Genomic DNA, 132,618 nt, shown 5'->3' with positions numbered 1-132,618 from the left:
AAAAGTACGTCGTTAGAACTTATTTACATCAAACATTTTACCTAACAGTTTTACCTCTTCCCTTGTTTTAGTTATGTGACTTCAGATAAAGTCTTTGAATAGCAATATATAAATGTTTAATCATTTTTTTAAAGTTAGTACCTTGTATTATCTCAGAATTTCTATTAAAAATATGAAACCATTATTGTATTGTGCAAGGATATTTGAATAATTAAGAAAAAGAAACAATGTTTGCTTGGAAAACCTTGAGGTACGTTTTCAGAGACCGGCAAGATATGGCTGCAGTTTATAGACCAGAAATTGGCCAAAATTTGTTCATTGAATCTAAGCCTTTCTTTTGAAGGCATTAAAAATATCCAAATCGTTAAACAATGCAAGGCATTAACTTGGTTGTTCAATGGATGATGTGTGACATACCGGGTCCAGTAGTACTTGTAACACTATAATGGTTTCTTTGGATACAGTTATCTCGTTCTTGGCCCGGCATGGCCAAGCGTGTTAAGGCGTGCGACTCGTAATCTGAGGGTCGCGGGTTTGCATCCCCGTCGCGCCAAACATGCTTGCCCTTTCAGCCGTGGTAGCGTTATAATGTGACGGTCAAACCCACTATTCGTTAGTGAAAGAGTAGCCCAAGAGTTGGTAGTGGGTGGTGATGACTAACTACCTTCCCTCTAGTCTTACACTACTAAATTAGGAACGACTAGCACAAATAGCCCTCGAGTAGCTTTGTGCGAAATTAAAAAAACAAACAAACAATATTTCGTTCTTCCTTTAGTTCTGTATTTAAGGTTTCATCATTATTAGTTATTCCATTCAGGTATCATCTTTCTTGAGATGTAAAATTCGCAAATTGATTCATTTTCAGTGATCATTTTACTTTAACTTTAGTATGTCGATTGATAATTTTGAGCAAAAAATATTTCAAACAAAAGAATTTTAAAAACTTTTTCAACGAATTGTGATCTTATCTTTATTGTTATTTATTTTTAAAGTAAAAGAATGGTCCATTAAGCAACTTTTCTCAATAAATATAAAATTTTAATAGGTTTTGTAAACAACTACAACGATTTTTCTATAAAATAAAAAAATTTGAAATAACTTGTATAAAAACGTTCACGTTTAAATCGCAGATATAATGTTTTATAACTTTTCAGCATAAATATAGCTAAACTTAAATGTTTATAATAAACACAAAATGTTTTGCTAAATACTATTTTATAATAAGAAAACGTTATTATTGTATCCGACAGATGACGCCAGCTACATGATTCCTGACCAGAAAAAATACTCGAAGATGTAAACGAATAAAATCTCTTTTATGATAACAGATGTCGCTAGTAAATTCCTTATTAATATTCATATGGGAATATAATTTTACATTTTGTAAGTTTTTTACATTCCTTTCAATTTGAATGTTGCAGCTCGTAATCAAAGGTATGTGAGAACAACATTTTATATCTATTTTTTTTCTTCCCACAAGTTGCTGCCCAAGCAGCTTGTATAATACCACAACAACTCATCAGTTGGGTTAAACTATGAGAGACAAAAGATTTTATGAAACATGATTTATATATAAAACTAGGGTTAATGTGGTTTTCATGGTAACTTTAGACGTATATTTTATCCAATATTTTGGTTCTTTCGGTGATTAAATCGTTTTATCAATATTATTTAAACAACAGTATTTTGTTGTTGTTTTTTCTACTCTTGTTTTCTCGAAGACGTCTATATTTTACTCTTTTTATGGTCCTTAGCTGATACAGCGGTAAGGTCAAGGATTTACAACCCTAAAAGTAACGGTTCGATTTCCCTTCGGTGGGCTCAGCAGGTAGCCCAATGTGACTTTGCTATAAGAACACATATATACATACATATACTTTTTTATGCGTTCTATCAATAACTGACAAAAGTTTTATTCGTAAGTTACTATTATTCTAAACAATTTAAATCACAATTTTGACACATTTGAAGTATAACTCCATTTTGGTATAATGTATAACTCAAGCCCCGTATTTGCCAGGTAAAATCAGCAAAGCAAAGGAAAAAACAACAAATACAAGTAAAAGAACACAATATTTACATACAGTTTTCAACTGTTGCACAACTTTATAATACTGATCACAAAACATGTACGCAACCAGACTTAGCGAGAAAAGTGTAATCCTTTTCCAATATATTAGTGCTTACTTTACAATAAAATAAAATAAAAGAGATATTTTGTAACTTCCCAACTCCCTTACAATCTCCTTTGAAGCGCACCGCGACATACAATTTGACAACACTGAATCTTTCATACAAAAACAATTTTATTTAATGATTTATTTATTTTTATTCTAAAAGAAATGTATGTGGAATGATTTAGGTTATCGTTCAACGTAGTTCGCTTATCACATAGAAATTGTCAAAAAACAGTTTTCGTAGTATTATATTAATTTTCTTTGATTAATTAAAAATCAAAAGAAAAGCATTGCACACATACAATACCGCCATCTACAGTTACAGAACATTAACTTGTTTACAAAAAATTTCATGGCATACCTAAATAGCAATAACTATTTGATGTCACATTGACTTTCTAAATTCCATGTCTCCTTTTTTTTTTTTTACAAGTTTAGTCTACCGTTCTAATAATTACTTTTTGAATTTAATGTTACGTTGTGTAGTAAACTGACATCGATCAAAACTGAAAGATTTCTCTTATTGCCCATAATTACAAGAAATACTTAGGAGGTATTTATACATAACAAAGAACTCTAATAATACCTATCAAAGTCTGTCGAATTATAATTTATAATTAATTAATTAATTAACTACAATTATAGATCACTGCCATCGCCCTAAATGTTGAAGTCCTCGAAAACTTTACAAAGAGTTCAGTGTGTTACATTAAAACGATTTTTAATGCGCATATCAGCTAATAATGTGACGACCACAGCTGTAGTATAAAGTCATGTATCAGGACTACATTTTGACATTGATTCATATGACCTACACCCTTGTACAAATTAATTGAAACAAGACGAAAAATTACGATTTTCTCAATTTTTTGCGTTTGATTTCTGAGAATCCAAAAATTACTCACAAATTAATACATGATATGACCGCCTTTATTTTTCAGAAGATCATTAATTCGCTTTGGCATCGAGTCCACGAGTTGATTGCAATCTTTACTAATTTTGGATCACGGTACCACACCTCAATTAGCTTATCTTTTGTAGTACAATCTTTTCCCCGAAATCTTTTTTTACAAATCGCCCAAAGATTTTTAATAGGATTTAAGTCCGGAGAGTTTCCAGGCCAGTCCAGCACCTTTATTCGCGTTGTAGTCATAAAATTCTTCACAAGTTTCGATGTGTGGCACGGAGCCAGATCTTGCTGAAAAATGTCAGATCCATCTGGAAATCTCTCTTTCAATTCTGGAACGACTCTTCTCTGCAAAACTTCGATGTACTGTGGTCCTCGCACCATACCTTCTACGATATGTAAGCCTCCAACGCCATAGTAACTGAAAAAGCCCCAAAACATCTTCTTCAAGGGATATTTTACGAACTGATTGATGTGAGATTCTCGAAGTTTCTCACCTGGAAATCTGCGAACATGCAGACTTCTTTGAAAAAATGAGTCTCGTCACTGAATAACACTTTCCTCCATTGTTCTTGCGTCCATTTCTTGTATTTCAGACCCAATTGATACCGTTGTTTCTTCATTGAGTTGGTAAGAAATTGTTTTTTGACTGGTCTCCTTGCCCTTCTAATGCAATTTTGAATGTCGTAATATTCCTCAAAATTTCGTCATATATCCCAAAAATAGATCGACCGAACTGCAAAACACAGGTAATGACGCCGTCTGTGTGAAAAAATGACTATTAAAGGAAATCAGCGGGTCCAGCGAACCTACACCGGCTGCCATGCTGAAAATATTGTAAAATGACCATTTGTTTCAATTAATTTGCACAAGGGTGTAAGTAGTGTAATCATATAGAAAGTTCATCTCTTTTGGGAAGAGTGTGTAATGCTTCTTTCCGATGCAATGTGTTAATAAACTCAGATCCTAAAGATCTGTTTAGATTGGAAATTTAGAAATTCCAAGACATGAATATCCTTTGTATTTAATGGCACTGGAAAATAAAGGCATGTGAATCAACTTGAGGAGTCAAGATTATCCGGAAAAAGACCAACAATTTGTGCACCAGCCGTGGTAAGTAAAGTGAGACGTTTCGTAACAAGTGAGGAACCACGTACGCAAAGGTCAGTGGCAAATGTCTGTTTGAAGTTAAACACAAAGCTGCACAATGAACTATTTGTGCTCTGCCCACCAGTATTGTAAGTCGGCAGACATATCGCTGTGCCACTGGGGATCAGTGAAGAAAGTTTGTTTCTGAAAGCAATGCGCAACACAATCAATGAGGATTTCCATCTGAAAAAACAACAAAAGTCATGCATCTGCTAGTTGCTTTCACGACACATCTGTTCAAGTGTCACATATCTCAGACACCAAGAAAGTGAGACGAGTATTCATGTTTATTCCATAGGAAGATATACCAGTTAAGTCAAACACAACGACTACAGATTCTCGTACAATGACGCTGCTGGTTTAGTTTGTTTGGTTTGAATTTTGCGCAAAGCTATAAGAGGGCTACCCGCACTAACCGTCCCTAATTTAGAAGTGAAAGGCTGCAGAAAAGACAGCTAGTTATCATCACCACCGCTAACTCTTTGGCTAGTCTTTTACCAACGAATTGTGGGATTGAACGTAACATTATAATTTCCACATGGCTGAAAGGGCGAACATATTTGGTGGAACGGGAATTCGAACCCGCAACCCTCAGATTGCGAGTCAAGCGCCCTAATCACCTGGCTATGCTGAGCCATCAAGCTGTTGAAACAGACGCATGGAAATCATCGTATTTGCACACTAGATATAGGAGTTGTGCTATAGGCATATTATCCTTATAACAGAGACATTTACAATGGATTTGATGCTACATAGATATTGTCAAGACGAGTGGCCATCAGATACAGCATGACTCGACGTGCAAGATGAACAATAATGACGTACTGAGACTCCAAAATCGTTTTAAATAATGTATTCAACACATGTATTACATAGTACAGGAAATCCTTGAATTAGGGAAGTTTATGCATGCAGTGAGAACAAAATATAACTAAGTACAGCTGTCGTCGACCCTCTAAACTGAGAAGAACGTTGTGATTGATTTGTGGATTCATTAGAATGTGTCATGAGTGTCAACAATTAAAACAAATTTCTACTGTGGGTGGGTTTGTTTTTCTCCATGGGATATTACATTCTCAAGTTATTGTATTATATCCATCTATTTTATTTTGGTTTTATTTTGTGTCTCTTGCCCCCCAGTGGCTCAGCGGTACGTCTGCGGACTTACAACGCTAAAAACCTGGTTTCGATACCCGTGGTGGGCAGAGCACAGATAGCCCATTATGTAGCTTTGTGCTTAATTCAAAACAACAGCAATTTTGTGTCTCAGGACTCAAGTCAAGACCTAGAGATGTTTATTAATTCACGTATTATAGGTTCTTGGTAGTTTTCTCATCTTTTCTTGTAACGTAAAACTACATAACAAGCTATCTGTGTTCCATCCACCACGGAGAACTGAACCCTGAATTCTAAAGTCGTACGTCTGTAAACATATTAATCACCAAACGGTTGTGAGGGGGGGGCATTCTAGATTGTTTGCTAACTGGCTTTAACTCTACAACAAATTGAAATGACTTGTTCTGTGTTTCTGTGGTTGATATTGTTTGGGTGGGAAGCAAATTGGATTTTTTTTGTTCATTGTTAAATACACTTAAGAAATAACTCTTGATTGGCAGCAAGAGAACCTAACGCTTTTGTTAAATAAGAGGAAGGAGCAAAATTACACTTCACCATTTTGTCAGTCTAATATAGTTTTTATTAATAGTGTATGTACATTATATTAAAATAAGTGACGACAGGAAGAACATGCTCGTCCTGCCTTATGTGTTACACGCCTACGCTGATTGAGACAAATACACTTTCCACGGTACTTTTGCCATTAAAATGTGCTAATATTTGCATCGAGTTAGTATCCGTGGCGCTACAGGTGGTTACATTTATTTCGTGTTGTTTGGCATGCTAATATGTTTCTTTATTAGAGGGACGTTGTAGTGATAAATGGAGTATTTCATTTTGATCCATTATTTCATGAGATGTGGCTGTGATTACTGGTCCAGCGCATTTGTTAAACTTCTGTGATTACACTATGCAACAAAATTTTTACTTTTTCTTGTTACTGGGCAGAAAGTCTTATTTCCCAATTGCTTATGCCTAAAGTAAATGGAGAAGACCTATTTTTCACTTCAAACTTTTGCTTTTATGACCTGGGTAATGAAATTTTCAAATTCACCCATTTTCCAGAACATTCCAGGTAGATTCAGTGCTGAGTAGCTGATAGAGAATTTTCTCGAACTTACAAGAATTTTCAAGAAGTTTCTAAAATGTTGTAGAACTTACGAGAATTTTCTAGAACTTTCCACAGTAAGATATATGTATAAGGACTCACTACTTCAGTTTAGTTTTAGCTGCCTAAGTGAACACATAGACCTATCTGATTTTATCAGAGATGGCATCAAGAAGCTGCAAGCATTCTCCAGGCTCATTCTGCTATGTATGTGGCCAATTTATCAAGACAACAGCGACAAACTACTCTGTGACAATATTTGCTAAAATACATGAAACCTACAAGGTATATTTCGGTATGCCTGTCAGGGATCAAGACAAACCCTGGGTACCTCATTTTACCTGCGAACACTTTAAAAAAACTCTAGAAGGTAAGACGGACAATTTTTGCTTGTTTGAATAATAAGATCTTATATTATACAAATTTTAGACCTTTTAAAATTTAAATATATTTCTGTGCACCTCAAAGAGGAATACAACAGCGTCAAGACCTTTCTAGAAGCTTTGAAGTATGATGAGTATAGCTGGGAGGTTATCAGATACTTCAAAATGGTGGTATTTTTGATGGGTCTCCAAGGAGGCTTTCCCAAGTTTCCCTGTTATCTTTACTTTGGGACAGCAGGGACACCGCAGCGCACTACAACAGGAAGCACTGGCCACAGTGCATCGAGTTCTCTGTGGGGAGGCGGCACAATGTCAAGTGTGAGCCACTAGTGGACCTCCAGAAGGTGTTGTTCCCACCATTGCACATAAACTTGGGTCTCATGAAACAATTTGTCACAGCTCTTGATAAGAAGTCTGCAGCATTCAAGTACCTTCGAGACTTCTTCCCTAAGTTGTCTGTGACAAAGGTCAAAGCTGGTGTCTTCGTTGGACCACAAATAAAGATCCTTGAGTGCAAAGAATTCCCTAAGAAACTCAGTAGATAGGAAGAAAAAAAAAGCTTGGGGCAGCTCTGTCGCAGTGGTTTGGGGCTTCTTGGGCAATCACAAGCCCGAAAATTATGTGGAACTGGTTGAGGCTCTGGTGAAGAACTATGGTAAAATGGGCTGCAGGATGTCCCTGAAAGTCCATATCCTTGACACTCATCTTGATAAATTCAAGAAGAACATGGGAGCAAACTCAGAGGAGCAAGGCAAGCGCTTCCATCAATATATACTGGACTTTGAACGCTGCTACCAAGGAGCATATAACGAAAACATGATGAGAGACTATATTTGAAAGCTGATACGTGGAAGTGATTTACATTACAGTCGCAAATCTCGAAAAACTATCCACTTCTAAACATTTTTGTATAACTTTAGTATAAATACATGTAAATTTTGATTCGTATGTTGTTTTATTCAGATTTTATGTTAAATGAAAACGTGCAAATTTGCCCGTTTTTACATAGAAAATATGTTAATTTCTAAATTTCATTATCCAGGTAACAAAAGCTAAGTTTGAAGAGAATAATGGCCATTTTCTGTACTTTACAACATAAGAGAAATAACACATACTATCCATGAACAAACTTTGTCTTACATAGTGTTATTTAACCAAACTCCCAAATGGTCTGATTGTCCAGACTCACAAATTAATCTTATAACTGGCTTCTTCTGCGTATTACATTTTCTTTTCTTTTCCGGACTTTCATACCTCTTCCTACTCTCGTAGTCTATTCATCTGGTAACCCTTCACTACTGTAGAAATATTGGAACCTATAGTTTCCTCTTTAACAGCCATGAGCTAAATATTAAAGTATTAACTCCTCCATTACTAAAATATCTGATAGACTAATGTGAACAACATGATAAGTTATCATGCTTTACTTGATTGTCATGGTGACCGTTTATTTTTGTTTTTTTACCTGGGGGGTGGAGGTGTTTGTCCCAGTGTCCCCAATGGCGGACTTAAGGTTCTGTGGGCCCAGGGGCTAATAATTTTTGTAGACCCTACATCTCATGTAATTTTACATATAATAAAATTATAAATGGGTCCTAATTAAGACGATGGGCTCCGGGGCTGAGCCACCTCTAATCCCTCTACCTAAATGTGCCACTAAGTGTCCCGAGAAAGTTCTTTGGACGCAACAAAATCCCGGTTTTATGATAAAGACATAAAACTGTCAGTCAGTCACATCGAAACATGAGTGTAATAGACTAATTTCACTTACTCATTGTGGTAACAAGTGCTCTTTTGCCCCCAAACTCTCGAAAGTTTCGCTTGTTCGTGGTGAGAAATCCAGGTCTGCGCAAGTCCAAAATGGAGACACTTATGGTAATGATCACTGTCAAAATACACACTACCTGCTCATGTACCGAATGTTATTACTAGTTCATGGTAATACAGAACATCTGCGTTCCATTCACTCTTCGTAGAAATGTCCTTAAAACGTTTTAAATTAATGCTAAAACCAAAAAGTATTATGTTTGAAAATATTATGAGTTATTTAAATAAATACAAGATGTTCGTTTGCAGTTAAACACAAAGCTACACGAAGGACTAGCTATGTTCTGCCCATCACAGGTATTGAAACCCGCAAACTCTATTGTCTTCCTTTAGCGTTCATAATTTTCCAAAAACATTTTCAACACTTCATTCTATGTATAGTTATACTTTCAGAAAAGAGCTAAAAAGTGGGTTCAAGCATTAAAAAATGTTGCATTTCAGCCAATGATGTAATACATATTCATAAAAAATTATATATAGATATTACTTTTTTAAAAAATAATATCTATATTATTTAGGGATTTCATAAAGAAATTAACTTTGTAGACAATCTTGAACTTGATTTCCAATTTAAACAATAAATACTAAAGTTTTTATATGAATGATACTGCAAGTTGAGAATGAATCTTAATAATAAATAAATTGCAGATTAAACCTTTAAGCAACAGATGGCGTACTCGCTTATCTACTTCACTCTTATTCATGAAGAAATGTAAGAAATTGAGCAACTAGACTCAAGTTATCTGTTGGCTTAGCATAGCTTTGTAGCTAGAGTGCAGATTAAAACATACAAGATATCAGTTAGTGATATACTGCTGAATATGTACCGTGCTTTCAGATGAAGGTGCATAATAAAAGTGACAGTCAATCAATTCAGAATAGCCGTGCTTACGACGGATTGTAATAAGTGGTTTCTCCATTTGGTCTAAAGTTACGCAATTACAAACGGTTATGCCTAAAACATTGAGCCTCTGACCTAAACATTTGATTCATATGATACATGCGATCCTGCTCAACTTAAAAGGATCAGGTACCAGTTAACCATAGAAGGTTAAGGTTGTTTAAATACAATTTTGTACCAAATTAAAAATGCCTAATATTGACCATCAATCATTTAATAGCCCAGGATTTGAATCTCAAGCATTAACACCATTTCTATGCGTTAAAACCAGAAACACTAATCTATCAACGAGTAGATGGTTTAGTGTAATTTAAATGTGTTTTTTGTTAAGGTGTTACTTCTCCGAACAGTGAATAGAAAGTTAATTCAACAATAACAGTTGGTTTATATTTGTCATTTGTTGGAATTAGAATATTTATAAGTTCAAGATGATAACTAAATGTTAATGTGTTATCTGGAGAAGGAGAGAATAACAATACAGAAAACTGATCGGTACTTTCCAGTAGTTAAACTTATTAAACACTCCCCCATATTTGAAAATGGTTCATTGAATAGATAATCGTTAAAGTTTGTGCACATCAGTTCGCTATAACTATTACATAAAGTTTCCATCAGCAACAGTTTTCTAAAATAAATGTAGGTAATATTATGTGGAAAACTTATCAGTATTTTTTCTCTCTTCGCCTCTCACTCTCTGTCTCTCTTTTAATACCACATTACAGACAATACAATGTCACTAGGGGAAAATATAGAACAAGAAAATCATATTTCCAGGCCAAAGAAATAAATAAAGTGAACAGTCATTCTTTTTATTACTTTAAATACATTTCTTTCAATTCTCTCCATTTCTTATAATTAAAATCAAGTTTATGTGATACGTTTTGCTACTTATAATTAGTTTTTATAATTATGTGCCTGTTTGTTTCAAACTGCTAAATTATCGAACACTTGTTTAAGCTTACTTAAATAAATGTACTATTTACATATTATAAATATAAAAGTTGATATCTTTTACAATTTATATATTCTCTTTTAGTTCTACGTAAAACGTTAATTAAAACTTTTGATGATCTCTGGATTTTTTAAGAGCCTATCGACTCTTCTGATTCATTACTCATTAAAAATAATGTTTACAGAAATGTTAGATAATTGCTGTGAAAAATATAAGGATGTTAAAATCTACGACAGCATTTGTAAGTCTAAAACTGTATTATAAAGCAATTTTATAATTTAACGAATATTCTAATATTAATTGCATGTACAAAAAAAAAACTGATAAAGCCGGAAAGGCCAAAGGTTACTTAAAATAAAATGTTCTTTTACAATTATCTGGAGAATGAAAGTCAAATTTTCTAACCCTTTTATAAAAAGATTAGTATTTTCCTGCATTAAAAAAATAACAAGACAAAATTGCCTTGTTAAAATATCCCGAAAAATTATTTGTTAACACACTCTTGGAGAGACATCTTTTACAAAGAAATTATGTTAAAGAACATAAAATATCAATAAAAAAACAATAACAGCAACAACCCAAATATTTTGTAAAACACAAATTTTTCTTATCGTAAATTATACAAATAAAACACAATGAAACAATGTACATCCATTTTGGAAAAACAAATGAATGTGGAAATGAATCGACTAACTCTTTCCACACCTGAACACATCGTCCGCGACAGGATTCGAACCTGCAATCTTCTGATCCGAAGTCAGACGCCTTATCCATTAGGCCACGCGGACATCAATTTTAGATTATTAAAAATGTGTTTTCCTCACAACTACACGTTATTAATTTGCCAATTTTTCTTTTGAAATACAAATAATTTAGAAACTAGTTATAGACTAACAATAATCACTTAAGTTAATTGCGTGTATGTTCAATATTATAAACTATGTTCGAGCTAACTATAAGTTTTACACTTCTATATTTTGTAACTAATCGTTCTCGTATTTGTCCAGAACGAATTTTGTTTACATTAGAACTTTGACGTTTCAAAATTTTATTTAAAACTATATTATTATTAGTTCAGACAAACTTGAAGGTTGCAAGGCAGTTATACAAATAATTAGCACAAAACTACTTTTAATTTAACTACGTATTTGTAATAAATAATAGTATTAGTAACAGAGTAGAATGTTTACTTCATATCTCGTAGTAACACCAATAGGCTTACTTCTTCAGTGTTATACTCATGTTTGGCGAGCTATTTTAAATTACTTGATGAAAATAATGTCAAATCCAATCCACGGGGCTACTGTCACTTGTTTTCAATTGTTCACAAATAAGGCTTATATTTTCAGCAGAAATTTCCTCGCTAATTGTATCACGATTAAAGTCCAAAAACTATTAATATATTTTCATGACTAATAAGTTTATAATAAATTATGTGTAATAGTTAATGCTAATATAGATTATTTACTAATTTGGATATTTAAATATTTATGTAGTTGATATGTTTACAGAACATAAAGATTTCTCTCCATGGCCACTACCAGTTTCCTACATATGTATACTGGTATACATGTATTTTAGTGAAAATAAATACATTTTAATGAAGTTAAATAGTAAAATAAGTAAATCATAATTAAGGACTGCGTTAAAACAGCAAATCCAAACCTCTGACTAATTATAATAATTTGTTATAGGTCAAAAAACAAGCCGAAACGTCACCCGCTGGTACAGTGGTAAGTCTATGGATTTACAATGCTAAAGTCAGGGGTTCAATTCTCCTCGGTGGACTCAGCAGACTGCCCGATGTGGCTTTGCTATAAGAAAAACACACATATACATAAGCCGAAACATAAAACAAAGTAAATAAAAAGGCTGTATCAGCTAAAAAGATCCCAGGGTACAAGCTACAATGTAGGATTATAAAATTTGCCCTAGGTTTTGGAGGTGACTATGAAAGTAGGACTCACATTGCGGTGGGGATACACCGTCTATCAATCTTAATCTTCATTCGCTAGCCTCACATAAGAAATAACGAGTTGCAATAGATATAGTATTAGAAATAGAAAATAGGAGAGCTAAATGCGGGTGTTCAAGTCCACAACGTCCCACAATTTGTATAACCCTTCACTGTCTGCAGACAGTTGTAGGAAGGTGACTGCTCGCCCAAGGAAAGAAAAATGAAATAAAAATAATAATAAATAATAAGATACTACAATTTCGGGGTAAGTGAGATGAAACTCACCTCTCGATGTTAGCATTCCAGCCCCCAATGTGGTAGGAAGGCACTAACTGACAGCACAGCAAACGAACTTTACCAGCATGAAGAGTCCTATTCAGCTATCCAAACAAACCAGTATAGCTCTCAGCCACCACCCATTCACCAGGTCTACTGTGACTATTATGCTCTAAACAAGCCTTTATATGCGGCAAGGTGTACATCTGCATAAAGTAGTGCCAAGTTGTTCAATGACCTTTTTAATTATGAATAAGTTTCATCTTACTTACCCCCAAATGGTAGTACTTTATTTCCTTATTATTAGTTTTTACTTCAATTTTCTTTACTTGGGAGAGCAGTCACCTTCCCACAACTGTCTGCATGCAGTGAAGGGTGATATAGATGTGGGACATTGTGGGCTTGAGCACCCGCACCTCGCTCTCCTAACTTCTATTTCTAATTATATATCTATTGCTACTCTTTATTTCTTATGTGAGACTAACGAATGGAGGTTAAGACTGAAAGACGGTGTATCCCCACCGCAATGTGGGTCCTAATTCCACAGTCACCTTCAAAACCTGGGGTACATTTTATAATCCCACATTGTAGCTTGTACTCTGGGATCTTTTCAGTTGATTCAGCATTTTTTATTTAATATATGTGTATATATATATATCACATACTCAAGCAGTTTGATTAAATAATATTTAATATTAACATAAAGTAACACCTGAGTAGAAAATTTATCCTTTTTGTTGCTGTTTTAACTAAAATCTGAAAAACTGAGTTAAGTTCTACATATGCCTTTGTAACAGTGCAAATAGCATGGTCCGGCATGGCCAAGCGTGTTAAGGCGTGCGACTCATAATCTGAGGGTCGCGGGTTCCCCGTCACTCCAAACATGTTCGCCCTTTCAGCCGTGGGGGCGTTATAATGTAACGTCAATCCCACTATTCGTTGGTAAAAGAGTAGCCCAAGAGTTGGCGGTGGGTGGTGATGACTAGCTGTCTTCCCTATAGTCTTACACTACTAAATTAGGGACGGCTTGCACAGATAGCCCTCGAGTAGGTTTGTGCGAAATTCACAAACAAACAAAAGCAAATAGTATATTTTGTGTTATTTCATTTTCAGAAAATATCTCAGAAATTCCTCAGTTTGATTTGATTTATATTTCGTTCAAAACTACTCAAGAGTTGTTTGTGCTAGCTGCCCCTAATTTAGTAGTAATATAATAGAGGGTTTGTTTGTATTATAAGTTAAGCAAAAAGCTACATAATGTTCCCTCTTTCACAACACAGGCTAGAGGGAGGGCAGATAGTCATCACCGCCCACTGATAACTATTGGGCCATTCTTTTACCAACCAATAGTGGGATTTACCATAACGTCCCCATGTCTGAAAGGACGAGTATTTTCAGTGATGAGAGAAAATCCTAAATTTATGCCTGAAAAAATAATATCAACTGAAAAGTGAAACTGTGACTCTTTAGAAAGCTACAATTGATTCAATACTTCAAATTAATATTTCTATTTAATGTTGCTTATTAATTATATAACAAATTATTCTTTATCCCAGTTGAATCTAATGAAAATCTCCAAATATAATGATTAATCTTTTAAGTATATAATGCTATAGGGAAATGTTTATGATCAATGTTGTTGTAATAGTTCTGTCACTAGATTCTTTTCATTGTTTTTATTCATAAAATAATGCATTGTTCAATCTATTTAATAACAATGAAAGTGACTTACTTCTTCAACCCGTAAGGTTCCGCGAGCTAGGTTCATTTGTAGGCTTAAGTCACAAATAAAATTAAACAGTCGCTTACAAACTCTAGTTTATTGAAGCAAAAATTTAACATTTACAGGACTGAACTGGCTGATTGATTCACTAGTCACCGTTTGATTGATTCGCTCGTTAACTCTGTGACTAACTGACTAACTTACTATATTTGTCATCTCCAGATCTCACAAAAATTAAAAACATTAAATTAAATCTAAGCAGTAGGAAATTTTTAGACATCGCATGTTCTAATCATGCCATACAAAATATCAATCCAGCAAACAGTACAAAATTCCAAATTAGAATATGAAAAATAGTTTACAACATGTGCCCTTGAACAATCTGAACAATAAATAAAGAAATTGTATATTAAACTTAAACTTACACAATTAATAATGATGTCACTATTTACAATTTTAAAATATATAGAAATTACAATTACTAGATCATTAACTGTGGTAAACAAACTACAGTCACAATTCTGACAAAAAAAAAACAGTCTTCACTAGCTTATTTATTATATCTAAACAGTTCATTCACCAAGTTTTTATGGTAGAGTTGCTTTCTGTTGCTTATATGTCACTGGATAAGTTATTTCCAGGTAAATGGTCGAGGAAATCCACTGGCAGCCTTATGCTTGATAATATTCTGGAAGTGGTCTTGAAAGGAACCCTAGATACTTTTCCAGGTTGGCTTTCTACTGACAAATTATTCTCTAGAGAAGTCTCAACAAACACCATGGGCGTTTCGTTAGGTTAGCTTACCACTGGCAAAATCTCATCTGTGCTAACCAGTTGGCTACTTTCTCTTACTAATATACTTCCATAAACAACGATGGTGGATGACCTTTGGCTTGGCCCACCTGTCTTTCTAAATTCTGTAAACTACATCCTTGATTTTCTTCACTGTAACATACGGTATTTTCCAACGCCACTTAACTTTGGAGTTTGTTCTTTCTTGTGGTGATGATTGTACAGCCATACCCTGTCATCATGATGAAATTCAGTCTTATCAGTATTTACACCATAGCAAACATTCAACCTATCACTAGCTGACTTAAGTCTTTCTTGAGTACAGTCATCTATGGCATCAATAGCATTATTTAGTGCATATTATTTGTAAGATTCTATTGAATAATTATCCTAAGGACATGAGTAGAGAGAGTTCTATGGCACATTTCGTTCTCTCCCAAATATAATTGATAATAGTGTGTTGCCTGATGCTGTTTGATAACTCATAAGTACCAATTGAAGATCCTGTTTTATGCCTTATGTTGTTGATTGGCATAAATGGCAATATTGTTTTAGAATATATGCTTGTATCGCTCCACCATTCCATCATAAAATGAAGAGGGCTTTTGTTCTGTTGTTTTTTTATCCACAACATTTGACACACCTATGAAGGAAAAAAAAGTTATTTAAAGTTCTTTTTAATCTAAGTAAAATTTCATAAGCACCCCATATCTTGAAATTAATTATTATTATGTATGTTTCTGGCCACGTTGTGAAATGCTTTATCATCAATATGGTGTAGTTTTTCCTAGAGTAATTCTGTAACAGAGTATCATGCACATTAGAGCAACTCTCTCAAGTGTTGCACTAACAAAATACTGTTGTATGTTCTCATATTGTTTCGTTTGTAGTTTTACAGCATACTTTACATGGTTTATAATATTTCTTTAAAGATTTTTGGCGCTCAACCCGATACAAACATTCACTTACTCTCTCCAATGTCTTCTTAAAATTTAAAATTTCCACTGTTGAAAGGTTATGTAGATGATAAAGTGACTATACTGACTGTGGAAACATCAACTGCATTCATATTTTCTGTCGACTGTTACCTTTTCATTTCTAGTATTAAAAAAATATTGTAAGCAATATAAATTCCACCATATTCAGTACATCTTTGTCTTTGGGTTGTACAAAGCGACTGTTTGCCACAATAGTGAATTAGAACTATTCTTAATCCACTAAGTAGTTGATTTCACATTTGCATGCTTTTGCCTGAGAATCTTTCATTTGAGAATTTGACCATTTAATCTCTTCATCATCACCTGTTCATATTTTCATCTTGAGTAATGTTCATCATCTTTACTATCTCGTGCTTTTGTCTTTTCACAATGTTTACATTCTTAATTAATAAAAGTTATGTTGGATAGTGCATCAGCATTTCCACGAATTTGTCCATGGTGTTAAAAATGTACTCCTGGAAATACAAGTTATGTGGTGTCGGTCTATCCTAAACAAATTCAGTCTCATTTGGACCTCTACATACTCTCTTTCCTCTGACCGTGTCCTAAAACAATTCATCTATTTTTGGAACGATTCACACTTCTTGGAATTCAGCTTAAGGTTTTCTTTCTTCAATTGATCCGGTATTTTCCTGGCCTATTACAAGCATCGTCCATCGTCTTAGGTTCTCCCAAGTGTGATTATGTCAGTTACGTAGATGAGAAAGACATTCTTGGGTAAACCAGAAAAATATATTCTATTATTTGTAGAAGTTTAGCAGATGCATTTGCGTTCGTTACTCAAATGATAATAAAACAAAGTGTTACAATCTATTTCCTGCAATAAAGGATGTCTATTCTCTACTGTCTTGTGGTTTACTTCTCCATTATATGTTTTCGTTTGCATTTCCTACTAATATATCCTTTAAAATTACTGTTGAAACACCCACTGTCTTATGATTCACTTTTCCTGTTATGTGTAACTAGTTGTGTAATTAAACATTTCATATCTTATAGACTGCTATTAGAAAAAGTTCATGTTTCCAAACTACTTGATCTGATCATCCAGTAGCTTCTGAACGAGCCTTTAATTATTCACTTGTGACTTTAATTTCTTCACGAACTTCTATTTTCTAATCAGCACTTGAGTATCATATAAATTACTAACATTCTTTTACAGAAGAAAATGTCCAGATTTTCAAAGCCCCCCCCTACTCAAACATACGCTGTGTAGTGCTGATTACGCCCCTGTGTATGTTTCTTATTGTCCCGACATGGCCTGGTTGTTAAAGCACTCGACTCGTAATCTGAGGGTCGCGGGTTGGAATCCCCGTCACACCAAATACGCTCGCCCTTTAAGCCGTGCGGGGGGGGGGGGTAACATCCCACTATTCATTGGTAAAAGAGTAGCCCAAGAGTTGGCGGTGGGTGGTGATGACTAGCTGCATTCCCTCTAGTCTTACATTGCTAAATTAGGGACGCTAGCGCAGATAGCCCTCGAGTAGCTTTGCGCAAAATTAAAAACGAAACCAAACCATGTTTCTTATTTTAACTGTGTGACCACATACTCACTATACAACAATCATTTATATAAAAGGCACTTTATTAAAACTACTATACCCAATTTATTAGATCTAAATGTTAAATTGCGGTGCGAATTCATATATTAAGATACCTTATGAGTATTATAAATAGATGCATGTTACACAAACTGTTTTACTCTACAATGACAGTTACAATGTAAATCATGTTCGTAATATGTGAAAAAGTCATAACGCACTAATATCATGCCTCCCAATGGAACAGAAGTAGTTAGACTTATAACGCTAAAATCCAAATTTCGATACTCCTGGTGAGCACAGCACAGAGAGCCTATTGTGTAACTTTATGCTAAACAACAAACTGTTTTTGTTTGTTGGGGAATTTCGCACAAAGCTACTTGAGGGCTATTTGTGCTAGCCGTCCCTAATTTAGCAGTGTAAGACTAGAGGGAAGGCAGCTAGTCATCACCACCCACCGCCAACTCTTGGGCTCCTCTTTTACCAACGAATAGTGGGATTGACCGTAACATTATACACCCCCACGGCTGGGAGGACGAGCATGTTTAGCGCGACGCGGGCGCGAACCCGCGACCCTCGGATTACGAGTCGCACGCCTTACGCGCTAGGTCATGCCGGGCCAACAACAAACTGATATTGTACACATATAATGCCATCTGTGAATACAACATTTTTTTTTTATATATATGCACCCGGGAATACTTATAATTAGCATATAAATATATATACCTTTTATTTCTTTATGGGTTTTCTTGCAATTGCTTTGTTTTACCGAAACAAAAATTAGATTATTTCAATGCATGAATTAGACGATTATGTTACTTATTCATTTACTGTAGAAACTATGGGGAAAGGGCCTAATTAATAACTTAAACTTAAATTTACATGGAAGAGTGGAGAAAAATAAAGATTTGTCCAGGGTACATAATGAAACAACAGAATTTTTTAAACGCTATGCCGCTTTTACTTTCGTTTGAAATTGAAAGCGAGTTTCAAAGATAAAGCAATACATCGGTTTAAATTAAACAGTTCTACATAATTATGTGTTTGCACTATCATGTGGATAAAAATTTAGTATATGTTTACACTGTTGCAATACACTTCATAAACGTTACGTTTCCTTATTTTCAAAAAGCATCTTAAGATCACTAACAGTAAAAGGCTTAATATCTTTGTCACTCTATCGTAACACCTTCACGCTCCCTTTTCGAGCATGCTCAACAATGTGTATCGTCACTTAGCAACAAAAACTGTCACCTGATTGTTCTCAACCCAGCTATGATGTTTATGTTGGATGCATAATATTTATGTTGATTTGTTAGAAAAGTTTGTTTCTTTATTATTTTTTTATACATTACTTATGTGGCATAACAGCAAAATAGTTTTAATTTAGGAATTGTATGACACTAAATATAATTTACTAAGTAGTGATTCTCCTAAGCCTTATGTTGCGTTTATATATTATAGGCCTAATGTTTAAATTACACTTCAAATAGGCCTACTACTAACGTTATACAGGGTGTTCGGAAAGTCACTGTGCAGTTTTGTATTCAACATTCATTCAGTCTATTTCAAGCCAGCAACTTATAACGGTGGTTAGAAACAAAATAAGAAGGATCCAAGCCTATATTGATGCCAACGGGGGTCACTTTCAACATTGTTTATAATTGTCATTCATATTTGCCTCCTGTATTCTATATTGAAACATATCTGTTTCATATAAATGTACAGGCTTTCCGAACACCCCGTACAATCACTTTTTAAAAATGTTTAAGTAGTAAATATATGTTAATTAATAAATATTATTGGGGTATTTTAACATATATGTACCTACTTTGTCTTAAAATAAAAAGAAGAACAAATATTTCTTAATACCAAATATCTTTTATCATTTGTACAGTCGAAAGAAATAAAAATTTCTTCGATGTTTAAAACGTTTTAGGTAGTGATTAAATATTAATTAGTAAATATTCATTTGGTATTTAAAAACATATATTATCTACTTGCTTTAAAATATAAAGAAAAATAATAGTTTATTACTGTCAAATATATTTTAACCTTTGTACAGTCGAAAAAAGTTGAAAATTTGTATCGGGATATCACTTCATGTTTTCTGCTTCCTGGCCTAGAATATAATTAAAAAAAGAAAAATGCTCAAGAATGCTATTAGCCTCTTTCAGAATACACACATCCATTTACTTGTAATAAAATTTATTTTTTCTGCATAGGTTTTACTAAACATCTGATCATTTAAGAATTACTTACAGGGTGTGAAACATGTGAAGAATAGGTGCATTTTGAAATTACAGAAAAATATCCTTTAGTTAACTTATATAAATTTTGTTGATAATTTATCAACAGATTTCTTTAACTTTTGAATTGCTTTTACACCAGCATTTATTAAGTAATTCAAAAGTTCGATTATATTAACATTATTTATCAATACTGAATAACTATATTAAAACAACTTTTATTGTGTTTTCATCCTCACCCTATTAAAGCAAAAGAGATGGTCAACATCACTTATGGAGGAAAGCAATCAGTAACACTATAGGGTCTGTTTCATCGGTAATGTATCGGTGAAAAATCCCATAAGCACCGGACCACCTCGTACAATTGGTTCGACCAAAGCTTATATAAAAGATAGGTGTAGATAGCAAACACTTCAATACTGTTTTAAAAGCTACGATGCTACTTACCACCTTAAAAGCTCATAATTTAAGTTTTCAATAATTTTAATTCCATTGTTATTTTGATATGTTTCTATGTTAGTAATATGTAACTTTTTTGGTTAAAACATTCTTCTCTAACTAATGTATAAATGGCGTTAGGCCAGCCCGAGCAAATTATTTTCATCATCCCGTACGTTTTATTGTAGTTTAATGAATACAAAATTTCAGTTTGTTCCTATGTGGTAATATATATGTCTTAAATTAGTGTAATTATATTTAATTATTTAACAAATTACGTAAAATATAGTTAGGTACAAATTGTTTGATGGATCAAGCTATGTACCGCGTGTTAGCGTTGTCTGAAAGGGCAGATCAAGCCCTTAATGGCAACTACTTGGTTAAAACAGATTTGTTACATATATGGCCGAAAATAATTTTATTTCAATTTTTCATTTGCACACACATATATACATATAAATGTGGAAACATTAGAAGTAAAACAAGTGGAGCGAAATTCAGGCAAAGTTCAGTATTTTCTCACAATGCAAAAGCAAATCATTTTTATGGTAGAAAGAATGTAAACTATTAGTATCAGCTCGTCCACGTAAAGAAGCTTTCCGTACGTTCTAATTCGAAAATACACGATAGGATAATTAATACATCACACAGCAATACTGCAAATATTGCTTTATGTTCTCTGTCATTCAGTATCAGAGATTATTATATTTTCTACCAAACCATCTGGATAACCTTTCTTCCTTTAGGTAAAAAAATATATATATACTTATTCTAGCAAAAACAAATCGAAATGTTGTCAGTATTTTCAGATTCTACATCTAAATTATTGTTATAATTGTAAAATTCATTAACTTTCCTTGCAATAAAAAAGTTTGTTTTTTTCTGGAATATATTTGTAACACTATTTCTTACAAACTTTATTAGGCTCGGCATGGCCGAGCGCGTTAAGGCATGCGCTCGTAATCTGAGGGTCGCGGGTTCGCATCAGAGTAGCGCTAAACATGCTCGCCCTCCCAGCCGTGGGGGCGTTATAATGTGACGGTCAATCCCACTTTTCGTTGGTAAAAGAGTAGCCCAAAAGTTGGCGGTGGGTGGTGATGACTAGCTGCTTTCCCTCTAGTCTTACACTGCAAAATTAGGGACGGCTAGCACAGATAGCCCTCGAGTAGCTTTGTGCGAAAATTCAAAACAAACAAACATACAAACTATATTTCTGAAATTATAATTTAAATAATATAAGCTTAACTAGCTAGATTATCTATTTTATTAATCGTCTAGATATAGAAAGCAAAGTTATTACTAAATATGTATAAACTAAGTATTCATATCGTTCGAGTCCTCCAGAGGCCCGGCGTGGCCAGGTGGTTAAGGCACTCGATTCGTAATCCGAGGGTCGCGAGTTCGAATTCGCGTCGTACCAAACGTGTTCGCCCTTTCAACCGTGGGGGGCGTTATAATGTGACGGTCAGTCCCGCTATTCATTGGTAAAAGAGTAGCCCAAGAGTTGGCGGTAGATGGTGATGACTAGCTGCCTTTCTTCTAGCCTTACACTACTAAATTAGGGACGGCTAGCACAGATAGCCCTCGTGTAGCTATGCGCGAAATTCAGAAACAAACCAAGCAATCAAGTTCCCTGGTAGGGGTAGCGGTAAGTCTACGAACATCTATCCTTAAAATCTGGTAGTATCAACTCTCTGCCTTAAATACAAGTATATCAACAAGGTTTTTATTCAAAACAAACGTTTAAATTATTTTATTTTAACTCTCGAGTTGAGTTCGTACGGATGTCTTTTTTCTTCCTCTTTTTTGACTAGTGAAAAAAGAATATAAATATATATTTCATGAATCGATTACCCTAGTAGTAACTGTATCTTTCTTCATACAGACGTAAATCGCATAGGAAGAAAATATCGTAACAGCAAGCGCTTTGTTTTTCAGTTTCTATGATTAAATAAATCGGCTTTATTTTATTTTAAGTTACCGAAAACAATTACATTTACGTGAATAAAAAGCTGTCTTTTGAGTTTCAACCTTGCAGATGACGTAAATTACCCACTAATCTTAGACTTGTGATCTTAGCTTAAATTGTTGGTTTGAATAGGTGTATGATAAACTAATGTTTTGTTATTATATGCAGAGTATAAAGACGAATTAAAACTTAGGTTAAATTTCTCTTTAAATTATATTTACTAGCTGTTTACCAGTGGCGCCAGTGCATCAGATCCACGTGTAACGTATTCATGGCGTCATATCTGCACCCTGAAAATGGAGAAAAATAAACCCTCCGTGACGGGAAACGGAGACAATACGGGGAAATTGTGACCCTTATTTCAAAGCTATATGCACACAGGAAAAAAATTTCGCAAAGTTGGGGGTTGCACATCGCGTAATAAAAATGTTTTTCCAGTATCATGTAAGCAAGAGTTCCATTGAAGTATGATTATGACATGAATCTATGTATATACCACACACAATACCATTAGGGCGTGTTGATGTCAAAAGTGAGACAGAAAGTTCAAATAGTCATACTTTGTTTATGGGAGACATTATAGTTAAATAATTGGAAGATTTGTTTGTTTTGAATTTCGCACAAAGCTACTCAAGAGCTATCTGCGATAGCCGTCCCTAATATAGCAGTGTAAGACTAGAGGAAAGGCAGCTAGTCATCACCACCCACCGCCAAGTCTTGGGCTACTTTTTTACCAATGACTGTCACATTATAACGCCCTCACCGCTGAAAGGACGAGCATGTTTGGTGCGACCGGGATTCGAACCCGCGACCCTCGCATTACGAGTAGAACGCCTTAACACACTTGGCCATGCCAGTAATTGGAAGGAATGGTAAAAAAAATAATATCAAAACCGCTGATTTTTGATTTTTTTTTAATTTCTTGAGTATTGTTAGGTATTGTAATTTATCTCGTAGGAGTCTCTGATTTATTATGTTACGTATTATGATTCAAATAGTCTGAAACAACTTTTTCTTAATACAAATATATTTTATAAAACAAACAATAATAAAATTTATATTAACAGTTATTACAAATAGGTATTACAAAAATGATTTATATAAAAAAGGATTACAAGCTTTCAAACAATATTTAAATCTTAAACTCCCTTCTTATCTTATCGATGGTTCATGACGAGCGAATTAATTCTTAGTTGATATTAGAACAGTTCATTTAACACGTAGCTTGCAACCTCTTCACTGATCATACATGAGAAACTTACCGCTGAAGTTATGTTTTTGTAGAAATACTGACGTCCGATGGTAATGAGATGGAGTTAAACAGTTTGTAATATTCGAAATCTATAAACGTTCCTAGTCATATGTCTGTAGTTTCCCGATTAATAAATGTTAATCACAGTTATAGCTTCCGAGATTTATAGTATACCAACTGTAGCAAATCAACACTATATAACGTATCTCGGCGCGCTGGTTTATAAACGTTAAGACGATGTTCTAGAAATTTTAGTCGGCCTAACAGTATGTTAGTGTTTTCGTAAAGCATATATTGTTTTTTCTTACACTCGAGAATCTTCTACAAATTTAAGAAATAGGTGGGAATTTCACAATATACATTTAACAGTATTAGTTACATGCATTAAGTTAAATATGTATTTAACTAAAACAAATATTGATATCAAAATAAATATTTTATATTAAATCCCTTAATTAAGACGATGTTCTAGAAATTTTAGTCGGCCTAACAGTATGTTAGTGTTTCGTAAAGCATATATTGTTTTTTCTTACACTCGAGAATCTTCTACAAATTTAAGAAATAGGTGGGAATTTCACAATATACATTTAACAGTATTAGTTACATGCATTAAGTTAAATGCATATTAAGTTAAATATGTATTTAACTAAAACAAATATTGATATCAAAATAAATATTTTATATTAAATCCCTTACAGGAATTAAAAAGTATTAGCTACTGATAACGTTCAATTAAAGTCTATAATTGAATTAAAGTTCAAAGTAAAACATAAAGTACGAATGGATAGAACGATAGCTATACCCACTTTAGGTTGCACTATGTAAAAAACAAACAAACCGGCAAGTGTTTTGATGTTATCCTGCCCGTTCCTACCTTGTTACTTTACTTTCGGGTTCTCCCATTCCTACTTCCTATTTTTTTTTAATTTGTTATATTAAATATCACTTCATGCTATTGACATATAGTATGTCATGATTAAGCTGTCATGTTGATCATACTTTTTAGGGTTCTTAGTCTTTTTTAGGTTTGATTCGCATTTTTTCTAACCTTTACTTTAAAACAATTAACATGTTTAAGTCCTGGATCGCAACAATACGTATAATATAATGTTTTTTTATATAGCCCGTAATAAAAACATTAAAAAAATAAAGCCTACACATTTTAATTAACCCCATGTCTGATAGACTGAGGTATGAATGAATAGGTGTACGCACAAAACTTTATACTCAAGTGTATTTGTCACTTTCTCACTATCTCAGATACGTCACATAATTTTTTGCGTATCTTTGCTTATACTCCCAGCTTTTTAGCTTGACAACTGATTGTGTGGAATTTCTTAGAAAGATGCGTAGAATATTTTTTATATTATTTAACATACTCTTTATCATTTCAATGTGATAACTGTAAAACGTAATAAGAATTTTCAGAAACTGACTAATTAAATAAGACTACATTTCGTCTTAATGCATTATAGGCGTGATGAAAATATCAAACCGAGCGCGTTCTTAGACAACAGATTGTTACATCATAAAAATCTAAAATATAATTTTGAAATTTCAGTTTTTGTCTATTTTACTGCATGGAAAAAAAAGGATTCGGAAAGCATTTTTTCAGCTTCAATCTTGACGTTAATTATACACACAAACTTTGATGCTTAATGTATCTTAGCCAGTGTTTTAAAAATAGCACAGTTATAATATCAGATAAATCAATTAAAGAGGTGAAAGTGTTTTGAAAGACACGTGAAATGGATATCAAAATATACTGTTCTGCTAATTTAAAAGAAAACTAAATAAAATTAACAGGTTTTTTACGCTGTAAACTTTTATTATTAGCTGATATATTTATAACCTAAAGTACTTAATGTGTGCTATTAAATTAAGAGGTTTTACTTTATTTGTCACGTAATTTTTCTTGTTATAATTTTCATATCCAGTTCTTTCTCAAATGTGTCATTTTTCAAAGAGCCTAAATTTACGCTTACGGTAGTTACTGTAGAAATCTAAAAAAATAAGTAGAATTTGAATATGTATTTATAGAGGGGGATATAACGTGTATTCTAATCACTAACTGCTCAGGCTATACAGAACTGCCACGTGCTTGACTGAAACAAGTTCTGTATTTTTTTTAAATAGCGTTTTATTTTCACATTTCCTTCCATTACTGCTAGAATTGATAACATAATCGTACGTGCTCCTGGAGAATGTAGGTGTATATATGTTTTTTATACCTGCAAGTGAACATCATTGGATAGATTTTTAACAATGATTTACTCACCTTTGCAGAACACGTGCCTCAACTTTCGCATTCTCTTGTAGATAAATAATGTGTGTGTTTGTGTGTTTTCTTATAGCAAAGCCACATCAGGCTATCCGCTGAGCCCACCGAGGGAAATCGAACCCCTGATTTTAGCGTTGTAAATCCGGAGACTTACCGCTGTAGATAAATAATCATCTTAAATGACGTGAGTTTATATGTTTCAAACTAATTTCATTCGAGAGGCCATTCTGTGAAATAATATGTGCAAATCTGCCAATTTAATGTTCCTGACAACAAAAATGCCTGAAATTACAATAAGAAGCTTGAAACTATCTAGTTTATAAAATGTAATCCATCTATATATATAAAAATAAGTAAAGATAGATTTTTACTTATTTTACATACACACACACACACAATTATTCACATTCTTTTACCATAAACCAAAAACTCATGCTCAGTACTTTGGAGCCGTGGTGCGTTATAAGAGTGACGGTCAAGTTATTCGGTCAGACAAGAATAGTTAAAGAGTTAGCGGTGGATTCTTTTTCACTAACTTCCTTCCTTTCTAAAAAGCTCAAAATCATAAATGACTAGCGCATACAGCACTCTAGTAACTTTACCCAAATATCCGAAAAAGCCAAACGAACAAAGAGTCGATTTAAATTTGTACTAACTGGTTGTATATTAAAATCAAATGTCAGGTAAGTTGTCAATAAAAATTATAAACATTTTTAGTTAGCAGGAATTTTTATTAATTATTTGCAAATACGATAGTTTAGAATGAAAGTGGAACTTTAATTCTATTCACTGAGATTGAAATACGCAAGAATATATTTGTTTTTTGTATATATATACAAAATTATTTAACATATATAAATATTTTAAACATTCATTTTATTTTCACCAGAGGTGAAACCGGTGTTTATTTGTATCTCACAATTTTCGAGACTCGCCAGGTAGTTAAGGCTCTTGACTCGTAATCTGAGGGTCGCGGGTTCGAATCCCCTCACACCAAACATGTTCGCCCTTTCAGCCGTGGAAGGATTATTATTATGTGACAGTCAATCCCACTATTCATTGGTAAAAGAGTAGCCCAAGAGTTGGCGATGAGCGGTGATGACAAACTGCCTTCCTTCTTGTCTTACAGTACTAAATTAGGAACGCCTAGCGCAGATAGCCCTCGTGTAGCTTTGCGTGATATTAAAAAACAAACAATTTTCGAACAAAGCTATATAAGAATTATCTGTGAATAACCGTCACTACTTTCGAAATGGCGGATTATAAAGTGAAGGTATATAGACAAGAGTAGCCATCATCAACTCTTTTCTGACCGAAAAGTAGTATTTGAACCATTCTTTTATAGTGCACTCATTGTTTCAAAGTGTGGAACGCGTTTTAACAGAAAGGATCGTAACTAGAACTTTTGGATTCTCACTCCAAATACTTTAACCACAAGATCGTGGCCGGCCCCTTAAAATAGGAAGGAAGACAGCGTAAGGGCAAAACATTTCAATAAAGTTATTGGTCAGTAAATTCGTTAAAATCCAGTCTATAAGTACTGGACTATTCTTTTTTTATATTTTTAAATTTCTTTGTTATTTTTGTATTAAACCAGAAGCATATAAAGAATAAATATTCACCTGTAATATTATTATGCTTAATTTGGGTACTTGATATTTCACTTGATCATGAACGACACTCAAATACGATGCAACTTCAAAACAGCTCTGTCAGAGACCTCTAACAGTTTCAGAAATAGCCATCTCTACTTTAAAACTACCAATCAAAGTTACAACAGCAATCTGTTATCATAGCCAGATTAGCATGAGTCGCACATTTCATGATTTTTCTCTCAAATGTATATTATTTTGTTTTATTTATTTATTTGATTTTTAGCAACTACGTTTTCACAAGTGGCTAAAGAACGTGAATGATATTTTCATTTTTTTTAGATTGGAGATGTGGATTTTAGCATCTTGCATCTGTTTCTAATATGTGTGTTTTTCATGTTCTTTTTGCATTTCAAAGGTTTGAAGTTTGCAAATAGAGGACTAATGTGATTGAAAACTTGCCTTATTGTTGTGTCGTCATACGTTTTCGTATACTTCTCTTACTAAGATATATTTTACCAAATTCATATTTGAGTTAACATTTCGTTTTCGGTTACTTTAAATATATTCCGAAGTAGAGAGATGATTCTGTTACATTCAGTCTGTTAAATGTTAAAAATAACTTAACTGTTGTGTATCTTTATGTATACATATATATCGTTCAATTATTGGTTTACTGTAACGCACAGCCATGATTGTAACAATAGAGCAATTGAATTAGTTACATAACCCCATCTCACATCACGCCCATTGCTGTAATGCGTGATCTGTATTCATATTTACATTTGAACAAAATGTAAAATACACATAAGCACATGATTGCGAAATTATACTGCCCAAAACATTAAGTATTTAGCATAAATACCCACCTGTGGCTGACTGTTAAGTCCTCAGACTTACCTAATGGATAGCTTTGCGCTTAACAACAAACAAAAGCATTGAGACATTTATCCTTGGCATGGGGCTCAGGATGATAAACAAAGAACTTTCAAGCAATCCTGTTTTTTTATTTTTTGGAAGTCATTTGAACCACTAGTTATGAAATATAAAATCCAAATTCACCTCGAATATCTACAGGCATGCTTTGAAGATCTAATCATTATGTGTTAGTTATTTGTAAGATCATACACCTGGTTAGCTCAAGAGACTAGGATGCTGTTTGTCTTGATTGTCTATCAGCAACCAACTTCGAACCAACAGTGACCCAGCACGGCCAGGTGGGTTAAAGCGTTTGACTCATAACCTGAGGGTCGCGGGTTTAAATCACCGTCGCACCAAACATGTTCACCCTTTCAGCCGTGGGGGCGTTATAATGTGACGGTCAATCCCACTATTCGTTAGTAAAAGAGTAAAAACAAAACAAAATCGAACCAATAAGCCTCTTTAACATTGTTTTGTAAATTCACGCTAAGCTTCTACAAAATATATCAAAAAATACCCATAAACAATAAAACGGGTCTCTTTTTCAGAAAAATGACCATCAAATGATTCAAATGTGCAACAACTGAAGTTATTTATAACTTATCACATACACCTACGTCATTATGTGTGTGGTTGGCAAGTAACTTCGATACACAGTAGTGTAAATAATATACATGACACTCATAAAACCTTCGCAATGTTTGTCACAAGAACAGACGGAGCTATAATAAGTATAGTTATGTTTAGTTATGCACTAGTTTACCAAAGACATGAAATATATTAATGTTAAATATGAGTTCTGCTCCCATGTTAATGCCTTACTAAGTTTCATTTTCTTGGAAATTTGTTTTAAGATGATTTTTCCTCGGTTTACTTCAGATCACCCATAAGATTGCTGCATTAACTTTTAAATATCAGCATCTCAGTTTAATTGCATCCTTAGTTATTAGTAAATTATTTACTTTACTGGCACACCGACACTGAAAACGCCGCCACGTGGCACTATGATTTTATATTCCTGACCTCATTCCATTACTAGGTGTTTCTTCTGTCTAAAGTGAACCTTGCTGTGGACCGTGTACTGGACTATTGATACTGACTCATGGCTTACTTACGTCTACGTGTGTTATTGATTTGAGAAACGCCTCTTCCCCCTTTTCAACCCCTAAAAGATCTTGGAGATACCTATGATAGATACACACACACATATATATGTAACTACCAAGAACTAATTAATTTCTATGGTTATATTTTACTATTTAAAAAAAATTTACATTTTACTACGCGAAGAATTTAACGATATATTATATGAATAACACTAATGGAAACTATTTTTAACTCTTTATCGTTCATTGAATAGGTAATCCTTTTAATTATCTGAGAGACTTTTCTGGATCCTGTGTTCATTTATTGATGGGCACAAAAACCATACAATGGGTTGTTCGTGTTCTGGCCATCGATGGTATCGAAACCAGATTTTTAGAGTCATAAGCCCTTAGATATACCACTCAGCCACCATGGTTTCCAAGTCCTTAGACTATGAAACTAATTAATTATCATAGACGAGTTACGTAATTGTTAAGCAGAGTTTTCACTGACTTAGTTAGAAAAAACATTTATTTTAGTTAAACACAAAGTTGAAAAATTAAACGCAATGGGCTATTTGTACCCTACCCACCACACTTATTGAAACCCAGTTTCTAACGATTTGAGTCCTCAGACGTACCGCTGTGGGGTAGCAAAATATTAACTGGAATAACTGTAATTCTATACTGTTGTAGATTAAAATTAATTGTTCTTTCATGAACAAAAACAAATGAGTTCATCGCTCGAATTAAAAAAAAAATTGATCCCGTGCGCGGATGGCAAAAATAATAACTTGGGAAAAAAAAAACAAAAATACATCTTTGATTGGTTGCTTCTGGCTTGTGGCTTATGACCATGAACTAATATAAACAACCATGAGAGTTGTAATCGACGTCAGAAACAAGCAAATGATACCCACAATCGTGTTACATGTACGTACACACACATAAATATGTATGTGTGTGTATATATACAACCATAGATGATATAACGAAATCCAAGATACGCATCTCAATCAGTCTGAAAGCTTGTATTACCATGCTTATCGTCTATAGCTAAACGCAAAGAGCTGTATGACTGTACATGACAGTTTAACGCATACATACATGTTTTACTTCGGTAAAAAGAGAGAAAAAGAAACATTTTATTTTGCTTTAATTCTGCTTTGTGTTATTGGAAATGCACTGATATAAAAACTTCTGAACGCGTTAAATAAATGTGTAAATCCTTAGTATTTCTTTTGGTGTTATTATGTTTCACGTAAAAGTAGACGAAAGTGACAGCGCCGGCGATGAGCAAAGAGATATCTCCTACCCTCCTCCCACATAAACTTCAGTCAAAATCTCAAAAAAATATACAAAGTTATGCAGCTTTAAGCAGTGGAAAATGCGGATGTATATTCCTGCCTATGCCTGATGAGCTATTTCACTAACTGTTGTATAATGTTTAAGATATCACTGCATCCAGGAGTCCAAAAATATCGCTCCCTAACAATGAGACCCCAAAAACTGTCTCTGATAAACAAAAGTGTAATAAATTATCGGCTAAAGCCATCACATCGTGTATTAACAAGAATATAAGTTTATCGTTCAATTTCTGTTCCATTTGTTTTTTAGTTAAATATTCATAAATCTCGCTCGAGCAATCAAATATCGACTTTTAACACCTGCCAGAGGAGCCAACTCAACATCTTTTAGTACTGAGCCAAGGATGGAAAACAGGGAAGTTATTCTGGAAATCGGTGATTCAGGATTATTTCCGCAGATTTTGATGAATGAAGCTCAGCAAAAACTTGTAAAACGATAGCCTCTAGTGGCACAGCGGTATGTGTGTGGACTCACCGTTAAAAACGGGTTTCGATACCCGTGGTGGGCAGAGCACAGATAGTCCTTTGTGTAACTTTGTGCTTAATTCCAAATAACTAAAACGATAAAAAACTATATATTAATAAAAATGTGACATGCTGAAATCTTTTATACAATAAACTATGGTGGTACAATACTGGGCATTTTAACACCTTCTTCAGGGAAGTTGTAATACACTGTGCGTCTGTTTTAAATTCAACACTGTATCTTTGGGCTTTACTGTGCTATTGGTTACACAAAATATTGAAACTAATTACTTCTTATGTATGATTCTATTCCCCATTTTTGAAGTTAACGACACTATTGTACCCGTTTTCTCATGTTTCGCTATTCATGTAATAATCAACTGACGAATCTCAGATTCAGCTGGTATGTCATATCGGTTGGGATATCTTTGAATAAGTTCTTCCCTCATCCGACCTAGACTCAAGGTTTAACTTAATCGTTGCATTTAAATCATCACATTCTCAACCACATCTCGAACATTTCAAGCAATGTTTCATTAAATGTTTACTTATAAATATAAAGTAAACTTCTCTATGTTGGCTTTCGTGGTTTCATATCTGGTCACCGGTCTGATCCAGCCACCTAGGTCTCGAAAACAGTGCCAAACGTCTCCATTTTGTCTACTCAAAACAACTCCAAATATTTCCGGAATGTTTTGTTGGGATTCATGTAAAGATACCAGGCTAGCTCGTGGGGTAGGTGTGAACAAAAAAGTAATTTGATACAATCCTACATATAAAAGTCAAAGGTCTCGCACAAAAGCTTGTACAGAATAATCTAAACTTTAACTTACAATTCTTTCTGGTTTTATTTATAAATTCTTGTTATTGTTTTTTTTTTACTTTTTGATGCTAGAACTACCTTGTCTTGGTCAGATATCATTCGATTAACACTAAATATAACTTCGACATAGAAGTTCCCTAGTGGTCAATGAACTTAACTATTATTAGCTATGATTTGGAGCCAGCAAACTTCTCCCCATGGATGCATGGAAATAAAATCTTAAGAACACGAAAAGAATGAAAATACGTTCGCTTCTTTTAAGTTTATAACAAATGTTATGCTCACTGCTCCTTCTCCTTGGTTACAATGAGAATAAGCAAATATGTTTTAAAGACCCCAAGATACAAATAAAAACTTTAATTAAGACTGTAATTTAATTTTGATATAACGTTTGTAGTTCTAATGTAGCTAACATGGTAGGTTTGGATATATGTATACACACATTGCTCAGTCAAACTGTGTTACATTGAAAAATAAAACCCTTCAACCTATATATATTACCAGAAATTTGAAGTAAATGTCAAAATGTAAGTTAAAATAAATCTACATCAGTGTAACTAACCTAATTATATTTTATTTTACAGGGGCGTATGAGTTGGGGGAGGGAACAAAGGGAGATGTACCCCAGTAATTTCTAAACAATATACTGTATAAAACATATAATTAAACCATTATTATTACTGTATGGGTGTTTACAAGCCAAACAATTTTATAGATGGTAGCTTTACATTTGACTGGTCTAAACAGATGTAATAATATGTATTAAATCTTATCTGCTGAAACAAGACATTAATAATATGTGTTAATTTATAAAACTGCTACTAGTGACTGTGTTATGGGTCATACATAACGTATGCTTTGCAAGAACTATGTTTTGAAAAATCTAAAAACAAACTACTCAGAGGTTATTTATAAAATGTCTTCCAATGTTATGCGTTTTTTTCTATAAAATTCAAAAAACAGTATCGCTTTAAAATAATCAAATATATATATATGTGTGTGTACGTGTGTATATGAACGTATTTATGTACAGTAATATTACACTAAATGTATTCTTTTTCCCAGTAGATAAAGTCTAACTTATATGTATTATTTTCTTGGTTGCATTTAAATGTAGTATTAAGAGCATAATCAGTTGTTGACAACATAACTGAAAAATATTTTAATGTTATTAACTGGGATTTTTTATGCTTTCTACCAAATAAAAAACTACTCCTAAAGTCCTGTTTTATATAGTCATAATATTAATAAGATAATCGTAACAATAATTTCCCCGGAAGGAATCTAAAGATCTCCTGGAGGAGTTACTTCTTTTATCCACTTCCATCACTTTACAGAAGTGGGTTGTCTGTCAGTCATTTAGTAGACAATAAAATGCAGTCACATAAGGAACACTTATTATTGCAATTTCTACTATAGTGACATCAGTAATACGTAAGCATGTCATAAATCACAGAAAGAATTATGCACTCTGTAGGTTATAACACAGCACAAGACATGTAAACTTCAAAAGCAAGAAATAAAAATATTTCTCATTTTCAATTTTGATTTTATTTAACATTGAAACACTTTGGGGCACCCTGCAAAAATGTATTTATTGAAACTGGATATTTATTTCAAGGAAAGGAATTATTGTGAATGATATTATCTTTAATTAATTAATTCCGGGAGCAACAACAACAAAATCAATTGAATTACAAGTCAGTAAATCAAATGCTTGGGTTTTAAACAAACGTTGCAGAAAGAAGCTGATAAAGCTGTCTTGAACTTGTATTTAAACAGATAAGATAATGTACTTCGTTGGCAAGTCAGAGGTATTGTTATGCTAAAGTTTCGGTTTCGACACTAATTTCGTGTGTGTGTGTGTGTTATAGCAAAGCCACTTCGCGTTATCTGCTGAGTCTACCGAAGAGAATCGAACCGCTGATTTTGGCGTTGTAAACCCGTAGACTTACCGCTGTACCAGCGGGGAACATAGTTTTGGGTTTAGTGTTTAATAACTAACACGTAAATATAAGTTAATTGGTTCAGTAGTCATTAGAAAGCTAAAATAAGTTGTAACTATTTAATAAAAATGATTGAACATAGCGTCCAAAATTCTAATATATTTTATTATTTCTATATGGTATGTCACGAGTCAGTTAAAAAACAACCATAATTTGGATATTTACATGAAATGTAAAAAAAAAAAAAATATCTTTTTATTGCAAGAAAGGTTATTAAACTTTCCAAAGTATCACTGGAGAAAGCTTAAAATTTCGTATTATGCTATAGAAACAATTCTCTCCATCAGTATTTTTAATTCATTAAAAATATTCTCGAATGTATTTCAAGCTTTAGTCTCTTTGAGCTTTCGTACAAAGCTATATAAAAGTGGTTGTATGCTTATATCTCTCTAATAGCTAGAGGGAAGACAGCTAGCCAACAAAACCTATTCCTAACTCTTGGGCTATTTTATCTAACTTAATAATCAGCTTTAACCATAATAACAACAAACAGACAGAACCGTGCATTCTATAACTGAAATATTGTTGGGAAATGTATTGAAATTATGATGTTATAACAACAAAAAAGTGCAGCTGAAACCTTTAGAAGAAAAATTAAGTAACTTTATAAATTTTAAAAACAAATAGCGAATTTAAATAGCTTTTAAAATTAAATAAATATTTGTATAGTTATTTGATTACCAGAATATCGACTTCATAAATGTATAATTAGTTTTATGTTCTGATTTTGGTCGTTTCTTATCAGATGATCTTAGTTTGTAAGTATAGCCAAAAAGATCTAATTTTAACGCCAGGGTCTAAGGACGAAATAATAATATAAAAACACCCACGTTTATTACAGCAACGTATCACTAAAGAACGACATTTCTTCTCTTAGCTAAGTACCAAACAGTGAATAGAATTAGCTTAAATACCATACTAGTAATGACATAATAAGCAAATAATTTAACAATAAAATATTTTTACTATTATTCTGGATGATAGAGGATAACAATTTTAAATACTATACCGCTACAAAATAATATTATGCAATTAAAATAGTACTAGCAGCTAAAAACCAGACTAATGAAAAAACTAAATCCTTTATTTGTATGTTGTTTGTTGACGGTCGAGCATCGAAACCCGATTTTCAGATTCTTGTAATCCTCCAGACTTGTCTTTGAGTCTTCGGAGGATAGGGAACGAAGAAGTTATTAACAAGTAAAAATTTATATTAAACCAATAAAAATTAGATAAAATTATTGAATAAAAAATAAGACTCTTTAATTAAGTAAATGGTACGCCTGTAATGTATGGTTTAAAAGCATACCAGTAAAATAAAAAATATATATGCATAAATATCTCTGTTAAAACTTATGTAGAAAAATCATAGCTAGTTGAACTTAGTTCTAGTAAAAACACTAAATAACTAATTTCTGAAATATATATATCATCTACCATACCAATAAAAGATCATAAACAGTCTACGCAACATCTGACGAAGAAATACCTAAATATGTTTAATAAGTATGTAATTTTAATATAATGATGGTAAAAGGGCCAAAGCAAGGTCTGGCATGGCCAGATGGTTTAGGCATTCGATTCGTAATGCGAGGGTCGCGAGTTCGAATCCCCGTCACACATGCTCACCCTTTCAGCCGTAGGGCCGTTATTATGTGATGGTCAACTCCACTTTTGTTGGTAAAAGAGTAGCCCAAGAGTGGGTGGTGATGACTAACTGCCTTCCCTCTAGTCTTACATTGCTAAATTAGAGACGGCTAGCACAGATAGCCCTCGAGTAGGTTTGCGTGAAATTACAAAGCAAACAAGCTATTCTCAAGTCCTATTAGTTTGGCGGTGGGTGGTGATGACTAGATGCCTTCCCTCTACTAAATTAAGGCCGGCTAGCGCAGATAGCCCTCATGTATGTTTGCGCGAAATTAAAAAAAACAAAACAGAAAAAGTAATTTAAATAACCAGAAAACACGTATTTTTGTAATAATATGTTATTAATAACGGACTTCATCTCCAGAAAAAAAACAACCTTTCTCGGCATCAGCTTCTTATAAAGGGAAGAGTTAATTATCATTCCGTTTTTTAATAAACAAAATGTGTGTACATACACACAACCACACAAATATATATCTATTTCTTCTCCAATAGCAGTTGAAAAGACAGATTATATGACCCAAATATCAAATCAAAACTTGAATACCGTTTGTTTTGTTTACCTGAAATATATTGTTCACTGAGTTCAAAATCAAAGGTAGCATTTACATTCAAGTGTATTCAGTACTACTGTCATAAAAATATAATCCATCTTAACAGAGAATTGTTGGATATTTTTCAGACAGCTGCGAAATAAAAGAGAAGAGAGTAATAGCGCCACCCACGAGAGTTAAAGTCGCCATGTCTTAATGCCGTTTAGCTGGATTGATATTTTTAATAGAATATACCATTTTATTATTTATTTATAACAAGAAACTACATCTAATATGCATACGAGATACTACATTATTTTAGCCAGGGCCACTAATCAGAAAGAAAATGCTTTTAGTTTTGAATGTTGTTTTCTTTCTGAAAAATACCATGAAGTGCATAAAGGGGTTGAATAAGTTATATTAAATTATATTTGGAGCCGCATCTCGTCGTTATTTTCCATATTTCCACGTCCGGTCATGCTCCATCAGACAACTGTGCATTCTGACAATACTCCTGCGTCATATTCTTCACTGCAAAAGGCCCTATCTTTAAAATGTCATATTAAAAGCAGTATACTATTTGCTGGTGCTTTTCATATTCTTTCGTTTCCTAATGACACTAACTAGGAAGAATATCTCCGTCTCGTAATTCTAAATCCTCGGTCTGAACACTTCTTTGTAGCCTCAGTGCATGAATATTTTGGGTTTAGAAGGGTTGTCAGATGCCATTACCGCAAGCGATCAGATTTTGGTGGTATCACGTTACTTTTGTATCGCTAAACAATGTCGAAATATAGTTATGATACATCCCATTTCACTACGACTTTATATCGGTTATGCGACTTGCTGATTTGCATATTCAGATTAGTTTTAATGTAACGTAATTAACTCACTGTATTAATTGTGAATCTACAATAGCTGTCGGGTGAAACGTTGGAGAATAATACCAAATCCTCTAAAATAATAATAATATTCCTCAATGAGTCAACGGTAAGTTTACGAAGTTAAAACATTAAAATTCAAGGTTAGATTACTCATAATGACCAAAGCGCAGACAATCTCATGCGTAGCTCTGTACTTAAACAAACTTACAAGCAAAACGATAATAGAAATACAAAGATAAAATTTAAGAAGTATTAAAATTTAATAAAATCAGATTGTTTGATTTTAGAATTTCGCGCCAAGCATAGCTTCAAATTTTGAATTGACAAACTAGAGGGAAGAGAATAAGTTAACAGCATGTACTGCCAACTGTTAGTTGTTTTTAACTGATTGACTGAAAAGAATAGACTGGTACACTTATAGCGAGCGAACCCACCCATCGCCATGAAGTGCAAAGCGCGTTTTGTTTTGTGGTAACGGGACGTGAGCCACGAATCATCATATTCACGTCCAGACACACCCACTACAATTAGATAGTATTCTGTTTTACAAGTTTTAGCTGAATTTATTTGCTCATGTGCAATATTTTTAATTAACTGTGCAAAAAATTATATGAAAGAAAACAACTACTGTTTTTATTTATCAACGTTTTTCAGCGTTAACAAACATTCTATTTTAATTGTAAAGCAACTGGTTAAAATAATCACGTAAATCGAAAAAAAAATGGTATAAACTGGTAGGTGTTGGCAGCAAATGCATATCGATTTATACAAATTTATAAATTTATACTATCAATATGTAGTTTGAGGATACTGTTCACAAATACGATTCAATTTGTGTTCGGTATTGTTGTATGTGAAGTATGTATTTATTAAGGCGGATTAATCAACATTTTAACTCTTACAATAGGTTACTTTAGCTTTTCTGTAAATTAAGATACTAATTCCTTCTTCCCCCGTTGCACAGCGGGTTTGATACCCGTGGTGAGCAGAGCACAGATAACTCTTTGTATAGCTTTGTGCCTAACTACAAATAAACAGTAAATAAACCAATTCTCTACACAATACTGAGAAAATGTTCATGTTTTAGAACTAAGATAGATGCATCGCCATTTTAAAACTACACTACGTTACTTTAGTTGTTTTGTGAATTAAGATATTATTTTCCTGTAAATTTCATGCATTATAAAAAGTTTGCATATAATTTATTTACTGCTGTGTCTTGATATGTCGCGGAAGCGTTTTACTATCGACGAGAAAAATGCCTCAAGGTCAAATATGGCCACCAAAATAAAGCAAGGTACATTTTATAGAGTTATTTGATTTGGCACCTAACGCCATCTTGATTTGGAATAATTGGATCCACTCCCTGTATGCTGAAACTTAGTATATATTTTAAAATCTTTCCATAATTTTATTACAGAAACGAAATAGTTTTTATATCATTAAAAGTTAAATTTCATATAAAGATAACAGTTTTAATCCTAACAAAATTTTGTGAGTGAATCACGGATTGTTTCGAAATGAAAATGAATAATTACTAAATCTAACGCCATGTTGAGTTCAAGCAAGAGTTTACGTCATTCTTGCAGATACACAAGTTTGGTTACGCAACACTTAGTATGCTGTTCTTTTAATTTCTGTTTAGATATTTTTGTATATCTAGTTTGCAAAAGCAAGAGTTGGTTTGCAAAGTAATAGTAATAGTCAATTTTTATGTTAAATATATGTATATAACTTTATATATTCTTCCTTTAATTTATGATTAAATTTTTACCTATGTTTTTGCTCCCACATTAAGTTTAAACCTTGACTGAAAAATAACATCAATAATGACGTCTTACTGGATGCGTTTTTACGGAATATACAGATGCGTTTTACTACTGTAAAAGGATTTTTGTTAACACACTTTAGTACATTTGAAAAATTTGAATATATGTTTAATAATTCTGATTTTGTCTAAATATCTCTGTGGAATAAATAACACTTCCTTATTTTTGCCGCACATGTATAGGCTCTAAATACTTAGAACTGTGTTGCCCTGGCCTCAAGAGCGCCGGTAATACAATCCCAGAGTGCAAAGCGCTGTTCTTGATGCGCATGCGTTTTCCTTGTGATAGCAGTGCTCACTCCCTTGTCCCGTTTTCGTTTTGCGCTTTTACTAACGTTTCGAGTATAACATAAGAAAAGGTTTATTTTTTGATCATTTTCGAGTCTAAAACTTTGGTTGATGTTTGGAAAATGAGTGATAAAAGTTATGAACAGTTGATTTTGAACACAATCGACCAGCTTCGGGGAAGAAAAGCGCGGCCTGATTTAATGCGAATTTGTCACATGTTGGAAAGAAAGCACGGGGTGAACTCCGCCGACGTCAAAGCTGAGTTGCAGAGACTCGTGGATGCAAACATCATAATCAAAGTAGATTATAAAGGTAGTATCAGTTATCGGAATGTTTCTAAATCGACCCATAGTTGTAGTAATGGCCGAAATGGCGAGTTATTCAACTCAAACGAGATAAGCAAAGCTTTGGGCAATGCAATAAGCCAACTGACCTCGAGGGAACCAACAAAAACAGAACTCGGTGTTTCTATTGAGGAAATAGAAAAAATCTTTGGAACTTTGAGTTTGAATATCAAGTTAACTCAAAATGAGTTAAAAACTGCTTTGGAAAGAGAGGTTAATGTGGGAGCGATAAGAAAACTAACCACAGGAAACTTTGTTTTAGCATCTCCATGCATCTCGCAACAAAACTTTGATTCTTCTAAATATAATTGTTTATCTTCACAAAACTGTGTTGGACTAAAGAAGTCCGAAGGTTCCGGGACAAAACGACATCACTGCGATTCTCAAGGTTTTCGTACCAAAGGACAAGAACGTGGACGCAGAGGCCGACGAAAGGTTTGAAGAAATTCTAGATACTATATACCTGACAACGGTTTACTACCAATAAATCAAACACATGTATAGAACTAATTATAGACTTTCTGTTTTATGCAAAGATGCATTATTGACAAAGTTTTTGTTTAATTTAAGACTGCACTTCATGTTCTCTTTGTGAAGAATTGGTATAATAGTTAACAGTTGCTAAACAAGACCACAGAAAGTATATTGATCTGTGCTTTAAATTACTACTTTAATTGGACATGTTACGTTTACTGCAGCTATTCGCAATTTTATAGCAATCAAACGATTAAACAGTTGTAAACGTTAAACACTAAATATCACCCCCTAAAAAAATAACTTTTGATGCGTCAAAGAAAGAAAAGTATTACACTACGACGCGACTGTCTCAAAAGTTCCCGTTTTCTTAGCTTTCTTTACCTATTACCTATACTTGCTTTACATTCGTGCAGAACAATATTAGCCGCATATTTAGGGCTTTAACTTAGGACACGACCTCTTTCGTGATTTGCGCTTTCGCGAAACGACCAAGACATTGACAAAATGTTCTTAAATAGTTTTATATTTTGTCACCACATCACAACTTGGACTACTGTTTTGCCAATAACGTACTACTATGATTTGTTTTGAGAGAGGTACTACATAGCTTTAAGCTTTTAAACGTAGTTTTAAATATATTTTTTCAAGTTTTAAGACACAAAATAATTAAAAAGTATTACAGTTTCTCTGGCGGAAACGCGCAAGTTAGGTTTGAAAAGACGTGTAAAAACTTCACGTTTTCTCGGAGAAGCAATTAAGATTTTTTTTATTACCTATAAATATATAAAACTACTATAAATACTTACGCTTATGTTGCAACATGATTTATGCATGATTATCCTTTTGATATTTATCAAGATATTAAACATTTTATATATACTACTGAAACGACAAAGATATTACAGGTGGGGTAGCAGTAAATTTATGAACTTAAAATGCTAGAATTCAGCGTTCGATTCCCCATGGTATTAAGACCGGATATATTCCACTGTGTAGCCTCGTGCTAAAATAACAACAGTGCAACTCAACTCCCTCTAACGATACACCAGTACCTTCGTAATAGTTTCTAATACATAGTAAAGCATGAGCTCAGCACTCAACAACAACGTGACGAAGTACGTGAACCTATTGGTTGGAAATTATCCGTTCGTTTCTAATTCTTTATATGCATAGTTAATGAAAGCTCTACCAATAGTATTATTATTTGTTACAAACTAAACGAACTGCGTGTCGTACGGGATTTATTCGTAAACAGATTTTTTTCAGTAATTAAATCCATTTCTAAACAATACATCTTTAAGCGAATTTTTTTTTCTTTTAGAAAATAGTACTATATTAGATTTAGATGTTCTTACTAATGTATATTTATTGAACACTGAAAAAGGAAACAGAAACTTTGGAAGTTGACACCTGGAGATTTGAGTAAAATTTCCGTTGGATACGCTACTATGTAACATGAAAAACATATTCTAAAAAGATAAAAGTGTGAGAATTCATTAGAAAAATAACAACAAACAAACATTATATTGTTTTATTAAACTAGAGAAGGGTATTCATCAGGTCAAGTATATATTGTTTAAAGGTACAGAGTATAGCGTACAGACAACAGAGTTAGATTATTTATATGAAGGGGATTTATTACAAGAAGAAAAAAAACACCAAACAAACGTCATCATTGAAAAGTTTCTTATGGTGATAGTTGTAACTACTCAAAAAACCAAATGGGTTGTTTGAGGCTGTCCGTATAATTTTAAATTCGCTATCACCAAAAAGTTATTGATATAAGTAACAAATAATTTAATAAAGATTCCGAAGAAAGGAGAACACTGGCAGAGACCCGCTAACCTGTGGGTAATGCAATGGCCATCAGCAACTGTGGTGAGAAATTACCACATTTTCTATTTCTTTTAGTAAAAAAATAAAATACTAACGTAACAGCTTTCTGAACTGTGTAGTTAAAAACTCATTTATACCTAAACATGAAAGTGGACTCTTGTAAAATGCAACGACTACAGTTATTTGTATAACTGAGACTTGCATTTTATTGTAGCAGCCCTTAATTATTGTTTTTCGTTGTAACAGTCTTTCATTGTTGTACTTCTTTGTGACAGTCTTAGTTTATTTTATGCATTTAAAAGTTATATGCTCATGATTTCAACAAAAATGATGAAAAATAAATATTTATGGGAAACATTTTTGAACGCGCGAGATTTTCGTTGCTAGGCGTGAGAGCGGGAGTAATAAAAGTTGGAAAGTATCCTGGCAACAAATTCCAATTCCTTGTGAATGTTGCTGATTGACAAGAGAGTTATCGAAGATGCACCTGCTGTTATATCTCAGCCGGCCTGATGAGCAGTGATATCAAGAAAGGCCTCGTCGGCACTTGATATAGTAAATATAGTGTGGATAACATGTAAAACGCTCTTCTGCTCTTTCACGCATAAACTTCTTAGAATTTATTTTAACCGCTGCTGCCTAAACAGTACGAATCTCATTCATTCTATACTTAAAAAAAAGGCGGTAAACTATTATTACTTTTATTCTAAACGTATGGACTGGGAATAGTCTAGGAGTTAACTGCTAAAACTGTGAATTTCGCACTTTGAGGTCATGGGTGCACTTTAGGTATGACGGTTAAATCTCTTTATTCGATCGGAGTAGCCTAAGAATTGGCAGTGGGTGGTATTGACTAACTGCCTTTCTTCTATCATTGTATAATGTATTAGGGACAGATAGGTTTAGAAAGCCCTTGCGTAGTTCTCCGCGAAATTCTCAGACAAAATATATTTATTTATAATTAAAGTCAAGGGCTATCTGTGATCTGGTCAACACAGGTATCGAAACCCAGATTATAGCGTTGTTAAAAATTAAATAAACTGTCTTGATCAAAGTACATAAAATATAAGAAAATAAAACCACATATTACCAGATTGTACGAGAGAAACCCTGTCGACAAATTTATTTAAATGTATGTGTGTTTAATAAGATAACAGTGATTTGATAGATTTTATTCTGTGTGCATACTTGTGTGTATGTTGTGTGCAGTTAATTTTCAGTGGACGTTGCGTTGCTCAAAACGTGCTTTGGAATGTATGTAAATTTCAAATAATACGTATCCGTTCTCGTATACTGAACGATCGACACAAATTACAGCTGCTATTGTAAATATCACCATTTTCTGCTTTCATATTTTATAAACATTTTCTAAGTCCTGAACTTAAACTCAAGCATGTATAAAAACATAGAATTACAAAGAACGCTGTTTTTCAACGTCACGCAAGAAACGTGGTTACTATTTATTACATATCACAGTCATCTTATCTATCTATATATATATTATGAAGTTAGTAAATAGAACAAGATAATGTTATATTCATGCCTATGAATTCTTTCACTGTTTTACAGAGAATACAATTAATTTCAAAAATGTAAAATGAAATGAGTATACATACTGAATACTGGCACGTGAAATGAAGTATTAATGACTATTCACGTTTCCTTTCACAGATAAATCTTACTACGCCATCTCGTGGTAGGGATAAACAGTACTATATTTCGAACATTAGACGTATTTTTTTTAAAAGGCAAAAACGTTTGATTTAGAAGAAGAAGCGTCAGTTATTATCAGATGAGAAATAATATAGAAAACATATTATATTTCTAAATAGCTGCAATAGTGATTCTCCAAGTATCAAATATATATATATTACTAAGTCCACGAAGTTTAATGTAGACCGCCTGATTGTTTCACATTTCTTTTATAAACAACAGAAAAGTAATAATATTTTGTTTTCATTTTACCCCTGGTGGTGATATGAATTACCTAACAATGTGAAACACAAATGAAATAAAATATGCTCAGAGACTAGGTATAAAGTAAATAAACGTTTACCACTCCCTAAGGTGAAAGGAACTGTTTTTCAAGAACGTCTTAAAATAGGTTATGTATCTAATAAGTCGTTTTGTAATATTTTGAGGGTAATTTTAAAGTAGTGTATTAATAGCTTATTTTTGAACAATAGGTGAAGACCACACACATACACACACACCCAAATAAAATAAATTTATATCTTGTTTAATATTTAAATAAGCTGCCATACCCTCGCTGGAATTCGTTTGTTATGAATTTTGCATAAAGCTACACGAGCGCTATCTGCGCTAGCCGTCCCTAATTTCGCAGTAAAAGACAAAAAAGAAGGCAGCTAGTCATCACCACCCACCGCCAACTCCTGGGGCTATTCTTTTACTTACCCCTAATTGTGACAGCGGCAAACTTATGGACTTACAATGCTATAATCCGGGATTTGATTCCTCACGTTGAACACAGCAGATATCCCAGTATGAGTTTACTGTAAAACGGCGCAAACAAACAAATTATGTGTATTTTGTTTTTAAACCACGTTATCAATCAAATCTAAGCAAGGATGTCTGGTTATAAATTCACAAATAATAAAACGTATTGAAGAAAGAGAATTTGAAACTGATGATCAGAACTATAAAAGGAAGTGACTGATACACGAAAAATGATGGTGTTTTAAAGCAGGGATAGTCAAAATTGATTTCATTTTTTTGAAAAATATATCAATAAAAATTTCACACTGGTGAACTGTGTTTCCAAAAGTCCCAAAACGTTTGTGTGTGTGTATGTGTTGGGAGACTTAGAAATGACAACCTGGAAATGAAAATGATGAAGGTAACGTACTACCAATGTCTTTATGCGCAGCTGAAAACTGACATGAAAACGAGAATATATACCGAGTAAATGTAGTGAAGTAACATTCTGTGAAGGTGATACGGAAACGAGGTTACAGTCCATAATTGTAGCATTAGTAACTACGTGTGCAGGCGAGCTGAGTTGAAGCTGGTATTTCAACATAGGTTCTGTAGCAGTATCTGTGTGAACCTGAGAGCACAGTTTGGCATTGATTTGACAACCAGCTTCAAAGGCGATTGAAAAGAATGAGGCGGTTGAGGGAAGGGGTGGGTAGAAAGACGGAACAAAGAACAGAACTTAACATTTTCTGTAACATTACAATACTTAGAATACTCTCGATGAACGAATAAAGCCTTGCGACAATACAGGAAATAGTAACTACAGTGATACTTGAATTTTGAATGTACAACACTAAAGAATAACGAGAGTATGCACACATATTACTATCACAAAATTACTTGATATTTGACAGTTGACATTGTTTTGTGTCATTAATTTTACTTGTAATCCCAAGAGTGCCGGATAAAATGTTTGTTTTCACTAAAGAAAGCACGTGTGTGGAAATGTGAAAAGTATCTTCATGTATTAGTAACAATAACGTTTAAAAACTTTGGATATTTAACTTCATTTTAGTGGGGGACGCTGTGAAATTTTATCTTGGTATTTGTGGAACAACCGTTTCGCTCTTTTGTAGTAGTCTCTATCCTGATCGCCTAGAGACCACCAGGAAGTTAAGATTTCAAGAGAATTAAGGTTAAAGAGCATGTAGGGTTGAATGACCCTAGTTTTATTAGGAAGAAATGTCGGAGGTTTACAGAATATTAAGGAGAATTCTTCTTTTTATGACTTTCTGAGACTATGACTAAGTGTTAATGAAACTTGCATTAAATAATTGTTAGTATTGGTTAAACCAGCGCTGTAGTCCACATTTTGTTAGCGTTGACATGGTAACTGTGATGTTTTTATAACTACAGCCACTGAAATGTGTTATTCAACTGGCAACACTAGCGTATAGCCCGTCAAAAATGACGGGGTAAGTATTACCACTCCCCCATCCCATAACCTCACATTTCATAGCTAACTGAAATTTTGTGAAATCGAGCTTACCCAACAAAGATGCAGAAAAGGATAGTCTAGACAGTCGAATGTCGGTAAATTTGAGAACCAATCAGTTATGTCATGTTTCATAGTAACAAAAGTATAACCTACTATTATTGTCAGTGTATGACTAAGTACTAAAAGTATAATGTATAAACTACAGACAATAAAACTGGAAAAAATATTTGTTAATTTCTTAATTTAGAGGCTCGGCATGGTCAGGTGGGTTAAGGCGTTCGACTCGTAATCTGAGGGTCACGGGTTCGAATCCCGTTTAAAACCAAGCATGCTCGCCCTTTCAGCCGTGGGGGTGTTATAAATATACGGTTGATCCCACTATTCGTTGGTAAAAGAGTAGCCCAAGAGTTGGCTGTGGATGGTGATGACTAGCTGCCTTCCCTGTAGTCTTGCACTGCTAAATTAGGGACAGCTAATGCAGATAGCCCTCATGTAACTTTGCGCGAAATTCCATAACATTCTTAATTTAGAATCTTTGTTGATTAAAGAGCTTATTAAAAACGTTGCTGATGTAACAGAAAATAGCTTAATTCTGAAACAATTTCAGTTTAAAATTAAACTGACATTTTTACTTTAATTGTAAGTTTTATGCACTTGTCTTTTGGAAGGTGATCTCGCATCTTTACTTTTATCTTATTGTACCAACACTCACTACGCCTAAAAGGTTTCACGACTCTCTTCCCTTATGGCCCCATTGCACTCCCGTCAGTAAAATCGCAATTGGCAGACAGTAATCTGGATAAATTCATTTTGTATTTCAATGACTCCTCCTATTTCGCGAAATCAAGCGTGACGTGAAACACACTGGCTTTTATATAGGTTAGCTTATTTTATAACTCTATTACTTCATAATAAGATGATAATTTCTCGTTATGAGAACTTTCATACCTTCATCAGCTATTACAATTATGATATTTGTTGTTATTATAACAGTGCTTAGCGTTTTTTATCGTTGAAGTAATATTTCCTAAAATCACTGACATCTTTAAGTACACATTTCATTCCAAAATTTCTGCAGCATACCGGTAACACAAAAAGCAAAATAACAGGAGAAATAACTATATATAAGTCAATAGTCATTACAATATTATTACTATTGGTGATAATAACAATACTTTAACAGAAAATTTTAATGTTATGATGATTTAGCATCATGCGGATGCTAAATTTTCATAAAAGCTGATGTTTTAATTGGACTCCATGGCGATATGGATACTATGTTTAACTGTTACCTAAAATAAGTTTTGTAGTTTAGTAGATATGAATTGGTAATTCCTCTACTATTGCATCATGCTTTTAAAACTTCCCAAGTTTGTCTCATTGTATTATTCAGTATTATCACAACATTTAGTAATGTGTGGAATGTTCTATACCTCTGTCATGGTATAATAATATGCTCTAAAAATGTAGTTCTTAAGCTAGGTCTGTTTCGTGATTGTAAATTTAGCAGTAAAATGCATATAGTGGCGATTTTTAAACTGAAATTATCACATACTGTATTGTAATAACAAAACACGAAGATTAATTTTAGAATATTATTTGACAAAAATTAATCTTCGTGTTTTGTTATTACAATACAGTATGTGATAATTCCAGCTTAAAAATCGTAACTGAACTAGTCTATATGGAGTTTGACGATAAAAAAGAAGATAATTATTTAAGGATCTGCGTACAACTGTGATATTCAGCAGTGCATGGAACATTTGTTTGTTTGTTTGTTTTTTGAAATTCGCGCAAAGCTACACGAGGACCACCTGTGCTAGCCTTCCCTAATTTAGCAGTGTAACACTAGAGGGAAGGCAGCTAGTCATCACCACTCACCGCCAACTCTTGGGCTACTCTTTTGCCAACGGATAGTAGGATTGACCGTCAATATTATAATACCCCCACGGCTGAAAGGTCAAGTATGTTTGGTGTGACGGGGATTATAATTCGAGTGCCTTCTCTTTAATCTTACACTGCGAAATTAGAAACGGCTAGCGCAGAAAGCTCTCGTGTAGCTTTGCGCGAAATTCAAAACAAATCGAGTAAAACAAAACTGTATTGAAAGAAAATTATTTCTTTTCAAAAGGGATTGGGTGGCATTGAAAAATCGTTTTTAAGTTTGTATGACTGATTCTTTTGTTGGGCTAGGTGTGACCTAGTAGTTAACATGTTTGTTGTGTGCATCTGAGGATCTATGGTTTCCAAACCATTGCCGTAAAAATTGTCCTCGTACTTTGGAGTTTTGGGTGCATGAAAAGAATAACGGTGAAATCCTATTTGTAGTCAGATAAGAGCAACCCAAAAGTTGGCGGCAGATGCTTTTGACTAACTGCCATCAGTTGAAAATTAGAAACGGTTGTGCACGAAAATTCTTAAACTAATAAACTTGTTACTTTGTCTTAAGAATTTCCCTCGGACATGTTTGTTTTTCGCTTTACTTCCGCGATATTTTCTATCTTTCACGTGTCCGTTATTATTTTAAGTTTATAATTTTTAACGTATTAAATTCTAATTATCGCGTTCTTTGTCGCCACCTTGATATTAATAGAGATAATTGTTTTAATATTTTCTGTTATTAAGCAGTTCGTCTTGATTATGTTATAGTCTTTTATTAAGATACATATTACGTTATTTGTATCGTTAAATCTTACGTTCAATACTAGTGTATATACAGGATAAAGCTAAAACAAACTTATTTCACTGTTAAAGGTGGAGGTTAGGGGCCAACCATAAATAAAGTGTTGTGTAAAAGTTACTTGTCCTCAGAACTGTGGACTGAGTCTTTTCATTTTATCTGTTTTCTTAGTAATGTACAGGTAGAGATAAACAGTATATTACCATTTCACACAGACTACCAAAGGATCAAAGGGATGTGGTACTACAAATTAGTTCCTATCAATGAAAAAAACTTTAAGTGTGGGGCAACACTTTTGGTTCACCCTGTGTGTTGGAATTTTGTACGTGATACTGCTGTTGACACACAGACGTTTTCAGTATCTTTGCAAGGCCAGATTTAGAAAATGTGATATGAGGCCGTCTGGGGGGTGTAGAGGGTTGATAACTTTGAGCTCTAACTTGTTTTGTCTACAGATAACGCTGTAGGGCTTTTCTCTAAATTTTATTTACATGTCAAATGAATACCCACTTTCAACTCATTGTGTAGCGTAAAGACGTATTATTAAAAATTAGTGAAAATTTAGATGGGTAGGTAAGCAGAAACTTTAATTGTATGAACACTAAATTTTATTTGTTTTGTTTTTCTAAGTTCGCAAATATATATATTTTGTTTTGTTTTTTAATTTCGCGCAAAGCTACTCGAGGGCTATCTGCGCTAGCCGTCCCTAATTTAGGGGTGTAAGACTAGAGGGAAGGCAGCTAGTCATCACCACCCACCGCCAACTCTTGGGCTACTCTTTTACCAACGAATCGTGGGATTGATGGTAACATTATAACGCCCCACGGCTGAAAGGGCGATCATGTTTGGTGCGACTGGGATTCGAACCCGCGACCCTCGGATTACGAGTCGAATTCCTTAACATGCTTGGCTATGCCGGGCCACAAATATATATAAAACATCATTTTTTTTTTAGAAATAGAGCAAAGTCAGTTAAAAAAGTAATTATTTACTTTATTATTATTTACTACTAAATTATCATTTAAACGATAAAATAATTAAGTTAACCATTAGCTCAAAACATTTTTTTTCTGCGAATATGCCACTATAACACTAAGAACTGGGTTACGATACCCGTAATGTACTCAGCACAGATAGTCCTTTGTAACTTTGCGCTTAACAAACAAACAAATCCTGTGAATATGTACTCTAACTGAAGATGCGTTTTTCTGTTTCGTTTTCATTACATTTGCAGTGATGTTTTTAAATCACGGCCATTAGAAACGAACAGAACCGTACGCTTCCTATTTCCTGCGGAAAGTAGAATCGTCGCTATTGGTAAACGGTCACTAACGTTATAGTTACTTTTGAAATTAAACCATGTAAGAAACTTAGAATAGCATGTGATGTATTTCTATAGTCGTATATATCTTTGGATATCGATTTGGATATATATATATATAAAGAGATTCACTTGCACCTTTATATCTTGTGACGTGTTCTGAACATTCTTCAAACTTTCAGCTGTAGGCACGTTATACAGTGATAATCAATCCATCTATTCAGTATAGGCTATGATTAAACCATGGGTTTTCTAACCTCGTTTAGAGTCGATTGGTCGCTATGAAGTAACCACCTCAAAAGAAATGGCTGAAGTACAACAGAGTTGCACTATTTCCTAAAAACACAGATAATGACAGTGATTATTATTCTATGTATAAATATTTATATATTCTGACATACATTCACGATAAAGGTTGATTAATGACGGGCTAGTTTACAAAGGGTAGTCTGTGGTTCAAAATGTCACATATTAAGTTAAGTTGTAAAAAATAAAATGTAGATAGCACTTTAAAGAATTAAGTGTTCACCATAATAGTCATCGTAGAAATATAGATTATTATATTAAATCATGATTAGACAATTTGTGTATTTATGTTAGGTGGAAAACTTTTAACATCATAACAAAATATATATGTATATTTTGTTTGACATTTTCATTGGAAAAGCAATACTAATAATAAAAAAGGTAAAGTTTATAATTAAGAACAAAGTTTGTCTCCAGAACTCGCTTGTTTTCGAGTGTCTAGTTGTTATGTGTAGTCTTTCCCGAGTTATATTCTTCTTATCTTGATATATGACTCAAGACTTTTTGAAAATACGAATTTGATATTTAATAGTCCTTCGCCGGGTCAGTGGTATGTTTACTGAGTTACAAAGTTACGATCCGGGGTTCTGTTCCCCGCTGTGGACAACACAGATAATCCATTGTGTGACTTTCCTTTAAATAACAACAACAGTAACGTTTTATATTTGATATACAAATAATGAAACTAAAACAAGTTACGTATTATATGATACACAGTTTAACAGTACAGCGTGTTCAGTTCCACTTCCAGAAATGAATCTGTGTGTATCACAAACTAAACGTTTAACCACTACAGTTACACTGAATCATATTCGTCTAGTAAAACTTCTCTTCACAGAATTCAAAGATCATTATGATATTGACTTTAACTCTGAATAAACAGAATTCGAACGCTAACACGTTAGTATACTAAATCATTAAGCGTCAACATAACTGATTTTTTTTTATTTTAAGCACACAAACTACAACTTAATTATTACATTTTCAAAAGAAATTCAGTGGCTGATGAATCAAAATTCAACATTAATTTCTAGATGGACTCTAATTCTAATTCTTCTTAATTATTGTTCCTTGTAATTTTGTGGCCGGTTCCTGATACCGCATTCAAGCTGAGTTTCTTCTAGGAAATAACTAACCATGATCGTTTGAACTTTTATTCTGCAAATATCTTGTTTAATCGTAATTACTGTTATCTTCTTTCTATGTTTTATTATGTAAAAAAAAGTTCGTTCATACAAGAATTCTGGTCTAATCAAACCCTCAGAAGTTGTCACAATTAAACCTTCAAATTAATAAATTACTGTATATTCAAAAGATTTTTTTTGTTTTGTATTTTAGATAATATTGAACGACAAACCCACACACATATCTGCTTTTTTTTTTTCTTTTGTTATTCTCAGGTTGTTATTTTGATAGGGTTAGAAATAAAAGTTAACAGATGTAACTTAGTAACATTCTGTTTGATTTGTTTACTTTTAAATATCGCACAGTTACATGAGGGCTACTTACGTTAACCGTCGCTAATTTAGCAGTGTAAAACTAAAGGGAAGGTAGCTAGTTATCACCACCCTCCGCCAATTTTTGGGCTACTCTTTTACCAACAGGTAGTGGGATTGGCCGTCACTTGCACATAATACGAATAAATATATGTTCTAGTACGATTGACATTTTAATCCGCCTACATTGGTTATTCTAAGAAATACGTCCACTACACTGCGTTACATATAATAATAACTGAATTTGAGACGTACTAACATTTTCAGTTCGACTGAGGAAAATGAAAACATGACAAAAGTAAAATTATCAGTAGAACTTCAGTTATTTTGCCAAGGATTTCAATGGCTTTGGCAAAATGACGTTTCATTTTCCTTAGTAAAGAAAAATGAGTTTATGAAGAGAATGAGAAAGATTCACCACACAGAAAAAAATTTTCAAGCTTCTTAAATAATTTTAACAATCGTGCTCTTTTTTTGTTACAGATTTTACTTTTTCAGCTCTCAAAGTTCATAGAATAAGAAAACGATAATTTCCCTATATTTTTGTATTAAAAACTACAACCATAAAAGGCTTATTCCGTTTGTCTTCTTTATCACTCTGTCGAGAAAGCATTCTCGACAGTTTTTGGTACTACTCGACAATATACATCATCACTTAGCAACAAAACTATCATCTGATTATTCTTAGGCAATGTATTGTGTTTTTTGCTGAATGCAAAATATCCATGCTATTTTTTTTATTATAATTTAGTGTTATAACAGTAACAATGGCTTAATTCAGAAGCCTTGTAACACTGAGTTGTAGCCGAAAGCAAAATAATATTTACCAAGTAGTGTTTCACCCACGCCTTACGTTACATGTTAATATTAAATCAGACTACAAACAGGCCTAGTATTTCTAACGTTATAGAGTCAGTGTTTAAAAAGTTTTAAGAGATGAATAAATATTCATTAATAAATATTCCTTCGGTATTTTAACACGTATGTCACCTACTTAGCTTTAAAACGTGAAAAAGTAAACATTTTTTTACTTCCGAGTGAAAAAGTACTCGGGTTTTATCTGCCATGGAAACGCGTGTACTATCTTAATGCGCAAGCGCGTTACGTCATTTCAGCGTAAGTAAACAAATAAGACGAATATAAATATACATGAGCAAATGTTTTGTGCAAAAACATATTAAAAATTAAAGTTTTTAAAAAGAACTAACGTTAGGTTGTAGAATAACATTGACAGTTTATTTATTTGATAGTATTTAGTATGTTAAACTTTATTCCTAACTAGGTTGAAGCAAAAAACGTACAAGTTACAATGCTAGTTTCTCTTTTATCAAATATAGACTGTGCTTGATAAAGGCTTGTTTGTTTGAAGTTAAGCACAAAGCTAAACAGTGAGCTATCTCTGCTCTGCCCACCATGAGTATCGAAATCCAGTTTCTAGCGGTGTAAGTCGGCAGACATGCCGCTGTGCCATTGGGGGGCATGATAAAGGCTTAACTGAAGTTAGGCTAAAGAAAGATGGACGCTATAGATTTCGATGTCTGCGATTATAACCATTTTATATTATTCTAGGAATTCTGTATTCGTAGAAGTACTGTTGCACTAGATATACTAATTTGACAGTAAATACCTTGCGGATCTGACTGTTTCTTATAATATTCAAGATGTCGTTTTTTCATGAAAGAGCTGAAACTTTTTTTTCTGCTTTTAATCGGTATAAAACAGGAATCAAAACCCATTTCTTTACAATTGGCTTGGATTGACACGATAATAGTTGGACCTGTTAAAACTGACAAACACTGAAAGGAAGTGTTGTTACTGCTAATTTATTAGAATCACCAAATTACAAATTTTGGGAGTTTTCATTTAAAAACTAAGATATTTGCTACATGTGACTAATCATATAATTCTCTGTTCTTCTCTCTTGTTGAGTATTATTTTTATAGTTACCAGTAATTTTAAAAGTTTTACAATCCTATTTCTTTTACTAAAATTATACACAGTTGTTAGAATGCATTCATTGATTTCCCTTTTTACCCTAAGCAAAGCCACTGGCCCCAAGAGATTGGTGTGACGTCACTGCCCTTTTGTTATTGACAGGTGACGTGATTACTGATTCACCTAGTATATAAACTGGAAATAACAAAAGTTACGAAAAAAGAAAGAAGTTGATAGAATATTTAAAGTTATTGCTATTTTTTTTATCGGAAATAATGGAATATATATGACTAAGAACCTTTAGTAAGTTAAATGTAATTGATTGAAGAAAACCTACAGTTTAGTTTTTTGTGCTTAATAAATACTGTTCATAAAGCATGCACAACTACATAGCTAAGCTTAAATATTTAAATTTATGAAACATATTTGTAGTGGAAGCGTAACAACCGATAAATGCCTTTATCAGAACCATTTATTGTATGTTGTAAACACACACTTGTATATATTTTTTCCACTAATTTACTTGTGTGTAGTGTTTTTGCCATTATAGGTTTCAAACGGTTTGTATTTCATACTTGCCTTATTTGTATCGTGGTGGAACAGCATTAGATTTTCAATACTAAAATATAAGGTTCTGTTTCTTGCGGTGAGCAGAGTGCAGTTAGCCATTCTGTAACTGCGTCACAAAAACAGCCTTCTCTCCTTCTGACTATTAAGTGAGCTTTTATCAGCAGCTGTTAAAAAAGTCTTAATATGAGAGCGAAACATAAAACGACGAACTTGCAATTTTGTTTATTTTTCAGTGTTTCTGGCGATGTATAAATCTGAAGATAGTGAAAATATTATCCATAACTGATTGCCATTTAAATTAATTAATAAAAATGGAATCTTAAGTGACATGCCCGTAATTTTACGTTTGAATAATGTTTCGTTCTAACAGGCAAAAATTTTATTAAAGTGTGGACGAGTGTAATGTTTGGCTTCGTTTCGTCACTTGACTGGCGCAGATAGCCCTTATGCAGCTTTGCGCGAAATTCAAACCAAACTTTACTGGCACGCTGGCTATGCGTGATGAAAACTGCTAACACTACGTTCTAATACCACTGTCTGGTACTCTTAGGCAGATCTCATGTAACATGCGTTCTTCCACCAACACTACGTCAAGGCACTTAGTGTTTAATAATGACATCTCTGTATAAAATAGAATGCATTTTGATGTGTGATGATTCTATCACTGGTTTTAAAGACAGTTATTATACTGTTTAAAAAAAATTAAAAACTGTGTGTGGTAATTCCATTTGAAACTAATTTATCACGTTTGTTTCTTAGAGATTTTCAAGTTCACAATTTTTTCATCTTATCGCATTCTAATAATCTTTAGATTATCCTTACAATATGCCCGAAACTTTATATTTCGACTTTTAAAGGCAAACTATGAAAACATTTAGATATTTAACGGGAAGTTGAGGAGCTTGAAAGAATCATCTTCTACTTTATTACTAGTTATCAATAAAGAAAAAAAATTTTTCTGGTATGTTCAGATGTAGACTTCTCGGTGTCTTAGCACTAACAAGCACAAGGACTTATAACGCTAAAGTCTGAGGTTTCAGCTATGGATTGTGCAATAGTTTGTTTTTTAATTTCGCGCAAAGCTACTCTAGGACTATCCGCGCTAGCCGTCCCTAATTTAGCAATGTAAGACTAGAAGGAAGGCAGCTAGTCATCACCACCCACCGACAACTCTTGGGCTACTCTTTTACCAACGAATAGTGGGATTGATCATCACATTATGACATCCCCACGGCTGAAAGGGCGAGCATGTTTGGTGCGACGGGGAATCGAACCCGTGACCCTCAGATTATGAGTCGAACGCCTTTAACCCATCTGGCCATGCCGGACCTACCCGTGCAGTAGACACAGCGTAGATAGCCAATTGCACAGCTTTGAGCTTAAACAAAAGAAAACCAAAAAAACAACCATTGAGTCTAAATAGAAATGTATTAAAGTTAAAAAGTCTAAAATAAAACACAAAGAAAACAAGTCCACACATTATTTCCAACTATGCATTTTTAACGTAGAACTCGATATTATTGGGAAATTGGCTCTCACATCATTTGAAAATTATTAGTACCTTTCTGCTTAGGTTTTGCACAAGTTATTTATATTTGTTTGTGTCAGAAAATACAGGTAAGACATGCTTGTAAGTTTGTTATAAGATTCTTTTTATTTTTACAGTCACATTTAGCTTAATATTTCAAGCATGAAAACATTATTTACAAAGGAAATCCATCCTGCTTTCTCTTTAACAGTTATATTGATGTGCTGCTAGATAACAGTGTGTTGTTATGAATGACGAATCCAGTAAAAGCATATGTTTATGAACATATATATAAGTAAAAAGACTTGAGTAAATCACCCCAAACCGAGGTATTTCCTACAGGTTTTTCTTTACGGACTCCTTGTGGTAAATAGAGTGCATGTAAACCATTGTGTAATTTTGCACCGAACAACAAACGTATTGCTTTTGAGCTCGGAAAATTCGAATTGCTTCATCTGCGAAGAAGTTTGTAGCAGTAAAATAATTAATAGATTTAAACATTTTAAATTTGAATTGGCTAAGTGTAGTTGGCCCTTCTCCCTCCAGATGGCAGTTAGTTCAGGATTGATTAGTTAAAATAATGACTGAATTTCGCGCAAAACTACATGAGGGATATTTGCGCTAGCCGTCCCTAATTTAGCAATGTAAGACTAGAGAGAAGGCAGTTAGTCATCACAACCCACCGCCAACTCTTGGGCTACTCTTTTACCAACGAATAGTGGAATTAACCGTAATATTATAACGCCACCACAACTCAAAGGGCGAGCATGGTTGGTATGACAGGGATTTGAACCCGCGATCCTCAAATTATGAGTTGAGCGCCCTTACCACCACGCCATGTCGGGAAATGAATTGTAACTTTTCTGTATAATAACGTATTTCCCAAGAAGCATTCTTTAATTTTTAATCGTTGTATGTAATTATTTACAATATGGCAAATTTTAGCTTCATAACTGACACGTGTTTTCGCTATGTTTTTAAATGTACATAAATCTCACTGACATTAAAGTTTACGTTTCTGAAAATTCTTCAGGTGAATTGACTTGAACTACGATACAAGTGCTTTCCCATTAGCTGCTATTTATTTTTGGCAGTTAACTGTACTTTGTTTGATCCCTTATGGTGAGGAACTTTTCCTCAGTTTTACCTTCACAAGTATTTGAAACTTTGAAACCTATTAAACATAAATCTTGATCGAAGGTGGAAAATGTTTTTAAAATGTTAATTTTTCCCGTTATTTTGCTGGAATAGTCGGGCAGTCAGTCCCAGGGTTCGTTGTTAGTGTCCCGTTGTCCAAAAAAAAAGCCTTCCACTTTTGTTACTATGGGTGCGTTGTAAAAGTATCAGTCAAATTTCAGTATTGAGACAGTTGTAGCCTGGTGCTGTAGTTCGTGGTGGGTGTTAACTAGTTTCCTTCCCTCTAATTTGTCAGTTTAAAATTTGCGTGACTATGCGACTTATGCTGCTTTTCGCGAAGACCCTAAATATACCGGGAACTCGTTTTAGACTATTTATTTGTTTGGAATTAAGCACAAAGCTATACAATGAGCTATCTGTGCTCTACCCGCCACGGGTATCGAAACCCGGTTTCTAGCGGTGTCAGTTAGGGTATATCCGCCGTTTTGAAAATTACTGATAAAGAATTCTACTACCAGGAAGATAATGATTCCAGTTTTTCTCTGCTTGTAATTTCAAAATTTTGGAAATAGATATTAAAATTCTACACGAAACTTACCCTTTTAACATGTATTTTGCTTATATAAACAATCCATATCTCTGTTTTTCACAATGTAGTGCTTGCACAGTAATTTATTAAATGAATATGACTTTTAACAATGCAAAAAATGATATGCTTGAACTTTTTACATTAAGACTATAAACACAAAATTAGAAAATCTACCAAACGTTTAATAAATTTTCGCAAAATTAAAGGTATTAATCTCATGTTAAGCTGAGAATTTCTTACTTTCACATTTACTTTATTAGTCTACAAAATACTCGATTTTCAGGTGAATAAAATTCTCAAACATTTTTAATACAATGTGTTTTTTATTCTTTTCTTAAAAAATAAATGCTAACAGTTCTAAAGGTAGACATTCTACATAGGCCTAAATTAAGTAATGACATAATTTCTAGGTGCATAATATATGCCACGAATGTTAAGACGCCAATGTCTTTTCATGTACTAGTGAAGCAAAATATATGTTAAAAGGGTAACTTGCAGGTAAGTTTCGTGTAGACTTTTAATATATATTTCCAAAAGTTTGAAATTACAAGCAGAGAAAAAAGTTTAAGAGCTAGCTGTCTTTACTTCTTGTTTCTCAAGTAAACATTAACTTCAGACACGTTTATGTATTCAGAATAGAATAGACGAACTTTGTCATGACTTTTTGTTAAAGCACGAGGTTTGAAAAAAAAATGAAATACTTTTACTAATATTTTATTGTCCTCCCGCGAAAAAAAGAACTTCTGAAAGTTTATCTTCAAATTAAGGCCAAGTAAAAAACAAAACGAGCAGGGACACCAGCAAAAAAAAAGTGCAAAGTTTCTTTCAAAGATGCTAAACATGTTTTGTTTTTTCTACTTGGTCCAAAAATATTTTTTAATTGCTTCACACGTTTCAGTTTAAATATTCACAATGGAGTTATGGATGAAAATATGTTTTTCCAAACGATTTACTTATATAAATAAAAGGGTCCATTTTATCGAGGTAATTGGCTCGGCATGGCCAGGTGGGTTAAGACATTCGACTCGTAATTTGAGGGTTGCGGGTTCGAATCCCGGTCGCACCAAACATTCTCGCTCTTTCAGCCTTATGGGCGTTATAATGTGCGGTCAATCCCACTATTCGTTGGTAAAAGAGTAGCCCAAGAGTTGGCGGTGTGTGATGATGACTAGCTGCCTTCCCTTTAGTCTTACACTGCTAAATTAGGGACGGCTAGCGCAAATAGCTCTGCTCGAAATTCAAAAACAAACAATCGAGGTAATTCTGTCACCATGCATTTCTGGCGAATTAATTATGGCAGATCAGACTAGAGTCAAAACGAGCGTATTTTTAGATAATCTAATACATCGTTAATGGCCTGTTAGGATTCTTTGATCTTTTACGAGATATCTGAGTATTTAAATAACCAACCAGGTTTTAAAGTCATTGGTTCTGAATTGAAGCGAAAGTTCGGTTTTGGTACCACGGATGGAGAGAGCACTTATAGCTAAATGTGTAGCATTGCGCTTAACAACAAAACAAACCTCACGACTTAACGGATTTATACAGTTATTTGTAACTTTTGGACAAATAAATAACAGTAACAAAGATAACGTGAATGAATCTTTAAGGAAACTAACATAACAATTAGATCGTTATTACTTTCAACACTCGACTATTCACAGAGTAATGCATTCCCTATTGGAATCACGTGATAACAGTATGTATCTATGACGTCCATTCACAGGGATTGATGGGATATCTGTGTTTATACAACTATTAGTTTGAGTTTGTTTTGAATTTCGCGCGAAGCTACACGAAGGCTATCTGCGCTAGCCGTCCCTAATTTAGCAGTGTAAAATTAGAGGGAAGGCAGCTATTCATCACCACCCACCCCTAACTCTTGGACTACTCTTTTATCAACAAATAGTGGGATTGATCGTAACATTGTAACGCCCCCACGGCTGAAAGAGCGAGCATGTTTGGTGTGACGGGGATTCGAACCAGCGACCTTCATATTACGAGTCAAGTGCCTTAACCACCTGGCCATGCCGGGCCTTGCCACAACTATTATTAATGTCGTGTACTCTTTGTACGCAGGTTTTACTTTGTTGGAGTCGTGTCTTACCCCAGATAAATATTGAAAGGGCCGGTGAGCATTCGCCCCATTTTAACTCGGCACTTATGCATTTATAAATATCGCAAGATAGACTGCAGTGCCAGTAAATAACTAAAGTATGTCGATCGGTGCCTCAGTTTGTTGTATGCTCATAGTGAACACAATTTATGTTTGTGAGATTTATTGGATATTTATGGTGAATACAGTGTATGTTTTGTGAGATCTGTAGGATTTGTTTATTAAAAATAGAAACAGTTTCGAATGTATAGAATATGAGTGAAGATTATAAAATAAAATTATATTTGAAAAAACAAAATCTGAAAATAATATTCACGAATGACGTATATGTAAAATATTGCACACGCTGTGATACAGGTACTATGACAGAAAAGTTCCAGTCTTTCCAGTATTCCTTGCTATAAGATAAATATAATTGTTTTGTAAGTAGGTTAGTTGGAATTTATATAAATAAGCGATAAGGGCACCTCCTATATTGTGTTATCATGGTTGTAAAAGGATACAAACAAAATATACATTTATTCACAGAAAATATTGTTATGTTGCAAATATATTATTTTGTCATAAGAACAGGTTTTAAATCTACGTTATAAAAAGGTATGACGACAACAAACCTGGGCCATAGGTATTAGACTCGTAATCTGAGGGTCGCGGGTTCGAATCCTCGTCGCACCAAACATACTCGTTTTTTCAACCGTGGAGGCATTATATGAAACAGTCAATCCTACTATTCGTTGGTAAAAGAGTAGCTGAAGAGTTGGCGGTGAGTGGTGATGACTAACTGCCTTCACTCTAGTCTTAAACTGTTAAATTAGGGACGGCCAGCACAGATAGCTCTCGTGTAGCTTTGCGCGAAATTCAAAAAACAAACCATAGGTATTAACCAGCAATATTTCTGATGCTTTGTATCTTCAGTTTAAAACTTTTATGTTTATCTCCAGTGTTCCCCGATGAGCCAGAAATCAGTTTACAGATCTTACGGCGTCATAATTTGAGAGAACAGTTCCCCGTAATGGACAGTGCATGGATAGCTCACCGTATAGCTCATTGCGAAAAAGAGCAATAACCATCTTCGGTTATCTCTCCATATATTTCTTTATCTGTAGAACAAAGTGAATCTTCCCAGTTGCTCACCTGTTTATAATCAGCTATGTGTCAGTTTGCTTGTCTTTCCATCTATGCATGTTACCAGCCGTCCACACATTCATTTTTATATTTGAATACAAAGTCTGTTAAATTGTTCTACTACCTACCTACACATAAGTATAATACTGCTATTTTAATATGGAAAATAAATAGAAAAAAATTAAAATTTTAACAGAAAGTAAGGATCTCTGGTTATTTGTACCATTGATATAATAAACATCCAAAACAAAATTAAAGCTGCAACAAAAAGTACACAAACTAGTAAGGTCATCGATAGGAGTTCGATCAATTTTAGAACGATTTTCAATCTATACTTTGGTTGACAAATTTATACTGCTTAATTTAGCTATGCGGATCACAACACCAACAAAAATACGTAAAGAAAATAGTTTTACTATCTATCCATCTAGTATCACTTGTTAATGTACTTTGTATTGCAACGTTTCTTTTGCTTTGAAAATTTTGTATGGAAATGTACGAATAACCAGTGGTGTCTACTTTCTGTCAAAGTTTTATTTTTTCTATTTATTTGTTTAGTTTTATACGTCCATGAAATAGACATAACACAATAAACTTTCAATATAGCCATATCCGTGATAGCTTGTTTTTTGTTTGTCTTTGCATTTCGCGCAAAGCTATACGAAAGCTATCTGCGCTAGCCGTCCCTAATTTAGCAGTGTAAGACTATAGGGAAGGAAGCTAGTCATCATCACCCACTGCCAACTCTTGGGCTACTCTTTTACCAACGAATAGTAGGATTTATTGTCACATTATAACGCCCTCACGGCTGAAAGGGCGAGAGCATGTTTGGTGCGACTCTCAGATTACGAGTCGAACGCCTTAACCCATCTGGCTGTCCGGGACCCGTGGTAGCTATAACTTTTACAAGAATTAAAACCACAATCACAAATTTATAAAACGTAATCCTTACTTCAGATGGCTCAGCATGGCCAGGTGGTTAAGGCACTTGATTTGTAAATTTAGGGTCGCGGATTTGAATCCCCGTCACACCAAACATGCTCAACCTTTCAGCCGTAGGGCTTTATGATGTGACGGTCAATCCCACTATTTTTTGGTAAAAGAGTAACCCGAAAGTTGGCGGTGGGTGGTGATGACTAGCTGCCTTCCCTCTAATCTTACACTGCTAAATTAGAAACGGCTAGCGCAGATAGCCCTCGTGTAGCTTTGCGCGAAATTAAAATAAAAACCACCCTAAACCAATCCTTACTTCAGCGTATAAGTGAGTGCGTAAAGCTACCAAAATAAATTTTCGATTGTGGTTTTAATTATTATTTCATTACTTTTTGTAGCAGAATACCTACTTCATTTTAAAATTCATAATTTTAATACTATCGTATTTGTACCTTTTATATTATAGTTGTATAAAGTATATACTTTAACTGTAGAAACTGTGGCGTGCATGTCCATCGATATGTGGCGCTGTCTGGTGGTGTGATTTGCGTTTCGAACACATGCATGATGTGTTTACCATATATTAAAATAAAAATATATATATTTCCGAATACTAAAGTGGATACCCACATACTAATCACGTAGACTGGAGAAATCTTGTAGCGATAACCCGAGCCGTTCTCGCTTACGTGATCAGGTAGGTGGTTTGTAGCCAAAAAACTTGCCGTTTTAAACATTTTTGAATTGTTATACCGGAAAGGTTATCAATATTTTTAGCGTATTATTGGTATATATATATATTCGCATAATATATCGTAAGCAATAGTTTAAATGTTCGGTTTCTTCGCATAAGAATTGAATACTGTTGTCTTATCGACTCGGTAATTATTTGGAAACGTTGTTGACCCGTAGCAGTGAATAAAAATTTGCTACGAAAGTCATTTGGAACATTGGTGATTTGTTTTCAAAATGTTTCAATTTTATTGCAAGAAATATTTTCTTAATATATATATATTGTGGTACACTGTCAAACTAGTTTTATTTAATATTATGTTACTTCTTTAGAACTTATTTCAGTTTTGGTTCTTGGAATGGAAGCCAGAATTGTTTTGTTTTTTATACTTTCTGTGTTTGTTGAACTGTGGAATGCTGGTTTATACCATTGCAAAAATGAAGAAATTTGGTTTGTTTGAAGCTAAATATAAAGTTGCACGATGGGTTATTTGTGTTCTGCTCATCATGGATTTCGAAACCCGATTTTGTAGTATTTTAAGTCTGCAAACATGCCGCTGGAGGATAGAATGAGAGAAAAATAAAAATCATTGGCTGCATCAGAAAATCGTTACAGGTAGGATGAAAAGTACAAGAATTTTTTGTCAGACAGATAACTGTTTTGCATATATATATGTATATACATACATATATATGTGGCTGTATTTTTAGCGACATTTCGTAATTGTTGCCAATATCTGGACGTTATTATTATAATTGCTAAATTAAATAGCAGTTTGTCAATTGGGTTCAATCCGTCCTTGTCCTTCCGTGCTGGTTTTTTTAAGTTCTAAGAACCAGGAGTGTTCAGAAATGTACAATTTCGCTACACTTCGCTCTCAACTAAAGAGTTAGGGTCCGAAGACTTGATGGAACTTTGACTGTCGTGAAATTTAGGTACAGAGCTCTTGCAGATATTGGTCCATTGAGCGAAGGAATTTTTCATCCACTAGAGTACTTCTGTTCATGGTTTTCTAAGTGTTAGGAAGTTTCTTTTCATTAAACTGTTTATAAAATACATCTTAAGAATGAAAGAGTTATCAAGTTTTTGTCCAGTGGTTTAAGTCTCTTTATTCATGTGACGTTAGCGAAAGTATTATTTGTTGCCGTTTACAATTAAGCCGAAAGCCGGCGAAATATTGTGTTGTAAAAAGTAGTTAACTGTAGGTCAGTGTTCCCTCCAAACTGCGCAGCCGCGCGACAACCAATCAAGTGTCACACGCTTCATTATTCCAGCCACTTTGTTAGTAATGGCGAGGAGACCCAGTACGTTGACAGCTTTAATAACCCTTACAGACGGTAGGCTTAAAGTCCAAGTAACCAACTGGTAGCATTGCAAAGTGGCCTAATGATCCAATAGGGTCGATGGTCTAAACATACCCCCTTTCCTTAAAAGACAACTGGTATCGCACATTCATACATTACCTTGATACTGATGTACATGAAAAAAATTAATTCCGCCCATAGATTGAAAAAAAAAATAGAGGAAATGTTTCTGCACGTGTTGTGTTTTTTTCGTCCACTTTCCACAGAGATGAGTAAAAAATAAAAGAATCTTTGTCTCTCACTGTCCAGCTCAACTGATGAGTTCTGGTATTCATCATAAAGTTTACTTAGCAGCAATGGCGGATTTAAGGTTGTGTGGGCCCAGGGGCTAATGATTTTTATGGGCCCTATATCCCATGTAATTTTACATAAATAAGATTATCAATGGGCTCTCATTAAGATCATGGGCCTTGGGGCTGAGCCCCCTGTAGCCCCTACCTAGATAAGCCACTGTATAGATCTGGAATACTATTTTTCTTACAAACTGTAGCACTAAATATAAACTCAAATTGTAAAACTCATTACAAACCTAAACTGTACAATCTAGTACAAACTGAAACTGAAATACTAGTTACAAATCCACTTCGACACATTCATTACAAATCCAAACTATTCCACTTACTGCAAACTATAAAAACAGATACAAAATCAAACTGTAAAATTCTATACAAAACAAACTGTAACAGTTACTGAAAACCCAAAGTGTAAAAATACGTACGACATCAAACTGTAAAACACACTACAAACAGGCCTGGCATGGCCAGGTGGTTAAGGCACTTGATTCGTAATCTGAGGGTTGCGGGTTCGAATCCCCGTCACACCAAACATGTTCGCCCTTTCAGCTGTGGGGGTGTTATAATGTGACGGTCAGTCCCACTATTTGTTGGTAAAAGAGTAGCCTAAGAGTTGGCGGTAGATGGTGATGACTAGCTGCCTTTCTTCTAGTCTTACACTACTAAATTAGGGACGGCTAGCACAGATAGCCTTCGTGAGCTTTGCGCGAAATTCAAAACAAACCAAACCACTACAAAGACCCTCGTATTTTAGTAATTTGATTCTCAGCTACAAAAATAAAAAAAATATGAATATTCAAATGATTCAGGTTATGAGCTATTGTGTCAATCTTGTTATATAAATCACATCCAGGGAAAACTTGAAGCCGTTTGTTCATATGTTTATACTTCCATTTGTTATTATTGTCAGTTCGGTCAAATTGAAGTTTCTTCATTTGTACCAAGCATTCATTCTTTTTCTTTAGAGTTGAAAGTTCAAAATTTTTAAATCGATATTCTTTCGTAAACTTAAATATTAATGCTAAATTTATTACTACAATTACTATTTATTGTGTTGTGAATGGATCATCTGATTGTTTGTTTGTTTTGAATTTTACGCAAAGCTACTTTAGGGCTATCTGCGCTAGCCGTCCCTAATTTAGCAGTGTAAGATTAAAGGGAAGGCAGCTAGTCATCACCGCCCACCGCCAACTCTTGGACTACTATTTTACCAACGAATAGTGGGATTGACCGTCACATTATAATGCCCCCACGGCTGAAAGGGTGAGCATATTTAGTGCGACAGGGATTCGAACCCGTGACCCTCGGATTACGAGTCGAACGCCTTAACCTACTTGGCCATGCCGGGCCTTTAAAAGGGCGAGCATGTTTGGTGCGACGGGGATGCCAACCCGCGACCCTCAGATTACCAGTCGCACTCCTTAACCCACCTGGCGATGCCGGGCCGTAATCTGAAGGTTGCAGGTTCGAAACTCAGTCCCATCAAAAATGCGCTAGCCCTTGTATAGCTCTGCGCGAAATTCAAAACAAACAAATAAATCAAACGCATAGTACAAACCCAAAACCGAAATACTCCATAAAAAAGACAGTTGTTTGTTTTGTTTTTTTTTTAAGCTAAGCACAAATTATACAATGGGTTATCTGTGCTATGCCCACTACTCATACCCAAACCTGTTTTTGTGTTATGAACCCTCTGTCATTCCGCTGTGCCACTGAAGGGCAAACCAAATTGTAACACTAATTACACACCCAATATGTGATATCCAGTAAAAACAAACAAACTGGGTTATAAGTATCTGAACATGTTAATTTTCTGTGTTTTCACTATTTCACGAGAGCATGTTTATGGCGCTCTCAGTATTAAACAACGCTAGCTGATCGTAACCGTTAAACACATGTGGAAAATTTAGACTTCGTGGGGGAGAGAGAATAAGGAGGCCAAACCCATAAGTCGACAGTCCTATCACGCTCCGAGTAATGAAGGAAAATTCCAGTTTGTTAATAATCGGTTTAGTCAGCTGTAAGCGGAAACACACAAACCCATATTTTCTTAAGTAATGATTTGTATCGTATTTCCAAACTTTCTTAGAATAAAACTCCTTTCCAGAACATTCCTCATCCTATTTGAGGCTTTACACGCAAAGAATATTAAGATAATGAGAACCTTAGTAATATTGTGCGTGCAGAGTATTTGCTGTGAACCCAACCCGACACTTTACTACGGCTCCATTTTGTTTTGTTTTGGGGGATGTAGATTAGATTATTACTACTAGTAACCATTATAATTACAATTCATGGTTTAATTGTGAAGCCAACCATGATCAGGGGCTGCTCTGGACATATATTGTCATTAAAATATAATCCTCAAAATATTTTTAGGTGTACAACCTTTATTAAGGTATTCAGATATGGTAACCAAGTGGGCCTTTAAAGCACTATTATTATTATTTTTCTTTGTAGGTATTTGCGTATGTTTAAATTTTAAATACCCAGGAGGGTCAGGTGCACAAGACCTCTTCCTCCATCCCTAGCTTTCATGTCGGCTACTGGTAATAATTTGTTGTTGTTGTAGTAATTTTGGGCCAGAGTATCCCACAGAACTCCGGCCCTTTTCAGCGCAGAATAAACTGTCAATGTTACTTTACGATCTAATGCTAGACGTTATAATAAGCTTTAAGCATGTTGTAGTAGTAAATAATGTCTAGGCACTACTACTTCAGCATACTAAGTTTGATTTTAAATTACGCGCAAAGCTACACAACGGCTATCTGCGCCTGCCGTCACGAATTTACCGTTGTAAGTTTAGAGGGAATGTAGCTAGTTATTACATTGCGTACTCTTGGACTATTTTATACGAACCAATAGCAGCATTGACCGTCACATCATAACGTCCCAAGTTTGAATGGGCAAGCATGTTTGGTAAGATGGAGATTTGAATCCACGACCCTCAGATTGTGAATCGAGCGCCCTAACCACCTAGCCATTTCAACATAGTATTAATTTCAGTACCATACGTACACTGAGATGTCTTAAACACATCAGGGTTCGTTCACTTATGCTAATTCTAGTAACACAGTACGATTCGATTAATCTGCAACAGAAGTATGTTAGAGCAATCAAAACTTAAATGTCATGTGTGGTAGTCATCTTCTAGTCGACTAAGGTACTGACTAATAAACTAAAATCTCTTAAACATACTGGTCACAGCCTATATCAACAGCTTTCAGAAGACTCGAGTTCTGGTTCTGTAAACACTACTCTTCCTTAAACATACTGGTCACAGCCTATATCAACAGCTTTCAGAAGAATCGAGTTCTGGTTCTGTAAACACTACTCTTCCTTAAACATACTGGTCACAGCCTATATCAACAGCTTTCAGAAGACTCGAGTTCTGGTTCTACAAACACTACTCTTCCTTAAACATACTGGTCACAGCCTATATCAACAGCTTTTAGAAGACTCGAGTTCTGGTTCTACAAAACTACTCTTCCTTAAACATACTGGTCACAGCCTATGTCAACAGCTTTTAGAAGACTCGAGTTCTGGTTCTACAAACACTACTCTTCCTTAAACATACTGGTCACAGCCTATATCAACAGCTTTCAGAAGACTCGAGTTCTGGTTCTACAAACACTACTCTTCCTTAAACATACTGGTCACAGCCTATGTCAACAGCTTTCAGAAGACTCGAGTTCTGGTTCTACAAAACTACTCTTCCTTAAACATACTGGTCACAGCCTATGTCAACAGCTTTTAGAAGACTCGAGTTCTGGTTCTACAAAACTACTCTTCCTTAAACATACTGGTCACAGCCTATGTCAACAGCTTTTAGAAGACTCGAGTTCTGGTTCTACAAACACTACTCTTCCTTAAACATACTGGTCACAGCCTATATCAACAGCTTTTAGAAGACTCGAGTTCTTGTTCTGTAAACACTACTCTTCCTTAAACATACTGGTCACAGCCTATATCAACAGCTTTTAGAAGACTCGAGTTCTTGTTCTGTAAACACTACTCTTCCTTAAACATACTGGTCACAGCCTATATCAACAGCTTTTAGAAGACTCGAGTTCTGGTTCTGTAAACACTACTCTTCCTTAAACATACTGGTCACAGCCTATATCAACAGCTTTTAGAAGACTCGAGTTCTGGTTCTGTAAACACTACTCTTCCTCATCTTGCCTTATTTGCATAAATAATTTCTTTAATTAATTGGTATGATGCCACGGATCTCTCATCAAACACTGTGAGGAAGGTGAACTTGCATGGCACCATGTGGGAAGTTTGCATAAAACCTATGCGACATGTATTGTAATCTGAATCAAACTGATCATCTTTTCGATAAACGTCTTTGATCGGTGTTGTTTCTCTCCTCACACTGTACAAATTGTCATTATTTATGATAATGTGAGACACGGGAACAGACCTAGGAGTGCTAGAGCTAATCGAACAGTGTTCAAATTATCCATAATGTGATATATAAGTAGCGGCAAATTTCCTATATATATCAATCAATATGTTTTATAAAACTCGTCATGAGCGAAGGTACAGGTTCACAATAATTTACTTGACGGCTAAGCCACAATTAAAAGGTTTATAAGGCTTACATGGGTAAGTTTGCAATGGTATCAAGAACTTGATATGAAGGCAGCCATTATAAACCTTTTCTGCAAGACTAAACTAGTGTCCCTTACATAAATGTATGTTATTCATGTGTTCACTAAATGCTGATAAATAAGAAAAACATCAGCGAATATTCAAAAACAAATTATTTTCATATTTTAGTACTACAACGTGTTCGTAAAGCCACTGTGCAGTTTTGTCTGTTAATAAATATACAAGTGCACAGTGACTTTCCGAACACCCTGTGTAAATCATTATCTGAATATTCTCGCTTAATTTAAAAGTAGTCCTTACTGATATTAATCTGCTTATGCATTAGCAAGTGACCAAACTGGGTAACCTTTCTTTAGCCAGTGTGGGTTCAGATCCCCCCTAGCAATAGATTTGCACTTTCTGTGCCTTAATATTAATACTTCATTTTTTTTCTGTCTTCTTTAGAAAAGATCATTTGTAAAGTCAAGTACTTTAAGCTGATTTAATGGGTTTGCTCTTTCGTTTAACCTCTTCACACGATCTTGGTATATATACACACACACATGTAAAGCACAAACATCTATGTGTATGTCTGTTTGTCCGTTATCTAACTACTACTAGGTAGCATCCACCTCCACTTTTTTATGTTCATAACTGGGGCAAAGGACGGGTATCCCGGCTTGTTTATTTATATATAATCCAAGAAATTTTAACGATTCAGAAAACAGCTAAAGTTGCTGGTTACCAAATACTTAAAAGTAGACTCAGAGAGTATGCTTATACTGAGTTTCAGTTTGATGTTTTATTATAAGTTTTAAGATATTAAATTAATGATAATTTAGGCTTCACTTTTTATATTTGAAGTATCGTGATCTTTAAGTCCTTCGTTTTTGGAAATTCATTTTGAAACGTGTGTCTTTCACCTTTCAGCAAACTTTCCTGTTGAAATAAGTTATCGAGAAATGAAGTAATTTAACGGAAAGAAAAGCAATATATATATATGAAATTTTAAATTCATTTTCATGAGATAAATTGTTCACAACTTGAAGGGAAAAAGCAAGAGTAATAAAATAGCTGTAAGTTATTCGTAAATATCAGCCAGAACTTTAATTTTGCTCAAATGGCTAAGCTTGAAAGCAGCTCAAGGTAGAAGGAACACCCACTAAACGACATTAAAACGTTAACCAGAACATCATAAACGTCGTCATAGTAATGTAAATAATGTTATCATTACCCCTTGAAGTTAGCTTTTTTACAGATATCCAGTGTTCCTTCGAAAACGTAAGTACAGGGTGAAACAGGAATTACTAACCAATAATAGATGAACATTAGATGACAGCAACATTTAGATACTAGATGTTTTGTACACTATACAATCAGTGTCCTTGGGGTTTGTTTGTTTTTGAATTTCGCGCAAAGTTACTCAACGGCTATCTGCGCTAGCCGTCCCTAATTTAGCAGTGTAAGACTAGAGGGAAAGCAGTTAGTCATCACCACCCACCGCCAACTCTTGGGCTACTCTTTTACCAATGAATAATGGGATTGACTGTCACATTATAACGCACCCACGGCTGAAAGGGCGAGCATGTTTGGTGCGACCTGGATTCGAACCTGCGACCCTTGGATTACGAGTCGAACGCCTTAATCCAGCTGGCCATACCGGGCCGTCCTTAGGGAGATGATAATTCCTATATTATATATAAAGTAAAACAGAAAAAAAAAGGCAGTACACATCTTACTCTAATGGGCGTAGCATGTGTATCAGTATCTATATATGTAACCAAAACACCTGCGTTACCTATTGAATGGCACCACAAGCAAAAATGTATAAAAAATTCACACTTTGGGTATTCAATTGGAAAAATTCTCGTGGTGTGTGCAACAACCATTTCTTTATAACAGAACACAGTGTTAAATAAAAGTACTATCTTCGTAACAACAACATTAGGACTGTGCGTGAGAGTTTGATTATACCTTTATTGATATAATTCTTAAATATAACACTGAGAAACTGGAGTTCTCAAAAACTTATTTTTTCAATAAACGGTACCATTTTTAATATATAAAAATACTAGTTTATATCAGTATATATTTATCAACATATGAGTGGTTTGTTTTAAATTTCGCGAAAAGCTACACGAGGGCTATCTGCGCTAGCCGTCCCTAATTTAGCAGGGTAAAACTAGAGGGAAGGCAGCTAGTTATCACCACCCACCGCCAACTCTTGGGCTACTCTTTTACCAACGACTAATGGGACTGACTATCAATTATAACGCCCCCACAACTGAAAGGGCGAACATGTTTGGTGTGAGAGGGATTCGAACCAGCGAATCTCAGATTACCAGTCGAGTGCCTTAACCATCTGGCCATGCCAGGCCATCAATATAAGAACACAAAAGAGACAATTAAGAGGAAACATCGTACGATAGTCGTTTTAGTTAAAGTGTATAAAAAGGTTTATTGAAAAATATTCCTTTATTTAATATTTATTTTAAGTACTTTAACTGATTTTGTTATGTTAACAGTTGTTTGTTATTAAGGCAAAACTACACAATAAGTGGTATCCCAGTAAGTTTACGTACCTACAATGCTAAAATTTAGGATTCAGTTTCCCGCGGTGGGCACAGCAAATAGCTCGATGTGGCTCTAAAAACAATTATTTACACAGTAGGTTGGTTATCAGCACTGTGCCTAGCAATGGTAATGAACATCCCTGAGTTTAGCGTTATACGCCCGTAAGTTTATAGTTGAGTCAACGAAGGCCCTCTAGTAATAAGTTGTTTAGTACCTTGTGTTGATTGAATGGAAATGTTTGTTCAGTGTCCATAACTTCTTCAGTTATTTTTTTTGTCACTGAATATATCAAATAGTCACGTATAGTAAACTGGTTTACCAAAGAATTCCACTACTGTCTGTACCTTTGAAAATCATATAAAACCATGGCATACAGTCAAACTTGGTATTCATACACATACATAACACTTCTTCCCAGCTCGTTTTAAAGTAGTGTGGTATGTTTCTTACCTACCTAAAACATCGACTGCTATTTATTTCAGTTCAAACAGGAGCTGACAATCACTGAAAGTTTTACTACAAGAGAATCGATACAGTGCATCCGTGTTTAAGAGTTTTTATCTCTGGGTTAAATAAACGTTTTTGTTTTTATTGTTTGCCCTTTATCATCAATAGTAAACACTTTTATTATGTGTGGATGAAGAGACACTTCTAGCTTATTTCATTTTTAAATCAATTTTAGATTTTCGTGTTATGTAGTACTTTCGTTTTGGTATTGCAGCGTTTCAAGAAAAATCCCGAACATCTCTTTGTGGATTCATCGTCACCGTTGTGGTCCGGTGGAGAAGATGCAGAAGTTAGATGCAACTTCTGTTTACTCATAGCCTCAGCTCATCCCCAAGGGGACTCTGAGTTTTTAATTTGTATCGACTGCGGTGGCAGAGGCAAGTTTTATCTTTTAATATACTTATCTGTATATATTTCTATCCATGCATCTGTCCCATCTGTCCTGTGTTTCTCTGAGGGACCCATCTGTGCATGCATCAGTTTCATCTGTCCTTATATCTTTGTTTCTTTGTAGGATCCATCTGTGCGTTTGTTTACATATTACCTGCTGTTTTTTCTTTCAGTTTAATAATTTAGCTATCTGTTTATTCGTATACGTAGTAAATAGTTACAGGCGTCTGTTATTTTTCCGTGTCCCTCTATCTATATATATATATTTTTTTTATCTGTGTATGTTTGTTTTCTTATCCATCTCTTTATCTTGCCCCAAGTTTCTTCACCTGTCCACCACACCAAATGTTTTATCAATGTATTGTGAAACTATTCATCATTCAGACATTCTACTCTTAGCTATGGCCATTTGTCAGTTATATTTGTGGTATCATTTTTATAGCATTAGTTTCTCTATTAGCGGTTTATATGTCTAGTATCCATATGGACCTATTTTTCTGCATGTCAGTGTATCTGTAATTATCCTTTTTCTTGCACATTTTTTTATTATTATTTCAATAAATGATCAAAATTTTTATATAATTACCATTTGAAGACAAACCGATAGCGTAAAAAAGCCAATAATTCATAATGTCGTATTTAGAAAAACCTACAGCCTGGAAAGATATCTAACTAGATGCAGAGATAGACACATGGGGAAGACAGATGTGTATGTTATGATTATTTCCATGTTTCAGCTTCTACAAAGTGCATGGATTACAGTCCTGAATTGGCAGCAAGGGCTAGGATGTATCCTTGGCAGTGTATGTACTGTAAGACATGTTGCATGTGTAACGACTCAGAAGATTGGGTAAGTGTACATTTTACGATTTATTTATTGTTTTGTTTGTTTGCTTTTGACAAAGCTACTAAGGCTGTCTGTCGTTGTCCTTATGGAAAACAACTGGCTGACAGCATCACTCACTAACCCTTGAGCTACTATCTATTAACGAATAATGGAATTGACTGTCACATTATAAGGCCTCCACAGCCGAAAGGACGAACATATACTCTCCACCGAGTTTGATGTAGTTTGCGAGTCAAGCACCCTAACCATCAATTTGTTACTTTAAATTGATTTTTAAAAACGATTTGAAATTTGTAAAATTTATTTAGGATGTAAAGTATTTTAAACGTAGTGGCTTATACATTTGAAGTGTATTTTTATAATCGTCCATTATTCGAATAATAAGTAGACACTGTTGTGTAGTAGTCTCGGGTATTTTATAACTTAACTGGCAAGATTAAATATTTTTCGTTTGACTTATAAACAAAGTTTGTGGTGCTACTGTTTCTTGTAGGTATAAACTACGTATAGCTTCACAAAATATTTCGTCCTAGTAAGAACCTCAGGATCAATTGCAGTAAAGTTGCTTATAAATTTGTATATTTACTCTTTTAAAGATGGAATTGCAGATTCATTGCTATTGCTGTTTTATTGGTTCAAAACTGTGCACGTAGTTATCTGTACTTTTTATATCGCTGGGAATCGAAGCCAGGATTTTATTATTTTAAGTATATAAAGTTACCGCTGACTCACCAGGAGGGCTCCATAGTTATTGACAACTTAGAGGTTGAACAGTTAATGAAACTAATTATTCGAAAGTTAGCGAATTAGTCAATCGTCGGACATAGTCACTTTTTAGACCTAGTGAGAGTATTCAATGAGTTATGACTTTGTATCTTGTATTTATTCTTTACGTTTATGTAACAAGGCTGAATGATAGCTTATTCACGAATAATTAATTAACTTGTACGTTTAATATTCGTTAGAAGTGCCTCCGGCGGGAAAAATGTAAGTACTTTGTTGCACTGAAAATCTTTAGAATTTTTATGGTAAAAATCACTAGTGTTTAATAACATATCTTAATTTTCGAAGCTTAATTATAAACTGAAATATTATCTAGCACTTAGAAGTTGTTATGTAACTTAAATGGCACAATAATATACTATTACAATACATACTTATACACTCGAAAAGTTAAATTTCTACAATTCATTGTTGTTTTTTCTTTCATAATGTAGGATACAATGTTAATCTGTGATGCTTGTGACAAAGGATTTCACATGAAATGTCACGTGCCTAAAGTTACAGAAGAGCCTACAGGTACGTTTGATAAAAGATATCATATGAAATGTCACGTGCCTAAATTTGCATAGAATATTAACAGACATGTTTAACCAAGGCAACTGTATGCAAAGTCACGTGATTAATGTTACAGAAGAACAAAAATTAATATGTTTGACTATGGATTCACGTGGAATGTTATAATATGGACCTTAGAACAACAGCAGTTTTATGTATTATGTTTTTCAAAGCACAAGTGAGTGTATTACATATGTTAAATCAAATGTCTATTTTGTTACAAAGAAACACGCTTTACAAATGATATCACGAGTTAGCAAGAAGATATGCAAAGTGTGTGTTTGAAAGATATTGTCACAAAACGTCATGAGCTGGAATTACGAAGGAACAAACAATTATGTTTTATAAAAGATTCTGCGTAAGCTTTTTCATTATCATATGTATATGACAGAAAATGCATTTTAATTTTAACATGATTTTCCTAACAGCTACTTTGCATTTATGTACAAACGGCAATCGTTGGAATGCCATGCTATATATCTTAAACGGTTATTCGACAAAAGTATGTGTGTGCTTTTGTCCGCTTATAAATGTCGAAGTGCTGGACCGACTGTCACCAAACTTTGCATGTACCGTTATGGATTCCAGGGAGTGGCATAGTTTCGGCATTCGGATCTGAACATGGCCTGATACTAAGTACTGTGACATCACAGACGGAATGCTCAAGTTAACAACCAGTTGAATGTAACACTAGCTGGTTATGTCAACTGTGTGTGTGTGTTACCTATGGATAATTAGTTATAACGTGTATTTAGTAACTGAATTAACATGACATACGATGCTTTGCATAATAAATTGAATTATATACATGTATGAGAAAGTAATACTGTGAAAATTAGCCTACGTGTAAGTTAATATTGAAATTAAAGCAAATGTTGTAATTCACAAATGCCCCCCGCAAGTACATTGGTAAGTCTACCGATTTAACAACGCTAAAATCAGGGGTTTGATTCACCTCGGTGATGTGGCTTTGCTATAAGAAAAACATTCACGTAATTCTCACACACAACATTTGCTGCAGCTACACATGGAAATAGCTTCTAATAATGATAACGTACACATATAAACTAAAATAAATACATTTTGATCACATTTACATAAATTAATTTGAACACGAGTTAATTTATGTTACGTGTTATAATTTATCTGGGACGAGTCTCCGATTTATTATGTTACGTACGTTACATATGATTTCAAATAGCCGGAAATTTCATTTTCAATTTAGAGGTTAATTAAGTGGCAGTGTGTGTCAAATTTATGATGTTTACCACCAAGACTGATATATACAATTTTCTTTCTTAAGTATATTTTAATGTACAAACGACAATACAATTTCTAATATCGTTTATTACAAACAGCTCTTAGAAATAATTAGTTATTTACAAAAATTATGCAAACTCACAAACAATATTCATTCTTCTACCTGGTCTGGAACTTAATATTTTATCGACAGTCCAGGTCCAAGAAAAGCGAATTAAGTTTATGTTGATACGTAGATACACTTCATTGACAGGAATGCTAGCTAGCTTTTTTCTTCTTTGGCTTAATGCAGTTTACAAGCTTACTTTTTACTGAGGAAAATAGATATCTAAATGTCCTCGTAAAAATAATATTGTTTGTTTGTTTTTTGAATTTCGCGCAAAGCTACTCTAGGGCTCTCTGCGCTATTTAGCAGTGTAAGACTAAAGGGAAGACAGCTAGTTATCACCGCCCACCGCCAACTCTTGGTGGGATTGAGCGTAACATTATAACGCTCCCACGGCTGGGAGGGCGAGCATGTTTGGTGCGACCGGGATTCGACCCCCGACCGTCTGATTACGAGTCGAACGCCTTAACACGCTTGGCCATGCCGGGCCCGTAGAAGTATTAGGTTGAGGAATAATTCGTGAGCGTTTTTAAATAATTTCATTCAAGCATTACATGCAAGACTATACAATACTTCAATGCATGAACACATTACACCCAAAACATTTATTATGATACTTCATTTCATGTAATACCTAGGTATATAGTATGCATTGCTGTAAACGAAATTGCAAGAAATTAAATGCGAAAAGCAGATGGTGTCGAAAACGCTCGATTTTCTCCACTTGACATTCCATTTAATGAGCTGAAAATGAAAGCAAAAATTAAAGACATATGAAAATCAAACACACCATCTATTAGAGCAAAAAATTATCTACCAAATGACATGAAATATTTTGCGAAAGCGTTTCATTTATGAATATATTTTTTTAACTTGAAAAAACGCTCACGAATTATTCCTCAACCCAATACTAACGTCCGAAAAATATATATGTAAAAACGGCTCATTTGGGTTTTCTCGACATCACTGACTGACGTCCGAAGTTAATTCGCTGAAGTTGAACGGTTCGTAATGTTCGAAATTTATAAACGTTCCTGGTCAATTTTCTGTAGTTTTTCGATTAATATGCATTTATCGCAATTATAACTTCCGACATTTATAGTACACTAACATTAGAAAACCAACAATATTCTATCACTGTCTCTTGGCGCTTTGATTTGTAAACGTTAAGGCGAAGTTCTAGAAAATTCAGTTGGCCTTACAATATGCTAGTGTTTTCGTAAAACATATGTTATTGATTTCTATACATCAGAAATTCTTCTAAAAAGTTAGGGAACAGGCAGGACTTGCGCAATATACATTTAACAATATAAGTTACATACATTTCTAAATATATATTGAACTGAAACAAACATAAATATTAAAATAATATTAAATCCGTTACAATTATCAAATAAAGTTGACAGCTTCTGCTGTGTTTTTAATGACTTTGTGACATTATTTTTGTCTTTAATAAGTTTATATAATTATTTCATACAGTGTTATAAGTAGTTAATACACTATTTTTGATACTGACTCAGACACCACTGGGGATCCCACATTCACAAACATCATCTGTTTGTTGATAAATTCAGTGCTGGTTTCAGTGACAATTTTTGTGTAATTTTCTCCATCTAGAGACTGTTGTTCGTGGTGTTTCTGGAAACAAACATTTAAATGCAGCGTAAAGATATCAGTAGTAATATCAGTGAAAAATCGTATAGACCATTTAAGACCGCTTCTGTATGTATTTCATTTAAGACCCTTCAGTCTGTATTTTAGACATAATACAAAAAAATGTTCGTCCAATTCCTTACCGTGTTTGCAAAGCATAGGTTTATCCGAGCAGAGCTGTAACTTGTGTACTTTGGATGGAACATTTATAATAAAGATAATCCTGTATCTGTCTCATCAAGCTCAACATGCGGAAAATAATCCAAAACAGACACAGAATAAATTTGCTCAAATGATTTAACCACACTCTGTCATGACGTTCTTACAATCAACCATAAAGTACAGCAAGCTATAATCACCACACCTTGGAGATTTCAAATTTCTTTCGACATTTGTTTGTACTGTGAAAATCGAAACTAAGTTATGACTCTGAAACTAAGTTGTGACTCTGAAAGCTTCAAGTATCACAAAGTGGGAGTGATCCTACTCCAGCAATGTTTTACAAGTAAGCGCTTGGTAATAGTAGTACAGTGTACGACTAAAAACAAAGTGTGTTCTTTGTGAGAGACATCCTTGTCTCGCTCTATGTTTCATTTTTCTTCCAGTTATCAAGTCAATAACTTCTCCATAAGCTCGAGCCTTTTGTCGTTAACAGACCGAAAAAGATCAGAGTCGCTTTTTCGTAAATTTCTACCTTTCAAAGGATTTTTAACATTGAAAAATGTTCACAGTTTTATACTCGTTTCAATAAAAGTTTTGCATCAAGCACAGTGTGACTTAACTTTGAGGAAGTTGAATAGTTGTAATAACTTTCTCATTGAACACTTTTAGTGTCAAATTTATTTTCTGTCGCTCAGTATTTGTTGGATACAGAGCCTTGTAAGACAAATTTGGAATTAATTTAACTTATCTGTTTTACTGAAAACTTTGCAATGTTTTCAAATCTCCAAAACAAGCTTTGGAAATAACACTCTTGCCATCTGTATCAGGAGTAGACATTTTAATTTTGTCTATCATTTAAGTTTTGACGTGATTTAGTAAACACTCACAGTGCCTTGAAAATGTATTCACCCCTCTCAAATTTTCCACATTTTGCTGCTGTGTGAGCTCGTGGTGATGAAACTTTGAAATAGGACTATGAATAGGACTATGTAGTAAGAATTTACGCAATCTACTCCGAACTGAGAAAGCTGAATAAAACTTCTAACATTAAGTAAGTATGTTAGATCTTAAAAGAAAATTAGAATATTCTCAATTGTGTAAGTATTCAACTCCTTTGGCGACAACCTTAAATCAGTTCAGGTGCAAAAAATAAAAAAAATTGAAAGGCCACAAAATTATTGTGATGTTTTCTATCTGTGTGTAATTAAAGTGGTTTAACTTGATCTCAAAGTAAGTGCATTTATTCAAGCCACAACTCTTATAGTGAATTGATCAATCATGAAGACCAAGGAGCTTTCCAAACAAGTGAGGAATAAAGTAGTAGAGAAGTACAGATCAGGAGAAAATTACAAGAAAAATTCAAATTCGGTTATTATTTCTACGAGTACGGTGAAGTCCATCATTAATAAGTGGAAGGTACTTCGTGCCAGCCAGTCACTACTCAGTCGGACAAGCAAGAAACTAGTTAGGGATGCCATTGTGAAGCCAACAGTGACTTTGAAATGTTTCTCATGGCAGTTAGTGTTCATACATTGACAGTATCTCGGTTCCCACACAGAGTTGGTGTGTATGGGCGAGTGGTTAGAAAGAAGCTATCACTGAAAAAGAAACATTTTAAATCTCGTATGGAATTTGCAATAAAGGTTGTAATTGACTGTAGACGTGGCAGAATGTGTTGTGACCAGATGAGACGAAAATTGAGCCTTCTGGTCTAAATTCAAAGTGTTACGTCCGGTTTAAGTCAAACACAGCACATCACCCATTCAACACCATCTTAATTGTTAAGCATAGTGGTGGCAGTCTCATTTTGTGGGGATGCTTTTTATCAGCAGGGAGATCAGGAAGCTTGTTAGGATTGCAGACAATTTATCCGACGCATAAAGCCAAAACAACACTTGAGTGGTTTCAAAAGAAGAAAGTGAATGTCCTAGAGTCAAAGTCCTGACTTGAGTCTACGGAAAACTTTATGGTGAAACTTGAAGGTCTCTGTCTATCAACGATCCACGGCGATTGTCAGAATTAGAGTCATTTTATCTTAAAGAGGAAGCAAAAATTATACCATTCCATTGTGCAAAGCTAGTAGAGACCTATCAGAAAAGCCATACAGTAGTAAGTGCTTCCATAGATACTTAAGGGGCTGTACACTTATGAAAAAACAAATTTCCCTTTATATATTTTCTTCGCAGGTTTTGCTTATATTTAACCTTCTTCACCCATAACAGTGTTAAGTTTGGTCGTTAGAGTTTTGAATAAAAACAAGTTCATTAAAAATTGTTTACGTTATTTGTATTTCATCAAACCGTGACATTACTGGTAAGGATGAATACTTCTGCAAATCACTGTAGATCTCAGTATTACATTTACATTATCTAAGATGTTAAAACAGACATACTTACCTTTATTTTAAAGAACTGTACAACTCTTAATATTTTCTGCTCCAACATATCAACACTATTCTGATGAACTTCCAACGAATGAGCTGCAACTGAGTCCCCGTCTGTGACGTCACAGTTATGAGTCAGCGCTCAGTATCAGGCCTGCTAGTATTTAGAAAGCCATGATCTGGCTCTCATTGTCACTCCAGGGGCTCCTATACCTTCCCCTAGCAATGTTTTTGTTTGATTTATGAATTTTGCGCAAAGTTATACGAATGCTATCCGTGATAGCTGCTCCTAACTTAGCAGTGTAAGACTAGAGGGAAGGCAGCTAGTCATCACCACCACCGCCAACTCTTGAGCTACTCTTTTACCAACGAATAATGGGATTGTATCTCAGAACAGCTGGTATGGGTATTAACACTTTTATTGATAAGGAGAGAGACATTTTTATTTCAAGTGGGTTTCTCGTTATCAAGAATAGTGGGATTGACCACCACATTATAACGCCCCCACAACTGAAAAGGCAAGCGTGTTTGGTTTGACGAGGATTACGAGTCGATCACCTTAACCACCTGGTCATGCCGGGTCCCCCTTGTGATGAACGAATCTGTCAGCTGTTGTCATCTTCACACTTCTTTCCAAAAATAAATATATAGGGTCTATGTTATGTAAATAAATATTAAAACACTCCCAAGCTTATACAGAGACTAAGGACGTATCAACTTCAAGTATTCATAAGTACAAATGTTTTGTATTTGAAATTATTATTATTTCTTGTAAATACAAATGAAAGAGTACGTTAAAATGTACTAGCCCCCTTTAGCAATTGGCGGTATTACGTATAACTATGTTAATAAATTAACTGATAGATCTAATATGTTAATATACTATTTTTAATCCTTTTTAATTTATTTTTCAGTAAGTGAAAAATTTTAGAATTATTTTTTTTATTTTACTCAAAGAGTTTGTTACAATAACACCTTTTTTTAAATTATCTGTAACTTTTAAACCGTAATTCTCAAAATTTATGAGAAGGCAAAGAAGTATGTTTAATGATATGTCAACTACAATACAGTTGTCATATACAGTGCCGACGAGGCCTTTTGGCCCGGCATGGCCAGATGGTTAAGACACTCGACTTGTAATCCCAGGGTCGCGGTTTCGAATCCCCGTCACACCAAACATGCTCGCCCTTTCAACCGTGGGGACGTTATAATGTTACGGTCAATCCCACTATTCGTTGGTAAAAGAGTAACCCAAGAGTTGGCGGTGAGTGGTGAAGACTAGTTCCTTCCCTCTAGTCTTACACTACTAAATTAGGGACGGCTAGCGCAGATAACCCTCGTGCAACTTTGTGCGAAATTGAAAACAAACCAAACCGAGGCCTTTTAGCCAGTGTTAGAACTTTTCTGGCCGTCTGAATTACACATGGAGTGGAACATTCGATCATTGATAAATTATGAAAATTTACATAAAATTCTAAGAGAAACTTGTAAGGTGCACTAACGTACATGTGCATTCCAAAGTAATATTGAAAATTTAGGTAAATAAGTTATGTGTGTGTATGTGTATATGTATATTTTTTTTTTCAGAGACAAAATATTAAGTAAGACCACGAACATAAAACTTTCGTTATTCTGCTAATCCAGTACATTCTTATTCAAACAATTTTGTCAAATTTTAATATGGTTTGACATTGTAGGAACATGGATATGTCAACAGTGTAGGAACGAGGAACAAACACAAGGAAATGTAGGAGTCAAGCATGAGAGATCTGAGCTTAATAGTGACCAGCCAGAAAAACAGGGTAAACCAATTAGAATTTGAAGGGGTGTCTTCTAAGTAGTTTTGTATTACTGAATCGTTATGAATTTTTATTCGAAACTTTCTAAAAATACGCAGGTGCTTTTTTTTAATATATAGTTGTGTATATAGTTTATTTCGCGAAGGTCCGAATCAATTTGTTTTAAACATACCTGACGAGAAAAAGAAATATATTTAAAAACAGAGGGAACTTTTACTACAAAAATGATTAATGAAATTTAGATATCTTAATGTACGTATATGGTTATGCGCGAGTTAGAGATAACTGTGAGCTTCTGTATAAATATGTATATACGCAGGTATATGCACAAATACATATATATACCAACACAAAAAGTATTAGAAAGAAAATCGTCAATTCCCTGCAGATGAATGGCTCCAAACCAATTTATTTATTATTTTTATAACGTTACTTTGTTTATTTCATAGACGCTGGAGGACTAGCATTTTTTCAAATTATAGAAACGTGCTTGTGTAGGGACACCTTATTTCCCTGTTGTCATTATTAGCATATTTTCAAAAAGTTTTAAATTGAAAATTTATATATTAATATTAACCTTATTTTAGAATAATATTGATTTAATACTGATTCACGTGTCGTATATTTGTTGTATGATCCTAATTTAGAACATTTCATAATTGAAAACTTTTTCCGCCATCAAACTTGTTACATTAAAGTTTCAAACACCAGAGTGAGGACGTCCACGCTCAAAATATTCTATTTATTATTAGCCAATTTTGGAGGTATATTTTTCCGTTTTATTTTCCATTTAATCACTTCACAATGATCTTTGTCAGACTTTTTATATTAAACCTTAGTTTTCAAAGATAGTTTAGTGACTTATTTTATACTTTCACGTGGAAAGTTTTTTTTAAATGTTTGTCAGAATATAGTTCACTAAGTGGTTAAGAGAGGGCGGAACCTGTTATTGTGTTGTTAGTGCTGGTTAAAATGCGAAATTAGTTTTCAATTTTAACATTTGAAAGGTATGACTTGATATTCTCCTGGTATTATATGCACATATTTTTAATATAAGACTTCCGATTCTGAATAAAAATTATTATAAAACTGCCAGCTCCTAATAAAACTTCACCACTAAACAGTTTAATTTTGACAATTTAAAGACTTGGGTTTTCGGTCAGTTGTTTTTCTTCTTCTTTAAAGCTCGTGCTGAAACATGGCAGCCCACAACATGTGGTTCCCCAGTCCCTGATGACGAGCCTAGCACAAACCATATCGATGTTCTGAACCAAAAGTAAGAAAATACATTTCGAAAACTGATTTTAGAGTGAAACTCATATTTCATTAGAATTTTGAATTTCGATTTCCTCTAGATCAGCTGTGTTCTCAAACTTTAACAACCCCAAGTTTCTTTTTACATTACAGTTATTTTGCGCTCCCAGATCTATTTATGTTTTTGTTTTTCAAAAAAGTATTCCGTTTATATGTAAAGCTGTATTCCGTAATTAAATGTTTTAATCCATACAAATTTAATTTTACGAAAAATAATTTTATTCTTTAAACCATATTTTTTAAAAATATTTTATGAAAGTCGTACATGATTCGCGGACCTCAGTTTGAGAAGCGCCGCTCTAGATAGTTTAAATAAATTGCGAAATATATAATACTATAATATACGTGCACCTATTCCAGTGTATAATTTCTAGTGATTACCTTATATCAATCTTGATACTTTGTTTTGGAAGAGAGTTTGTGTTCTTAGTATTCTTTTTATTATAAAACTACTCTGTCGTGTTAGTGAATATATCATCTAACTTAACTATATTACTGCTGCGTAACATGTGTATGTCACTTTCTAGCACACTATAGTGTAATTTTGAAATTTGTAATACCATGAAGAAACGACATACTCATTCATTATTACCATAGTTTACTGGTCTCATATAATAATTAAATGTTAAAACACTTGGCTTTTACTTTTTATTGTTTAACTAAAACGTGGCTCTTGGAGATTTGTTTTTCTATAATTATGATAATAAAAGAATTAAAAGTGTGATCATTTTATGGATGACGTCTGCTCTTTATAGGCTGCATATTATTTAAGAAAAAAACAAATTATTAACTCTCTACCAAAGTAATAATAAATATTACCTTGAAAGTGTAAAGTATAATGAATTTTATGTGATTTTATGTTATGCATTTTTAATATTTAGCAATAAATATGTGTAGATACTACCATATATTATTCTTTGTAAAAGAATTAGAATTACCACATTAAGTGTTTCTAATGAACAACAACATATTTTTGTGTATTAAATAATAATGGTATAAAATGTAAAATTATCATGTTTGTTGTTTAATTTAAAAACAGTATCAGTTTCCTTAAGTACCGTAAAACTTTGAAGGGTAAATAGTAATATTCTTTATAATTTTTTGAAGCATCTAAGAACGTGCTTTTAATTATTTTTTATTTTATAAAATATTGAATTCAGTCAATTCAGCTTGCCCACTCCCATTCAGTTACAGCTTTGTTTACAAATATATTTTGTTGTCACGAATGATAACTAAAGAGGGCGCAGTTCTAGAGTATAATAATTTTGACGCAATGAAACTTCAACAGAATAGATTTGATTCAATGTCTTCTGTTTCTTCAAATAGTTGTTTTGAGAGATATCCAGAGATTATTCCAGATGCTAAAGACTGGACTATTGATGACGTAGAGAAATTTTTCACTCACATTGGATTTCCAGAACAAGCTCCAGCGTTTCGAGAGCAGGTAAGCCTAACTAGGTGTTATCTTTGAATGCCAAATTTAGGTGCTGCTCTCCTTACTGTAACGTCTAACTTGTAAGTGCAGATAGTCTGCAATAATAACTGGAACTGGTAAACAGTGTAAAGCACATGGAGAGATGGCGCTACTAATAAAAATTAGTATAAATCACGTGCTTTGTAAATACTTTAAATTTTTCAAAATTAAAACAGGTAAGAGCAGAAATTGCAATTCTGTCGTTAGTTTTCGTGTGTCCTGATCCCTCAAGGATAACTACCAATTTGAGAGTTGTGTTTAACTCTTTAAGAAATATGAAGCTCAGATGTAGTATTGATTAGTTATTAATCCAACTCACTAATATTGATATTATATATAATACTATGAATAAGAGAAAGTTGTATAGTATCTGTAAAAGTATCATAACATTTTAAGGGTTGAAAAATTATTTAAAAATTATATATATTGCAAGTTATGTTTTATTTTGAACGTTTTTTGTTGTTTTGTCTAGTTAGGAAGCTAATCATAATGATATATATCCAGAAAGTTCATAAAAATTAAAATTGAAAAAACTAATTCTTTCTTTATTCAGTTAGTATATTTATAGGAATGTACACATTTTTTATTCACTTTACAATTTCATACTACTTATTACACTTAATTTTAAATTCTAATAAAAGTTACCAGGTTTGTCATCAGCTTTACTTAGTCTCTAGACACCTATCTTGTAGCTAAATGTTGCTACCACAGTAGCTTTTAGTTATTGGATATGACAATTCTCACTCGGATCATCAAAGAGACTGAAACAGTCTTAACAATATCCCCTTAACTTTGACACAGTGTTGTTGGGGTCAAGTTTTTGGCACCTACTGAAGATAATGGCAGCAGGTTATTAAAGAGGCTGACACAGTCATGTGGACATCCCATGAGACAGTATGGTTGGGGCCACCCAGAAATTACTGTTATAGCTGAAAGTCTGCAGTATGGGTTAAACTAACCTTACAGACAATAAACTTGTCAAATCTGACTGTAGGAGCTTGTCTATTTTCATGATTTTGAAGGTGTGTCTATCATCCATTGATTTTGATGTAACCATAAAAAGTTGTGGTGATATCCATGACCTCTGTAGAAGCTAGTGTTTTGGGAAGTATATAAAGAAACAGGAACAGTATAAATACAAGACTCAGGAAACAGTCAAATGAATTATTAAGTCATCAATGAGTGATTAAGTTCATTGTTGGTTGTAAAGCTTGTGTCTTTTAGCAAGGAAATTTCATACACAAGTTTATTTGAAATTTAAGCATAGGTACCATTAGTATAGTAGTTTCTGTTGTAACAATGTTTGTGAATTAAGGCCTAAAACTTGTATTGCAGTCTATGGCAAATGATTGTAATAAAGTTGGAAAAACAGTTATCTTTACACTCCACATAATTATAAGGGAACTTTTATTTCAACTATCAATTTGTCTTTGCAGCAAGCTTATTTAGGGCATGCATAATAGTTTTATGTATTAGCTCTAAAAAAGGTACATGTGTGAAACAGCAGTTGAAGTAGGGGTTTTTGGCAATTTTTAACAAGTGAAAATAATAAATTTGCACACCACTGAATTCCACAGTCATATGTTGGTAGATTTACACTGCACGTTCAGTTGTGTAGTTTAATAATTAATGAAAAATTATAAAGAATTGTACCTGTAAATCAACCTTTTTTACCATGCAACCGTCCAGTTGAAACAATGTTAACAAAGTGTCAGTGAGACTGTGTTAAGCCCATGCTAAGGCAAGAGAAAATGTAGTCCTAATACAATCCATCAGTTTCAAAGTTGTACATGTGGATTCATATTATATGGAGGAATGAAATTAAAATTCTTAACCTAATGTTAAAAACAAAGCTCAAGCTAACCTGTCTACTCATGAAAGTATAAAGAGATTTTTGTAATTACTTTAGTGGTAATCATGAAATACTGTGATTGGTGGGTATGTATGAATAATAAATTTCAAGTATGTCATGTCATGATGTGACTGATAAATCATTCACACCATTTTTATCATAGACTATTACAGCACAGTTCTTTCACTCTAGTCACACCTGATGATGTGAAGTATGGTAAATTTTGTCAGAACAATATACTGCTTGTTTAGGTCAATAATATAACATAAAACAATTTGCTGAGCCAACATACCACGTAATAATGAAGACGGTTAATAAAACACAAAATATTTTATTTACAAAGTTCAAACATTTCTGAATATAGATTTCAGTGAAATTTGAAAAATGTGTTACAAAGATGATTATTGACTGAAACTATGATATCACATTTGCTAGTTTACTAACTTATTAAGAGAAGTGGTAAATGGAAGGATGAAACAAAGAATTATAGATGTACAACAATTAAGTTTTATCCTTTCATTTACCTTCCATTAATTTTTTAAATGTGAAAACTTAGAACAGTTTTAGATCTAAAGAGCTGTGGATGTTTTTAAGAATTGAGTGGTCCTAATCTGTGAGTTAACTTTCTTTAATGTAGAGTTCAAGATTAGTAGATTCTGTGGTAGTGACAGAGAAATCATCACATGAAATATTTTGACTTGTGGATGGTTTCAGAATGTAAATGATTGGCTGGTTCAGTTAGATATTCCTAAATGACCACAGACTAGTTTTAAGTGGCATTTTGTTTTGCTAATGTATGTGATCTTACAGTCACTACATGTGTATATATGAAGATAAAATTTTAGGTAGTTGATATTTTGTATTGAAATAAGTTTTTAATGTGGAAGCTAGGTCTGTGTATTAGTTAGTTCTACGACATTTCACAGCCGCAATTTCGCACTTGACTCTTGGCAGCCAACAATTTAACAGCCGAGCTCGTTGGCAGTGGACAATTTCACATCCAGGAAAATTGGCAGCAGATGATAACCCAGCCAAGCAATACATAGTTAAGTTATGGTGTTGCTCATAATATTACTAATGTTAACTTAACAAATTAACATCCATTTGAAAATTGATGTCACTATTAAACCTGGAAAAAAAACATATAAAATGTCTGCGTTTACTGTTAGAACTTCAACACATAGTCTTCTCGTTAAGCTTTCATTGATTTATTTTAATACAGTTTCAAACAGCCGATTAGTAACATCATGAACAACACAGTAACTTGCATAACATCAAATAGAGGAAAGCCAAAGGCATGCAACAATGGATACGTTTATTTATTCGATAAGAGTAGCAAGAAGGACAATCGGGTAACTTTCTACATGTGTGAACAGATGTGGCAGCATGGCTTTATGGTTTTGACTGTGAATAAATGTGGCTACATGGCTGTATGATATATGAGTCTTTTTTCTTAAACTGTAATGTTAATGTAAATACTTGGCTGGGTAATCATCCGCTGCCAATGAGCTCGGCTGTCAAATTGTTGGCTGCCAAAATTGCTGCTGTGAAATGTCGGATACCGTATTAGTCTAAGCTGAATTTCAGGATAGGGATTTTTTTTTATTAGTTACTTTTAAACTTGTAGGGATTGTGAAACCATAAAAGGAAAAGATATAAGTAATTTCAACCACCAGCTAAAGTGCACACCATCCCCTAAATATTTCCTCATGTACAGAATGAGCATTTAATAAATTTAAGTGTGTAAATTATACTGAAATCTTCAGTTTTATATATAATCAAACTGACAATATTCTTTTGTGCCTTGTGTGATTTTGAAGGTTAAATTAGAACCTTATTGCTATATTGAACATTATTACATCTGTTATACGATTAGGGAGTAAAATGTTATGCAAGATTGCCATTAGTTTAACAAAGAGGTACGTCAGATTTTTATTAGCCAAAAATCAGTGGGGAATTTGACAAATATTTAAACAATATATTTTCACAATATACTAAACTGAAATTTGAAAGGTAATTTTAATTTTCAGGGCTTTCACATATAATAACAAACTTGTTGCAAGAGACATTTTAACTTTTTACTAACATAATAATAAAAAAAATATGTCTTACATATTAAATTTTTAATGTTTAGTAATAAATAGTTGTAGGTATGATAATGTTTAGGTAAAACATTATACATCTAATAATTGCAAGTGTGACTCAGTTTCACAATTTCTGAGTACGTGTAGTTGAAAAACATCTATACATTCTCTCCTTTCAATATATCTGTAGGACACCTGAATGAACCTTAAGTAAGATTTCTCAATTCGATCTTTTACTGCATGGTTTGGATTACAACCAGCACTTACAAATTGAAAATATGATGCAACTTGCTGAACTTTATTGGCTTCAAAAATATAAACATTTATCTCCAGATGAAAAGTTTTAAAAGTATATTAACTAACAAAAAGCCAGATTCAGGATATTGAAAATCTAAAATTTGTATTTCTGTTTAATAATGTATATGAAAAGTAGCATCGAGTTATCTTTAGTAACATGAAGATAATAATCTACATAATTGATATTTGAATCTTTCGGTTCACAGTGAAACTCCATAATTATAGAATTGAATCAAAATGAGACTATTGCACACATGCAAATATGTCATTTTTTCACAATGATGGTTTCACAAATAAAGGCATCATTAGGTATAGACTGAAATATTTTGTAACAGGTTTATATGTGTTTAAATAAAGGGCCAGAAGTGACCTTGACATTCACCTAGAGCTAGGTGGCGTAAGAAGTGTAGAGGAGCTTAAGTCATTAAGACTTTTTTATGGATTAGTTTTTGTACTTAGTTTCAATAAAATGGAATACAAAGGTTGAATCGATCTTCCTTAATTTCCATCTTCTGGAATTTTTTTAAATCCTTGTTTCTATGAAATGTCCTGTTTGACTTGCACGTATACTGTTGCAGTCCTGACATTAACTGGTACTCCACAGTTGCTGTATCTTTTGATTCTACCTTTGTTGTTGTATAACATTTTGTTTTGGTTCTTTTTACAGTTATGTGTTTTGTTTAAATGTATATATATACATAAATCTGTTATTAAATGTTCCAGTTTGTACCTGATAACTCTTGCTGGTGAAATCATAGTCGTGAATAAGTGGTGTATTTGTTAAATGTAAAATGTTGTTGTTCATAAATTCTGTAATCATAATTTAATTTGATAATCTTACTTAGTTTTCTTATTAGTCATCTATTAAATAATGGATAAATAAAGTTGAATAAAGTAAGTTTTCTTTGAAATGTGTGACATATGAACAGGTAGTATTTATTATTGTGTAGTAATATTGTTCTGTTTAGAAAGTACAATGGAATATAATTTCTTCTGAACATTCGTATAATGATCTCATTTTCCACATCAAAATAGGTTTGGTTTTCTGATATTTTGAATGTATGGTTTTAGTTAGATTTTCTACAAAGATTGAAGGATTGGAACTTTCAAAATGTAAATAGTCCAGTGAAAATGTTTTTATAATAAACTTTTATGAAGTTGTAACAAAGAGAAAAGTGTTAACATAAGTTGTCTTTCGTAACATGGTAAGCCTAATCATGTTGAAGAAGTCCACCTTAATTTGCTAGAGTCTCTTACCATTCAGTTAAGAAAACCAGCTCTTAACAAGATGTATGCACTGTCACTACATCTTTAATTGTGAATATGTAAAGAAAAAAAACCCATAAACTTCAGTGTTTAGTAATATATCCTAATCTAATCTTACAAGATGAAACATGTTGGTATGAGTTCACTTAAGTAATGTATAAAATCCTAATTAGCTCTAACCAAGGTGAAAAGTAGCATTATGAGTTATTAATAACATATTATCATAATTTAGTTGTACTGAAGGTGAAAAATAGCAATATACAAGATCCTCATGTAGTTGCAATCAAGGGAAATTATCCACATGATTTGTAATATAGTAACATATAAAATCCTAATCTGGTTGTAATCATGGTGAAAAGTGACAGTATGAATTATTGTGAAAGTTAGTGTAAATACAAGTTTAGTTTTGCATTTGAAATAAAATTCTAATCCAGTTGTTACCAAGGTTAACAAATATCAAGATGATCCCTTTTGGCAATACTTAAAATTCTGATTCCTTTGTTACTAAATTAAAATCAAAATTTGTACTTCATAACATACAAACTATCTATTTTTATGAAGGTGGAGCATGCTAGAAGAGTTCTCTGCAAAGATATATGTAATAATTTACCTGTACATACCATTCAGTATCATTGCAGAAACTGTTTGGTCAACTTGCTTCCAAAGTGTCCTGTCTCTGATGTAGAGATGTGTTTAACCATACTGTGATTATCTAACAATGTATGTAATAGAACATTGAAATTATTTTCAAAATTAAAGCATTTTAATTAGAAGACACTTAGACTTCAGTAACTGTTTAGTGTATGTAACCTACTGCATGTTTTAGTAAAATTGGTGATAAGAATATAAAAAAAAATCTGTGAAATTATTGTACACTTCTGTTAAAACTATTTATCTTGTAATTGTTTGCTTCAGGAAATTGATGGAAAATCACTGTTGCTAATGAAAAGAAGTGATGTGTTGACTGGACTGTCAATAAAACTTGGTCCAGCACTGAAAATCTACAATCACGTGAAACGTCTTCAGACTGGACTTACAAATGGCCACCTTCTCTAGTAATATCCATCTAGTTACCATTCAAAGAATGTTTTGCTTGTTTTTGTGCAATTTCTTATTGAATATCATTCCACAGTCCTGGTGTGAAACTTTTCAGTAATCATTCAATTATGTTTACCAATATTTGTAGCAAGTCACCATTACTAAATATACAAACATGTCTGATTCTTAACTAATTAATTTATTAGTTAGAATTAGGATCATGACTCTTCTCCCACCAGAACTTTCTTCTGTGAGTTTGTACGATATCATCCCATTAGTTCTTATTGGTATTTGTCATGCATTAAACTCATAGAAATATTAAATGTTTCTTTTGCAAAAGCATTTATTACTTAAATTTTGATATGTTGTTTTACGAGTTGGACATTCAGGTTCTCATGAGTTGATGTGTATGGTATGAATAAATAAAATGATGAATTATTTCTTTATAGGATAAGTGTGAAAGTTTTAAATTTCAAAATAAATTTGAGTTTATACTATATCATATTGTCTGACAGGTGTTGAATAATTTTCATTGTATATGCTTGTATGTAGTAACCTCTTTTCTTAGATTATGGTGGAAAGATAGACATTTCTGTGTTAGTTGTTATTTATGAATCTATTGTATAGGATGTATTAAAAGATTTATTTTCTAAGTTTAATGATGTTTTAAGCTTATAGGTGTGTTATTATGTATAAACTCATCTGTATTAAGATTCAAAATCTTTTTCTTTCTTTGTTTCTGGATGGGTTACTGAATAGTCCAGAAAATTGTAAAGTGAGTATATATTTGTTGAAAGTTAAAAAACTATTAGTGTTATTTCAGATAAAAGTAAAATTATTTTAGTAATTGAATTGTAGAGCTGTATTAAATAAAGAAGAGGTTTGATTTATTTTTCAAATATAAAAAGAAACAAAGGTTCATGGGCTTATAATTTTGTGAGAAACATTTGTCAAATATAACATTTTCTATATTTTTTTTTACTTTCCCATTTACTGCAAAATTATATTTCTGTGCAATGAACAGTTGGAATATTTTAGATAAGTGATAATAAAAGTGTATCTTTCAGTCCAGACCGTATTTCAGTTCTTCTTTTATGTAGATTTGAAGACATACGTCCTGAATTCACACATGCACTTAAATAATTCCTGTTGAAATTATTCTGTACTTATGCAGAAGACACTATGCTTATTTGTTACTCTTACTTAAGTGGTATTTATAAAGCTGAAAATATGATATAAATATTCATATTATAATGCATTTACAAAAGTAAATGGACACATTAACATGTTGGTTTTTGTTCCCATATACACACATTACATCAAAAGGGTGACTTTTGTATAGAGGGCCCAGCATGGCCAGATAGGTTAAAGCATGTGACATGTAAGCTGAGGGTCGCGGGTTCGCATCCCCGTCGCACCAAACATACCCTTTCAGCCGTGGGGGCATTATAATGTTACAGTGAATCCCACTATTTGTTGGTAAAAGAGTAGCCCAAGAGTTGGCGTGTGGGGCTGTGGTGGTGGTGACTAGCTGCCTTCCCTCTAGTCTTACACTTCAAAATTAAGGATGGCTAGTGCAGATAGCCTATGAGTAGCTTTGCACGAAATTCAAAAATCAAAACAAATTTGTATAGAGTATGTTATTAAATGAAACTTTAATTTAAAAAAAAAATAAATACAAAATAAAAGTTATTAATTTAAGTAAGCGTTTTCTCTCAAAGTTTGTAACTGTTTAAAAAATAGTATCAAAAACATACGTATAAAACAAATTGTATTATTAATATCCTGTTTTCAATCTCTCAGCTGGAAATCACAAACAGAATGAACTTTTCTGGAAATCTATAGCTTGTGGGATATAAAAATGTAAAATCTGAATACTTTGTTTTTCTGTATTAATAAAAGCAAAAAGAAATAGAAGCTGATTTAGGTAGGTTGTAACATTAGGTAACACTATTAACATTTCATCATCTATTTTACCTTTAGTCAATTACATATAATTGAAATGGAGAAAAGATGTTGAATAAAAAACGAAACCAGTGGTTGTAAATTTTGTTACCTATTATTTGACGTCATTAGTACCACAAAATGAAAATTTCATTACAGAAAAAAGTACTTTGTGTCATATATATCTATATATAAATGTATGCATAAGCTACTGTTTTTGGTAAAAATTAATATAATACACGCCTAACGTTACAATTTAATCGAATCGTTTTTGTTTTATTAGTGAAAAAAAAAATCCAACAACAAGACTATACAGTGATTGTTACAGCATTCAATAAGGTTTGGAATGTTTTATTGTCCTCAGCTGGAGTTTATATTAAATTTTCCATGAGCAATTTGATTATTTCCTGCAGACTATCCATCAATGTTTAGTATTTCACATTATTTACCTTCCACGATAAATACATAGGAGTAGCTACGCTTTTGTTATTTTAAATTGGAAAATATTAAAACAATGTCGAAGACAAAGTGAAGCACCACTCTGTTAAAGCTATGACTCCTTCGCCAAGGTAGAATGGTTATAAGGAAACTACTGGCGCCATCTAGAGAAAATATCAAGAATATAATTACTACCATAAATGCCTTTTATTATATATTGGCCCAACCTGGCCACCAACAAATAATGGGTGATGATAACTAGCTGCCTTCCCTCTAGACTTACACTGCTAAATTCGGGACGACTAGCGCAAATAGCCCTCGTGTATCTTTGCGCGAAATTCAAACCAAACAAAAACGTACTTGTGTATAATCACTGAAAAATGACGTTGTGTCAAGAACAAATATTTGCACGGTTAGGACGATTTAAATCAAGGAAAACAGTTATAGAGAACAGCTACAGTTAAGAGATCAGTAACGCCTGAAATTTTTAGAAAACTGAATTATATTATACAGTTTCATATTTGTTGTTAAGCGCAAAGCTACACACTGAACTATTTGTGCTGTTATTGAAACCTGTTGTTTTTTGTTTCTTTTTAGCTTCATAAGCCTTCAAATCTACATATGAGCCCCTGGGGCCTTATGACCTAATTAAGAAATATATCAACTGAAATAATTGCATAACAGTTAAGTTGCATTATAATGTAGAGAGCCAATAAACAATAACTTTAACGGAAAGGGTTGTCCCAAAAAACTACTCGTACGGCATTTACGAAATTATTTACACAGCTAAAGAAATCAAGTAAGCAACCAGAGACTTAAGGAAAGATTCAGAAATGTCGGACAGAATAGTGCAGCAAAGATTATATATTTAAAAAACGGCTGATATGGATAGAGAAAGCACTATATACAGGAGCAAACAACGTTTCGACCTTCTTCGGTACCAGCCGTTTTTTACATATATAATTTTCGCTACAAGTGAGTTTTCTCTTTATGAATGCAATAAAAAACTGTAGGACCACCTAAATAGAAGATTTATATGCATGTACACATCACTGAAAACCACTTTTAAATATAACTTGTAAAACGTCTTATTTACTAAATAAATACGAACAAGAATCTGAAGCAAAGTCTGCTCGGTGAGACTAAAATGAAACTTTTCCCGAAACCTGACCATAATATGCTTAGAAAAATTAAAAAAAAGGAAAGTGGTTTGATAAATATACAATACTATTTTTTAGTTTAATGTGAGTGTTAGGACTCTATTTATATTGCACGAGTGTTAAATTTAGTTATTTTTTTTTTATAAGTAGTAGTTTGTCGCAACTTCGTTTGTTTTCAATTTTGCGCAAAGCTAAACGAGGGCTACCTGCGCTAGCCGTCCCTAATTTAGCAATGAAAGACTAGAGTGAAGGCAGCAGGTCATCACCACCCATCGCTAACTCTTGAGCTATTCTTTTTACCAACGAATGATGAGATTAACCGTTACATTACAACGCCCCTACGGCTGAAAGGGCGAGCATGTTTGGTGTAACAGGGATTCGAACCCTCGGATTAAGAGTCGAGTGACTTAACCACCTGGCCATGCCGCACCACCGCACGGTTGTTTACGAATGATAACTTGTGTAGTTTAATAGCTATAAATAGCTAATTGTTATATTATTGCATCATATTGCTAGAACATTTAGGTTTTCTCGTTATTTTGATTGAATGTTACTGCATCATATCTGAGTAGTGTGTGGTCCTCTCCATAGGTATAAATACTTTTAAATGTTGTTTGAAAGTTAGATAAAGTCTTCGTGATAGCGAGTTTAGCAATAAAAAGTGTATAGTTACTACTACTAAAGTGAAATTATCACAGATTGTATTATAATAACAGATACAGAAAAATAACTTTTGTCAATTGGGTTCGAAAGTAATTGAACCAGTCTGTGTGGACTTTGATAAAACAAAACGAATTACTTTAACACAATTATATCCACAGCTTTATCAGCAGTGCAACGAATATTTGTATATATTTCAGACTTGTTTTAAAACGTGCTGCTTATTTGTTATTGAAATTTATCACCACAAAGCCTGGCCTATGTATAAAATCTGACAGTGGCAAGCCAGATGGGATATACATTGGTAAATGTAAACAACAGCAACAGTTATAGTGGTGCAAAACATTGTAGAGGTCACCACCACAGTATATAACCACATCGACCGACTTGGATTGGTCTATAAAGTAGGGCGAGCAATTCAGGTCAGCAATGTCAATCTATGAGTTTTTAAACAAGACTTGAAGAGAGAGTTTAGGAGGAGAGGCAGAGAAAAGGGGAAGAAGAAAGAAGGGACAGACTGGAAATAGAGAAAATTAAAATCACCAAGCTCAACTAAAAGAAGGATGTAGGACCCAAAATTAATGACAATGGAGTCAGGGGCAGCTGACCCAAGCGCTCAAAGTTGATAAACATAAGGGTGACATGGCTGCTTTCTTGGTGAGGTACAAAAGATTTGCTTTAAGTCGAAACTGGGATAAAAGACGACGAGGCAGTCTGTATCAGCTCCCTGTCCGCAAGAGAAGACCAACTGCTGTATTTGAGTGTGACGTCAGAAAATTCAAAGGAATATGAAAAGATAAAAGTGGTCTTGCTAAAATGCTATGAACTTACCGAAGAATTCCACCGAAAATTCAGAACAGTCGTATCTGACACGAGATAAACTGTATTTCAGTTTGTGACAAATCTGCGTCAATACTTCACAAGGTGAATTGACATGTCCAAGCGTGAAACAGTTTTGAAGGACTGGACGATCTACTAATACATCAACAGTTTACGATCACGTGCTCCACTGACATATCACTGTTCTTAAAATAAAGAGCGCCAAAAGACATGGACAAGATAACGAAGGTGGCAGAATAATATATAGAAGCCAATGGAGGGAGAAAAACTGGTAAGTACAACAATAACCAGCCAAAGTCGAAACCAGCAGTGACTAACTAGAAGCAGGATGACACCAAAGTTAATAGATAAAATGGAGAAGAGATGCGATACTTGGTATTAAATGAGGCACAATGTGAATGCAAGTACAAACAAGCAAACAATCTACTATATCAAACGAAAAGCTGTCAAGCTGATAGCTCGGCCCGTATGATAATGGCTGACAAACAACTTACAGAAAACCATTGCTCAGTTTCCACGAAAAGCAAACTTGTTTTTTAAAAAAATATTTCCAGTCATATATATAATGGACAATATACTATTTTGCACATATAATTAGACTTGAGGGTGGTAGGTTGGTACAGGTCGTAAGAGAGAAAATTAAATTGAGTATGTGTGCATCCCATGCTTTGTATGCTAGTGCATAAAAAACCATAATCATTACGTTTGCTTGGTTGTCGTGAAGACACACTGCCGCAACATCATCAAATTTTGTTCAATTGGAATTCTCGGCTGTATACAACTGTGTAATAACTTACAGCACATTACAATATTTAGAATGTTCAAATTAAAATACTTTTCTTTAGATCAGCAGGTTGAAAAAGCCAAAACCAAAAAGAGAGTCCCTGATATTCACCATAAAATTCAGTCTTTACCATCACAATTAAATAATTTGCATGGCCACAGAACTGACCAAGTAGAAATGTCGTTGAGAATGTTTCTTCATGTTTCATTCTGTCAAGATTTATCAAAAACATTTGGGCATAACTTAAAAATATACAACAAAAGTCAAAATTCTAATTAGACAATACTTAAAGGTGACCATGTACATAAAAAAATGTTTTCATAAAATACTGGAAATATATTTATTTTCTGTACATTTATTGTCACTAGATTATAATTAAGATTTAGAAAACGTGTTAATAAAATATTTATTCAGATATATTTTTCAGAAGATAAATTAATCATTACTTCCAGTCGTATGATGACATTCAACTTCTCTCAACATAAAGCAGCTGGAGCTACCTACAAAGATGGTCTTGGCAAAAAACAATAAAAGAGTGACTGTCACTACGGATACTGATGCTAGAAGAAAGAGAATAAAGACGGTTCATCAGCTTCACCACAAGGAAGAAGTGCTATCACCATTATTAAATGGTGCATGATGGATGGTCTGCTCAAGTTAGCAAATGAATCAACAGTGCTAGTAGTGGTTGTAGCATGTGACAAACATTAAGAAATGCCAACAAATACCAGTAGGGGAATGCTATTCAGAGAAAAGAGAGTGAAAGTCCAACAAAACACTGGATGCAGTAGTGAGAGCCAGACTAGTATTTGATGACCAGATGGTAAGCAAGGTAATCTGTGTGTGTTGATTCACGAGACAGTGAGAATATTTTCTATAGTAAGAATAAAAGTGGACACTTCATACTCCATGGAAGGCATGTGTATAGACAACCCCACCTACAGCTTAGTGATTTGCAGTATATAAGGAAGTAAAAGGAACCAGACAGAAAGAAGACTGATGAGGCATCTGTAGTCATCACAACAGCTCAAGGAAAAGAAAGCAAGCAAGATATCAAGCTCTTGCAAGTCTAGAAAGTTGACATACAAAGTAGGTGTATTGGAACTTAAGCACAGATGAAAGACCCTTCACTGCAGAAACGTTGGGAAAGTTCCCAGGAGAAAGTTGAGAACAAGACTAAGGGGTAAGGGACTTAGAAGGGAATACTGTACCAGATCTGTCAAGGTAGTACAACTGGGAAAGTTAAATAGACCATAATACCAACAGCACACAGACTTATGCAATAAAGTTGACTCAAGAGTCAATTGTGGGAGAACACTTAGAAGCAAAGACAGCATCATCAGCAACTTCCACTGGCTAAGGTCACTGGAGATGGGACCAGATTCTGCAGGCAATGTGACATCTTCCAAAGAACACTACCTAGAAGGGAAGTAGCCAAGATGCTTATTATAGAAAATCCATTCAGCAGAATGGCTGTGAACTTATTGTTATTAAGCACATAGAGCTATCTGTGCTCTGCCAACCACAGATACCAAAACCCAATTTCTAGTAGTACAAGTCTGTACACAAATGGCTGTACCAGTGAGAGGATCACTAGCACCTGTATCCAACAAGGGCAAGCAGTATGTACTGACAGTATTGGACTATGCAACATGTTCTCCAGAAGCAACAGCAGTGTCAAAGACAGACACTGAAAGCAACAGAAACCCTCCTGGAAGTGTTCTGTAGCATAGGTTTTTCAAGATAAATCCTGAGTGACAAAGGGCTCAGTTTACCTCAGAATTGATGCAAATCAGCACTAGACAGCTCTTTACAATCCTGTACAACCATAAATGTAATGGACTTTGTGAGAAAATCAGTGGAGTCTTAAAAAGCATGCTGAAGATGTGCTGCGAGACCACTTGACTCTGGAACAGGTACCTTCAGGAAGTATTATATGATTACTGAGAAGCTCAACAAGCAAATACAGGACTTTCACCTCTAGAGCTAAGAAAACAGTACAAAACCAATACTGATATTGAAGGAACTGTGGACAAGAGTAAAGGAGTAAGAAGTGAGGAACACATACCAGTAATTTTTAGACCTCAGAAATTTTTTAAAGATCTGTCAACTTGGTCAAGAAAGTTTGTATGTAGCTTAAAGCAGTAAAAAAAAGAAACTTCTAAGACCAAAGATCGACATTTCAAGGTCTTGATTTTCCTATTCAGGCAACAACAAACCAACCCTGCAGTAGAGTGGATATTATGAAGTGCAGGAAGTGGTCAAAAGAATGAACTATACGATGAAAGTGGACTAGAAGACTAAGATCTAACATATCAGTTTGTTGAAAAGATTCTTTCAGGGAAAGATCTAACAGGTGCAGCTATTGATGCCATTAAGTGACTACAAATGTTGATTCAGACTATCTGAGTAGTGCATGAACTGAAGTCTTTATATATAGTATTAAAAATATTGTAAATATTTTTCATGAAAAGGGCCTTATTATTAGATATACATGGCTATTTACATTGAATGTTAGTGTTATGATTTAGATGGTTTATATACCGTGAATATTGAGTTATCTTTAGAAGAAATAGTTTATCGCAATTTGTTTGCATAACTGTTACTAAAAATAAGTTTTGTAGTTCAGTAGATATGACTTGGTAATTCCTCTACTGTTGCATCATGCTTCTAGGACTTCCCAAGCTTGTCTCATTGTATTATTGAGTATAATCATAGCATCTAGTAGTGTGTGGAATGTTCTATACCTCTGTCAGAGTATAATATGCTTTAAAAATGTAGTTCTAAAATTAGGTCTATTTCATGATTGTGAATTTTTCAGCAAAATGCATATAGTGGTAATGTTTAAACTGAAATTATCACATATTGTATCGTTATAACAAAGCACTAAGAATAATTCTTGTCACATATTATTCTAAAGTAACTGAAACAGTCCATATGGAGTTTGACTAAACAAAGAATTATTTAAAGATCTGCATACTACTGATATCCAACAGTGCAGTGAACATTTGTTTGTTCCTTTTTTGAATTTTGCACAAAGCTACACCAGGGCTATCTGCACTAGCCATCCCTAATTCAGCAGTGTAAGACTAGGGGGAAGACAGCTAGTCATCACCACCCACTGCCAACGACTGAAAGGGCGAGCATGTTTGGTGTGACAGGGATTTGTATCCGCGAACCTCAGATTATGATTTGAGTGCCTTAACAACCTGGCCATGCCAGGCCACAAACAGTCATATTCTATACACTTTTGCTTTATTATTTAATTATATGTTTTTAAAACAAGTGGACTGTGTGCTGTTAGTTGTTGAAATTTATTGCCAACAAATCACAGACACCTGCTAAAAAAGAATCCAGACCCTACATAAAAATTGACATGGTTCAAAAAACAATACGAGATGTTTTAGCAATAAAAAAAAATTAGAGACATTTATGTAATTGAACAAATAAATGAAAGCATCCATCATTCAAAAGATTCTACACAGTACTGTAACATCATTTGTTTGTACACCAATTGGCAGGTTTATCTTCAAACACGACAACCATTCAAAGTATACGACTAATTCATCTCTAGAATTCATGAAACTGAAGATAAAAGCCCAGGTTTGACCCTACAAAATCAATAATCTCAAATAAATAGAAATAATATGGACTGATCTGTAAAAATGTAGCCAAGAAATGTGAGGAGGAAATATGCATGATAAAACGGACTCAGATTTCTATTTAAAAAAGAAAATAGTAATACGCTAGTAAGAATTACATTAACGTGGAAAAGCTGTAATAAACGCAAAACATTAAACATCACAGCATAAGTATGAATACTTTGAACATGATTAAATATTCTTAATGAAATTATTTGTTAAACGTCACAAAGTATTTTCAGTTTCTTGTTTAACTATAAGTGATTAGTTTACTAGATGCTCATCCTTAAACTATTAACTTCACTTATACTTTAACAAGAATAATGTGCCAATACTTTTGTGTAAGATTGTATATTCTATTTTTTCTCTTAATGGTGTTTTTAAAACAATTTGTAACGAGTTTTTCATCTTGGAATTCCTGTTTTCTTGTGGATAATATTTACCTGTTTTTCAGTTTCTATTGTGTTCTAGTGAAGTTGGAATACTTGTTATGTGTACCAACAAGTTGTGTGTGTCTGTGAATAGGTTTGCCTGCAATATACATTTTACAGCTTTCCAACCTCTAATCACTATTGCACTCCTAAGGAATTCTACAGTCTATCACTTTAGTAATTTTCTGATAATTACTAGTTTGACAACCATTTCACTTTCACCCTTACTACCACCTCACTCCAGTTGATTGGCTCACACACGTGCCTTCCTGCCATGCATGTGTATACAAAGTAAATGCCACATCCAATGCAAGCAAATTAGTTTTACTAATGACTCTACTTACTGCTCCTCTTCCCGTGGTTTAGAGGCAAAACTGAAATATCAGGTTTTGATACCCATGGTAAGTAGACCACAGAGAGCCCATTGCATAACTTTATGCTTAACAAAAAACTTGCAGCTTTGAAAAAACATACAACTGCACAAGTATGAAACTTCAGTATGGACAATGTGATTCACTCAGCAGCTTCTAGCAAATAATGTTCCTGTGTTTGTAACAAATGCAAAACTCAGCCTGAGATAATTCCTAATATACCAGTGGGTACTTTGCTAAGTTTAAAGGCATGCAAAATATCAAGATACATTGCACACACTTGATCTCATTTTCACCACATTAACAACTGATATTTGGCCATGAATGATACCATTGTATATTTGTTTGTTTGTAGTTAAGCACAGAGCTACACAATTGGTTATCTGTGCTTGGCCCACCATGGGTATCAAAACCCAATTTCTAGCACTATGAATCTGCAGACATGCTGCTGTGCCACTGGAGGGTGATGTTATTGTACAAGTGAACTTAAATAAAACCTTTGTCAAAATGCATACATATAATCAAACTGAATGCAAAATTTTAACATATTGGCTAAACCTAAACTAATACATTTATCTATACTTGCATCAAGTAACTGCAAACATGAATTGAGGATTACTTTTCAGCCACTTCATGAAATAGTCAGCAACTATTAAAACATACCATTAACCACATTCTATCTGTGGAAGTGGACTCATCAGCATTCAGGCAACTCATTTTAAAGCATAATGTAGTTGCTTTTGTTTTAACTTCCTTTAACTTGGCCATTGTTTTATTCTACTAGTGCAGATAGTACATGCACCCCACCTATTAACGTTTCTTCTAAATTTGGTAAATGAACTCTGACTTCAATTTAAATAAATTGTGGGACATTCATTTATGCCCACTTGTTGTAGACCCAAGAAGAATCTTCTAGTTTTATATGCATATTCTTATGAGAATACTTTCACCCACTAAGTATATGAAGCTAACATAATGCTCCAAGTATCTCCAGAATGTGGTAGGTCTATAAGATTGTACCATCTTAAAGACTTAAATACCTTAGTAGAGATTTGGCCATTTTTCTCTGAGCCACATAAACAAGACAATCATCAGCTATTCTCAGTTGTCTTAGAATCTCTACATATGTACCAATCTAGCTCTTGATTTTCACTTCCAAACATCATCATGTAACTGATCTTGTGGTCATCTTGGTGTTCCTTGTTTTTCACTGCGCAGTTCTGGTTTCCCTCCTTTTTATGAGTCTCTCATGATCAAATGCTCCCATACTTGAATATTTCAAAAACATTCTTCACAAGTGGAAGGGATATTTTAATAACGTTGATAACTCCTCTTGCTGACAAGCCCTTTTAATACAAACTTCCATAGTACTGTAATCCATTATGAATCCCTTAAGAAACAAAAATCATCAAACTTTTATGGAAAGCATGGTTTATCTTCTGTTGTATCATGTACATATAATAATGCTTCAAATGTATAAAGTAAGTAACAGCAGAAAATTCATTTATATCCAAGAAGTAGTTCATTTGTGATTGACTAAATATTACTACCAAAAACTACAACCCTGCCATTACATATATTTCAGAATAATTGTGACATCAGGCCAACTGTAACTGAAAATTGAAGCTGCACATAAATGTTTCATTGTTCTAAACTACTGCTCTCAGTTCTCACACTCAGTTTTACAACTGTCCTAATTGGCCATCATAAGATTTAGAATTCCAGTGTCTAGCTTTTCTCAAAATAATTATATTAGTAAAGCTATGAGCCTCTTTTATGGATATAGGGCTAGCCTAGCCTAATCATCAAATCATCCTCCAAGTTCCTTACCAACCACTACCTGTAATTTCAAGCTTGGTGTATATTATGGTTCACTGCCCAGCCTTAAGGTTTAATGCACTTATTCTCTTTCTTTCTTAAAAACCATCATGAGGCTGTCTTGGTTTATTCAAAAGCCCTTACAAATACATTACCTACATATATCTTTCTACTAAAGTCTACTAAAGAACAATTAAAATAGATGTTTGAAAGTTATACTTAAAAGTGCACTACATGCCACTGCTGGAAGTTAATAGCAAAGGTATTAAGCCTATTAACCACATTCAGTTCCACATCAGTAACATGATGTCAAATCAAGTGAAATAAATTGGTACACAAAAACTGTCCACTTCTGCCAACACCATTAAGGTTTGCCTGATTGATCAGCCAGTTCATTCTACACATTTGCTCTAGTTAATGCAACTGTATTTTCAAATTATTGTTTTGCAGTGTACCAAAGGTAACTACAGAAAAGTAAAACCAGTCCTTTTCCCAATTATACTCTGGCCTCCAAAGTGTGTACTCAAGTTTTACATAGAATATCTTCTCCTTACATCCTAAAGCTTTTACCTAAGTTATTACTAATGATACCTTTTTTTCCCCCTCAGAATATTACTCCTAGAGTAACCAAGATTATTAAAAACATGTTCTTTCTGCATGTTGATCTTCAGCATTAAAATTTCTCCAATTTTGCAATCACAGCCTGTTTGTTGACATAGCATGTGTCAAATAACACCATTTTGGAAATGCTTCCAAAAATCCTAACATAACTACCAGCACTGTTTCTTTGATTACCTTTTTGCTTTCATTCTAAGTCAACTGTCAGACTTAGCTTGGAAATAAGAAATTTATCATCTCTTTTTAGCCCAGTTCTCACCTTGAAAACATATCCTTCATTGTAGACTCTCTCTTATGTACAATGGTTCACCTTCACCACAAATGATACAATATTCTTTGTAAAGCAATTATTCCCTACTCAGTAAAGCATAACATGCTGACAATAAACCCTTTTTATTCTGATTGTTTCTGAACCCTGTTTACCATTGATTTAGCTGTGAATGACTAACCCACACTTTAATGAAACTTGTCTAATTTGTTTCATTCTTTAAAGACAAACAACAATACTGCTTTTCTACCTTGAAGCACCCACAGTTACTATTCTCCTCATCTGCTGAACTGTGTTAGAATTTAATGTATAGTGGCTTGCAATATAGTTTGTCAGAGACAGTAGATGCACCACATTATTGTAAGTTTTTAAGTTGAAAATAATGCACAAGTAAAAATCACTGAAAATATTTTAATAGGTTTAAAGCATGAATTTAAAAAAATTTCTCTTTATATTCAAAAACAGTAAAAACTGTTATGATCATTAAGCAATAGATGGTTGTGGAAATGTTAGAAAACTATTTTAAATAAAGTAATGGTTTCATTAGTGAACACTTAAAACTGTTTACAAGATGTAGATATTTACATAAAGCTACAAAAAGCTGTCCCTAACTTTGAACTAATACACTATATAGAGGGCAGCTAGTCATTAGTACTCACCAAACACTCTTGGGCTACTATAATTAAATAATGGGATTAAACCATCATTTTTATAACATGCCCATGATTGCAAAGTGTGGATTGCAATTTTGAAGCAATGAGTGGACACTGAATTCACAACCTAGCACATTAACCACTAAGCCACACTTGGCTCCATTAATGAAATAGTTACTAGTATCTATAATTAGGCTATTTCCATTCTTTTAAATATATACTTGTGACAAGAGTACCATTTATCAAATTTTAAACATACAGTTTTTTATGCTGTATTGTGTCTCCGAATGGTATTCATGACAACTTACAGATATTAATTGATAAATTTTTATTTTATATATAAACTATTTCAATTTTAAAGCATGTTAAAAAGATATACAGCTATGAAAATGATATTTTTTTTTCTCATGTAGCACTTATATTTTGCAATATTTGAAAGAAATATTTTTCTTTATATTTTATTTTACACATACTGTTTGAATAAGTATGCACAGTTATTTAGATTATAAGATATTAATGACTTTAAGTTTTCAAACTTGTGAGACATGTTCTATTGTGTACAAGTTAGAGCAGGATGATAAAAGAGAAACAGACATCTAAAGCAGGTCAATTTAAAACTATACATAAAAAATGTATAGGTAGAACACTGATGTCAGACTTTGATATACCATTAACAAATCCTTGAAAGTCTTGTTTAACATAATGAAACAAACTTATATTAACATTCAAATAAGAGTAGGAACCATAAACATATGCAGTTTAAATATGAAACTGAAGAAATTAAAAGCTCTACAGTTGAGATATGCGAGGTTTAAAAGCAGCACTCCTTAAGACATCATTTTTGTTAACAGGAAGAAAGAAAATAAAATGCAAAACTTGGATCTAAATGCTAACTAGATTATCTAGAAAGTAGGTTCAGATAACTCTGACAAACTTTACTGATGGATGAGATGCATTTTGATGTTTTCTGGTTGAAATCTGTTTAAGATTATATTTTTTAATTCATAAGATTATACTTTGTAAAAGTACTCAACATAAATAAAATTAATGTGAAATTCATATTTTGAAAAGACTTGATTTCTATTAACAGTTGTTAAAGTCAACTCTAATTCAACTGAAACATTGCAACAAAACTGTCTATACAATAGTTTTCACCAGAAAAAACAAATTATGCTCAGATACTTTTAAATTTCCAGACTTCTAGAATTATTACTGCTGAAAGATGCATTTGAGAGTTTAGCAGCACAAAACAAAGGTTTTGAATTGTTAATGCAACACACACAGTTACTTTACAAAGTATGTTCTAAACTTTGAATGAAAGACACAAAAACTTAGAATTACAAAGCACACAGTTTTGCCACTCAAACCCTCGGCCACTGGTATCCAAGCTCTAGACCCCTTCAGCCTTTGAAGGTTCATCAAAATTTTCTACCAGATCTAAAAAATAAATATTATATTCATAAAAAGTAAAATACTACGATGAAGTTTACAAAATAAAAACAACAACAACACTTCTTTTCAAAGTAAGATAAATTAAAGAGTAAAACAATCATTGCTACTTTTACCGACATGTCACAAATTTAATAAGTCCTAAAATATAGTTCACATTAAAATGAAATGTCCTATGTTCCTAAAGTGAGAGTTAATGAAAAATATGTAGAGTTTTTTGACAGCCATTACCTCTGTAGAGTTAGAATATGCCAAATCTAGAGAAAACAAAGTTTAACCTTATCCACCATGCCTTCACACACCTCTAGTGTTAGATAGTTGTATTGTTCTCAAGTGGTGGTTAAGATCATTCAGTGTTAATGCTTTATTAACATTGCCACTGTTTTCTTTGTAGAACTAAAAACAAAGAACTGAGATAAAACAAATGTTGTTCACACTGTCAAGTTGATTAGGTTGTTTATATCAAATTGTCTTCTTTTAGTTTAGTAAGGTAAGATTTTATTGAAAAAAAAACACCAAAAAAAAACCACAAATATTTTTATTTAAATCAACATTTTGATTTCTACCTATAATTTCTGCTATAAAAGGAATTAGTTTCATTTAAAGAGTTTAAACTTTAAACTAATAATTTAGCAACATTTTACATTGGTGAGCCAATGTTGGATGCAGTAGGTTATCACAGAATGTTATTATTGTGAATCTTAGTAAGATGTAAAAACAGGTTTGTGTGAAATGCACAAGACAATTCATAAAAGTCCATAATTGTGTGTGTGTGTTATTAGAGCAAAGTAATATTGGATGATCTTTCCATCGAGGGGAGTCGATCTCCTCATTTTAGCATTGTAAATCTGAAGACATACCACTGTCCCATCAGGGAACAAGGCCATAATTAAACTACAAAATTACATATAATTAAGACAGAACTTTGAAATTAAAATAAATAAAAAAGCTTTAAATCTAAATTGCACTGTTAATAAAACTGCAAATTAAAAATGTATTACCATTTTTGTAATTTCAGTCTTTAAGAAAAACTTAGAATGTTTTGCTGAAGAAAAATGTTTATGTGCAAATTTGCACTAAAAACACACTAACAATACATGCAAGTTTTATATGGAATACTGAAATTTACCAGGAACTTCATCATCATCTTCATCAATTCTTGTATTTTCAGCCTGATCTCCACTAGCACCTGTGAAAAATTCATAACAAAACATCTAATTGTTAGTAATAATAAAAAAAATAAGGTTTGAACAGAACTCAGCTAAAGTAACAAACTTAACATCTTATGTTTACATTTACTGAACTCAGATGCTACACCATTGTTAAGTTTCTTTGAGGTTGAATATTTTTGTCAACAACAAACACATCAAACTATACTAGATATTTGGGTGTAAGAGCAGGAAATCAGCAGTGAGATTTAGTAGATGAAGCAAACAAACTGCCAAAATAGCCTTAGGAAAAACTCCAACTGAACAGCATGCACTCAGCAAGGGTTGACAGGTTTCACAATGAGACAATGCAGACTCTATGATAAAGAAGCATTCCATCTGGAACAACATCAACCATGTGCTGGGCTTCCACTGTTTTAAATACACATAAACATACATACATACATTTACCCCCATTTGTAGTTTGAATTTTCGTTTTCTATAAATTTGCAAGAGAGAAGTTATCAATGATTTGTTACTGGGAAAACTGAGAATGATAACTAGATGGAGACAAACCCAGAGGCAAAAGAAACTGCAATGTGGTGTAAGTAATGTGACACCAAAGTGTCAAAGACTACCTATATTACTCCCTTTATGAAAACTTAAATTTCTACTGGTTATAGATGACATATAATTAAACATAACAGAGAACTATTAACAAATTATGGAAGAGAGGATGTAGCAGGAGGGTTCTGATTTTTTTTTTTTGATATTTTTGTAAGGCTATAAAAATTATGATTTGTAATTTGTCAAAGCAATGACAATTTTACAGAGAGTAATTTAAGTTTAATTTCATACTTTTTCAAGGGGTGGTGCATAAAATAGGAAAGATGACATGCTAAGGGAAAATACATCATGTGTCACATTAAGGGAAATTTGAAATTTTTAAAAATATTGCCTTATAAAAGTAAGAACTCAAAACTTATATACCATTAAAATGTGGATTATTAGCTAAGTTTTATGATATTCTAATTGATATAACATAAACAAAACATGGTTTAACAAAATTTTGAATGCAAGACAATAAAACATTGGGTAATTGTGTAGTAAAGGATACCTCTGGTGTTAGGGTTAAGAGAAAGATGGTACAAGAAACATGTAGCCAAAGGTTCAAATGGAGGACATGTAACACCCATAAGAATCAAATAGAAATTCCAGTCCAGAGGATAAGGAGAATTGATTAGAAAGGTTCAGAAAAAGTCTTTTAGAACTGAAAACAGAAAGGAAGAATGGCCATTACAAATACAGAAGGTCCTGAAAAACATAATTGGCAATCATGGAAATACACAGATCACCCTTGAAAAGTTAAGCATAAAAATTTAAAGTGAAAATGTGAAGGGAAAGGTTTTGGCAACTTAGAAAAAGAAAGTAGCAAATGAAATGGTATCAATAAATTACTGACTTGCAATGTTAGTTTGCAAGGGTGGATAGACTACAAAAGGAAACAAGAAGGTTGGCTACTCTGTGATAAAAATAATATGTAAGTAATAAACAAGAAAAACAAGATATAAAATATTCAATTTTTTGTTTGTTCTTTTGCAGTTAATGATACTTTACTTCAAGTTTTATATTAATGGTACTTTTTTAATTTAAATAATGAATCAAAGAATGAAGAATAATAACATGCAAAAAGCAAATAATGTCCCATAATTATTACAATTTTTATTATTTTCTAACTATGCAACAACAACTAAGCTCGTAACGTGTTTCCCATGGGAATAAAGTTTGAATTAGAAATGAAACTGAGAATTCTTTGGACAGAAAACAACATGATACTTTATTTGATAGATTGAAACACTTGTTTTCTATTGGTTATAAAGAATATAGTATTCAACATAAGAGAGAACTACTGCAATTTTTGTAAGAGAGGATGCAACAGCTAAATGTGGCAGAAGGTTCTCATTTTCTAGTTTATGCCTTTGAAACCAAAGATTGAAAGCAATAACTGTATGATAACGAATAACTAACGGTGAATTCTGTACTTCTTAGAGGGATGGTGAATAAATTACAGAAGAGGAAAGACACAGATAACAAATGTCATAGTTCTCATACTAAAAGATATATGAAGATTTTTAAAAATATTTCTTTATAAAATTAAGAATACTTAAATAACATTAAAACTTGATTTATTAACTATGTTTTCAGGCCAAGTTTATTCATATACACTGATAATAAATTAATTAAATGAAATTTTGAATGTATATCTGTAAAAGGTTATGGCATGCATTTTTATCTACTCTTATGTAAAAGGGTTAACATAAAATGAAGATAAGCAGTTTGAAGGGAAAACTGTAAAATAGAAAAATATCCTCAAACTGGGAGAAGAGGTTAAATGGAAAGGAGCAATACAAACAAGGAAAAATTCCAATTATAAGCCACAGAGAAGGCATCTTAAATTTGAGGAACATGTGTGAACTAGGAAGTTAACATAAAACAACGGAAAGAAAATATGTGCAATAATACAACAATCAGGTAAGAAAAGAAGAGAAAAATAATTTATGATTTGAGGTGTGTGCAAAAGGCTTGCCCATGAACCAGCAGAAACATCTAGAGTGAAAGAACAAATGTCACACAAGTTATCAGCACAGCAAAGCACAAGGAGGGTGTTACCTGACCCTCATCACAAATAAAAGAATCAAACACAAAGACAGGTTTGGGAGGAACAAGGCAAATTCAGCAGAATATAAGAAAAAAGGAGGCCACAAGTCCTGGGCCCATGATAAAGAATGTAGGACAAAATGAACCAGTAATGTGCAATGGTGCTGGCATTGCTCACAGTCAGAGTAACTTCAGTCTCAATTTAAAGAAAATTAAACAACTTTTATGGAAGAGTGTCTGAACCTTGGATATTTCATAACTTACATTCAGCAAGGTCCACAAACCGAGTTCATATAATGCACATCAATATTACCATGACTTTTATAGTAAATCTGGTGTGTCTTCGGTACTTACACCTTTGTCACTTTCCCATCGATAAAACTGAAATTAATTACTGGTAACCAAATACTGGAGTAAAAACAATGGAAAATATTCCTCCCAAATAAATCATATCACAGAGTTTGAAATATGTCCCCCAAAATTTCACAGTTTAAGAAAAGAAATCAAATTTGGGAGAGAGAGAAGGGTAATAATTCATATCAGAAGTTCTAAATAAACCAGTTTTAAAAATCTTAACTTCTATGAGCAGATGTACTTGCACAATTCATAGCAAGAAATTTATCATTTATTGATTTTATAAATAAAGATCAGCATTTTATCTATGGCTACATTTTTACTGGAATTTATAGCTATGTTTGTGCTCATAACATTTTTCTCTGACTTGTCCTTTCTGTTCATGATAAGCTTCTCTTATGGATTTTGTTTGGCATGATCACACTCTGATTAAAGAGTCAAATTCAAAAGGAAATAACACGTATTAGAATAAAGTTCACAGTGTTGATTGGTATTGATATGAACAAATAGTAATAGTAGTGTTAGAAAGTTTAACAGCCCATTACAAAACAGAAATTTTCTTACTTGCTGAAGTCTGAATATCAGCTAGCCTCTTCAAGTGTGTCAGACTTTCTGCACCCAGTTGATTTAATATGCCTGGAAGCATGTCTGTAATTTCTGTACAAATAAAAAGACCCAGAACAAACAATGTATGTGGAATAAAAAGATATTACTTTAGATTCTGACACCACAACAAATCAAGATTTACTTCTCAGGAAATAATCCTACTTATATAAAATTGATTAACTTGTATATAACCTATGAAAGTTCTAGTATTTTAAGGTAAACTCAAATTTTATACTTAAACTTACGTTTTGTCTCTGCATGTCCAGTGATGGCAAAAGTGTTAGCTGTAAGAGAGGCTTGAACTTTTGGATTATTGAAGTGAAGCACAGTTCCATCATCTTTGATCATGTTCACCTGAAAATTTCATTCATCATAATTAATATTTTCATACATAACAATCCTTCCTCAAAAAGAAACACAAAAAAACATCTTAACCCTTTAATTAGTAACCTGATGAAACCAGAACTTGTTCAAATGAGTACTGAAGCAGTTGAGTGCAATGTTCGAGGAAATTTAAAATGAAACTTCTAAAATAAAAAAGATTAATTTTTCTTTAACCACACACATTTTATTACGGAAATCATTTTCTCATCAACTATTACCAAATATCTTTTCTTCTTCTTTTTTTTTTAAATTATAAATGGTGGACACTCCTGAATGAACTAATCCTTAATTTCACTAAGCATCACATTAACTCTCATTCAACAGGCTTACAAAAGATCTTTCCTCCATTAACATTGCAAATGAAATTCTACTTTTACTGAGTAGTTTATGCTACTGAAATGCAATAAACTAAGAAGGTAAAAGTAAATGTGAAATTTCATAAGTCCTGTTTGACTTTCTTTAACCCTTAAGACTCATGCAGGATCCACATGAAAACGAACCAAATTAAGTCTGCAAATAGTTTTACTCTATTCACTTTACTTGAAAAGGAATCAATAATTTTTTTCAACTGTTTATAAATTTTCTTCTTCCTATTTATAATGGTTTGAATGTTTCAATCCTATGTGATCATGTAGGTTCTCACATAACATAGTAGTTTTGTTTGTCCTTGACTCCCACTCAATTATTTGTTACTAGTTAGAAACAGCTCACAGAGCAAAAACACATAATTGTCCATTACAACTGATATTACAACAGAAAACAAAAAGTTATAATTTTCCTACACTCAAACTGTAATAGGTGCTGCCCTCAGCTGTGAACATTTTTACTAATGCATGCCATACATGTCTCCAAATTGTAAGTAACTGACATCCCACACTTCTTCACTTCTAATCGAAGTATTGGAGATTATGATCTGCACAAGAACTTAGGTAGAATGGTTCATTCTTATTTCAAACCTCTGATGGGAACCAGCATCCTGTGAAGGTTAGAACAAGAACATCCAATCAAAGGAGTAAACTGCATGTGACAGCTCAACTCCAGGTGTTGTGAAATTGTAACTGTATGTAGTGTATTGGTTCACTCTAATCCAAAACCTCCTCTGTGAAGAACCAACATCATGCAAGTGTAAGATGAAGATACTCAATCTGTATATGTAACACCAGTTTGTTTTGTCTTGTTTTGATCTACACTAACATAATAATACCTCCCTAGTCTCAACCAAATGGTTATACCAATCTACATGAAACCCATCCAGTAGGAAGCCTTCATGGTCCACCACCCCAGCAGCTTGGAACTGGAAAGTGACAAAGACTCTCACACCCTACTTGGAAAAAAAAAAAAAAAAGTGGATAATGAGTTGAAGAATCTAAAGGAACAATCACCACTGGAGACAGTGAAATGGGTGACCACAAACCCAATTTTAAAGTGGACCATACCAAGTTATTCACTCAAGACATGATAGGGATGGGTAGCAATTCCTATCTTTACCCACGTCATCCACAAGTGGTGTGATCTGGAATGAACATATTTTTGAAGCAAATATTACAAGGTTACTCACCTACAAGAAATCTCATGGAACACCCCATGTATGCAATGACTGTGTGGAACCATGGGTGAAAGTGCTCAGTCAACATGGTGTACAGTGCATATTTAATAGTGAAAGAATACCTGGTCAGTCACTACTCGCCACAGAGCTGGTTCTGAGAGATGTATGCAAAGGAAGAGCCCCTCTAAGAAAAAAAAGTATTAAAAAAGACTTACCCAGAATCCATGCTGCATTGAAGTGTGAAGTACAGCCACAGGCAGTAGACAATACCCTGAGAATACAGAAACTGCATTGCAATGGAAAGAATTGGAAGTAAATGTCAGCATGGTGGACAGCATGTCCAAACACAGAATCTCCTTCAAGGTCAATCTAGGGAAAAAGGTGAAGTGGTGGACAGTGAGGAAAACGGGAAGATGGGAAGGGATGCAAGGAATAAACCAACGGATGAAACAGTGAACCCAACTAAAAAAAGTAAAGAAAAAAAAAGAGTTGACTGGGAATAAATAGCCAGGAACAGAAATCACTGAAGGAAAATGAGCAGACAATATTGCAACTAATAGCACATCCCAGAATAAAAGCCTATATGGATACTGACAAGAGCAAAACTAGAGAAAGGAAATTAGATGAAAAAAATGTTAACCTCATGACTAGGTGAAAACAAGGAAGGTAGGAATTAAATGGAGACAGGAAAAAACATAGACTGTGGTACAGTGTGCAAGGAATGGCATAGAAAATATACGAGACGAACACAATCTGCATGTGAAGAGGGGAGAGAATGCACTTGAAGGTAAAAGGGAAATAAAGAACACTAGGTAAGAAAAACAAATATAGGTAGAGTAATGGAAAGCAATACAACATCTGTCCAATTTGAAAGCACCAGAACACTGAGGCAGCCAATATAACTGGAAAGATTGAGGAGGATGAATGGAAGAACTTCATTTAGCTGAAAAACCAACCCATCTGATAACAATCAATAAGTAGGTAAGGAGTAGGACAGGCCAACACTTGCTTGGAATAGTGAGAAAGAGTTGTAAAGAAAAGGGCCACACCAACCAACAAAGACAGAAGGAGTCAAAGTCAGCCTGAAAGGGAAGGCACAAAATCAGCACACCAGCCCATGATGAACATACCAAAGGACTAGAACACCCTGGGATGGAATATGGAGATAAGCAATAGAGACAACATTTGCATTTATTCAAAGATACTTATCAAACCAGATTGGACACCCTGGTGAAATGAGAAGTTCCTGGTCCATCTGAGAACCTCAAACAACCAGGAGTAAACCCCCAACATTGTGAGAAGGTATGAAAGCCATTTGGGTAGGGGAGGGAGCAGCTAGCAAGGAAAGATGCTGGTGTGACCATGGATCCTAAGGAGGAAAAAAGAAACAGGCATGCTTGACCCAGGAGGAGTAAGAAAGGGATAAAGAAATAGTATAACAAGAGATAAAGACCCCTATGAGATATATAAGGGCTGCACTGATGAACCTAGTCAACCAATGAGTTCTCACTGGACATGGACTCACCAGACAGCCTCTGGAACCAATGTTAATGTGCTTTAGATTGCTGCAAAAAAACAAGATATGGTACAAGAGTAAGAAGGAAGGGAAGGTCTGTTAGACAAAAATTGGTAACGCATGTGGTACAGACTGGGACAAATGTGGCACAGGAAAAGAAAGTTTGGAAAATCATTGAAATGAAGAGAACCTAGACACCAAGGACTCTGTAAACATAATAAATATGTAATGTTGCAGAAATGGAGCCACATGTGTGACCCACAGAAAAGGAGCCTAAGAAATAGTTCATGAAATAAGGCATCATATGACCAAAAATGTTTACAAAAAAACCTCATTTCAGGGTCAGAGCAAAAGAGGAACAGGTGGAAAGTAAGAACAAAGGAAGTGCCTCCAGGATATTTCTGGGATCCCCCAACAAACCTCAGACAGTATATGGTCAAATGAGAGGAACTGCATTTTTCTTTTTGACAATAAGCATAAAATTTAGAAGTGAGCATTCAATGAAATATTGCATATGTGAGAAATACAGAGGCCAAACAGAAACCACCAATCCACAAGCAGAGCGTGGGAAAGCATGTCTTACGTTGGGGAGATGGATCAGGCTGTCATGATCCTCATTAAATCATTCCAGGAACAAAAAGAATTCTGTTAAACACTTAAACTCCCAATAAACAAAGGCCAATAAATCCCTCAAAGGGTTGCCAGTACCTCTGGTCTGAAATATGGTTACAGAGAGAACAGACTAGAAGTGGTAAACTTCAGAGCCCATGCTTGAATTTTGCCAAACAAGCAAAAGATTTGGAGACAAAACACAGATAAAAAAAATGCTTTAAAAATAAAAGTGAAATTAAACAACATAAAATGGAGTGAAATGAAAGGGGACCACTTCAAGCCTGAACTGGAACTGGAGATAATGTCTGCACTCAAATGCTGCCAAAGCATGAGAGTTAGGTAGAAGAGTGTAAAGGGAGCCACATATATCATGTGAGCACATCACACTCCTACTGATTAACAAGTAACAAATGATGATTTGCACAAGAGACATATTGGAATCTTCAAATTTCAAGGGTGAGGTATAAGGCTTATGGTATGTATTTGCAAAATGTTTACAGTTAGAATGCAACACCATTTGACATTAGCTATTCTTGTGAGAGATCAGTCATACTGAAAAAGGTATTTTTGATTTTTTTCTTATTTTTTAGCTTTTACTGCAGATGTTTTAATTACAGTTAGTGTTAGTTTAGGTGGTTCTAGAAATTATACAAATTAAATGTGAAAGTGAAATGAGAAATACTTTTACCTTTAGCATTAAATTCATCTTTTATTCAGACTTATTCAGTAAAGATTTTGTATGTTAAAAGATATATCATCAGTAAAAATGAATTATTAGAAAAGGTTGAAAAATATAAAATATAGCTTGTTTGTATTGTACAATTTTAGTACCTGAAAATACTCTCTGAAATTCTGTTTAACATTTCTCTAAATAATTTTATAATTTATTTGTTTACACACTTCCTGGGCCATAAACAGAACTCATGAAGCGAATATGTTTATTCATTTGAATGTCATACATGATCCCTCATAAAGTTTCATATTTTCGAGTGCTTTAGCTTTTTTGGGTTCACTATGCTTGGTGCCATTCTGTGAGCATTCTCTTGGAAATACATTTTTCTGTCCACTTTCATTGCAATCTGTGCAGACTAGTTAGGATATCCTAGGCTAACTTTTCATCTTGTGAGACATTAGCAATGCTGCAATCAGTAGCTTCAGATATTTCTGTGAATATTTTTTTTAATTTCATTGAAAGTTATTGAGTAGTACCATCTACAAATTTCTTTTTCCATAGCAGACTATTCCCTGTCTATTTTCACATGTTCATGTCATTCCCTGTCTATTTTCACATGTTCATGTCAAGTAACAAATGGAAATTACTCAAATGCTAAAACTAATAATAATAAAATTTAGATTTCATGTGACCTTTATGATCATTAGTACACATGACTGCATGTGGAAGATCTAAATATTAGAGTTCCTTAAAAAAATCAACCACTAATCACTGAATCTAACATAATGCACTTGGCTTGTTTGATGCTTCTTTGTTTTAAACAATGAACAATCAATAAATTATGGTGTTGTACCATAACTAATAAATAACCTCTGTCCAACCCCTTAATTTGCCAAATATGCCATTTTACAATATACTGCAATGTCATAGATGTATGCTATCCACTTCTTCATTCATTTCAAGTATTTTTAGAATGCAAGATGTGACCAGTACAAATTACCACATTTTCTTACTGAAATGGATGGGGTAATAAAATGTGTTTGCTAATCCATGGAAATATTGCAAATGTGCTGATATCATCTATCATGAAAAATGCCAATTATATAGTTTAGCATTAAAAACTAAAGAAACCAGCATTGAGATTAAATTGCTCAATATTAAAATATCTTTTTTTTTTTTTTATTGAATATACCCAAGACAGCACAGTAAGTTAGTCATATGTTGGTGCAACACTATACAACTGTTGAAACAAATTATTCCCTAAACATGATTGTTTCATTCTCAATAGTTCTACAAAAGCTTGAAATATTAAAGAGTTACACAAACAATGAAATCCTTCAACTGCAATAGAATCTAAGCATTTTACCTCTTCAATCCCAGGGATATTATTTACGGACAATTTTTTTAAGGAACTTTGGAGCTTCTTGTCATCTGTTGTTGATGTTCTGTGAACAACCTTTTTCTTACGACGAGCTGTGCCCTGTGCAAAAAACACAGACAATGAAATTCCAACTAACCTGAAAAATATAAATATAAATATAAATATTTAGATGCCTTAAAAATAACAGCTAAAGCATAATAAAAACCAAAACTATATTGAGATGGTTGAAAACATTTATAAAGAAAAATAATCAAATGAAGAGCATTATGGATAAATAAGATTGAGGGGCATAAATATAATACAAAGTTCTATGCCACATTTCCCCAAAAAGTTTCCCAGAGCACAAAATATTAAGTGGAACCTTATATTAAAAAACAAAACCAGAAATGCAGATTTTTTAAAAACCTCAAGCTTGCTGTTTAAATAACTCATGCTTATCAACCATTATTCTGGTCATTAAAAATTTCTTTCATTTTAGAAAGAAAGTGCACTTCCAATAGGTACTTACTTCTGCTCACATAAATACGTATTCTTGTTCAATACTGCCTTCTATATGTTTTTTTTTTTGCTCATGCTACAAACCTTGATGTTTCCACCTATATGGAATTGACTGATTCCAATGCATCATACATGAAAATCATCATGCAACAACCTTCCACCAATAAGAGTGCAAGATACTCTCTTGATGCATGCAACTCTTTCTGTTTAATTCTACTGAACTACCACTCAATTTAGACAGAAAATGGAAGCACCAGTTTTCAGTTGGAGGTATAAGTACCTACTGAAAACTAATTTCATAAGAGGAATATTATAATTTCTGATATGGTACATTACTTCTTCTCACATAAAAAGTTAAAGCTCACACTGAATAGGTGAAGGAACCAGTGCAAGGAAAAGAAACATCCTTCAAAAGCATTTGAAGAGCACTCCCAAAAATATCTTCAGAGTTAAATATCATACATGGGAGACAGCACCACTTTTGTACCAGGTATACATTTCACCCAGTGTAGAAAACGATGTCACACAGATGGGTAGAAACATGAAGAAGTAGCACATCCAAAAGGGAAAGAACTGTAGTTTGATAATGATCTGAATCACAACATGCATGAATCTCAATCCCATGATACATAAATGTAAGGATGACTAAAAAGATGTGCTTCCATGTATAGAGTGGTTAGGGTGTGACAAACCACACACAGCACTACAATCCAAAACCCGTTCACCAGGAACCAACATTCATGTCAGGCTAGGTAAAAGGATAATACCACCACCAAGTCAACTACAATACAGAACCTAGCCATCTGGTGGGTATAGGAAAGAGGATCATACCATCTTCACCTAAAGTTCATGAGGCTGGAGGGAACTTTGTATCCCCTGACCTATGAAAAGGACATGTGATAGCAATATAAGAAATTGATTTATCAATGGAGAACACAACATCCAGAATGGAAAAGATGCCTGTTTAATGTAAAACCATCACACTCAATATCAAAATGGCAGGAACCACCCCAAGTGCAGTAGCATCCTCAGAGTAATAAGAACATGGAAGGATAGCAGAAAGGAAAGGACCATAGTAATTTTCAAGTGCCTCCACTGGGACTCACAATACGAATGGAGAAACAACTGTATAAATGCATGAGAGAACAAAGACATCTTTAACGTGTACGAGGACTTACGCTGATTAATTAGGTGCTAATCCAAAATACGGCCACTGTGAATGGACATTCATGTGGGAGTATGATGAGGGATCCTAATCAATCAGGTGAACTGCAATTTTTATGGCTCACTCCAACATTACATAGTGGAGGACATATCATCATCTACAACAGCAGGAAACACCATCACCTTACTCTCAACTGAATGGTTTTATCATCATTTATGTTTACATACCTATTATTTATTTTTTATCAACACATGCAGAAGGACACTTGAACTGCTTGGAACAGAAAAGTGGTAACGACTCTTAAATTCCACCGATAGAAAACATCGAAGAAAGTGCAGTGGAGAATCTAAAGGAATGACAACACCTAAGACAGTACAATGAGGGACCATTAAAATCCATTCTGAAAAGCAGACCATACCAATTTATTCAGTATAAGGATACAGCATGTGTGGGCAGATATCCCCTTCCACTTTAGCTATAAAGTGCATAGGAGAGTGTGGTCTGGAATGGGCATAATAATTACCAAATATCCCACGACGATAACTTACAAGCTGTCTTGTGGAACACACCATCTCAAATGTGAGTGTTTAGTTGCCATGGATTTATAATTGTTAAGTCATCATGTTCCTATACTGCAACTTTTTATAGTTTAAGTATACCTGTACAGGAACCGAACACCACAGAGCAGGAACCATAAAGAAAAAAAAGGGAGGGCATTCCCATGAAAAATAAGAGGTATATATACTAAAAGATAATTTACTTGCCAGTCTCACAAAAGAGTGAAGGATTGCAATAATGTATGACTGTACCCCAACAAGGAAGAAACAAATACATATAATAGAGAATATATTTTCAAGACAGCAGGGTATGGATATTAAAACTTTAATTAAAATAAAATATATAATAATGATTTGATCTTCTAAGATCATCTTCAGGTTAACAAAGAGACTTTGCAACTTCTAAAATGTGGAAATCATATAAAATGTAGACTGCATTGTAAAATACATATGGCACTAAAACAAATCCAAAGGGCAAGCACAAAACTTGGACCAAATCATGTGGTGAAATAACTTAATACAGTGTCCCAAAAATGAAAAATAAGAATGTTAACTGTGGGCATTCTCATACTTGTAGAAATAGCAAACCCAAATGTGATCAAAGCCTACATATGAAAATGGAGAATACAAGAGCAATTGAGGAAGGACCTATCAATCCAGAACCCTAAACAGCATTGAGCTTCCAAGATGATCAGAAAAAACCTGCTGGTAGGACAGATAAAAAACTGGAAATTGCCAGACATGTAAAAGAATAAAGGTGACAATATCTCAGAATGAAACAGAAAAGCAATATTAATAAAAAAACAAAACAAAAATTGAATATAGTATGGCAGATACACCATGAGATGCTAAATGTACAGGAGGTACCTTAGAAAATGGAACAGTGGATATAAAGATCTGACCCTAAGTCCCTATTAACAGATGGTAAACAAACAGCAGTGTTCCATCCAAGATTCCATAATGAAAGCAGCCATATTTGGAAGAAAGTAACTGAAAATATCACCCCCCCAACCTAAAAGATGAGTTATTTATTAGCTCTAACCAGCTCAGTTGGGTTAATGACAAAAATATGAACCAGATGAACTTTTATTAGTTCTAATCAGCTTGGTCAGGTCAATGATTGATGGAAAATGTGAACTTGGAGTTTAGATGTGGATGATAACCTGGTGTTGGTTTTCTTTACAAGTATACTTTAAGTTAAAAAAAAAGTATGAAATATGAATATTGAGACTTAATAAAAGATGTAGTGGAAAATATGGCATATTTCAGTTGTAAGTGCTTATTAATTTATAATTATACAATAAATGATTGAGGCAGAACCTCTCAATCCAGAACTCCAAACAGCACTGAGTGAATAAGACGAACAGAAAAAAAATCTATTAGTAAGATAAATAATGGATGGAAAATTGCCAGATGGGTAAAAGAATAAATGTGACATGATCTCAGAATGAAACAGAAACACAACAAGAAAACTGAATACAGCATGGCAAATACCCCATATGATGCTAAATGTACAGAAGGAGTCCCAAAAAACAATAATGGATAAAAAGATCTGACCCTAAGTCCCTATTAACAGATGGTAAACAAAGAGCAGTGTCCACCTAAAAAGATTCCAAAAGAGAAAAGCAATATTTGGAAGGAAACAATTGAAGATATCACCCCCACCATCACCACCTAAAAGATGAGAGTTTTTAGTAGCTCTAATCAGCTCAGCTAGATCAATGAAAGAAAATAGTAAAATGCATTTATTATTAGCTTTAATCAGCTTAGTTGAGGCAATGAGAGAAATGTTAACAAAAGTATTTTTTGTTCGCTCTAATCAGCTCATCTAAGTCAACAACTGAAAATGTTAACAAGATGAATATCTTTATTAGTTCTAATCAGCTCAGCTAGGTCAATGCCAGCAACTGTGAACCACACGGGTTGTTATTAGTTTTAATCAGGTCACCTTGGTCAAGAATGGAAAATGAGATTCAGGTGAGTCTTTATTAGCTAAAATCAGCTCAGCTAGGTTTATGATGGAAAATGATACCAGCTAGGTCAATGGTGAAAAATGTGAACAAGATGAGGTTTTTTTTATTAGCTTTACTCAGCTCAGCTAGGTCAATAATGGAAAATGTGAAGTAGATGAATTTTTTTTATTAGCTAAATCAGCTTGGTCAGGGGTCAATGATAGAGAATGTGAACCAGGAGTTTAGGTGTGGATGATGGTCTATAGAAGGTTCTCTTTACAAATATACTTTTATATTTTAATTTCACAGAGTATGAAATATGAATATTGAAACTTAATAAAAGATGCAGTGAAAAATATAGCATATTTCAGTCATAACTGCTTATTAATTTATAATGGCTCTTTCTGAATATGATATTTTGGTGCTAAATGATCTCAAAATGCTCAGAGCTAATCCACTTGCAGACTGTACTGTAACAGTTTCAGTATGTTTACTGGCTGAAATGCACTTTTATAAAATATTTTGTTTACTACTTTTTTTTAACATCCAATCTCTTATATTAAAATTTATGATCACATAACAATAGATAAAAATGTAACAATAAAATATGTGCACATTAAAACATACACAGTCTACAATTAGATAAATGTTGTCCAGTTCCACCATATTTGCAACAGAAAAATAAATTATTTCTAAATTGCACTACAGCAAACTTATTCCCAAATTTGCAAAACATAAAGCTAGGAAAGTTAGCCCATGAAGAAGGATGGTTAACATTTATTTTTACTTAAAATTTTGTAATAATAAATTGGTTTACCTTTCCACCTATACGGACTTGAGCCTGCAACTTGCTTAGCTTCTCAGCATTCATATCTACTAATAAAAATTCAGGATTTATTTCTACTGGTATTTTATTACAGAGGAAAGTGTTTTTTATAACATTAATGAAAAATTATTCATAAACTTTAAAAACAGCACAGAAGAAACATAACTGTTCCAAAAGCTAATATGATAATCAAACAAAAAGTAACCAGACCTACTTTTAACAGATGTTCTTCACTTACATCAGGGGTTCCCAACCAGTGGGTCGCAACCCCTCAGGGGGGTCGCAAAGCCTTGGCAGGGAATTTGCGAAGCCTTGGCAGGGGAGTCGCGTAGCCTTGTTAGAAGTAGCTTGGGATAACATTAATTTTATTTCATCAATTACATTTTCATGCTCTTACATTTTTTTGTTTAGGTGCAAAGCAAAACGTGTGCTACGTTAGTTCAATGTCATTAGGTGATATTATGGGTGTATGTATGCGTGCCTGTGAGTGAATGTGTATGTGTCTGCAACTGTATGTATGTGTGTACTAGTGAGTAGCGAGTATGTGAGTGCACGCGCATGTACGTATGCTTGTGTGTCTGTTTAGCTGTGATTGTGTGTGTGCTCGCTGTCGACACGTGAGTCACACGTCCGTTGCTGATTGGTGGATGACGAATCGTGCGACTGGCCACGCTCCCTTCCGTCCCAATACTTACCCCATCATTACTCTACCTGCACCCCCCACAAGTAGTCAGTGCAAGATCTACAGTTGCCAAAGCATTCATTATTCAACATTTTTATTTTATTTTAACAAGGAGATAAGTAAGCAGTAGAGGTGAGTTGTGTCCATGGCTAAACAGCGCAGATACTCAGAATGCTACCTCAACATTGGCTTCACCACTGTGCTCGCCAACGACGGCATCGAGAAACCACAGTGTGTTTTGTGCCATGCTGTCCTGAGTGCAGAGTCAATGAAACCATCAAAACTCAAGCGTCATCTCGAGACGAAACATCCAGAACACGCAAAGAAGGGTTTGGATTTCTTCAAACGGCATGAACGGTGTCTTAAAAGCCAAAGAATCGATAGAAGTGGGTCATTTCAGCAGCAGAGTGCAGCCGTAGTGGAAGCTTCATGTGAGATTGCATTCGAAATTGCTAAACAAAAAAAGCCTCACACGATTGGAGAAACACTTCTTAAACCCTGCAAGATGAAAGCAGTAAATCTTATTCTTGGAGAAGCCAGTGAAAAGAAGATGCAGCAAGTATCCCTGTCAAATAATACTATACAGAGGCTCATTTCTAAAATGTCTATGGATGTGAAGGAACAGGTTTTGACTGAAATCAAAGGTTCCCCTTTGTTCTCCTTTCAGCTCGACGAGTCAACAGTTGTAAGTTCATGTTCTCAGTTGCTTGTCTTCGTGAGATACATTAATTCAGGTGACATCAAAGACAAATTCTTATTCTGCAGTGCACTTGAAACCACAACAAAAGCTGATGATGTCATGGAAAAAAGTTTCAACTTTTTTTCAAGAAGAAGATCTTCAATGGGAAAACATGTGTGGGGTTTGTACGGATGGGACACCGGCTATGCTGGGATCGAAATCAGGATTCCAGTCGAGAGTGACGAAGCTAGCACCTCAAGCAAAGGGCATCCACTGCATGATTCACCGACTCCCTGCCTCTCTGCAGGAAGTGCTTGAATCTGTAATCAAAATTGTAAATTATGTGAAGACTCAAGCACTCAACACTCGCCTATTCAAAGAACTATGCAAAGACATGAATGCTGACCACGAAGTCCTTCTCTTCTGCACAGCAGTACGTTGGTTGTCGAAAGGAAACGTTATTAATCGTGTCTTTGAAATGAAAGATGAAATAAAGCTATTCCTGGAGACTCAAGAAAGGAAATATCTTGTAGCTCACTTCAAAGATGAAGCATGAAATAAAAGGGTTGCGTGCCTAGCCGACATTTTTGACCAGCTGAACAAGCTCAATTTGAAGTTTCAAGGAAGGGAAACACATGTTCTCCTTTTTCAAGATAGTCTTCGGGGCCTTTATTTCCAAACTGCAGAACTGGCGTCGGACAACCAATCTTGGAAACATCGCTATCTTTGAAAAACTTTGTGGAGTGACGGATGAGTCTCAGATCCAACTGGATCAGTTCCTCAAGGATGAGATTACCGAACATCTTCAGTCTCTAGAAAAGGAAGTCGAGCATTACTTCCCTGAGCTATAACAGGAACAGGAGGCCCTGGTAAGGAACCCATTTTGTACTGAACTTGATGTATCCAAGATGAATTTCTGGATCTAAGGAACGACTCTTCAGTTCGTGATCTCTTCAAGGTGAAATCCGTGACTCAGTTCTGGTGCGCGCTATGTATCAGTCATACTCCAAAGTCAGCATGACAGCTTTACGTGTCTTTGTTCCATTTGCTTCTACCTACTTGTGTGAGGCAGGATTTTCCACTCTTGTCAATATAAAAACAAAGAATAGGAACAGATTGGATGTTGGAGATGACATGAGACTGGCTCTAACAAACGCTCGACCATGAATTTCAAAGCTTGCTGCTGAAATGCAACATCAGGCATCTCATTAGCTGGGTTGGATAGTTGTTCAAACCTATGTTAATATTATTTTAAGAAATATATGTTCTTTTTGTGAATTCAGGTTGGACCAATGTGATTTAATTTGCTAATAAATAATTACAGAATTTTTAAATATTTTTTTAGATGTTTCTTTCCCTCTCCTTCACAGAAAATAAAAGAAAAATTAAGCTGCTGATAGTAAGCCCTAAGTAGGGGGTCACATGGGTTTCAAACTTTTAGGTAAGGGGTCGCGAGTGCCAAAAGGTTGGGAACCCCTGACTTACATCCTTCAGTTGCTACCATTAAAAACTTATTACATTTGAAAAAAGGAAAGTTTGCATTTCCTATTACCAAAAATGTATTTCTGATACCTCTTTTTTGCACTTTATCCTGATGAAAGGTTCTCTTATTTGCTCATAAAAGCATCAGTATGAATTCTCCCTCACTTGTTCCACTATTTATATCCTACTACATCACCCATAATGATTTTACTCCTGTGATCTCTCCACCCATGCCAGTGTGCCCTTTATACCCGATCCATATGTAAGCTTGATGTTCTTTTTTTGTTCACTTTTTCAAAACTGGTAAAATTATCAGACCTGAACACTGGCTATTGTGGGGAGGCAAATATTCTTGGAAATATACTTTTGGTATAGGAAGATATAAAATTTCCGAAACACACCTACATTTCGTCACATTTTAGCTTGCATCCCACACTGACCAGGTGAAAGGGCCACTGAGGACAAGATCAACAGAAAAAGCATATGCAAAAAAAAACCAAGGTGTGTAATATTGATATTATATAGCACACTAGTAGGGGTCTGCACTACTTATGGAAAAAGTATTCTCTTCACCCAGATAGAGAAATTTAAACTTGCATGGTAGAGGCCAGTTGGCTACAAAGACAACGCTGTTCATTATCATGAAATTCATCCATAGCCCAACCACACAGATGAGGTTCCACGTCTCATCACTGAAATTATAGAGCTGTGGGATCAAAGCTAAATCCACAGTGGAGTGACTTGAGCATGTGATATGAAGCAAACCCAACCTGAAAAATACAGGATGTTGCATGACAGGCCACCACAATGTATTTCTCCTTTTTGATAAGATCTGGGTATCTCACAGCTTCTGATACCAGAGACTGAGTGTGTAGTTCTGTCAAATGGCAGGAAGAGATAAGAAGCTAAACATTTATGTAATGGTGAGTGTGGGTGCTAAGGGAGTAAAGAGGATGTTAAAAAGCTCTGATTATCGAGCAAAAAGTAGAGTGCAAAACTGAAAAACATCATTGTCACACACAAAATGAAGAAAACATCTTGAAGACTTGGTAACAGATATATGAAATTAGGCATCTGTGATAGGTAATCTTGTCATCCATAACCTGGGTGAAAAGAACCACTGAATGGAAAAAAATAACTCAACTATAAACTGAGGAGGACGGACAAAGTGATTAAGATGAGAAATGCTTATAACCTGTCACCAATCAACCATTTTTTTTCAGTACTACAAACAGCTGGTAATAAAAACTTAAGAAAGGAAGTGATTAGCTCTATGGTTTCTTTGTGCAGAAGATCCTGGATGGTTTGTGCTCAACAGGAAATGTAAGAGGGTCTCTGGGAAATGACAAACCAACCAATATGAAAGGTATAGAACATGTGAACTGAATGCCCAATCCCTTCCTGAAAAGTTGAATGAATCACTGATCTGTGATAAATGTCTCCCATACATACATGAACTCTCTCAGATGAGACCCTACAGGAACTGACATCATCAGGTCGTTACCAACACCAAAATTTGCACTCCACCCTGGAGTAGGATGCTTACTGGTAAGGTTAAAATCACCCTTGTATTCCAGTGGATCATAGCACAAAAGTAAGAGGTCTAGAAACCTGAACAGGAAATGCAGTAAACCATCCTGTAGAAAAACTTTGGGACAAAGAAGGTGAACTTCTTCCAGTAAGGCCCCTTCAAAATATCCCAGCAACAAACCAGCCAAGATATTAAGGAGAGAGTAAAAGCCTATAACCTGACCAATGCAAAAGTCAGTAAATGACTAAGATCCTCTAAACTTTGAGCAAGGGACTTGTGATAAGCTTCAGACAAAAGATAAAAAAAAAATAATTAAAAAACAGTTGTAAGTGAAAGAGAATTTTTGGAAAACTGAGATTATGTAGGATGAAGAGTGACATATTGTCTAGAACCCCAAATAGGAAGTTGAGGGTCCAACATCTGACAGTACAAAAAAAGGTTCACCAGGCAATGGAAGGCAAGACATGCTCATCCAATAAACAGGGAGGGCAAGACATGACAGCTCCCTCCCTCAAATGATCTACAAGTCTCCTTGTATGCACTGCAATATCTGGCAAAGGTGGAAGGCTCAGGTAATCATACAAACTACTTTCTTCCAGCAAAGAAGGTAAAGAAACACATAACATTAAACACATGGCACACTAGTTGTAAAAATTGGTGCAAGAAGTTGGAACAAAAGGGATGTTCTAGAAGTAAGTCACCTGCAAAATAAGCAAAGGCTAGCCCTCAGAGAGAAGAAATATCAGAAACAAGAGAAGAACAGAAGAGAGGGTGACCCCATGAGGCTGTATAAAACAAAAGAACCTGGTGTGACCTCCTAGTCCAAAGAAAGCCAGAAACAAAATGAGACGAAATAAATGCTGATGAACTACAACAACCCAAGACTCTAAAGTATAAAAAAAAAATTTTAAATCACAAAAAAATGGGAAGTGAATGCCAGAAATTAATGTATACTAGCAAAGTACATTCCAAGACAAAGAAACTAGGTTAAATGAGGCATAAAAAATGAAGAAAATTAAGGGCAAGGTAAAGAAGAGGTATGTGCAAGTTTCCCCGATACATCTAACAGGGTCTTATGTGGTCTCTGAAAAAAGTGAAACATGGACAAATAGTAGAGTTAAACACACAAAAGGGATAAAAACAAGTAGATGGAAAGTATGATAAAAAAAAGAGGGATTCATGTAAAACAGGATCAATTAACAAAATATGTAGATAATTGGAAAGAAAAATTAAGAAAGAGAAAACAGAAGACACACACCCATGTAATTCAAACAGTGAAGGTCAAAGGTGAGATTACCAAACTCTCAATGGGAATATGGAGCCTAAACAAACGTGTGAAAGCATTAGGGCAAATCCATTCAAAACTGGAGTGTGCTTAACTAAAGAAACAGAAGCAAGAGATCAGGAATCAAATTTAAGATAATATGAATCAAAGACCTAACTGGAAGGCTTAACAAAGTTATGGAGGAAAGAGATCTTGATGTTTGGGCAAATCAGTTTCTCACGTTATTCAAGAAATACATTGTTACTGCTATTAGTAACAGAGATTCACAGTTGGTGTTACTACACTAAAGTCTACAGTGTCAGTGTTAATCAGTAAATTATGTTAATAAGTAAATATTTTTATCTCATATACTTACTATTAAGATATTGAACAGTATTAACGCGGGGTCAGAAATCTTGATCTGATTAGAAGAATTAATAATTAGTCCAATTTTGATTGCAAACAACAGACCTGGCATAAATATTTTCTAATTCTAAATTATGAGTAAATAACATACATTTTGACCACTTTCAAGTCAAGATAGGATTGGGAAGCAACGATTTTACTCAGACTCGAATCTCAGTACACAAAATCTGGTATATAACAAATTTGATAATCTCTTAACTTGTTTATGAACAAATATGTTCAGTCACAGAAACGAAATAGCCTAAGTTACAGTACTTAGCTTACAAAAACAAATCTGAAAAAAATATGTTAACACTCACTTTCCTTAAAACTACAACCAACACGAGGGCAAGATGGCGCAAAACATACCACGCTGAATCTATTTACATATTACCGCTTCCTTATTGAAATTTTAAACTATGAAACACAAACGACTAAATCTAAATATTCTTAATATATTAACACAACATTATAATTAACATAACATTGTAATAATATGAAATAAACATTGTATTTTTAACTTACATACAATTTAATTTTGAAAAGTTATTTTATTATATATAATGAAAATAAAGTTTTTTAAAACAAAAATTTTGCATCTGAATCGTCTTTACCCATCAGCCGTGGATCACTAACCTTATTTTGTAATCACAAAGTATGACTGTTTTGAAGTTAAGTACAAATCTACATAATGGTCTATCCGTTCCTTGCCCACCACAGGTATCTAAATCCGGTTTCCACTATTGCAAGTTCACAAATATTCTGTTGTGCCAATAGGGAATTTAGATGTTTTAAAATAGGTCATAAAATATTATCTGTAATATCATTTACTCACGAAACAGCTAACACTGTATGAAAGCCCAGTGAATAAACCAAAAAAATAGTGTTTCCGTAGCCACTCTGTATTTGTTAAATATGTTGTAAAACACAGTTGTATTATTTTAGCATAAAATAAAGTGTATGTATTTAAGTCTTCGCTTTCACCGATCTAGCATTATTTTTCCAGTCTCCACAGAGATATAATTATTATATGTAATTGTATAAATTGAGTATGTTAGCTTTGAGATTTGTTTTTACGTGTAATTAATTTTTTAAACATGTGGCGGCATCTATTTCAAGAAATCAAATTAAAGGAAATATGAATATTAAAAATGAAGCGAAAATCGGCAAGTTCTCAGTAAATATTACAAGTCTTTTGTTCAGAAAAAATAAAATCTTCTGATCAAGTATTTTTCCTAACATTTAATGATTCAATAAAGTAAGATGAGTATTGAGTACTACATGTTGTCTTCAGTTCTTTTTTTTTTTCAGAAACATTACATGCAAAATAATATAACGAATTAACAATAACAAAATGGATAGACAGATATTAACTTTTTCATATTACTTCTCTTGCCAGCTGCCATTTAGTTGATCAAACCTGATAATTTGAAGAGGCACCATAAAATGTGAAATGCTTAAATAAGGCGATGTTAGTAATATAGTTAATAAAGTATAAGGCAACACTGTCAAACTTTATAACAAATTGTTGTTAAAACTTCTGTATCTAGATACCTGTTGCACAGACTGCTGTGAAAAGATATGCATCCCTAATAAATAATAGTATTTGATACTATCCATATTTTATAGTAAATCAGTAACATTATCACTGTGCTAGCTTAAATACTTCAATTGAACTATGTTTATTACCACTATATGATTACTTATATTATTTAGTATTATTGTTATGGTAAGGTAAACAGGATTTTAGGTTGTATCTAAAGGAATACTGAATACAAGTCTAAAGTGGTTATAATTGCATTGTAAAGGTCACTGTTTAGGCCACATTTAGAGTACTGTGTTCAGTTTTGAGTTCCTTTCCTCAGGACAGGCATTGAATTATTGGAAAGGGTTAAGAGGAGGGTTACTATGCTTGTAATTGAGAGGTTAATATACAAGGAGAGGCTGAAACCTCTTAAATTGTTTTCTCTTGAAAAAAGAAGTGTTAAAGGGGATCTGATTCAGGTACTTAAGAGTGTAATTTAATGTAAATGGAACTAATAGTGATGATGCATCCTCTTTTTTTTCATAATTTACAGTGAGATTAACAAGACAAGGGGACACAAATATAAATTTTGGCAGGGTACAGCTTCAGATAGGAAAGTTATTTTTCTAATGTTGGTTAGCCTTTGGATGTTGTGGAGGCAGTAAATTTAAGTGAATTTAAGAAAAAGCTTCATAAGTATATGAATTATAAGGGCTGGTTTTAACTGTTGTTGTTTAAATTAATTTATTAATAGTTTTAGTTTAAAGAATGGAACAGCCAAAATGAACTGATGGGTTCCATACTTTCCCAAAGCATTATGTTACTTGTAATGAAAGACATTATTTTAAAATGCATCAGTGATCTACATTGACACTTAAACTAATGAAAAGTTCACAACTATTATAAAATGTATATTTTGTTTTTTCACTCTATATAACACAAGTTATAAATTTACAAAATTTGTAGTTTTAAAAAGGTTTACAATACTGGAAGCACATGTTTGTATACTTTGAATAAAGGCTGTTTTAAAGTTGAGAAAAGGTTTATGCCTGCATGATAGATTTTTTGTTTTACATTTTGGTATACTTACTTTATAAACAAGACCAGTACTGTATTGTCTACGATATAAAATATTCACTATACTAACTAGCAAAGCAAGATTATTAAAACCCAAGGAGCATTACATAATTGGTGTATCACAAAAAATACTTGAACCTCACAAAAATATTTTAGCATATTGTAGGTCCAGATACAATTAAAGACTTGATTCTGCCTTAACTGCACCATACCAGATGATTTTTTTTTAAATCTGCAACAAAATTTGAATTTCCATTAAATTGTACATGGGTGGTTGTGACTTCGGGGAAAATATTTTTGTGAAATAAATGGAATATTTTAACGAAATTTCATGAATGTTTTGTGTAAAAGATTTTGTCCTCTGTGGACTACACAATTAAGTCTTGAAAAGCTCTAGTAACTGGTGATTTTTAATGTAAAATGTCTTTAATAGTCCATTGAAAATCCTTTAGAGCCTGAGGGAATTCCTTCTCCCTCTAGCCACCAATAACTCTCACCTGTAATAATCTTTAGCTTTTAACCTATGAACATAGTGTTAAGTTTAAGTTTTAATTTTTAAATTTATCAAGATTCTCATTAAGGCTGGTTTGTGATAAATTTACAATCACAATATTCATCATTATGTATTGGGTAGCTAGTGTATTTTCTATTTTTTATTCTCTTTCTAATGCAGCCAAGACCAATATTCTTTGCAATTTCTGTAAAAGCATTAAAATATTTGAAACAATTAACAGCAAAAGAAAGTAAAAGAAAAAGGATTAACCAAACAAACAGATATCTAAATGTATTAAGTGTATGCTCCACACAAGATATAAATCATGATATATTAACATCATAAATGATATATACCCCCAAATCAAAGTTAGAGAAAAAAAACAGTAAAATCCTGCTCTGTACTACTTGAATAATGTTTGGTGACTATAATGGTTTCATGATGGAAATATCTACATGATAAACAGATAAAAGGACCAACAGGCATATATATTTGAGATAATGTTTGAAATAACTGCAAAACTATTAGAATATTTAAATATTTAGATGATAAACATACATTTTTTTAAATCCACAGTTACTTCAACTTAACTTGGAATGAATGGTCTATGACATATTTTTGAGGAACTACAATAATTTGATTAGTGGTCAATCATATTAGGTAAACCAGTACAAAGTCTTGTTTATAGACAAATAAAATTACCTTTTCCTTCCTTTTATACACTGTTTGTCATTATTCTTTTAACTGTTTTTTCTTTATTTTTGCTTTGGAGAATCTTCTCATTTACTCATTATAAAATAAATTATCCGAGTATCTTGACAAAGAATATGTGAAAGATTCAACTGATGTATATTTAGGAGAGTCTTTGTTTCTATATATTTAGAATAATCACAAATAAGCAAGTTAAACAACAGGAAATCCCCAATATCTGCATCATTTGAAATTATTTTAGGCAAGATTTTGAATTTGAGTAAATTTAACAGATGAGACAGGTATACCCTATTAGATTTTATTACTCATCATGATCTCTACTAGCCTACCCTCCAATTGTAATTCTTTTAGGCAGGAATGGAATGAATTAACCCATGAAGACTTAGGAGTGGTTATTTACATCAATCCAAAGTTTTTGACTTTCTGGGTCCAAAATTGTAATTAGACCTCAAATTTGTCAAAAGATGACAGAGATTTGAGCTGCTTTGTCGCTGCTAAAAATGATGACATTAAAACATAATTTTAAAATGAAATGTGGGAGATATTTAAGAAACTAGCAAAAAATGAAAAGTTGAAAACAGAACAAGTGTTTCATGATCCCCCATCTGACTATTATTAATATATGTATATGTTACAGAGAAGAAAAACCAATGTATGTAATTTTTTTGGAAGGGCATATACTTCTTGTAAACATTGAGAGTAATTGCTGTTAATTGAACTATTTAA

The 132,618-nt window shown here is 33.7% G+C and overlaps 2 protein-coding genes and 1 non-coding gene across 8 annotated transcripts; 1 reads left to right on the top strand and 2 right to left on the bottom strand.

Moving 5' to 3' along the window:
• Positions 1-11,235: 11,235 nt before the first annotated feature.
• TRNAR-UCG (transfer RNA arginine (anticodon UCG)) lies at positions 11,236-11,308 on the bottom strand. The gene has a single exon. It is a non-coding gene; the product is annotated as a tRNA-Arg (tRNA).
• Positions 11,309-39,406: 28,098 nt separating this feature from the next.
• Positions 39,407-92,163, top strand: LOC143249608 (histone acetyltransferase KAT6B-like). Of its 2 annotated transcripts, XM_076499749.1 has the most exons (8): positions 39,407-40,214; positions 72,044-72,206; positions 72,957-73,069; positions 74,284-74,365; positions 81,666-81,770; positions 82,953-83,043; positions 84,408-84,525; positions 90,970-92,163. In XM_076499749.1, the coding sequence occupies exons 1-8, from the start codon at positions 39,558-39,560 to the stop codon at positions 91,108-91,110; spliced, it is 1,470 nt and encodes a 489-aa protein (XP_076355864.1). In that variant the 5' UTR covers positions 39,407-39,557; the 3' UTR covers positions 91,111-92,163. The 2 variants fall into 2 exon arrangements, with proteins under 2 accessions (XP_076355864.1, XP_076355865.1); XM_076499750.1 differs by lacking the exon at positions 81,666-81,770.
• A 12,298-nt stretch (positions 92,164-104,461) lies between these two features.
• Positions 104,462-128,967, bottom strand: LOC143249606 (transcription factor BTF3 homolog 4-like). 5 transcript variants are annotated; one of them, XM_076499747.1, is made up of 7 exons: positions 128,723-128,967; positions 122,035-122,090; positions 117,031-117,144; positions 111,179-111,287; positions 110,892-110,984; positions 107,297-107,356; positions 104,462-106,155 (listed from the first exon to the last, which is right to left on the bottom strand). In XM_076499747.1, exons 2-7 carry the CDS (start codon positions 122,086-122,088, stop codon positions 106,109-106,111), a joined length of 477 nt encoding a protein of 158 aa, XP_076355862.1. In that variant the 5' UTR covers positions 122,089-122,090; positions 128,723-128,967; the 3' UTR covers positions 104,462-106,108. The 5 variants fall into 5 exon arrangements, with proteins under 5 accessions (XP_076355862.1, XP_076355859.1, XP_076355860.1 ...); XM_076499744.1 differs by lacking the exon at positions 128,723-128,967 and adding an exon at positions 128,407-128,505; XM_076499745.1 differs by lacking the exon at positions 128,723-128,967 and adding an exon at positions 128,407-128,500 and having other exon boundaries at positions 122,035-122,093.
• Positions 128,968-132,618: the final 3,651 nt, after the last annotated feature.

The sequence above is a fragment of the Tachypleus tridentatus genome, chromosome 4, assembly GCF_004210375.1.
Source record: "Tachypleus tridentatus isolate NWPU-2018 chromosome 4, ASM421037v1, whole genome shotgun sequence".
Classification (NCBI taxonomy): Eukaryota; Metazoa; Arthropoda; class Merostomata; order Xiphosura; family Limulidae; genus Tachypleus; species Tachypleus tridentatus.
The sequence above is the reverse complement of the archived record's forward strand: the minus strand, read 5'-3'. Positions and strand labels throughout refer to the sequence as shown.

Excerpts from the sequence above, each read along its gene's own strand:
- LOC143249608 (XM_076499749.1), top strand. The coding sequence starts at position 39,558 with ATGAGTGATAAAAGTTATGAACAGTTGATTTTGAACACAATCGACCAG. Across the intron at positions 40,215-72,043 it reads GACGCAGAGGCCGACGAAAG|CGTTTCAAGAAAAATCCCGA; the intron begins GTTTGAAGAAAT and ends TTGGTATTGCAG. Across the intron at positions 84,526-90,969 it reads CTCCAGCGTTTCGAGAGCAG|GAAATTGATGGAAAATCACT; the intron begins GTAAGCCTAACT and ends TGTTTGCTTCAG.
- LOC143249606 (XM_076499747.1), bottom strand. The coding sequence starts at position 122,088 with ATGAATGCTGAGAAGCTAAGCAAGTTGCAGGCTCAAGTCCGTATAGGT. Across the intron at positions 107,357-110,891 it reads TGATATTCAGACTTCAGCAA|GTGCTAGTGGAGATCAGGCT; the intron begins GTAAGAAAATTT and ends AATTTTTCACAG. Across the intron at positions 106,156-107,296 it reads AGATGATGATGAAGTTCCTG|ATCTGGTAGAAAATTTTGAT; the intron begins GTAAATTTCAGT and ends TTTATTTTTTAG.